This window comes from Pseudoliparis swirei, chromosome 12 (assembly GCF_029220125.1).
Source record: "Pseudoliparis swirei isolate HS2019 ecotype Mariana Trench chromosome 12, NWPU_hadal_v1, whole genome shotgun sequence".
Lineage (NCBI taxonomy): Eukaryota > Metazoa > Chordata > Actinopteri > Perciformes > Liparidae > Pseudoliparis > Pseudoliparis swirei.
In genome coordinates this window covers 127,269-256,599 of record NC_079399.1, presented here as the reverse complement: position 1 = coordinate 256,599, position 129,331 = coordinate 127,269, and the positions used below count along the sequence as shown (strand labels likewise).

General features: G+C 43.4%; 3 protein-coding genes and 2 long non-coding RNA genes across 7 annotated transcripts in view; 2 read left to right on the top strand and 3 right to left on the bottom strand.

Moving 5' to 3' along the window:
• Positions 1–80, bottom strand: part of LOC130202962 (serine/threonine-protein kinase MRCK beta-like) — a 63,912-nt gene extending 63,832 nt beyond the window's left edge. The window contains exon 1 of the mRNA XM_056428858.1: positions 63–80. Within this exon, the coding sequence (XP_056284833.1) occupies positions 63–80 (18 nt within the window). The remainder of the gene's footprint in view (positions 1–62) is intronic.
• A 14,504-nt stretch (positions 81–14,584) lies between these two features.
• On the bottom strand, positions 14,585–15,865 carry LOC130202859 (uncharacterized). The gene is made up of 5 exons (XR_008833412.1): positions 15,709–15,865; positions 15,422–15,528; positions 15,198–15,272; positions 14,737–14,954; positions 14,585–14,662 (listed from the first exon to the last, which is right to left on the bottom strand). It is a non-coding gene; the product is annotated as an uncharacterized LOC130202859 (long non-coding RNA).
• Positions 15,866–21,341: 5,476 nt separating this feature from the next.
• ptchd4 (patched domain containing 4) lies at positions 21,342–79,865 on the bottom strand. 2 transcript variants are annotated; one of them, XM_056428827.1, is made up of 3 exons: positions 79,266–79,865; positions 63,169–63,664; positions 21,342–23,005 (listed from the first exon to the last, which is right to left on the bottom strand). In XM_056428827.1, exons 1-3 carry the CDS (start codon positions 79,863–79,865, stop codon positions 21,342–21,344), a joined length of 2,760 nt encoding a protein of 919 aa, XP_056284802.1. The 2 variants fall into 2 exon arrangements, with proteins under 2 accessions (XP_056284802.1, XP_056284803.1); XM_056428828.1 differs by having other exon boundaries at positions 79,440–79,865.
• LOC130202933 (uncharacterized) lies at positions 30,337–33,579 on the top strand. Of its 2 annotated transcripts, none has more exons than XR_008833420.1 (5): positions 30,337–30,369; positions 31,494–31,546; positions 31,618–31,949; positions 32,087–32,271; positions 33,058–33,579. It is a non-coding gene; the product is annotated as an uncharacterized LOC130202933 (long non-coding RNA). The 2 variants fall into 2 exon arrangements; XR_008833421.1 differs by lacking the exon at positions 30,337–30,369 and adding an exon at positions 30,417–30,558.
• A 44,693-nt stretch (positions 79,866–124,558) lies between the features above and the next one.
• LOC130202580 (uncharacterized) lies at positions 124,559–126,743 on the top strand. The gene is made up of 3 exons (XM_056428243.1): positions 124,559–126,123; positions 126,393–126,467; positions 126,586–126,743. Exon 1 carries the CDS (start codon positions 124,737–124,739, stop codon positions 125,754–125,756), a length of 1,020 nt encoding a protein of 339 aa, XP_056284218.1. The 5' UTR covers positions 124,559–124,736; the 3' UTR covers positions 125,757–126,123; positions 126,393–126,467; positions 126,586–126,743.
• Positions 126,744–129,331: the final 2,588 nt, after the last annotated feature.

Here is a 129,331-nt window from a genome sequence, read left to right as displayed (position 1 = left end):
TACGTCGTCTCCCCGCACCACAAAACTTCCAATCGTCTCGACCGCTGGAATCTTGGGCTTACCTCCCAGTTTGCTGGCATCCCGTTATTTCTGTATCTCTCCCTCTCTCTAATACCTAGCTTGCCTCCATTTCCTCTCACCCTGCTTTGTGTGCAGAGCTCCTTAGTGATACTAGAATCTACAGAGCATTGGGAATCTTAACAGTGACTCGAGGTGGTGAGATGGAGGATTACAATTCATGTGTGATGGAGGGATAAAAATTCATCCTTAAGTAGAGAGAGAAGAGGAGATAGGTGCTCAGTTCAATTCAATTTATTTTGTATCACACATTACAAATTTGCCTCAAAGGGCTTTACAATCTGTACACATACGGCATCCCTGTCCCAGGACCTCACATCAGAACGGAAGAAACCTTCAGGAGAGCAACAGAGGAGGATCCCTCTCCCCGGATGGACAGATGCAATAGATGTCATGTGTACAGAAGGAATCATTTAAAGAGTTTCAACACATTCAATGAATATGACAGAGTGTATGAATAGTTGGTATAATGTATCGTGTGGCTCTCGTAGAACAATGAGAAAAAACAACAACAACATTATCTTGCTTGAGATTAGATATTTAAAAAGTCAGCAGAAAGCTTGAAATGTGCAGTGTGAAATATGCAGACAGGTTCCATTATTATTATTATGATCTGGATAACCACGATCCATTTCATTTCATTTATTTATTTATTTGAACAGGGACCGTACACATTAATCAACCCATGGGTAAATGTGTTAACGTTAGCCAAGGCTAAATTTCAGCTTTGGTCCCTGTGGCCAGATGTTACAGCCTTCACTAAAGGAGTAAGAGGTTAACACGGTAACATAATAGAAAAGCAGTAAACATACAGGTTATGATAAAAATACTGGCCTCTTCATGAAATCATTAAAACATAAAATAAAAATTAAGAAAACAGACATAAAAACAACAATTATTTACACAATCACTGAGGAGGGAGTCACAGTTCATGCTCACACACCTGACTGGTAAAAAGCCAGTTCTTCAGGCCATGTTTAAAAGAGTAAAAAGTTCTGCTAGTGCGTATATTCAGAGGCAGGGCGTTCCAGAGCTGTCCTGCTTTCACTGAAAAGGCAGACTGACTAAAAGAACTCCTCCTAAATGGGATGACGCAGTCGCCTCTCTCCACACCTCCATGATCCATCAGGCAGATGGAGGTAGAGAGGAGGAGTGGGCGGGGCATCAGCAGGGCCATGGCATCAGACCCAGCCAGGTCCAATGGACCCAATGAGACGTGAAGTCACAAGGACTCCGGGGAGGAAGCAGAGTTAATAATATGCAATGGAGAGGTGAAAATGCATCCATAAGTAGAGAGAAAAGAGGAGATAGGTGCATAGTGTATCCTAAACGTCCCCCAGCAGCCTATAAGCCTATAGCAGCATATCTAGGGGCTGGACCAGGTGAACCTGATTCAGCCCTATAACTACAAGACTATAAAGAGGAAAGTCTTAAGTCTACTCTTAAATGTGGTGACTGTCTGCCTCCTGGACTGAAAGTGGAAGCTGGTTCCATAAAAGAGGAGTTTGATAACTGAAGGCTCTCATATAGAGAGTAATTTTTGCAAAAGGTGAACTGTTCTGAGAAAGGCATTAAGAATTTACAGCATTTAGAAGCTTAACTCCCACAGTAACATTACAATATCATATATTACCATCCAATTGACTACACGCCCTCTCTCCTAGTCACATTACTCATCTCATCACAGTGGTTTTTTAATTAGTTTTTTTACTGCATCTGTCTCTTAAGACTAACTCCACATTAACATCTCAGCCACAATGTAAGGTACTTACTCCACCTTAATAAAGATCTAAAACATCTGTCTTGAAGTATTGGCATATTAACACATGTAAGGAGTACAGACGAATGAAGCGACCAGGTGCTTATCACACTTAAAGGAGGAATACCAGCCACTGTAAGCAACAATTTTAGTCAGTTAACGCATCTCAGATCACTCACAATGATCACCAATACCTCAAAATCAGAAGGTTAAGTAGAATCAGAGACTCTGTGTTGACTCATCTCAACTACCTTTTAAGATGAATTGTTGATTGGTCAGCAAAAATTATTTTTTATCTAATTTCTCCCCATGTAGTTAATACTGCACATTACGTTGCTTAGTTGTTGTGAGAATATGTTGTGTCCCAATAAAGGTCTCTTCTTAATGGAGAAATGTATTAAGAAATCCAAAAAATGGTTACTTTCACCACATTATTTCTTTTACTTATTAAATTTGATAATAAAAACAATAAGTGCAATAACACCTTTCAGTACACTTTAGTTTAGCCACGACAACCTTTGCTCTAGCATGGCAAGTAGCTTCTGTTGGTTCATGCTAGATAATCAGGGCTAATCACACTGCACTTAAGTGAGCTGTTAGCCTGGGGCTAACAACGTCGGCGAACAATGTGGGATAACCCAGTTTTTAGTGAGGACTCATTGGCCACTCCAGACCAAGTCTCTCGTTTGGGGGTTATCTCCTAAAAAACATTAAACATAAGGCTAAACGTTCTGAGTGGGATGGGCAAGTACACTTTTTTTTAATATAAAAAACATATAGCCTAGTAGTCAGTTATTATAACTGACATTTAACCCAAGGCCAGTAGAATGGCAGCGCTAATTGTAAAGCATTAGGCATAGGTTTACCCTGGGTTAACAATATGTGACTGTGTGAAAAGGGGCAAAGTTATACCAAGGTCATTGCAATATGCCCCGTGAAAATTAATTTTAGCAAACTAAAAAAATAAGTTACTAAAGACATATTACTGGATCATGTTGCCAACTGTATTATTCTATTGCCGTATGACACAACATGTAGCATTTGAAATGATCCCATTATTATCACTTGAGGACCGCCACTCTTTAGCTGAAGATATTCTCTATTTACAGGTTGTCCCAGCATCTTTTACCACTCATTTATGTTTCAGATTGTTTGAGGTTCTCAAAACCTGTTCCAAGAACATTTTATCGGAACAAATAATTTCACCGACACAACCTTTTACTGGCAAGACCTTTAATTTTTTTACTGGCATGACCAGAGGATTGATAGTAGCAAACGTTAGAAATACTACAGGAATACCATTGCTGTGTAACAGAAATGACTGAGTCAATTCAATGACTTTTTCCAATGTGTTGACATGGCGACCAATGATTAGCAAAACATCGGCTCGCTTTAAGAACCACATATATTATAACATTCAGTTTCTGGTTTCTATGGAAAAACACTCTACTTTTTGCCCATGGGTTGTTGTAATGTAATATACTTTTGTTACATTACTAATTCTAAGTATAACATTGTAGCCTCTCACACAAAGTAATAGGCTATTAACAGCTGACATTCAGTAACACCTGACCTTTCAGGGATCTGTATTGAAACAGTACTGCAATGCTTGAAGAGGTATGTGAGCATTTGTCTAACTTCACTTCCTTAAGCAACAATTGTTGCTGAGCATTTTGTGGTATGAGCAAGAGTTGGCAAAAGGACTGGACTTCCCATACATAGCACATGTAACTTCTTAAAATGAGTCCTATACCTTTTTAAGACAAAGGCTTCAAATTAAACTGACCAGACTTAAGAGCAAAACACCTTGTGTAGTCTTACCAGAGTCGCATGGACACATTAAACTGATGTATTGTATCCATATTTCATGTGTTCGGGTCATACAATTCAAGTAGAAAAACAAAACCATCGGTTAGTCAATGTTGTCGTCAATGCTTAGTATTGCGAAGATAGATAGCTAGCTTTTTTGCACAATGTTGACACTTCATGAACAATGGTAAATTACTGTCGATGACAATAAATAATACGTTTGATGAATGGGGGCCACTAGAGCCCATTTTTGTAAGGCTTAGTTAGTTGGTATGCAAGATAGATGAGTTGCAATAAAAACAGCCTTTTTTCCTCTGTGGCTGTTGTTACAATGTAGATTATTCAACAAGGGGTGATTGCATATTTTTATTGCCCTGCATTGTGCAATCCCTGTCTGTACAAACTGAATATGTGCTGGTGCATGGTCAAAGGATAGTACACCCCATTTACCTGCCCAAACATTTACTTTCAATATACCACCAGAGTTTTTATCACTTCAATTCTCTTTCTGCTTTTGATGTTCATGCATTGTACTCATTATTTTAGTGAAAAATAGATTCTAAGGCAACCTGACCTAACATCCCATTTGATGCCATATCAATATGTCAGCTGTATTATCACAGTATCACATACATATTAGTTTTGGTATCCCCATAGAAGACAACAAGGGGCTACAACACGCCCAACCCTGTATCACAAAAATTACGTTCCCCCAGACCTAAAATACAATTTGCAGTTACGTTTGACTGAAACGTATTTCTCTCCAAATTACGTTTAAGTGAAACGTATTTCTCTCCAGATTACGTTTGCATTTGACGTATTATAATTACAAATCGTCTCTGATCAACGATCTTTGCGTTGTTCTCTCTTTTCTACAATGCTGTTATGAATTGTAAAAAGCGTCCTCTAGCCTTATTTATTATTATGTTATATATGTTGTTTCGCCTGGGTATTCTGACAACAATAAGCGTTGTAACGGATCATATGAATTGGCGTGAAGACTTACTGCTGGTAACTCTCCTTTATTTTCTTTTTTTAGGTGACAATACATTAATTAAAACTCGTACACTATCACCACCTCATCACCACCGTAACAGAGTTAGTCCCATACGGGTCAAATCAACTATTAAACTTGTTATAAAATGCGCATCTGTCCGTAATCTATACCATAAAGTTCGCATTTTAACCTAAAAAAAAGTGTGTTTCCTTTTAACCTTTCAAAATAAAAGTCCGATATATCTGTGAAGTGGAAGTAGTATAAAACGTCTATATTTATTCAAACAATACAATATAAAAGGCATACATACATCAAAATCAATAAGGAAAATGCCAAACAGTCAAACAACTCAAAACAATAAACCCTTCATGGCATTATTTACAGGCGTATTTACTTTTCATCAAACAAAAAGAGCAGGTACCTGGAAAAATCAGGGAAATAATTTGGGAATTGTTAATAAAACATGATTTACCCTTCAACTTCCACTGATATGCATGCAAACTAATACATCGTTTCACACACACACACACACACGCACACACACACACACACACACACACACACACACTGACAGAAACACATAGACGCTCATATACGTACACACACACAGGCAGAGACACACACATACTCACACACACAGACACACACTCATGCACACACTCTTACACACGCACACACACACTCACAGACACACACACACACGCACACACAGAATGACAGATGCACACACACAGACACACATACAGACACTCATACATACACACACAGGCAGAGACACACCACACCACACACACACATTTACATGCACACACACGCATACTCTGCAGACTGACCCTTGACCTCCCAATTGTCTCTCAGATATAACCCTCCTGCTTTATATTTAATATATTATATTTACCTAAATATAAGACTTTGAGGTCATGAGGGGAATCCCCTCCAAAACTTTCACAAGAGAAAATTGTCACTGTGCCAATAACCCTTGTACGATCCTTAAAACCAGTCTTTAGTACATTTTATACTTTCAATCAACTTAAAGATCTGGATTATTTTCAGATTCAAAGAGGGGCCTCTGAATATGAATACCCTAACGTTTTGGACCGATAGCTCTGAGTTAAGGGCCCCAAAAACAGGTCCAAAGGGTCAAATTGGGTAAACATGTCAGAGCTTAGCTTTCTTTTCCAGGTTGTAGCCACTCCCAAATGGGGTAGAATACAATTGAAATTGTTCATATAGTACAAACATTTAAGGAGTTGTTAAACTTTGAAGGAAGGAATTTTGTTTTTTCCGGGTTTTTAAACCCTTCCCAAGCAGGGATGCTAAGTGCTATATGTTGCCAGCCTACATGGTTGGGCCCCATTTGGGAGTGGCTACAACCTGCAAAAGAAAGCTGAGCTCTGACATGTTTAGAAGAAAAAAAAGCTAAAATCAGCCCAAACTCACAACAGGGTCTCAGATTTGTTAAACCACACACCCTCATCAAGTCCTGGATTTCAGACAGCCAATTAACTCTTGTGGGTGTTTCAGAGGAAATTTCACCCCATCACCTCATTGTAGGCCCTGTCCTGAGTGTCTGTGTTCAATTTGGGATTTCCAGGACGAATATTTAGGAGATTATGGCCATTTTTGCACTTGTCAAAAAATATGCAAATTTAAGAGAATAAGGCCCAATTTGACCCTTTGGACCTGTTTTTGGGGCCCTTAACTCAGAGCTATCGGTCCAAACCTGTAGGGTATTCATATTCAGATGCCCTTCTTTGAATTTGAAAAGAATCCAGATCTTTAAGTTGATTGAATGTATGAAAAATTAACTAAAAGACTGGTTTTAAGGATAAATATAAGGGTTATTGGCACGGTGACAATTTTCTCTTGTGAAAGTTTTGGAAGGTATTCCCCCCACGACCTCAAAGTCTTATATTTAGGTAAATATAATATATTAAATATAAAGCAGTAGGGTTATATCTGAGAGACAATTGGGAGGTCAAGGGTCAGTCTGCAGAGAATGCGTGTGTGCATGTGTATTTGTGTGTGTGTGTGTGTGCGTGTGTGTGATTCTGCCTGTGTTTGTATGTATGTGAGTGTCTGTGTGTGTGTCTGTGTGTGTCTGTGTGTGAGAGTGTGTGTCTGTGTGTGTGTGTGTCTGTCATTCTGTGTGTGTGTGTGTGTGAGTGTGTGTCTGTCTGTGTGAGTATGTGTGTCTCTGCCTGTGTGTGTGTACGTATATGAGTGTCTATGTGTTTCTGTCAGTGTGTGTGTGTGTGTGTGTGTGTGTGTAGGTGTGTGTGTGTGTGTGTGTGTGTGTGTGAAATGATGTCTTAGTTTGCATGCATATCAGTGGAAGTTGAAGGGTAAATCATGTTTTATTAACAATTCCCAAATTATTTCCCAGATTTTTCCGGGTCCCTGCTCTTTTTGTTTGATGAGAAGTAAAAACGCCTGTAAATAACGCCATGAAGGGTTTATTGTTTTGAGTTGTTTGACTGTTTAGCATTTTCCTTATTGATTTTGATGTGTATGCCTTTTATATTGTATTGTTTGAATAAATATAGACGTTTTATACTACTTCCGCTTGGTGAAGAGGCTGCCGGTGACCACCAGGACTGTGAGGAGGTGGTCTCTGGAGGCTAACGACGCTCTACAGGACTGCTTCGAGTCAACGGACTGGGATGTGCTGTGTGGACCGCACGGGGAGGACATCAACAGTATGACCGACTGCATCACGGAATACATCAAGTTCTGTGAACACACCACCATCCCATCACGGACTGTGCGCTGCTTCCCCAACAACAAGCCCTGGATCACCAGGGACCTGAAGGCGCTTCTTAACATGAAGAAAGCTGCTTTCAGGTCTGGAGACAGGGATGAGCTGAGGAAAGCCCAGCGCAACCTAAAGGTGAAGCTCAGGGAGGCAAGGACTCCTACAGGAGGAAGCTGGAGGCCAAACTCCAGCTGAACAACACAAGGGAGGTGTGGTCTGGCATGAAGCAGATAACTGGCTTCAAGGTGGGAGGAGACAGCCAGGGGCTCCCTGGAGAGGGCCAACGAGCTGAACTGTTTTTTCAATAGGTTCAGTTCACAGCCCTCCCCCGCCTCCTCCACACATCACACCTCCCCAACACCTCCTCCCCTCTCTCCCCCTGCTGAGCTGCACATCCACCGAGCCCTCAATAACAATGGGCCTCCCCCCTCCCCTCTCTCTGTGACGACTGACCAGGTGAGAAGACAGCTGGAGAAACTACACCAGCGCAGAGCTGAAGGTCCTGATGGCATCAGCCCCAGGGTCCTAAAGACCTGCGCCACCCAGCTGTCTGGTGTCCTGCAGCGCCTCTTCAACCTCAGCCTGAGGATGGGGGAAGTCCCGGTGCTGTGGAAGACGTCGTGCCTGGTCCCTGTCCCAAAGAAGTCAGCACCATCTGGCCTCAACGACTACCGACCGGTCGCCCTCACCTCCCATGTGATGAAGGTGCTGGAGAGGCTGGTCTTGGCCCACCTCCGGCCGCAGGTGAAATCATCGTTGGACCCTCTGCAATTTGCTTACCAGCCTCATGTGGGTGTGGACGACGCCATCATCTACCTGCTGCAACGAGCTCAGTCGCACCTGGATGGAACCGGTGTCTCTGTGAGAGTCACTTTCTTTGACTTCTCCAGTGCATTTAACACCATCCAGCCACTGCTGCTGAGTGAGAAGCTGCGGTGGCGTGTGGACGCGTCCACCATCTCCTGGATCACTGACTACCTCACAGGCAGACCACAGTTTGTCAGAATGGGCGTGTGCTGTCTGGAACGGTGGTCAGTGATGTTGGAGCCACAGGAACTGTTCTGTCTCCTTCCTCTTCACCCTGTACACCAGTGACTTCCAGTACAACACGGAGTCATGCCATCTGCAGAAGTACTCTGATGATTCTGCAGTGGTCGGGTGTATTAGGGATGGACGGGAGGAGTACAGGGCAGTGGTGAGTGACTTTGTAAAGTGGGCCGATGAGAATCACCTGTGGCTGAACGTGGCCAAGACCAGAGATGGTGGTGGACTTCAGGAGGAAGGCGACAGCTCCTACACCTCTGAGTGTCCTGGGAGTGGACGTGGACATGGTGGAGGAGTACAAGTACCTGGGCGTCTCCATCGACAGCCGACTGAACTGGAAGGCCAACATCAACGCTGTGTACAAGAAGGGGATGAGTCGACTCTTTTTCCTGAGAAAGCTTGATCCTTCAACGGTGCAGCAAGATGCTGGAGTTATTCTACCAGTCGGTTGTGGCCAGTGTGCTGCACTTTGCCATTGTCTGCTGGGGAGCAGCATCGAGCCGGTGACACCAGCCGCCTTAACAAACTGGTTAGGAAGGCTGGCTCCATCATCGGCTGCCAGCTGGAGCACCTGGAACAGGTGGTGGAGAGGAGGACGTTGAAGAAACTGGTGTCCATATTGGACAACCCGGACCACCCTCTCCACCACCTCCTACAGGGACAGAGGAGTACTTTCTCCAGACGTCTCCTCACGCTCCGCTGCCACAAGGAGAGATACAGGAGAACATTCCTGCCGACGGCTATGAGGCTCTACAACAGTTCACCTCTTGCCAGATCACCCTAACCCTTCTTATATTTTGTGTTTTTTTATTTTTATTCTTGTGTGTTGCTGCTACTGACTCGACAAATTTCCCCTTGGGGATTAATAAAGTATATATCTATCTATCTATCTATCTATCTTAACAGATAAATCGGACTTTTATTTTGAAAGGTTAAAAGGAAGCGCACTTTTTTTTAGGTTAAAATGCGAACTTTATGGTATAGATTACGGACAGATGCGCATTTTATAACAAGTTTAAGAGTTGATTTTACCCGTATGGGACTAACTCTGTTAAGGTGGTGATGAGGTGGTGATAGTGTACGAGTTTTAATTAATGTATTGTCACCTAAAAAAAGAAAATAAAGGAGAGTCACCAGCAGTAAGTCTTCACGCTCGGTCAGATAAGCTCTGCAACCGCTGATACAATAATAAATAACTAGATGAAACAACAGACACACAACAATATAAAATAAGAAGAAGACGCGATAGGCCTAACAAAAATTGTAGAAAGAAAGATCAGAGGCGAAACGCAAAGATACGTCAAATGCAGACGTAATCTGGAGAAATATCTTCAGTCAAACGTAATTTGGAGAAATACGTTTCAGTCAAACGTAACTGCAAATTGCATTTTAGGTCTGGGGGAACGTAATTTTTGTGATACAGGGTTGAACGCGCCATATAGCTGATAGGGTGGATCCAATGAAATTGATTTGTAACATTAGAAAATGTGCAACGCTTGAAGAGGTATGGTCACAATGATCTGTTTTCTTTTTTCAATTGTAGATTTTCATTGCTGAAAGGTTAGTTTTTTACAAAATGATAAATGTCACTCAAACAACCAAATGTTACTACAAATGTTTCGGAGTCAAACTATATACATGGAATTCTAAACTCATACGTAGCTTAGCTTTCTCGAGCAGGAAGCATTTCAATTTCAAGAGTATACGACATATTATCAATTAAGTCATAAAGCAAACCAGGCCAGTTTTCCTTTGAAAGAATAAGGCTGGCAATATTTTGTATTTTACAATCAATAATTCCAATGAAATGACCAAAACCACCAATGTATTAATTCTGTGTATTAAAGCGTTATGTTGTATCCCTCTGCGCCATAGAGCCATCCCACATAGCAAACTGACTCTGTTCCAGATCCGCCCCAAATCCGCCGTAGACTCCGGGAAGGCTCCGCAAAACGGGTCCGGATCGGCTAAATGCACACCGCGCCGATCCGGAACAGATGCGGCTGCGTAATATGGATACGGGCGCATCCGCCCCGTATCCGCCAATATTACGCAGATATTCATAAAATATTGACCCTTCCATAAAGCGGCTCATTTGGCCCAGATCAAGCTAACAAATATGCATCAATGCAACAACAACAAAATGCAAACGTAAATAATGTCAAAGTTTTTTATTTGAAAGGACAAATTTATATACACACACATTTAAAAAGATATATTTTAAGTCTGCTCGACGTCTACAGTAGCACGCCTCCTGGAGCTACCCCGGTCTGCTGCCAGGTTGAACCACCGAATGGCGTGCTTAAGAACCTGGTCGTCAGTGGATGTGTTGAGTGATTCTTTCTGACAGCATCTGTAATCACACAAGCAGATACAAAATCACATGAATACTCAGTGCAACATAAATCAGACATGCAGTCTAAAATCTAGTGGCTGTCTGGCACTTAAAGTGTGCTATGCTAAATATAGTCAAGTCAAGTCAAGTCAAGTCTTTTATTGTCAGATACACAGAATGACACAGGGTCAGACTGGGCACTGAAATTCTTAGGACAAGGCACCACACAACAACTATCAATAGCCGAACATAATATAACATGACATACACACTGTACAAGAACTCTGAACATAATACTAACATGTAATACTTTACAAACAAGATAGACGACATACGCTCCTCCTTTACAAATCCATCTTCTATCACCTCACCAACACTAACTTCTTCATCCCCCTCTCTTTCCTCTTTCACCCCTTGTCTCCCAATCAAGTTCTTAGCTTGGTGACCTCCGCCCGACCGACCACCTGCGCCTTGACCCCGTCCGTGCCTCCCATTCTCCAGGCTATTGCTCCTGACCTTCTGACCTTCCTCACCCATCTTATTAACAGCTCCTCTCAACTGGCTGTTTCTAACTCTCTGAAGGAGGCGAGAGTCAACCCTCTCCTGAAGAAACCCACGGCGACCCGCCTGAAGTCAGCAACTACAGACCGTCTCTTCTTCCTTTCTCTCCAAAACTCTGGAGCGAGCTATCTTGAGCCAAGTGTCCTCCTATCTCCACAGTAACAACCTTCTTGACCCTCACCAGTCTGGATTCAAGGCCGGCCACTCGACAGAGACGGCCTCCTGCTGTCTCTGAGCAGCTTCACACTGCTAGAGCAGCCTCTCTCCTCTGTCCTTATCCTTCTCGACCTTTCTGCAGCATTTGACACCGTGAACCACCAGATCCTGATCTCTTCTCTTCAGGACCTGGGGATCTCAGGCACTGCACTCGCTCTTTCTTCCTACCTTAAAGACCGCACCTACCGGTAACTTGGAGAGGATCTGTGTCTGATCCTTGTCCTCTCACTACTGGGGTTCCTCAAGGCTCCGTCCTGGGTCCCTCCTCTTCTCTCTGTACACAAATTCTCTCGGCTCTGTCATTCGCTCGCATGGCTTCTCCTACCATAGCTATGCTGATGACACCCAACTGATCTTCTCGTTTCCACCATCCGAAACACGGGTGGCGGCACGAATCTCTGCCTGTCTGACTGACATCTCTCAGTGGATGTCTGCTCACCACCTGAAGATCAACCCTGACAAGACTGAGCTACTATTCCTTCCAGGGAAAGGCCCCCACCCACGACCTGACTATCACCTTCAACAGCTCTGTGTTGGCCCCACCCGACTGCCAGGAACCTCGGGTGACACTCGACAGTCAACTCTCCTGACGGCCAACATCGCTGCGACGACGCTGCCTGTAGGTACATGCTGCACAACATCAGGAGAATACGCCTCTTCTTACTCAGAAGGCGGCGAGGTTCTGATCCAGGCTCTGGTCATTTCACGCCTCGACTACTGCAACTCCTCCTGGCTGGTCTACCTGCTAAGGCCATCCGACCCCTGCAGCTCATCCAGAATGCAGCAGCTCGACTGGTCTTCAGCCTCCGAAATTCACCCACACCACTCCGCCTCCGCCTTCCACTGGTTACCGTGGCTGCTCGCATCCGCTTCAAAACACTGGTCCTGGCGCCGTGCTCTAGACGGATCGGGCCCCGCCTACATCCGGGATATGGTCACACCGCACACCCCGGCACGTCAGCCTCCGCTCGGCAACAGCCAATCGTCTTGTGCCTCCTGCACCGAGCTAATCACCAAATCCAGACTGTTTGCTGTCCTGGCTCCTCAGTGGTGGAACGAGCTCCCCACTGACATCAGGACAGCAGAAAGTCTCTACATCTTCCGTCGGAGACTGAAAACACACCTTTTCCGACTATATCTGGATTAAAACACAGATTAGCACTTCAGTGGCACTTAGATAGCACTTACTTATGGTACTTTTGTAGTTCGACTATGTTGAGGAAATGTTACTTCCTGTATTCTTGTTGTTCTTAGTTTGTACTCTAGGTTGAAATGCACTTATTGTAAGTCGCTTTGATAAAGCCTGCTAAATGACATGTAATGTAATGTAATGTAAAATTACATAATAAAAAACAGACAAATGGGAGTAGCAGGTAGTGAAAGCAGGTAGTGCAATAGAAAGTAAAGTGTAAGGTATGAAAGTGACACAGTGTAAAAGTGACGAGTGTAAAGTGTCGAGTGCAAAGTGTCGATCGTGTGTCAGTGTCCATTTAGCAGCCTGATGGCTCGGGAAGAAACTGTTCTCCAGTCTCTGTGTGCGAGACCGATGCTACGGTACGTACCGCCCAGAAGGCAGCGGGTGAACAGGCTGAAGGCTGGATGATGGCAGTCCTTAGGATCCTGCCAGTCTTCCTGAGGCATCGTGTGCGGTATGTGTCCTGCAGGGCTGGGAGCCCTCACCGATGATGAACTCCGTCCTGACACACTGCGAGGGCCTTGCGGTCCTTGGCTGTGCAGCTCCCACAGTCAGGATGCTTTCTGTGCATCTGTAGAAATTGGTGAGGATGACTGAATCCATGCCAAACTTCTTCAGTCTCCTCAGGAAGAAGAGGCGCCTGCTTGACCTTTGTCTGTGTGAGCAGACCAGGTGAGGTCGCTATGATGTTGACCCCGAGGAACCTGAAGCAGCTGACCATCTCCACTCCATAGAGCTAATATATCATATAACTATTATGTAAAGGTATAGTTGAGTAACATTCACCTAAATAGAGAATAAAGTTGCAATTCAAACATTTTATTTAGAAACATTGTTATTCGTAAGTTTGAACACAAAGACCTCCGGGTGAAATCAAATTGTTTTCATTATATATGAGTTACTTACGCAGGAGCAAAGTCTTGGACGTCATTAGATTGAAAGATTTTTTTCCATTAATCCCTTTCCAATTTATGGACTTGCCAACATCATCAGTGAACATGCGTGCGAGGATGTTCCACGTTGCCGCTTTTACATCATGTCCTCCGATTGTTCCCAGGAGGAAATCTAAAATGGATAGAAAAAGTACTATTAATATTTGATATTGTTTTAAAAACATTACCATCAAACAGGGTATTATCTAGTGTTAATGACATACAATAGATTTTAATGAGCTTATGAGATTCTTAACCCTTGTGTTGCCTTAGGGTCATTTTGACCGAATCAATATTACACCCTCCCCGCCTTAGGATTAATTTGACCCCATTCAATGTTTAATGTCGGTGTTCTTTCGGTAGTCAACAAACAAACATAAAGTGCCTCACACTTAAACTTGGAAAACAATATTAATTCTAATAATTTTCTGGAGGTTTTAATTGCTGGCGTCAAATTGAACCCAAAGGGTAAAATATGTTAGTAAATATAAAGGTAACAGGAGGGTGAAACATTGAATCGGGTCAAAATGACCCAAAGGCGGGGGGAGGGTGTAATTTGATTCGGGTCAAAATGACCCTAAGGCAACACAAGGGTTAAAAAAACAACAACTCACCACTCTCCTTCATTATAGCGTTGACTGGATCTTTGAGCTGTTGCTCGTAAAAAAGGGAAAAAGGTAACGATTAAGAGATTTGACATCAAATATGGAAACATCAAGTGTTATACAACTCCATTAATCCAATCGTAATGATCATATTCACTTGGATTCAATGTGACAGTGTGTATTGCATGTCTCGTATCCAATTTACCATCGTTAACATTGTAAAAAGTGAAATGATTAAAAAGGTTCAATTTGAATCCCATAGCCGTTTGAGTTGTTGCTCACCACAGCAGGCGATGGCGTCTGAACCACACCTCACCGCTCGCCAGGTTGGTGTGTACCCTGCATGGCTTGTTCGCTGTCCTGCTGGTGATGAAGTCTGTGGAGGAGATGGGACAATAGTTGGAGGAGGGGCAACTGTCCCGCTAGTAGATTCTTAAAACAAAACCTCACCACACTCTTCTTCATTAAAGCGTTGGCTGGATCTTTGAGCTGTTGCTCAAACAGGTCCACTTCCTCCATTGTGGTCAACGGAAACGGGTCTCTCCACTCCACTTCTTGACCAGACATTTGTGTCACACTGGGGCGAACAAAGCTGTTAACTTTGCCAGTTAATTGATGGACCTGCTGTGTAAGCGTCTCCAGCATGGCCAGGATTTAAACTTGAGCAGCTATAAAAAACATTAGAATAACATTTTAAAAAGGTAACTATTAAGAGATTTGACATCAAATATGGAAACATCAAGTTTTATACAACTCCATTAATCCAATCGTAATGATCATATTCACTTGGATTCAATGTGACAGTGTGTATTGCATGTCTCGTATCCAATTTACGATCGTTAACATTGTAAAAAGTGAAATGATTAAAAAGGTTCAATTTGAATACCATAGCCGTTTGAGTTGTTGCTCACCACAGCAGGCAATGGCGTCTGAACCACACCTCGCCCCTCGCCAGGTTGGTGTGTACCCCTGGCTTGTTCGCTGTCCTGCTGGTGATGAAGTCCGTGGTGGAGGAGGGGCAATAGTTGGAAGAGGGGCAAATATTATTTGTCATACTATAACATTGAATGACAGACACTTTATTTTATTAAGGTAAAAGAGTTCTAAAGAATAAAATGTATACACATTTACTCACACAGGCATTGGATTTCTCCTTTTAGGAATTGCCTCCTCTTCTGAATGGAGATCGGATGTGTCACAGGACATACTTTTTTAACCATCGCCTTGCCACCAAGTAATCATCTAAAAATTAAGTCAAAACACAATGAAAAAGTACAGAATTATGACCAGAACAATGTGATTAAAATGTTGTTTTCCCCCCCATATGTAACATAAGGTAAATTATTTTTTTATATTTGTTTAATCTGCTAATTATTAGAATATTAATATAATTAGCATACCACATGATCTAATTATTCTTACATCATGTGTCTGCCAGTCAGGTTGAGGTTCTTCGGCACCTCGGACAGCCTTGTCCACCCTTTCGTCCCTCGGGTAATTTGGCCAAACGCAGAAACTACCACCGTACCAGCTTTGTGGCACGACTGCTACTGTAAAAAAATGTGTGCTTACCTGAATTGTAGAGCTCGATCCTGATGAACACTTCTGTAAAACTGAGGATGACATTGCAAATTGTAAATTAAGTGTTGAGAATTCAATACATGGCGAATTAAATAAAAACAGGTTTGTGCTGGCCATCTTTATTAGCTCGCGAGCTAGCGCTCCTCGTTTTTAGCTCGCTAGCACTCCTCGTTATTAGCTTGCGAGCTAGCGCTTCTCGTTATTAGCTCGCGAGCTAGCGCTCCTCGTTATTAGCTCGCGAGCTAGCGCTTCTCGTTATTAGCTTGCGAGCTAGCACTCCTCGTTATTAGCTTGTGAGCTAGCGCTTCTCGTTATTAGCTCGCGAGCTAGCGCTAGCTCCTCGTTATTGCCCAGCTTCCATCGCGCACCCTTGTATACTTAAGCTCCAACCTTGGGTGCGCTGAATTTTCAGTGGTTATAACCACTTGCTGCAGAAGATAGCTAACCCTAACCGAGATAGTTCGAAAACTAGCCATAATTCGACAGTAGCAACACAATTCAACACTTACCTAAGTAATATGTCTGGCGCGAAGAGCTGCAGGTTTGAAAATTCCAGTTTGGAAAGTCGAGGCGCAGAAGTCAGAGGAGCAACGATTTAGCCGCCACACCGCTGTGTGAACCGGATGCGGATGCGGGCGGATCCGGTTAACATGACCAAACCGAGTGCGACAGTAGGGCGGATCTAGCGACCTGCGGGCGGATCTAGCGACAGTAGGGCGGATCTAGCGACCTGCGGGCGGATCTAGCGACAGTAGGGCGGATCTAGCGACCTGAGGGCGGATCTAGCGACAGTAGGGCGGATCTAGCGACCTGAGGGCGGATCCGCCCCGGAATCGGCTGCTATCTGGGATATTACTGAGTTGCTACAGTAAATATATGATGAATATGCTGTTGAAAACACCCATGTTTGCATAACCTTTCTTGACTACTACTGTGTAACCAATGTGAACTTTTCAGGGGATTTATTGACGATGAGAAAAATTTAGAATAAGTTTAAAAGGACAGTGTGTAGGATTTGGTGGATATCTAGCCTTGCGGTGGCAAATTGCAGTACCCATCCGCACACACTCCCTTTCCAGACGAAGGATGCCACCTAGTGCAAAACCATGGTAATGCAGTTTGCCTCGCTCCGCGGCTATCCGTACTATAGACACAAACATGGCGGTGCAACGTGGCGAACTCTGCAAAGTTATAACTTAGAAGATATAAATGTATGACACAATCTAAAATGACAGACTAAAACGGAAAATATATACACTCTCAGTTACAAATCTCAGTTTCAGGTGATTGTTTACAAATGAGAACATTTATGGATATTATTCCTTTTTGCTAATAGATCCCTTCAAATGCACCACAATGGCCCTTTTCGCAGATTTTTGTTTTCAAAAGAAGACCTAAAGACACTATAAATATGTGTTTTAAAAATCGGATACGACATGCTGTGTATATAACCCAGACTAAGTGTTGCCTTAGAATAATTTGTTATTCATTTAAAATAATGATTTTGAAATACAACAGCTTTCGGACACCAATAATATTTAGGAATGATGGACCACAGTTGTTACCCGTAATGCTAAATATTGAAATATGTGCAGTTAAGCGTTTCCTGCTGTATAGCAAACTGTAACAGTTGTATTTCAGACACATTCTGTACATATTTTAGCTTCTGTTACGTGAAAAGTGATTTTCCGTTCAAAAAAGGCTGTTGAGTAGTGGATGACTTCCTTAAATGGACCACGAACATAAAGGACTCAAGACACACAAACAATAAAATGGCATCCATACTTTCCCATTTAAAAACATTGACACTGCAGTGTGTGCAAGGAATAAGATCTAGTATACTGGTAACATTCCACTGTTTATTACTGGCCTACTGTGTTTTTCCCCTTTTTATTCTTTTTTTAAAGAAAATTCTGTCATTAAAAATCTTTCTATAGCATATTTTTTCCCTTAGAAAATATAGAAAAGAGTATTTTACAGTTATTTTACACATGGAATATCCTCTGGCTTTTGTTTAGGAACAGATGTGACTCATTTCGTTCTTTTACAGCACATGGTGTTACAGAATATGCATTTAAACAACAAACATAAGTCACTACAGCATTTTTTTTTTTAAACTGAAAAAAATAAAGCCCGCTGACTTCTTACAAAAAAATTAATACATGCTTACATACAATACAGTGCCATGCAAACACAGTTCATTTTGGGAAGTACATTGTTTAGGATGTGCACTTCTTTCCCGTGTTTCTAACATTTCATGCCTTCTTGCTATACATACATGACATGGCTTTTAGATAATGTGACAAGAAGTAGCTCACCAAAAAACTCCTCCCTTCTAAGTAGGCCAATGTCTGGTTGACAAAAGTTATACGGTTCCTATTATTGACATTTCAGCACTCCTTTCCGAATTCCTTTCTATATCCAGAGAAGCAGGAGATGTGTTTGTGGTAAAGAATGGCAGGGAAACGATGATTCCTTTCTACGTTTGCTCAGTGACGTTAGGATTTGACTATAAGTGATTGATTTTCCACTTGAATCTTCCTCTCGTCCAAGCATATTCCTCACTCACATTTGGTCCAATATGACCATTTTAATCTCCCCCTAGATGCCTGTTAAGCCCTTCTGTGAGAGCTGTTTACTTTCTCCGTGGTACCACAAAGAACCAGGACAGGAAGGAGTGTCCCCTCAATGACGTCCCCGTAAGGACCGGCCAGTCCCTTTTAAGATATTGACTGGTCTGCAATCAGCCACGTTGGTTTACATCGTGGGCCTCTATCGCAAGCCACCAGCTGAGATCCGTCTACAGTACACAGAGGTCAGTGTGAGATTGGTATCTGTCTGACCTTGAGTGTCTTTGTTTGGTTACGCAACAGAGATTCTTATCTGGCCTTGGCACATGTAATACATGCATATATATAAATAACACCCTCTATGTAGACGGTAGCCATTTTAGACTTCCTAGACTGATTATTAAAAGAGGGTATGTGTCTGTGTCTTGACATTTAACATGTTTCAAATAGAAAGCTGCAGTCTTAATAATAATAAAAATACTTTGAATTGATATAGCGCTTTTTTGGACACTTAAAGACGCTTGAAGTCTCGAGCTAGACGCTGTTCTAAGCTATCGTAGCTCTATAGAATATCTCATTGATGGTGTCTTTTTTTCTAGCCTGTCAGAAAAAGTGAAATGCCCTGTTCTGGTTTACTATGCAAAGATCAATGGGTGTCTTATAGTGTTGAATATTAGCATTCAAACCCTTAATGATTGTACAAAATAAAAAAAAATGACATGATTGATTTATTAACATGAAAAAAGCTGCTCATATTAAACATCACTGTAACCGTTTCTTCCTTGGCTGGAGCCAATGCCAGTGCTTGTGCTATGTCATATCTTGTGTTTCAAGCTGTCGTTATGAACCCAGAATGGTCTTAGGTGTGGGCAAATGGTGTACAGCAGCATTGTTTTGGTCATGTGGGGGCCTTGGAACATGCTGAAAAACACCTCAAATTATTACCTCAAAATGTTGGCATGTAAAAGCAATTGCTTACTTACACATCGAGCAAAAACATTAGCACCCATTTGGCGTTGTGTTTCTGATCGTCTGATCAATGTTAGTCCAATATTCACTCTTCTTCAAGCTCCGCTTTGGTCTCCGCCGACTCCCGATGGACACATGTGGCCCTTTAGCCGCTAAATGCTACATCCACCAGACTTCTCTGTCTGCTATTTGTTGCTGAGAAGGTATATCAATGCTTCATCCCAGGAAACGCTGCCTACTGCTGGTTGATGAGTCATGAGAGTGAACCATAAAGTTAGGGTGCTGGCCACAAACCTATAGGCTAAAAGACGCTACAATACTCTGCAGAGCTGAGGTGGACAACATACGTGGGTAATATTCATCTGGGACCTTGTCACTATGATTATCCCCTTTTTTTATAAGCTTTGTATTTTGATCCATTGTCAACAAATATATTGATTAGTGTAGCTTTAAAAAGGTGGCAAAAACATAGATATTAATGAAACAATAATGACACCATTTTCTTTTTTTAAATGTACTATCTTTGTCTCGACGAATGGAGTGAACAAAATACAAAGATAATGTTGTAGGGTTGGATTAATAGTACTTTGTTTTTATTACAAATGTCAATGATTTTGAATAACGTTTCTTTCCTTCTGGAACAAAAACCTGGATGTTTTAGTTTCACTACGGCTCTTTATCACATGGACAGTCTACTTCACTAAAGGTGCTTCATTGCTTCATTTAAAGCCTGCTTTACAACGCTAATTAGCAACCCTTCCAATTAGCTTAACACATTCATGATTCATGGTTGGTTTCTATGAAAGTTCCAACTTACTGAGATTTCTTTTGTTATTATAGAACTCTGTGAAACCAAAAAATATATGTACACTATTTGGCACCACTGCTATTTTTAAATCACATTCAGACCTTCCAATTACCAGTGCAATGCCGGTAAGCTGTTGTCAGTGGATCACAGAGACATTCGTACTCTCTCCGGAACTTTCCATTGTTACCGACCTGCAAGAAAGTTCTATATTTCCATCCTTGGAAACACCCTTCACTTTTAGTTTTACTGGACTGGTGCAAAAGCAGTTTAGGATGCATCTTACTCAGGCTTAGTGCCGTTTTAAAAATACCGCTGCACGACAGTGACTTATCACTTCCTCTACATGAGCCACAACCCACGTACTGCAGTTCTTTTTGCCATTGCCTTCAACCTCATTTGACCTCTGGAATAAAGCAGAAAGAGTATTTGTCTCTTGCTAATATAAACCGATGCAATATGCAAGATAATTCTTCATAATGGACACAGTGTATGCCATCTGCTCAGATCAACAGTTCAGCCTATTTATTTACGTCACAGTTGTGGGCACTCCACAGTTTCTCTTATTCCACAAAATGTGGTTTTGTTTCGTTTTGCCTCTCTCAAGGTGTGAGGAGTATAAGGCGCATGTTAAGTCGTCTTCTGCACGGTTTTATTTGTACCCTTCTGTATTCTCACACTAACCCCTTTCACCAACTCGTCCTTGGCTTAATAGACTGCTATAGTCCTCACTCACTTACTCAGATAAGGGCAGCAGGAGATGAACATATAATTGCTAATACTTAAACGTTTGATTGGAATTTACTTACAGACTTAGCAGGCATACATTCTGTGAACTCACTCATTTTCTATACCAAATAGTTGGGAAAGAGCTTAAGAACCATGGGCATGTTGCAGTTGGTGCATATGAGATACACTGTCCCGACTGAAGGACTGAATGACTGACCATTGGGGCTGCGCTCTACTCCGGCCAGCTTAGCTGCTATTGGTTGAGAGGGACCAGTTCCCACTCCTCAGGGGACTTCTCGGACTCCCCTACACCTCGAGAGGCACCTCACCAATGGAGAATACCTCCAATCCACCAATAAATGACGGATAACCACTGATACTCTGCTAAAATTCCAAACTACTCAGACGTTTGTCACATGATCAGGATTCTCCCTGACTTCAATGCACTCTATCTCCTCCCTTTCCCTCTCACGCTCCCTCTCCCGCTCTTTGCGCTTGGCCCGTTTCTTTTTCTTGTGTCTCTTTTTGGACGGCGGGAAGAAGGTCAGGAAGACAGGCAGGATGACAAAGCAGTGCAGCACGGTGCAGCCCGCCGTGAGGAGGGAGGACTTGAACAGTGTGTAGGTCAGATTGGAAGGCACAAACACCAGGGGCATGATCCCGATCACAAAACAGAATGCGTTCTGCAGGATGGCCGCCCCGTGCTCCTCCAGAGCCAACTTAATGCACTGTGTCCGAGTGTGCTCGGTGGCTAGCACAAAAGTGTACAGGTGTGGTACACAGTGATCCATGGTGAAGTTGAGGGTATAAATAAGGCACAGGATTGAGATGCTGTCCATGCCAACGTTCCAGAGGGTCATCAAACCCAAGACGCCGAGCTCTACGGAGGTCACCGTGAGGATGAGCCAAAAGTTCCCCAATGGGTTGATGACCAGGAAGAAAGTGAGGATGAGGATTGTGAGTACACTGAACCCTGAGGTCAGGATGGGCGAGATGACAGAGGAGCTGTAGCGGTCCATGAACACAAACGTGGGATTGTAGGCGATGAACTTGATGTTGTTGATCAGCATTAAGGGACGAAGCTTTTCTAGAAGCTCCACCACCTCCTCGCGTTTTTTCTCCGTCGTTCGTGCCACCAGGTATATCCGCGAGGCGATGATGTCGTACTCGTCAGTCTCGCGGTTCTTGGAGAATATGATGTCCTCGGTGAAGTGCTGGTACTCCGGGCTGCGAAGGAAGGAGCCCTTGAGGATAGTGATGAAATCGCCCTTGGTTGATGCGTTCACGTTCACCACACGCAGGTAGTGGAAAAAGTTGTCCATCCAAGAGATCTTGTTGAAGCCATGACTCAGGGTCTTCAGATGCTCCTGCACCGTGGAGTTCCAGTACTCGATGGGCTCGTAAATGTAGAACCCAATCACGGGACTGTAGTTGCTGAAGTACTTCTGCTGCGTCACAGCGTAAGACACACTCGGGGAGTTACTAGCCAGCAGGTTCACTATATTTGATCCATCACTGATCTGTAAACATCCCATGAATGAGAAAGAGGCGTAGATGAGATACAGAATGACCACAAAGGGTTTCACATAGGTGTTGGTAATCCATTCTGTGTAGTGCTCATGCAGGAATTGCTGGATGAAGTGATTCTGGTAGGGGACGCTGTCGTGGTGCGTGGCCAAGTCATGGCCATCACTCATCATGGTTTTGAACCATGTGGGCTGGCGGTCCAGGTACTCCACCGAGGGGATTTTACAACAGAAAACACTGTGGTAGCGGTTCTGCTCCAGCTGTCCGGCAAACACCAGGCAGGAGCCGTAGAAAGAGAAAACGTAGAAGTAGTTGACCAGGATGGCAACGCACATGCTCTGGCAGAAGATTTTCACCGACTCGATGTTGGTGAAAGGGCTAGCTCCCATGCCGAAGGTGATGATGTAGAGGGAGCTGGTCATGGTATAGCACACCATCACATCAGCAAAAGCGTCCGCCACGCGCTCCTTGAAGGGGAGGTTTTCCCTCGTTCTCCTCCAACCTGCCAGCAGCTCAAACACCCCTTTGGTTCCATGGCCTAGAAAGAAAGAGAGAGAACTCAGTCAGAATTATGTTTGCATTGATGTATTAGCACTATGTACATCAAACTTAACACGGTCTGGAAAATTTCTCTCTTTTCATAATATAACCATTCCTAGGAAGTGCAATTCAATTCAATTCAGTTTATTTTGTATCGCCCATTCTCACACATTACAAATGTGCCTCAGAGTGCTTTACAATCTGTACACAGAGACATCCCTGTCCCAGAACCTTACATTCGATAAGGAAAAACTCCCAAACAAGTCTTTCATGGGGAAGAAAATGGAAGAAACCCTCAGGAAATGGTTCTTCTCTCAGAGGGATTGTGGTACCCTCTGAGTAAATAGCATTATCAGAATGCTGCGGATTCCTATACAACTACATTTTTCTGACTGAACTGATGCACCATATTTGAATTACAAAACATTATTTTACAAACAGCATAAACAGATATAAAACTGTAAGATAAGCAAAACATTTTAAATAAATTATTGTAATCTCTTAACTTCTGTGCCACCATAAGAACTTCTTCATATGCCATGTTTTGTCCAAAAACTAATATATTTTTATTAAAATAAGGCAGATAACTATTTAATTTTGTACTTTCCACCATGTATTGATTCTGACCACAAAGATGAAGAGATCCGGTATACCACTCTGATTTCTTAGACCCTGCCACTGTCAGTTTAAGCAATTCAAACTAATAGTCATAACATAAACTTCTCGTATTGGTATATCATCCTATGTTTCTTTGTTGGGGAACTTTTAAAATAGTTTTAGAAGAAAAAGTTTAAATAAGTTTTCTAACTCTTCAAGACTATAAGATTTGTTAAAACCTTGTTGGCATGCCCAGTACTCGAATATATAATTCACGTCAAATCTGCCAGTGTGTTTACCAAATCTCTTGGTAGAGATTACACAAAAAAGTATTTTTTTTTGTAATCTGATTTTTGACATGAAGTTCTGAGGACTGTACCTGGCACCACAATTTACTCCAGCGTTTTCATAAAAGTAATAAATATGTCTTAGCGGCTGATGTGGCCCCCTAGAGGGCGCCATATCCAGCATTGACGTTTTGTTTTAGTTTGTTTCTTCTCCCCGCACCATCACAAGCTGCTGAATGCTGTGTGACACGGACAGATTACAAATATAATTAAAATCCGAACATCCTTGCATAAACACAGGGTTTTCCTTTTTTCTTTGTATCTGAAATATAGTCGTACACGGTCATCTCTAACAGGTAAGCAGCATCCAAATCTCTCTGCTGCCCATTCATGTGAGGCAAATCTGTGGGATTTTTCTCCAGACGAAAAATATGGACATGAATACACATGTGCTCCAAATCTCCCACACAGGAACACCCGCCCACACACACTGTTTATTTATTTGTAAAATGCCTGAGCTGTATTTCTGATGAGGGGGACATTTTTGAACACTGAAATCAATTTCCTCCATCATGTAAATATTTCAGTACTCAGGGCCCATGCATATGTCACATGGCCAACATGTATTGCTTTAAAACATTCCTTTCGATCCCAGCAGGTGAGAGGGATTGCAACACTTGACGGCATTGTACATTTCACCTTCTCTGATACAGAGAGAGCTAAAGTTGAAGGATTAGATCTTCAGCTGGATGTTTTTTTAGTGCTGCGAGGTCATTTGTTAGTGTCGATTGGTCTAGATTTAGAAGGTCTGGAGAGAAGGAAAATTCATTCCCATGTTTTTTTCCAGCATTACACCAATGCTGCGAGCACCTGTTACCAAAAAAGATGTTAAGTAGATAGAAAAACCTTGGGATGTATTACAATGATTGATTAGTGATTGATTACAGTGGTTGATTGCTGGCAGGAAGAGTTGGATAATAACAATGAGCCCATCTGGTGAAGTACCCCTAGTTACTATTGATGTTTGTGTTATAAAAGTAAACTCATTCACTCATATTGCAAAATATATTTTTATCATTGTATATCTTTTGATGCTGTATATTTTCAGATACAGTAAAACATTTTTAAAATGTCAAAACAAGCTTAGATGTATTGGATTTCATCCATCGCCATCTTTTCTAGAGCCATAAGTTACCATATTTAGATGAGATGGTGGAGCTGGGGAGGGATATGTACCGCTATCCTGATTGACACGTCTCCATAAAGCAATAAAGGCTGCTTTATCGTCGATATGAACCTAAATGGACCATAATGTTACAAAAATTAACATCATGCTGTATTGAAGAAGACTTGAAACTAGCGAGCTTTCCTGAGGTGGAATCAAGTGGAAGCTTTCATACGGTCTCTGGGGACGCCGTGGGATCAGGTTGCCATGAGAACTTTTATCAATAATTGCAGACAATGGTGAACAAAAACTTCCAGAAACCACATTTTACAGAATTTACATACATATCAAGTACAATAAAACAGTTAATTCCCACAAGCTGAAACTTACACATTTCCTTGTGGAATGATTTTATGAAAATCAAGGAATTGATTGTGGCTCAGCTCAACTTGTGCTCGCATTAATCATTTTTTAGATTACTTTTTTTCCAGCCCGCACACCCCCGCATGACATACCAATGACTGTCGACATATATTCATCGTATGGTCTAATAAACCATACGATGAACATATGTCTGCTTTCTAGTAATAGCAGAAATCATTCCGTGTATTAGAGCGGGGGACTTCACACCTGTCTTGCCTCTCTGTGAGAGAAGGGTTCTCTTTGAAGGCTCCACACTCAAGAAGAATCCCAATTAGAGGGGTTGAGGGAGAACTGAAAGAGTGCGAGCAAAGATAAAAACCGGCAACAAGCGCGCTGGGGTAATATGTATTCACACCCATGTCAAAATATGACAGCTCCAGTGGGCGAAGCACCCCCAACACCTCCTAAAAAGATGTTGCTAAAAATAGCTTTCTGTCTTTCAAAACGTATTTCCCCAAAACTATCCATGGCATTTGACATAATTTTACTCAAACGAAGGAGTATGAATGTCCTTTTTGGGGGGGGAATCAATTGTTTATAAAACACGGGTTCAAGTGTTACCTTCACGTGATTGGTTGATCATTTGGCTAAAAGCTCTGTGCTTTGCTAGACACAATGGAGACACAGCTGGATTGCACCAGATGTTTGTGAGTTCAAACTTAGTGCTGAAAATCACTAAATTAAAATGAGTTGACACAAACTAGTTCTCACGTAGAGATGAGTTGTGAGGAAATATTGACACTATAAACAATAAAGTGTAAATGTTAACTGAAACAAGTAATATAACTAATAATAGGTTGCTAATATATGTAGATAGAATAAGAAGAAATACTTTTATTGTTATATTACATAAAGTTATATCCAAATATGAAATGCATTCTCTGCATTTAACCCATCCTTAGTTATGAAGGAGCAGTGGGCTTCAGTGAAGCGCCCGGGGAGCAACTGGGGGTTCAGTGACTTGCTCAAGGACACTTCGAAAAGTAACTAATGGGGATAGAACCCACTATATTGGCAGGACAACCACTCTGAACACTGAGCTACAGCAACTTAAATAAATAAAATGGACATATCTGATCTGAGAGAAATGTTGTTAAACAATTTCGTTCAAACTCGGAAGTACCTTTTTATTTTTATAAATGCTGCCAATAGAATTAGCCATGTAGATCTGTTGGAATAGTATAATTGAACAGGAAGCTAGCGCTGGTGAGTAAAAATATCCCCGGTGTTTGTTTTACTTTTGCAAGTTATGCTCTAGCTTGTTGAAACTTTCTTTCAGTGGGAAAATAAAGGAAGAAACTAAAAAAGCCCCGGTCAATGTGTAGAGTCCAAGGACTTTAATTAAGGGCAAAGTAAAGGAAGCAGGAGGGAGAGTCACACATGGCTGGAATGTCGTCTGCCAGTTAATCACATTCGGTGCAAACTGACAATTCTCTGAACGTCTGAATGCTGATAGATGCAAAAATCTGAAAGTCCACATTTTATTACTTGGGCCCCTGTGACTGGAATATGCAGCAATACGGAGAGGTGATGCAAGAACAACCAGGGGGGAGGCAACGCGGCTCCGGAGACCAAGAGAGAGATTGCATTCCCGATAATTGCAGTGATAAAACTCCACTGGTGTCACCGGGATGTCCCCTAGACCCTCACACACACACACACAAACAGTATGACTACCCTCTTTAGAGCCACGGCAATGAGTCTGCAGGGGAGACCACACACGTTCTTCATTTGCTGTTGCTCTCTCCATCTTCAACCACACACCGACGCTCTGGAACAAACACCGACACACAGACAGAAAGGTAACTAGTTGGCCTCCTTTCGCCTCCTTTTCCCATCTCTATACGAGACTGCATGTGGGGGGAACACATGTTCTGGCAGCTGCAGTGAAGGCTCACAGCTGAGTGCACTGACTGGGGATTGAGATAGATGATACCGGCCTGTTTGTTATCAGCAATGTCAAACCTACAAAAACAATCAAATTCTGCACTGCAAAAATTAAAATCTAAGTAAGATGAAATATCTCAAATTAAGGCAATCTATGCTTGTTTTTTGACTAACAAGATATTTCTTCTTACAAGGCAGTTTTCGTGTTGGAGCATTTCACTTGTTTTAAGTGTTTTAGTCCTTAATTATCTTAATAAGGTATTAAAACTTGTTAATGAGATGTTATTACTTGTTTTGAGCAAGTTAATGCTTGAAACAAGAATTGACATAATCATAAGGCTGTTTGGTCAACACTGACAAGTACAGAACTGCTTTGTTAGTCAGACTTTCTTATTTCAAGCTTCCCATCCTTTCCATCTCTTTACAAATTAAAAACAGATAAAAACTAGGGCTGTGAAACAATTAAAAATTTTAATCAGGTTAATCACAGGTTTCTGTGGATTAATCATGATTAATCACATATATACATTTACAGGGCTTTCAAGACAGGCAAGAGCTCCGAGAAGAGTTGTTGACGGGGGTGTGTGGGGGGGGGGGGGTGCAAGTGCCTTTTTTTCGTCCCGATGCGCGCACACGCCGGCATCCGAGCTCTGCGGCGCGCGAGGCGGAGGTCGGAGTCGTGTTAACGGGACACGTAGAGACAGAATGACATGCTGCTGGTTAGAGACGACCAACAACAGACGGATTGGAAGCTCATTCTGCGCATGCGTTAAATGCGTTTAAAAAAAAAGAACTAGTTAAACCTGTAATTTAATTAACTGAGTTAACGCGTTATTTTTCACAGCACTAATAAAAACTCAATGGAGTTTATTGTTTTGGTGTCAATATTAAAACACAGCGGAGCAATTATGTATTCCTAGACCAAATACAGAACACAATTGTATATAATAGACATATCTGGGGAAAACACTGAGTCATTTGAACTGTTGTGCAATTCTATTCTATCTCCAAGATGGTATTTTACTTGTACGTTGGAATCAAAAGGAAATATGCTTTTCACCAGTCCAAATTCTGACATATTACCATTCAGTACTTTGGCGCCTATACCTTCGATGACATCAGTGAGCAGATCTGTCAGATTCCCTCTTCAATAAAAGATAAATGTGAATTCTCAAGATCAGAGAACAAGTGTACTTTTATTTATTCATAAAATGTACATCAACGACAGCACTGTGTCAAATATTTGTAATCAGAAATGATAATGAATAAATTAAAATAAATTCTGACACTAACATCTTTTTAAACACATGCATACACACACACACACACACACACACACACACACACTACTCAGCCAACTGACCCGTAACCTCCTAATTGTCTTTCAAATTAACCTTACATATAATATTTACCTAAATATAATACATTGAGGTCATGGGGTGAAATCACCTCCAAAACCTTCACAAGAGGAAAATCCTTTAAACCAGTCTTTTAGTTAATTTTTCGTACTTTCAAGCAACTTAGAGATGTGGATCCTCTAGAGGGACATCTGAATATAAATACCCTAAAGTTTGGGACTGATAGCTGCAATTTAAGGGCCCCCAAAAAAGGTCAAAATGGTCAAATTGGGCCTTATTCTCTTATATTCGCATATTTTTTGATAAGTGCAAAAATGGTCATAATCTCCTAAATATTAGTCCTGGATATCCAAAATTGAACACAAACACTCAAGACAGGGCCTACAATGAGATGAAGGGGTGAAATGTCCCCCAAAACACCCACAAAAGTTAATTGGCTGTCTGAAATCCAGGACTTGAAGAGGGTGTGTGGCTTTGTAAATCTGAGACCCTGTTAAGAGTTTGGGCTGATTTTAGCTTCTTTTTTTCTAAACATGTCAGATCTTAGCTTTCTTTTCCAGGTTGTAGCCCCTCCCAAATGGGGCCCAACCATGTAGGCTGGCAATATCTAGCACTTAGCATCCCTGCTTGGTAGCGGTTTAAAAAACGAGAAGAAAACAAATGCACTCCTTTGAAGGTTTTCAAGGAAGTCCTCAAATGTTTGTAATATATGAAAAATCTCAATTATGATGTTCTACGAGTCTGTTGGACCAGTGCTCTGAGATGTTGGTGATGTTCTACCAGGCTGTTGGACCAGTGCTCTGAACTTCTCCGTACTCTGCTGGGGGAGCAGCATTGTAACTGGAGAAAACCAACCGACTCACTAAACTGGTGTGGAAGGCCGGCTCCATCATTGGCTGCAAAGAGGACTATCCGGAACAGGTGGAGAGGAGGACATGAAGAAATGTTTGTCCATATTGGAGAACATGGACCGCACCCTCTCCACCACCTATACTGCAGGGACAGCGGAGCACGTTCTTCAACAGACTGCTTCAGCTCCGCTTCACAAAGACAGATACAGGAGAACCTTCCTGATACAGGAGAACATTCCTGATAGAGGATAACATTCCTGATACAGGAGAACCTTCATGATACAGGAGAACCTTCCAGATACAGGAGAACCTTCCAGTTACAGGAGAATATTCCTGGCAACTATTAGACTTTACAATAAATCACCTCTGGCCAGATCCTCCTCAAATTGAACAACATCAATGAACATTACACCGCTTTCACTTAATATACACTTAGATACACTGTATTTACTTTCATTTTTATTATTTTTTAAATGTCCTTTATTATTTAAATTCTTAAATGTAATATGTCCTGTCCTGCGATTTTATTTTATTGTATTGTATTCTTCAAATAATCTAGTCACTAGAGAAGAAAACAGCACAGACAGCCAGAGACAGACAAGAGAACAGAGAGAGAGAGAGAGAGTTCAAAGGCGAGGCCAGGTGCAGTGATCAGAAAGCAACGATCACAGATTGAACTGTTGAACCCGGTTTCGCGCCACTATTCCGCAGTTTGAGCTGCGCGCTGCTCTCTCCTGCTTCACGAAACGCCACAGATTGAACAACAGCCTCCTGACATGACAGCTCTTCTTGAGGTAAGAATGCCAACTTAATTTAATTTCAGAGAGTAACGTTGTATTGAGCGGGCAACGTTAGTGACACTTTGAGGTTTCTACTCGGCTCTCTGGTGAGGAGTTGAGCTAGCCTCGTGTGAGCTAGCGGGTAGCTACTTTTGAATTCGAGGCATGGTGTTCTGCAGTTCTGTGTCGCCTTGGACGTCAAGAGTAAGTTAACTTAGCTATCTGATGGTTAAGTGTCTTCACGTTTCTTTAACATCGTCGATGTAACGTAGGTTGTCGGTTTCTGTGTTGAAGGAGCCAACATTAGCTTACTTTACCACATGTTAGCTCAGGCAATGTGTAGCTAACTTTCGTATTATAGGTTCATTACTGTGGCAGGTGGGTTAAGACACCTGAGGGGTCACGTGCTACACACTTCATCTAATAACGACCATTTTATTGAAGTGCTTTGAAACTGGTTCCAAGCAGACATGTGTCGACAAGCTCACATATACCGGAGCGGTCAGTCCGGACAGTCATGTGACCAGACACGTTATTGTACAGGTCTGTTCACGTGAGGTGGGGACTGTTCACGTGACCGCTTTATACTGCGCTGTGTCATATGCTGTGGGGACGGCTGTTAACGTGACGCTCTTAACTTGATGCTGTTGACGTGGTCGGGACTCTGTTCACGTGACTGTTGTTAACATGACACTTATAACTGCGCTGTGTCATATGCTGTCGGGACTGCTGTTCACGTGACGCTCTTTACGTGATGCTGTTGACGTGGTCGGGACTCTGTTCACGTGACCGCTTTAAACTGCGCTGTAGCATATGCTGTCGGGACTGCTGTTCACGTGACACTCTTAACTTGATGCTGTTGACGTGGTCGGGACTCTGTTCACGTGACTGTTGTTAACATGACGCTTATAACTGCGCTGTGGCGGGACATGACGGCTCACAGCTCCTCAGAAGCTCCGTGAGCTGTCCAGTGAGGGGATGGTTTCATGATCAAATCTTCATTTACTGTCCACATTATCAGATGAGGACGTCACCAAAGAGTGTCCTTTGAGTCGATGTTTACATTTATGTACAGATAATTAAGAACATTTAGTTTATCGTAAAATGCTAATTATTTTCTCCTGCCACCTTTCAGACAGTCATCCAATTTGGATGGAACAACTTCGTGACCTTAATGACACCCAGCAACACGGTGAGATTATAATCCATTTAAATGCAAGAAGCATGACATTTTTTAAGATGTTTTTTCTTTATTTGTGTTAGAGACGCACACAAGCACCACAGGGGAGGATCTGCAGCAAAGGGCCCACCGGAAATCAAACCTTGGCCGCTATGATGACGACAACATGGGGCACTTGAGTGTGAATCTAGCCTTTTCATTTTGATTTACAACCTTGGCATTGAAAAGAGCAAAAGTTGATGCTTGAGATGATTTTGGTTTTACTGAAGAGGATGTACGTCTTCCCCTTGTCCTTTATCTCCTTACTCTGTCTTTTTAGGTGTGACTACGACTACCAGCATGAACCTCAACACCTTCTTTGCTGTTCCACTAGTGTGACCCATGATCGGATACAAGTTGTCAAGGATAAACGGTGGTAAGTGGTTTTAAGTTCAGTGTGTTAATTTAACAACAGAATAAATTGTTATTGTTGTAACCACTTTGTCATGTTGTAAATGCTATTTAAAGTTATATTATTGTTAATCTTTTCAATTGTCTTTTTTCTGGCTGTAGAGAGAATCATGTCAGCCCACAGACAACCGATTGACCTGTGAGTCTTCAAGCAGTAATGATGACTACGCCTGCCTTAAGTTCCAGTTTCCTGAACATCATGGCATGTCTGCAGGAGATTCGGTCCCCACCTGTCTTCAGTCTGGACCTAATGACTCAGACACCAGTCTTGTCGAGGCTAAATCGAGGTAAGCGGTGATGTAGTTCAGTATAGCAAATGATAGGTGCAAGCACAACTCAAACCTCCCTCAATTAATGTTCTTGTGGTTTGAACTGATATCCCCCTTAAATTTAGTTCCACGTATAGCAGAAACATTTAATTAATTCTATGGCATATCGTCATGTGTACTATCTTTCCCAAATCCACCCTAAATAGGTTTGCAACTCTGTCTTTGCACACAGGTGACATGTACTATAAATGTAATGATAAATGCAGGAGGGCATTGTTTGCAATTGGACTGGGTCTCATTAAAACAATTTAAATGTAAGGCGGAGGAAGATATATCAGCTATTGTACACTGAGTATTTCAGTTATACAAATCCACAACAGGCTCGACTGTAATCTAGTTTATCCTTTTTTTGCAATAAAAATTGTGTTATTGCTTATAGGGGTACATCAAAAGGTTTTATGTTAGTGTATCTTAAAAAAATACAAACATGTTTTTAAATGATGGAATTAATTGGATGGGCTGTTACCCTGGTTGGAAACCCGAACCGCGTGAAACGTGATGATGGTCTTGATTGCCTGTAGGCTGCAAGATTACAGACATGTAACACATTGTAATGATGCCTTTATGCTAAAATATGTCCTTATTCAACATTGAACCTGACTTATTAATATTGTTTAACTATAAAGGTGACTTTATCATTGGAGCTCAGTTTACCAGAAGGCAGTGAATGTGTATCTGTTTCAGCATCATGCTCAAGCACTGCATCAATCTAACTTTGCCTTTGCTTTGTTTTTTTGGCTGCAGAGAGGATCACCTGACGTCAACATACGAGTTTTCAAGAAGAACTTCCTGAACTTTGTGTCCGTGTGAGACTACCATGCTGGGTGCCCTCTTCAGTCAAGTCTGGACACAGAGACTCATTGCTCTTAATCAACTCTGGGCAAGTGGCTAATCTTTTGCTTATTCATGGGATATCCTTCATGTCCACATCCTGTTTCTTCAAGATCTCAACAATGCTTTGTGAGTATACAACACATGTGAGTGGATCAGTTCAACCTGTTTTTCACAGAATGTTAGTTTCTTAAGGTTTTCATCAATGATGGTTTGTATCTTGTTTTACAAAAGGTGTTATTAAGATATTTCCATTTGTAATTTACAATAATCAAATGTTGACTGTAAAATCTATGCCAACCTATTGTTATACACTGTACCATGTTTTTGCAAAGGAATTCTGGTGACTTTAGTTGCCAGCAACTTCCTTTGAACTTTGTAATAAAATACCGTAACTGTAATAAAGTTTACAGTATAACTGTTGTTTTTACAAAACTTACTGTCATGTCTTGTATGTTCACCGTTAATTGGAACTTTTCAATAAAGTACCACAATATATTATACAGTTGTACTGTGTTTTTCATTGGGTTTACAGAAGAACTACACATTTCTAGTATTATATACATTGTCAAATTACTGATTTTAAGCATATTATGGTATTTTTCTCTGTAAATGTCATGATATTCCAAGAATATTGCATGAGCATTGGATGCTAAATTTAAGGAAACTTTCCTACATATTGAGAAAACAATTCTTAAATTTGTCATTGTATCAAGACAAATGTACTTGTTTTTAGTGAAAAATTACTTATTTTAAGATGTATTGCCTAACATATAGCCTTATTGCAAGATGATGGTACTTTCATTTCCAGATTTTAAGCACATTTGCCTACATATTGAGAAAATAATTCTTAAATGTGTCATTGTATCAAGATGAATGTACTTGTTTTTAGTGTAACATTACTTATTTTAAGATATATTGCCTAACATATATCCTTATTGCAAGATGATGGTACTTGTATTTGCTGAATTTAAGCACATTTTCCTACATATTAAGAAAATAATTCTTAAATTGTTTCATTGTATCAAGACAAATTTACTTGTTTTTCATCTGGCTACACTAGTTTTAAGATATTTGTGGGTTCTTCAAGGCTAGATACTTTTACTTGTTTTAAGAAATCTTGGCAAGTCAAATTTTCGTGTTCTGTTGGCAGATAATTTGGCTTATTTCAAGTAATATCCCCTCATTTTATTACTTTTTTTTCTTGTTTTTTGAGGCCGAGTTTTTGCAGTGTGCTTTCCAGGCTGCATGATTTCATGACGATGAGACCATGTCCTCAGTGTTTCGTCTGGAAATGGCTTTTGCACTTGTGAGGAGGGTGCAGGGGGTAACATTATATAACTATAAATGAACATCAACACTGTCAATTTAAATAAAGCTCTTGTCAGTTGCCTTCCTAAAATATTCATCTCTCCCCTGTGAGGTACCTCAGGGTTCAATCCTGGGTTCCCTGTATTTCTCGGTGTTCATGGTGTCACCAGTCTTGTTTCTATACAATTTTTATTCTCACATTTTTAAGCAAACTTTTGAAATTCAGCGTGAACAGAGTAGTTTGGTCAGAAGTTGGCGCTATAGGCTTCACAAGGCTGGAATGCGGGAGTAAAACTGATTAGAAGAAGAAGTGGAGGCTCCGAACAAGAAACACAATAAGTTGCCTTGCCCTTTTTACTCATGTACAATAGCAAAATGGAGAGAGGTCTTCAGGAATTTGCTTCAATTGTAATTTCATGTCTGCTTGTATTGGTAATGTTTTATGATGTTCACAAGTTGTGGGGATATCCGGGAAGACGACAACAGCAGAAACAGTAAATTGTTAGTGCCAGATAAATAAATGTTTGTCAGAATGTTATGACAAAAGTGTTGCCAGGTACTATTTCGTATATCGACTCTTTTTCAACAAAGGTAAAACCTCTCAGGCGGGGGTAAAATCCTTTGTCACAAGTGAGCTGTTTTATTGCAGCTATTCCAAATCGGCACTTCAAAATGTGCAAACAGATTATTGAATGGAAACACAAGATGCAATCTTCCAACGACAGAAATGAGAACTCTGCCTTTGTCTACCGCAACCTGACATCATTGGCATAATTTCTCCCAAACTACTAATAATTATGAGTGGTATATCTACCATTGGTACCCTTAGTAACACTAACTAAGAACAACGGTGTATTTCCCAATGAGCTTGTAATATTGGTGTCATTTCTGATGATCAAGCCACCAAAGTACTCCGATATTGTCTTATTAAAGTTAGTTTATGAACCTCTTATTTTGCTGATCTAAAGGTCATGATTGCTTGTATCCCCTCCTGGCTAAACCATTGTTACACAGTGCAGTTAATTCCAAGCTACTTATATTTATGACCTCAGTGTTTAAAAAATGTGGCTATGACCTTTTTTGTTGTTGCATATGGGCATTTCCTTTTGGTAATTATCTGACCGGTATTGCTGATTATATACTGAAAACCTTTGCTAATTTTGTTTGTCCGCGTCACTTTTGGACCGAGAGCAGCTGCAAAGCCTCTGTACACCCCTGTGCAACCTTTTACTGAGTCACCTATTCCCCTTCCCTCTCATGGGGGGACAGCATGTGTCGTCTGCCAGCCAAGACAGGAAGCAGAAGATGGATCAGAGAGGGATGTGGAAGCTGTCGCTCCGAATGGAAGGATGACGAGGCAGGAGGCGTTGGAGTCACCCCCAGATCCACGTACATCCCCTGAATGGATTTTAAGAGGGCAGTTTGTCACGAGAAAGAGAGAGAGAGAGAGACGCTGGAGACATGGCATTTGTTGTCCTCCTCTCCTCTCACGGCCCAAAAGAAAACACAGAGTCATTAAACTACATTACTGCTCGAAAACTTCTGCGGCACTCGAAGACCTCGCAACACATCCATCACATGTGGAGAGAGGGTGGCGGCGCTCCCACCCCACCCCCCCCCCCCCCGCGGGGTTCTTCCAATCAGGACCGCCGTTAACCACGCCGGCTTGTCACACAGATGGAGATGACGGAGGAGCCAATATAGCACAGACGAGAGTGATGCAAACTCCATATGAAATTATTTGTTCCAGAAACACACAAAAGTGAGGATGAACTCAGGGGAGCCCAAAAGCAATCTTCACATCCAAATCAATATTTGGGTGATAACATTATAAACTCCCATCTTTTGCTGGTTTTTGGAACAAAGAAGGACATTTCTCATCTGCGGGATCATTTGAGGTAAAACACTATTCTAGCTGGAGGAGATAGTTACATACAGAAGTAATGACTTGCAGGGCCAGATTGTTTGAACAGTTTTATATCACATCACAAAATAAAAAACAGCATATTTTTCCCCTTACATGGAGTGCTATTTATCAATAGAGATCGCTTTGATGTGACTCGCCTGGTTTTTAGGGATCCAAGACGAAGAGATTTCAAATATAATGGGACCATATGGTAATCAGCTTGTGGTGGTAGAAGTGCAAATAAAAAAAAGTGCATTGAAATGTCTCTTCCCAGAAATCATGAGGCGGTTACTCCACAGACCCTTTTTGTGGGCAGTTTTCTGTATGATTGAAAGGAAATAGCCGAGTGCCAAATACACATTATATTTGAGAGAAGACAAACATATCTATGGCCTAATGGTTTTAAAACTCATTTCAAAAACAATATAGATTGATACATCGCACTACAAGTAAATCAGAAAAATATATTTATGTTTATTCTTGTTTATTTAGATTGCTACAAGCTCACAAGCATTAATAATACCAGTTCACCGTCGACGACATTGAAATCACTGCAGAATTGCAAACCATATCGAATTAAATTTTTTACCGGAAAAAAGATTGTAGCTCATAAATCCGGTGCCGCTCTGCTTTAAATAACTGCAATGTTTCTTTTCCTGTATCTATATGCTATTGGACACACTCACCCACAGGCACTCACATTCCCAAATTCTGCAGTAATGGTATCCTGGATTTTGAGTTGGAGTTTGGCTGGGTTAGCCCCCTCGGGTGTGAGCCATTACATTTGCATGATATTGCTCTCCCCTTCTGGGAGAAAAGTATATTGCTACTGCTTTTCTGCAGCAAAACATGGAATTCACATCTATGTGCTGTTTTATTTGTGTCTTTCCAGCAGTAAAAATGGTTGATGACATGAAGGGTTGACACAAAGCTGAGTGGTTAAAGCCCCATAATGGAGTTTTTCCCTTTTAGCGCCCCCTTCAGTTTTGGAGGTATTTAACGTTTACTTCAGTGTCGTAAATACCCAGTTACGATAGATGCAGCCTCGCATACACTTGTTTTGATGACCAGACAAAGTCAGAAACCAAGAAATGATGTCAACCGATAAGGTAAGAATATTCAAAGATTTTACATAAATATGACTGCATAGTTTTATTCATTGTGATATCGGAGATGAATGCTAACATAACCAAAAGAATGACAACATTTAGTTTAGATGAAATACCGATCGCGTTTTCAGCCTATATACGTTGTTTTCTAAATGTTTGAATGTGGAGTACGTGTGATCGAATACAATATTGTTGACAACACCAAAAAGCTACATATTCATAATTTACATTGGAACGTGTCATTCATTACAAGAGTCTTCGCTTGCTTCGCCCTTATACTGTAGCTGCGAGCGTGGACTGGCACTATATGACATTGCGTAATCACTGCCAGAAAGCAGGTCGAAGTCAGTGGCGTCCCTAGGCTAAAAAACATCCGGGGCTTTAGCCCCGAATGTTAATTAAAAAAAAAAAAAAAAAGATTTGGCACACAACTGGTTAACACTTCCAGGTCGCACGTGACGTCATTCACCCAAAACAGCGGAGTCAGACTGGCAGCAGGCGCACGTAACAGCAAGCTGCTGTCTGAGAGTGTTTTCTATGTCTACAAATTTCGCTGCTTCACTCTTCTGGGCTAAGCCCAGCGCCGCCGCTCCCATAACGCCGTGGGTCACTTTCCTATCTAAGCTGCATTGGCTAAGCCCCAGATGTATCCAAATCCTAGAGACGCCCCTGGTCGAAGTACATCCGCCCCGGATCGGGCGGCCCCAGAATCCTACATAGCGGAGTTATTTCCCCACAGACCCCCGATGGCAATGGCGGAGGCGCAAATCGCCATATTAAAAGTCATTGTAGCGGCACAATTTTTTTCAAGCTGTTATTTTAAGGTACAATTGTTGCATAATGTTACTTTAAGTGAGTTGCCTGGATACGTGTATCCAATTTATTCATAGGCTTTGTTTGTATCCATCTGCTGATGCCACTTCCATAGGTTTATATTTTCAAACTCACAGGCCACAATAAAGCGGTGATGTCATCCCTCCCATGCCTTTCCCCCCCCAACTCTGGCATAATGGTCTCTTCCATCAGATCCCGAGAGGTAATTAATTCACTGGAGGTGCTCATCTTGAATGACACATTGCAGTCAGTGTCAGCTTTTGCTGCTGGGTTGAGCGTAAAGGAATCTCGGTTTTTATTCCGACTAATTTATTTTCAAATCCGTTTCCCTCGACCGACAAATAACACGACACGACTCGCCAATACGTAGTGGCTTTATTATGACGGATAAACAGATTGGAGTGTCACAACCGGGCGGCAACCTCCAGCTCCGGGAGAAGTGTCTTTAAGTGTGTGTTCTCTCTTCTGACCACCAGAGGGCGACTCCTCTAGTTGTATAGAAGTCTATAGAAAATAATTACTTCTCTCTTGATTTATTCCCTCGCCTTGTAACCATGAGTGTATGGTCTCAATCTCTAGTTTCAAGTCTTCTCCAAAGAGCATGATGTTAATTTCGTAAATAATGGTCCATTTAAGGTCTAACAGACCATAAAGCAGAGTATGCTTTAGGGCGGGGCTACAAGGAGATTGACAGATTGCTTACTACGTCCGTATAGACAACCCACACTAAATATATAAATCTGCTGTCAGAATTTAATGATTTTGGACTGACATTTGGAAAGTCTATACAACCTTAATGTTGCATTTTTTTATCCACATTCAAGTTAGCAAAGGGCTAAGTGGAAATTAAGCCAACACAAAGTGTCAATTATACATTATTACATAATGTAATCAACAAGGACAGCATTCCTAGAAACTGTATTGAGTATTATTATTATTACAATAAATATATAGCGATATCAACATAAATCAATATTTGAAAAAAATGAAACATATTGTGATATAATTGGCGGCCATACTTTTTGCTCAGCTGCTTGGGCTTTTGATTAAATTGATGTGACGTGAGTTCACAAGCAATCAGTGACATGCTGTGAACAAAAATGCCGCCGACAGACCAAAATAGACTAGGAAGTATGATGCACAGTCGAGCCTTTAAATATGCGAGAGCTCGCCACTCTCTGATGCTATATTTAGCGACGTTAGAGCGGGGGTCCTTTCAGAGACCCCACTTCCTGCTGAACGTTTAAACTGGATTAGCCCTCAAAAAAAACATGCTCATTGATTCCGACCTGTAAAAGTGTCTCTCATCCCCTGTCCATGTTCAGACACTCACGAATGGCAAGCCAGTTTTCCAGATTGAGAAATGTTCCGCCATTGTGAGATTGTTCATTTTCTTCGATTGCTTATAAATTCAAAGTGGTTTGGGTGGCTTGGGATCATTTTGTCATTCATGTAGTTTTGCTAAATGAAAGGTAAGGTTCTACTATCACTAACGTGATTGAGACTAACAGGGTACGCGTGGGCCCAACGACGAAAGAAACCCAACTCATGACAAGATTAGATTCTAACGTGTACAAAGGTCAGTCAGCAGCATTAGCTCGTAGATGCACTGACTTGTTTGGATCTTATGAAAGGGCATGAGATTATGAAATTGAAGCGCTGCATGTACTCATCTGCATTGCCATGCTACTCATGTGAGCTGCATGTGTGTGTGTGTGTGTTTCGTGTGTGTGAGTGACATGTTCCTCATCCAACTCCCACCTGCCCGTCTTTTCATGACTAGTCACATGAATGGATTTGTTGAGTAGAGAATGCTGCATGTGTGTGTGTGTTTGTGTGTGTGTTGTGTGTGTGTTTTGTGTGTGTGAGTGGCATGTGCCTCATCCACCTCCCACTTGCCCCTTTTTCATGACCAGTCACATAAATGTCTACGTTGAGTCGAGAATGCTGTGTGTGAGTGGATGGTGTGTGTGTGTGTGTGTGTGTGTGTGGGGGGGGGGGGGGGTGGCAGCGTTGTCAGTGCCGATCAATAGTTTCTGACGTAATGAGGAAGAGCCACTGTGGAGCTGGAGAACATCGCTCCACACAACACGTGCATTACAGGCTGCTCGCGTGCACCGTTCACAGCTATATCTGTACAAATAAAAACAAAAGGTTTTCAGCCAACGACCCCTCGTCAGTGTGGAGAGGCCTGGACGTACTCACCAACTACAGGAGACCATCCCCCCCGCACTGAGGACAATCACCGACTGGCTGACCACCTGAATATCTTCTCCTGCAGGTTTGAAAAGTCCACTTCCAACCCTCCACCCCCCATCTACCCCATCACCAAACATCCACCTGCACTCTCTGCCTCCTTCTCACCTCTCCCAAACAACCCCCCTCCGGCACTGAGGGTCTGAGAAGAGGATGTGACGCGGCTCTTTCACGGACTAAAGACCAGGAAGGCTCCGGGCCCAGACAGTGTGTCCCCCTCCTGCCTGAAAGTCTGTGCTGAAAGTCTCCTTAACCGATCACTGGAGCTGTGTGAAGTCCCACATCATCGCTCCATGATCATCCCGGTCCTCAAGAAATCATCCATCATAGGATTGGATGACCACAGGCCCATTGTCTTGATGTCTGTGGTCATGAAATCCTTTGAGAGACTGGTGTTGACCCATCTGAAGGCCGTCACAGGGCCCTTGCTGGGCCCCCTGCAGTTTGTCTACAGGTCGGTGGATGATGCAATCGACATGGGACTGCTGCTGCAACACCTCGACTCCCCATGCAGGGACATATGCAAGGGTCCTGTTTGTGGACTTCAGCTCGGCGTTTAACACCATCATCCCGGAGGTTCTACAACACAAACTCTCCCAGCTCAGCGTGCCGGCCTCCACCTGTCAGTGGATCACCAACTTCCTGACAGACAGGACGCAGCAGGTGAGGCTGGGAAAAATCCAATCCTGCACTCGGACCATCAGCACTGGCGCCCCCAGGATGTGTGCTCCCCCCACTGCTATTCTCCCTCATCATTACATTGTGTGCACGATGAGAGTGTAAGTGTAACCGGAGTCAGATTCCATGTATGTGCACATGTGCATGGCCAATAAAGCCGATTCGGATTCTGAAGTTGTGAAGAAGTTTGTTTGTTTATTTTGAAATGACTGTATGCATGTTGCAAGCAGATGTGTGTGGAAATTAGTAAAAAGAAAAAAAAGGCCAGAAAAATTAGGAATAACCTTTTGTAAGATATCCAACAAACGGTAGTATGAGGATGGACTCGGCACATGATCATCAGTCAGTGCGTTTACATGATGGTATAATTCGAATCTTGCTTTAGTCGGACTATGCTATCTTTTGGGGGATCTGCTATTATCCCAATATACATGGCAGTGAGGAATTCGAATCATTGGCGGAAAGCATGTCATATCCGATACGATAGGTGGCGCTGTTTTCATTACAACTCGTGGTGATACAGCCATTTCCGCTTGACCTCTTCACCACTACCAACAACAACCAACAACATCAACATTTCGAGAAAGATGGCGAACAGAGAGCAAGGCGAAGCTACATCCCTCTACTATTCTTGCGTGATGTTAATAGGGACATTATCGTCTCTTTCGACTCTTTCGACTTCCGGGTCACGACATGGGAGGGAGGGAGGGAGGAGGGCGGGATCTCAAGCATGCGCAAAGATGCAAAGTCCAGTTCCTAATCCAATTCACCGTTACATGCCGCGATAGTCGAATTATCAACCGGATCGGATCGAGTTATCCAGGGGTGTTAATCGGATCGTAGTCGGACCGCACAAAGTCGAACAAAGGTGTTTACATGAAACGGATAATTCGATTTCAGTCCGACTAAACCAGTTATTCGAATGCATGTAAACACGGTCAATGATGCTTCATTCCCGTGGAATTGGGAGAGTCAGAAGGTCAAACGAGATGGGGAATAGCGGCGTGGACCAGATGGATCAGTCCAACGTTTTACCACTGCCAAGTTCGGAAATTTTTCAATAAAACAAAGCTGCAAGATTTTTTCTTTATAGCGATGTACATGAACTAAGAGACGATAACACGTTCTCAAATCTCTACATTTTAACAGTAAAACCTTTAATGATAACGATGGTAAATTCTCAATAACGACAATGTGCATACAACTATACATGATTCTGAAAAATAATTATATTGTATATCTATTATCTATATTAACATAAAACCATATAGTGACATCATTGTTTTCCTTATTACCAAAATGTCATAAGGAATGAATCAATCTGAAAATTCTTGTCATTTTTATTTTATGTCATATAAAGTAGTGTATAATTATGTTATCTGTTGGTGATACAAGCAACACAGATATCAAGTTATTATGCACTCAAAGAAATGACTCATTGGATGAACTCAATTAAATTGTTGGCAGGTTTTCCATCCAATAATTATATGCAACTCCAACTCAAAGTTAGCACATCAGTGCAATAAAATGTAATTAAGTTAGTCCAACTCATTTGTATCAAATACATCTAAAATAAAATAACAATATTCATTAAATTAAATTAATTTATGTTTGTCCAACTCAAAATATAAACTAACTAACTAACAAAATATGCGAACTCCACACAGAAGGAACACCCCGACTGGGAATTGAACCCACGGCCCTCTGGCTGTGAGGCGACAGTGCTAGCCACTACACCACCGTACAGCCCTGAAAGTGTGTTCACCTCATGTAAACAACTGATTTTCAGAAAGCGCATGAGCAAAGGGTAGTCCTCAATGAAACACATTTATTTTGAGTTGATATGGACACCATCTAATAAATGAAAGTATTCATACATTTTGTGTTACACCCATTAAATATAAATATCTATTTTTGTAATTGATTTATTTAAATTTATCAAACAATATTTAAATGTGTCACCTCGAAGAAGGGCTTGAATCGTTTTTGTGAGTGTAACCTAAATAAATCTAATAAATGAAAGTATTCATACATTTTGTGTTACACCCATTCAATATAAATATCTTCGTTTTGTAATTGATTTATTTAAATGTATCAAACAATATTTAAATGTGTCATCTCTAAGAAGGGCTTTTTTTGAGTGTGGGCAGTATTAGTCGAGACTGCAACACGACATTATTTGTCATAAAGACATAACAGACACAGTGGTGTTCGAGGACAGTCGAGTACTTTGAGGTAAACATGATTATGCTTCCTCTTTCCAGTAAACAAGAAGTGTCCTCCTGGATTTACCCACAGGCCGGCTCACAAGGGAATGTGGAGAACAGGTGCAGCCACACGCTGTTATTCTTCTTGTCTGCTTAGATTAAACTGATTTTTCCTTCCTGCCGCTGCAACTTCTTTTACCGGGAAGATATTACCATCTACTAAAGACACCGCCGCAGACTTCCATTGAAGACGCCATGAGGCCTAACACTGAACACTGGTTTTATAATTGTAAAAGGAGAACACAGCACTGGAAAAAGGGACCAGGAATACATTTAGTTCTAAGAATAAAAAAAGAAACAGTGTTCCTGTTGCCCATGGTGAGTGTGTGAGTGAGAGTGTGTGTGGCGGAAACATCAGGAGGAGTATATCGTATGGGCTCCAAATGGCTTCCAGAAATTGCGTGCTTTTCCATCTGGGACCATTTCATCATCGAGCTTTATTAATTTATGTATAGACCTGGTTTATGATTCCTCCCTGTAGTCCTTAACCCTCCTGTTACCTTAGGGTCAATTTGACCCCATTCCATGTTTAATGTCGGTGTTCTTTCGGGTCAATTTGACCCCAGGCTGTTTTTCACTGTATCAAACATATAAGAAATATCAACTTTTTTATATATTTAAAGGGCTATTTAGGTAGTCAACAAACAAACATAAAGTACCTCACACTTAAACTTGGAAAACAATATTAATTCTAATAATTTTCTGGAGGTTTTAATTGCTGGGGTCAAATTGACCCCAACGGTAAAATATGTCAGTAAATATAAAGGTAACAGGAGGGTTAAACATTGAATGGGGTCAAATTGACCCTCAGGTAACAGGAGGGTTAATTACGACCCTGAAGCTGTCACGCATCCATCATCACAGAGCTGCTGCTCATGGCAGTAACGTCCACAGATCGATCATTAGTCCGTCGGCCCGGTCAGGAATTCCCAGTGGGCGTTTCCCCATCAGCTGAGATGACCACCACGCGTGAATGTCGAGTGTCACTATTTATCTCGCTGTCACAAGATTTAAAAAAAATATCCGGCCGCAAATTAAAGATGCTTATTTTGGCCAACATTAACCACCATGGCTATGATTAGAAGAGTAGATCACCATGACTGAACAGTTCAACCATACTTTTATTTTGTCACCTTGTACATTATTCATTTGGGTACCTGTAGACAACTTGTCTTTCCAGAGCAGCAAAAGCCAATTTAAATGAGACCATCTGCAAAAAGAATGGCTATTTCTATATTGTTATTATTAATGCCCGTCATCGGGTCAGATTACCAACAAAATCAGACACAATGAATTACGGTACGCAGGTTCACCAGAAACGGCAAGACTTGGATTCAAGCTCAAAGACTTGCAACCTGACATAAACTTTCCTCTCAAACACTTGCAACTTGACTTGGATTTGACGGTCAAAGACTTGCTGTAACACCCGGTTCCGTGTCTCCTATGTTCCGTGTCTCCTGTGTCTTCTCTCTCGTTTAATTCCCTGCACCTGCCCTCAGCCACTCTTGTCTCGTTAGTCTGATGTCGTACACCTGTTTCCCCCCCTATATATTGTGTCAGTCTTTCCCTTGTCTGCTGTCCGATTGTCGTCTCTTGTTCCGTGTCCTTTTCCCGTCGTCCTGTCTGTGTTCCTGATCCTGCCTGCTTCGATCCTGCTTGCCTGCCTGCCCTGGCCGATCCGACCCTGCCTGCCCTGACCGATGATCCTCTGCCTGCCCCTTTTGGACCTTGTTTATTTGTCAACTGTTTTGTCTCATTAAAGAGCGCCTTTTTGTTATTTATATTTCGTCCAGCCTGTCTCTCTGCGCCTGAGCCTCACCCCGTTACACTCCTCGTGACAGAACAATCGGACCATGATTGGCTCAGCAGAGGACAGTGTGCGCTCAGCTCTCCAGATGCAAGAGGAGCGTCTTTTAAGAATTGAGCGGCTAATCTCTGGGAAGTACAAGGAGCTCCATGACCAACAGAATTCTTTTGACCGGACAGCTGAGGGATCTGCTACACTCAAGCGAGCCGGTGCGGGCCGGCTGCGGTTCCCGGTCGCCTGATGGGTCGGCGCCGCCAGCCCTGTCTGGCTACCAGCCCAAACCCCAGCAGCCCTCGCCGTGCCTGTCGGAGCCCCAGCTGTTCTCCACTGCCCCCTGGCAGCCGCTGGTGTTCCTGTCCGGCATTCCCCGTAACCAGTCGGAGCCCCGGCCATTCTCCACTGCCCCCTGGAAGCCGCCGGCGTTCCTGTCCGGCATTCCCCGTGACCTGTCGGAGCCCCGGCCGTTCGCCACTGCCCCCTGGAAGCCACCGGCGTTCCTGTCCAGCATTCCCCGTAACCTGTCGGAGCCCCGGCCGTTCTCCACTGCCCCCTGGCAGCCGCCGGCGTTCCTGTCCGGCATTCCCTGTGACCTGTCGGAGCCCCGGCCGTTCTCCACTGCCCCCTGGCAGCCGCCGGCGTTCCTTGTGTTCCGCCGGCTCCCGCTGTTGCCTCGGTGCCGCAGCCCCCGACGGTTCCCGGTGCCGCAGTCGCCACCGGTTCCCACTGCCGCCTCCGCCGTGCTGCAGTCCCGGCCGATCCGACCTCTCCATGCCCCTTCCCCGTCCCGGCCGGCTCTAGTTCCCTCTCTCCCATCTCCGTCCCGACCGGTCCCAGTTCCTCCTGCCCCGTCCCAGCCGGCCCCAGTTCTCCGGGCTCTATCTCCGTCCAGGCCGGTCCCAGTTCCCCGTGCCCTGTCTCCGCCCCGGCCGGTCCCGGTTCCTCCTGCCCCGTCCCAGCCGGCCGCAGTTCTCCGTGCCCTATCTCTGTCCTGGCCGGCCCCAGTTCCCTGTGCCCCGTCTTTGCCCCGGCCGGCTCTGGTCCCTCCTGTTCCTATTCCGTCCCCTTCCCGCCCGGTGGTTGTTCCACTGCCGTCCCAGCCGTTTCCCCTGTCCCACTCGTCTGTCCCATCGCCGTTCCCCCCTTGCCCGCTTCCGGTTCCCAGTGTCCCGTCGCCATTTCGTCCGGCTCCAGTTCCCAGTGTCCCGTCGCAGTCATCCCCTGTGACCACCATTAGGATTCTTTGGGAGGGGAAAAAAGGTAAGTATGTCTGATATGGTGGAACACATTTCCTTTTTGACTTTGACTTTTTGACACACACACGTCGCCATTGGAAACTATTTATGCTGAGCCAAATGTGCTCCAGGCAAAAAGGATTGCGACTTGGCACAGTGGAGCGCTTACCATTTCCTTGTGGGATGTACAATGGCTGCATGTTGTTGGTAAATGAATACAATACAGTTCGGTAAGATCAACAACCTGAGCTGATGGAAGCAGGTCACTGCCTGTGAGATATCGCTGAATGCATGTTTCATGAGTCTCTTCCCCTTTTCCCTTCCGGTTTTTACACTTTCAACAGGCCTCACATATCCAGAGAGAGCAGGAAGTGACACTCAAGAGTAATTGGCCAGCTCGCAGATGACAAGGCAGATAGACACAGGGGAGGCAGACAGGAGGAGAAGCTGCTCCATATCCAACGAAAAGGTCCACCCAAAACCTGCCCCGTGTTGGGTTTCAACCGCTACGTGATTCAAAGGCTTGAGACGACATTAGCTTGATTGTTCACAAAGAATAATATATTAGCTTTACTGTCACGTTGACGGGGGCTTTGATGAAACGGATACAAAAGGCAACCGTGAACACATCCTTACATTTAACAAGCCACGTTCCGCTTCAGAGGGGAGAGTCTTTGTATTGCATGCAAACTTCCACACGGCGCGTTATTGTGTTTGTTCTTTGAGTTGTATTTCTGTGCACTGCTACCTTTGCGGCAGGTCGCCTCTCCATATCCAGACCGAGTAAAAGACACATCGCAGTGACAAGCCGTACTCCAACACTTGCTCCCTTTTGGTCAGAGTTTACTTCACTCTGACTGGAGAGTTATTGTCTGTAAGTGCCAACACATTTCCACCAGTTGGTCAGTCATACTGACCTTACTTGGAAGTGGCTTTCAGCTGGCCGCTCGCCACACAGGCGTGACGAAAGAGGTGCAGACAAGGATGGATGTGCTGGTGGTTTAAAAACGCCCACCCACCTTTGTGGTGATGGAGCCCGTTGTGCACACTTTCAGTGCTAGTGCCTTGAGACAATACTGTGTTGGAGGTCTGTGGTGTTTTATTTAGACTTCACAGGTATTCCAAGTGATACGTACAGGTCTGAAATCAACCAATCAAATGTACCCCAGGTTAAAGGTTTGATCAATGAGAAATAATGCATATAAGGATACGCTTGTAGTGAATGGGATATCATAATTCACCCTTGTTCCTAGTGTAGTTCTTGACAGTTATTAATGTAATGAGTCACACACATCAGTGTGACTGTTCCGGGATCACGGTCCCTTTAAGAGTTGTGTTGCTGTTGGTGACGTCGAGCCCCATGCGGGTTTGGTATCTGGGCAGCGCCATATTGTGTTCATTCGTTTTTGTTATACGAAATAAACGAGACACACACTTGTGTGCTCAACTTGAGGAATTGTGTTTTGCGTTTTAATGCAACTTCCACACTGGTGACCCCGACGCCTGTTTGCTGGACGTATTCGCAAACACGACTCGACCATGGCCGCGAACGCTGTTACCCTCAAACTCCCTGAATTCTGGGAATCTTCAGCGTCGTCATGGTTTGCTCAGACGGAAGCGCAGTTCACGCTGCGAGACATTACCACGGATACAACACAATACTACTACGTTGTGTCAGCTCTCGGTAACTCAACGGCGACCCGAGTGGTGAGTCTCCTGAAGCATCCTCCAGCTACGGAGAAATATGCGGCGCTCAAAGCCCACCTGCTAAAGACTTTTGAACTGTCTGACGCTGAGAGAGCTAGCAGGCTGTTCTCCCTCCAAGGGCTAGGTGACAGCAAACCCTCCGAGCTCATGGACCGTATGCTAGATCTCCTGGGTGAGCACAGACCCGATTTTCTTTTCACCCACCTTTTCCTGCGTCAGCTGCCTTCCCAAGTCAGAGCTGCACTGGCCAACACCACCATCACTGATTGTCGAACACTGGCTGAAGAGGCTGATAAATTTTTCCTGGCAAGTCAAGAGCACTTTGTCATGGCCGCGTTTCTCCCCACGCACGGCCCTCCGGTGACAATGGCGGATTCCACACTTGTCGCAGCAACCTCTTCTCGTCGGCAGCAGTCTTCCTACCCACAGCAGTCTTTTCAGGCTTGTGCTTCTATCACGAGAAGTTTGGACCGAAGGCTCTTAAATGCCGCTCGCCATGCAGCTTCGGCGGGTTGGGAAACGCCAGGGCCGGCGCTCAGTAGTGGCCATGAGCGTCGGCCGCATAGGCAAGCTGCTTTTTATCCGTGACAGCATCTCCGGACGACGTTTCCTTTGCGACACGGGTGCACAGAGGAGCGTCCTGCCTGCATCCCGTTTGGACATGGCGACCGACAGCCATGGCCCCCCGATGGAAGCGGCTAATGGGACCCCCATCCGCACGTATGGAATAAGGTACATTGACTTGTGTTTCGAAGGGCGTCGATTTGGCTGGGATTATGTAACGGCAAAAATCGCCGTTCCCCTCCTTGGCGCTGATTTTTTGTGTGCGCATGGACTGTTGGTGGATGTTAAGAACCGCCGTTTGATCGACGCTGTCACGTTCTGCTCGTATACGTGCACGCTCAGCGGTGCTGACTCCATACGACTGTCTAGCATGCTCTCACCATCCGATGACTTCCACCGTTTACTGGCTAGTTTTCCAGCACTCACTCAGCCCACTTTCTCTGCGTCGGCCGTGAAGCATGGTGTGGAGCACCATATCGCCACTACTGGTCCACCCGTCTACGCCCGTGCTCGGCGCCTCGACCCGACCAAGCTTGCCGTGGCTAAGGCTGAGTTTTCCAACATGGAACGCCTCGGCATAGTCCGCCGATCCGACAGCCCGTGGGCGTCACCCTTCACATCGTCCCCAAATCTGGTGGCGGCTGGCGCCCATGTGGCGACTACCGGAGGCTTAATGAGGCAACGACACCTGACCGATACCCAGTCCCGAACATACAGGATTTTTCAGCACACCTGGCCGGCATGGTGATTTTTTCTAAAGTGGACCTCGTCCGGGGCTATCATCAGGTGCCCATGCACTCACTGGACATTTCAAAAACAGCAGTGATTACGCCGTTTGGTCTTTTTGAGTTCTTAAGGATGCCGTTCGGCCTTAAAAACTCAGTCCAATCTTTCCAGCGCCTCATGGACTCTGTTTTACGGGACCTGCCTTTTCTTTTTGTGTATTTGGACGACATTCTGGTAGCGAGCACGTCCAAATCTCAGCACCTGTCGCACCTCCGAACACTTTTCGAGCGGCTCAACCAACATGGCCTGATTGTTAACCCTGCCAAATGCCAGTTTGGTCTCTCCACCATCGACTTCCTGGGACACAGAGTCACCAAGGACGGTGCAGTCCCTCTCCCATCAAAGGTGGAGGCGGTCACACAGTTTCCACGCCCGCTCACCGTGAAAGCCCTGCAGGAGTTCCTCGGCATGGTAAACTTTTACCACCGTTTCATCCCTCGAGCCGCTCAGCTCATGCAGCCCTTGCACGAGGCCTTGAAAGGTAAACCCACGCATGCTGTGGAATGGACTGAGGGCAGGGACAAGGCTTTTGCTGACACTAAGGCAGCCCTGGCGCAGGCCACCATGCTGGCACATCCTTCAGCCACAGCCTCCATCGCCATCACCTCGGACGCCTCTGACTATGCTGTCGGTGCTGTCTACGAGCAGTGGGTAGACGGGGCCTGGCAGCCGCTTGCCTTCTTCAGCCGCCAGCTGCGCGCTAACGAGCGTAAGTACAGCACTTTCGACCGGGAGCTGCTGGGTCTCTGCCTCGCCATCAGACATTTTCGTTTCCTGCTGGAAGGTCGACACTTCACCGCCTTTGTCGACCACAAGCCGCTGGTGTTTGCCATGGCCAAGGTGGCCGAGCCGTGGTCTGCCCGCCAGCAACGTCATCTGTCCTACATTTCCGAGTTCACCACGGATTTACAGCACGTGGCTGGTAAGGACAACCAGGTGGCGGACTGCCTGTCACGGGCGGTGGCAGGGGCAGTCCATCTTGGTTTGGATTACAGCCACATGGCAGCGGACCAGACCACAGACCCAGACGTGCACATCCTGAAGACCTCGACTACAGGTCTGAAAATAGAGGATGTGTTTTTTGGAGAAACCGGCACCACGCTCATGTGTGACGTCTCCACAGGCAGTCCTCGACCGATCGTTCCCACAGGGTGGAGACGACGCGTCTTTGATGCCATCCACGGTCTCTCCCACCCTGGTTCGAAAGCGTCACAGAGGCTGGTGGCGGCGAAGTTTGTTTGGCGCGGCCTCAAAAAAGACATAAGTAACTGGGCTACCACTTGCCTTGAGTGCCAAAGGGCCAAAATACACCGCCACACTAAAGCCCCGCTAGAGTTGTTCCCGGTGCCAGAGAGGCGTTTTGACCATGTTAACGTGGATCTGGTTGGCCCTCTGCCCTCCTCTCAGGGTTTCACCTACCTGTTGACAATGGTTAACAGGACCACCCGTTGGCCCGAGGCTGTGCCACTGACATCGTTGGCATCTGTCGAGATGACACGGGCATTTATCGGCACCTGGGCTGCCCGTTTCGGCACCCCTTCGGACATATCCTCTGACAGGGGCGCGCAGTTCACGTCTGAGCTGTGGAACGCGGTGGCCCAGAGCCTCGGAGCGAAACTCCACCGCACGACCGCATACCACCCGCAGGCTAACGGACTATGTGAGCGGTTTCACAGGTTAATGAAAGCTTCTCTTCGTGCCGGCCTCAAAGACAGCAACTGGGTCAACAAGCTCCCGTGGGTGATGCTCGGCATCAGGACTGCACCGAAGGAAGACCTACAGTCCTCATCCGCGGAGCTCGTCTATGGTCAGCCACTGCGGGTTCCAGGGGATTTTGTTCCCGCCTCCACCGTTCCCTGGTCTGCCACTCTCCAGCGGGCCGCGCTACTGGACAATGCGAGGTTTTTCGCACCGGTCCCTACTTCCCATCACGGCCTCCCTCAGTCGCACATCCCCGCTGGGCTTCAGACGGCTGAATACGTTTTTATTCGCCACAATGCTCTCAGGGGACCGCTACGCCCACACTACGAGGGCCCGTTAAGGGTTTTGGAGATGGGAGACAAACATTTGATGGTGGACATGGGTGGTAAACCGGAGCGACTCTCCATTGACCGCCTCAAACCAGCTCATTTGGACGTTGCTAGGCCCATTGAATTAGCCCAGCCCCCACGACGCGGGCGTCCTCCAGCTTTGCACCCACCCCCCGCTCCCCTCCCTCCCAAAACTCCCACACTCCAGGCCCCACACCCATGTCATGGTGGTACACCTGCCACAGTAGTGTCTCCTCGACCCCCTGTAAAGCACAGCCGTGCTGGCCGGTTACTACGACCACCTCGCCGATTATCTTTTTCTTATTTGGTGAATTCTGGGGGGACGTGTGTAGTGAATGGGATATCATAATTCACCCTTGTTCCTGGTGTAGTTCTTTACACAGTTATTAATGTAATGAGTCATACACATCAGTGTGACTGTTCCGGGATCACGGTCCCTTTAAGAGTTGTGTTGCTGTTGGTGACGTCGAGCCCCATGTGGGTTTGGTATCTGGGCAGCGCCATATTGTGTTCATTCGTTTTTGTTATACAAAATAAACGAGACACACACTTGTGTGCTCAACTTGAGGAAATGTGTTTTGCGTTTTAATGCAACTTCCACACACTCATATTTTATACAAATACAGATTGTAAAAGTTATAATTTTATCCCACAGCAAATTTGAATAAAAAAAAACACAGTAGTGAGCCTTTAATTTGAAATATTCTAAGTATTTAATGTCAGATAAGCCAAATGATCCTTCGCTATGCCACGCCTACTGCTGCAGAGCTACCATGGAGCCCATACTGTCACAAACTGCATTCCCTCATTTTTTAATAACAATGAAAAGGCAATTTCAGAGAGAAACAGACAGAATAATATGTGTTTGAAAGATAGATCCAGGATGTCAAAGTGATTCAACAACAGAAACAGGTTTTAAAAGATAAAGATTGACGTTAAAGCCTACCGATGCCAGTGGAACAGTGAACCACCACATCACCTGGTAATGACGAAGGAACAACACTGTTCTTGACAAGCAGGCGTCACAACCTGGCTTAAAGTATGTGACAGAAGAGGGAGAGCACACTTAGTCTGACTGGAAAGGATGCACATGAAAGGATATTAAATGAAGTAACTTGACATATGACACATGATCTCGCAAGAGAAAAGAGGTCTACTTTATAGCCTCCAGAGCCAAATATGGCTTAGATGCGCTGCATTGGTGATGAGGTCTAAGCTCCACCCATTGATTGCCTGAAGCAAAGGTAAAAACTCGGCCAACAACAAGGACAAGGTAGGGCCAACCCCGAGGCATTCATAGTTACAATCCAGCGTAGTCTCCAGGATCATTAATAGTCACAAAATGTAATTTAGTGTTTGTGTTTAGGGTTGTCCTTTTCATGACCCTCGGAACAATATTACCTTATTGGCTGCAAATCCACAAAAACAGCCTTAAAATGATGAAAAAAATCTGAAGATAGCTGTCGGGCCTTGCAGAGCTGGCCGAGAGACTACGGTACGATTAGCCGATCTTAGTACGAGGGCGGGACTTAGCGAAGAGTCAATTCCAGGCAGACGAACCAGTTGAAAACACACACACACACACAGAGGAAGAGCAACTTCAGTCTTTGCTGAGAAACACTATATTTACATTGCAAACAGTTCTTTGCTGCTATATCGATGCTCTGAATATCGAATTTAGCACCTCTAATATTTGCTTGGGATTCTGTTAAAGGTTTACTGTGAACCACAGATCGAGGAGCAGTGTTAGCGGGAACAAAGCAGGGAGTCAGGGAAATAAAAGCTTCTTTTCCGAGGTTCTAAAGCACAAATAAACACACTCACAGCTCCACACAATGCCGTAGCAAGGTGCTGGGTTTAGAATAAATGCAGCCGAAGTGCAAGCTTTCCTCGCCAGGTACAAAGTGGGAATGAGACCGAGCTTCAGACCCTGCTGATGAGCTGGGAGTTAAAACTCCCAAACGGCTCTTGAATGACGCCCCCAGAAACGTCCCGAACAAAGCAACATGATAAGAAAAGGGACAATCATGTAGCAATAAGGCATTTTAAACTTTTAGGACATTTTAAGACACTGTGGCAGTTTTATGTTTTTTATACAAGCCCACGCCTTTACCATCGCAATCATATGAAAGATTCAATGATAACACTCTTCCATTTATACACAGAGGGGCTTTAAATATCACTCTATGTTCCCAAGCGTCTCAGAGGACATGAAGGGAGCCAGAACAAGCTAAAAGGCCACGGGGGACTCAATTCAGATAAGATAATGAGGACGACAGCTCAAGTGAATCATGGGATTGTGGAAAATGACTATGTGTATCTCTGCTTCAGCAAAGGTACTTGTTTGCACTGGGGCCAACAGATATTAGTAGCTGGGGGCTAAGACATTAGCACGAGGATAACGTAGTGAAGTTGAAACAAATTCTTCCATAAAAAAAGACAGAAGAAAAGTCCTTATAGTATGTGAGAAGAAACAGTGAAGTACTGGGCAGATGACTAACGCCTCATGATGCCGTCGTATCACAACAACTAAATGAGTAATGACACTTACAGCAGAGTGCTGTAGCGAGTGTCACATTGCTAGACATGATACAGCCTCTTTGTGTCTACCACAGGAGACAGAGAGATCGAGAAGCAGATTGAGAAAGAAACAGAGTTTTTTTTAAAAATTCTTTTGGGAGTTTTTCCTGATCTGATGTGAGTTCCTGGGATTTTGCTATACAAAATAAACTGAATTTAATAACTCAATGTCCTGACGTGCTGGAATTTATGAAGCACGCACAAAAACGATAATTAACGAGCGTTATAGAGTCTCTGCATTCCCATAGTTGTTTTAATGCAGACGTTTTGTTGCCTAAGCCTTACTACGTATTTTTCGATATTCCCCAAAACCTAACCCTGCCTATCTCTGTTATTTGTCCCTGAAGGTGTCAAAGTGGTTGCGGCAGTGTGCCGGATGCAGAGCACCTGGTCCTGGAGCTCCATGGTAATAAGAAACCCACCCCAGCGTGGCTCCGGTCCCTCCCGCTCACCTGGACTCATCCCTGGCAGCGTCTGCCCGGTTGTGTCTTGGTTTGGTCTTCTTGTGTTTTCACCTCACACTTCATCATGCTCACGCATTCATGTTTACATTACTGAAGTTACTCATCGACAGACTTCACATTTGTAGCTATTTCTTCACTATTTCTTTCTTTCTTTAATTCACCATCATCCATTGTTCCCTTTTTTGCATATTGGTCAGGAGCCAGGTGATGACAAATCGTACAATCTATACACAACTGGGACTGGAAGGACACTGGATATAGTTAACACCTTTTGCCGGTGCACCTCTGTCTGGCAGTGTTAGAGTGGGCATGTAAGCCCTTTTACTGTAATTGATCTCTCTGGAGCAGAGGCTGCATTTAGCATACCCTGCTTTATCAATTTTTATGAAAGACTGGGAGGGTGGGAAGCTGTACAGCACTCCTTTCACGTCGGCTCTGACCTCCACCTTCAGCCAGGCCAGCTCCACTTGCATCTCAGCTCTTTGTCAGTTACTTTCCTTATTTCGGATTCCTAAAGTGGCCCAGAGCGACCAAGGGTCTAATTTCTAATCCCATATGTTTAGGCAGGTGTTAAAGTTGTTGCGCATTAAACAGAACTAATCATCGGCTTATCATGCACGAAGCCAAAGAACCGTGGTCTGTGCGCGGTGCCTTGGCCAGTGTAAAGAGACACATGATGCTGAGGACGACGATGTTTTAGAGAGATGGCTGTGTTGATACTGAGTTGCCAGTGAGACGAGTTGACTGTGATGGATTTAAATAGTGTTTATTTGTAGCTGGAAGTATGGCACAGGAAAAACTTCTCATACTCATCCACACTGAAAACTGCCATGACTCACTTCCACCTGCAGGGACACCAACGTCATGTAATGTAATGTAAAGAAAAAGGACTGAAAAAATCATGATAGAAAGAATAAAAACTTTATACATCATAAAATCATATAATAATGTTTCACCGCATCGTTTCCATTAAAGCTACTGATTACATTTCAGCAGGGGACGCCACACTGCCATTACTTCTTGGGTATCGGGATCCATTTCACTCCTCAGCATCTGCCCTGATGTGGCTTTGATATAGTGATACAACCCTGTCTCACAAAAATTACGTTCCCCCAGACCTAAAATACAATTTGCAGTTACGTTTGACTGAAACGTATTTCTCTCCAAATTACGTTTAAGTGAAACGTATTTCTCCAGATTACGTTTGCATTTGACGTATTATAATTACAAATACGTCTCTGATCAACGTATCTTTGCCGTTTGTTCTCTCTCTTTTCTACAATGCTGTTATGAATTGTAAAAAGCGTCCTCTAGTCTTATTTATTATTATTGTATCTGTTGTTTCACCTACGTATTCTGACAACAATAAGCGTTGTAACGGATCATATGAATTGGCGTGAAGACTTACTGCTGGTGACTCTCCTTTATTTTCTTTTTTTAGGTGACAATACATTAATTAAAACTCGTACACTATCACCACCTCATCACCACCGTAACAGAGTTAGTCCCATACGGGTCAAATCAACTATTAAACTTGTTATAAAATGCGCATCTGTCCGTAATCTATACCATAAAGTTCGCATTTTAACCTAAAAAAAAGTGCGTTTCCTTTTAACCTTTCAAAATAAAAGTCCGATTTATCTGTTAAGCGGAAGTAGTATAAAACGTCTATATTTATTCAAACAATACAATATAAAAGGCATACATACATCAAAATCAATAAGGAAAATGCCAAACAGTCAAACAACTCAAAACAATAAACCCTTCATGGCGTTATTTACAGGCGTTTTTACTTCTCATCAAACAAAAAGAGCAGGGACCCGGAAAAATCTGGGAAATAATTTGGGAATTGTTAATAAAACATGATTTACCCTTCAACTTCCACTGATATGCATGCAAACTAATACATCGTTTCACACACACACACACACACACACACACACACACACACACACACACACACACACACACACACTGACAGAAACACATAGACACTCATATACGTACACACACAGGCAGAGACACACACATACTCACACACAGACACACACTCTCATACGCACACACTCTTACACACGCACACACTCTTACGCACACACACACACACACAGAATGACAGACACACACTCAGACACACATACAGACACTCACATACATACACACACAGGCAGAGACACACACACACACCCACACACATACATTTACACATGCACACACACGCATACTCTGCAGACTGACCCTTGACCTCCCAATTGTCTCTCAGATATAACCCTCCTGCTTTATATTTAATATATTATATTTACCTAAATATAAGACTTTGAGGTCATGAGGGGAATCCCCTCCAAAACTTTCATAAGAGAAAATTGTCACCGTGCCAATAACCCTTGTACGATCCTTAAAACCAGTCTTTTAGTACATTTTTTATACTTTCAATCAACTTAAAGATCTGCATTCTTTTCAGATTCAAAGAGGGGCCTCTGAATATGAATACCCTACAGGTTTGGACCGATAGCTCTGAGTTAAGGGCCCCAAAAACAGGTCCAAAGGGTCAAATTGGGTAAACATGTCAGAGCTTAGCTTTCTTTTCCAGGTTGTAGCCACTCCCAAATGGGGTAGAATACAATTGAAATTGTTCATATAGTACAAACATTTAAGGAGTTGTTAACCTTTGAAGGAAGGAATTTTGTTTTTTCCGGGTTTTTAACCCCTTCCCAAGCAGGGATGCTAAGTGCTATATGTTGCCAGCCTACATGGTTGGGCCCCATTTGGGAGGGGCTACAACCTGCAAAAGAAAGCTAAGCTCTGACATGTTTAGAAGAAAAAAGCTAAAATCAGCCCAAACTCACAACAGGGTCTCAGATTTGTTAAACCACACACCCTCTTCAAGTCCTGGATTTCAGACAGCCAATTAACTCTTGTGGGTGTTTCGGAGGAAATTTCACCCCATCACCTCATTGTAGGCTCTGTCCTGAGTGTCTGTGTTCAATTTGGGATTTCCAGGACGAATATTTAGGAGATTATGGCCATTTTTGCACTTGTCAAAAAATATGCAAATTTAAGAGAATAAGGCCCAATTTGACCCTTTGGACTTGTTTTTGGGGCCCTTAGCTCAGAGCTATCGGTCCAAACCTGTAGGGTATTCATATTCAGATGCCCTTCTTTGAATTTGAAAAGAATCCTGATCTTTAAGTTGATTGAATGTATGAAAAATTAACTAAAAGACTGGTTTTAAGGATCGTACAAGGGTTATTGGCACGGTGACAATTTTCTCTTGTGAAAGTTTTGGAGGGGATTCCCCCCGTGACATCAAAGTCTTATATTTAGGTAAATATAATATATTAAATATAAAGCAGTAGGGTTATATCTGAGAGACAATTGGGAGGTCAAGGGTCAGTCTGCAGAGAATGCGTGTGTGTGCATGTGTATTTGTGTGTGTGTGGGTGTGTGTGTGATTCTGCCTGTGTTTGTATGTATGTGAGTGTCTGTATGTGTGTGTCTGTGTGTGAGAGTGTGTGTCTGTGTGTGTGTGTGTGTCTGTCATTCTGTGTGTGTGTGTGTGTGTGTGTCTGTCTGTGTGTGTAAGTGTGTGTGCGTATGAGAGTGTGTGCGTATGAGAGTGTGTGTCTGTGTGTGTGAGTATGTGTGTGTCTCTGCCTGTGTGTGTGTGTACGTATGAGTGTCTATGTGTTTCTGTCAGTGTGTGTGTGTGTGTGTGTGTGTGTGTGTGTGTGTGTGTGTGTGTGTGTGTGTGTGTGTGTGTGTGTGAAATGATGTCTTAGTTTGCATGCATATCAGTGGAAGTTGAAGGGTAAATTATGTTTTATTAACAATTCCCAAATTATTTCCCAGATTTTTCCGGGTCCCTGCTCTTTTTGTTTGATGAGAAGTAAAACGCCTGTAAATAACGCCATGAAGGGTTTATTGTTTTGAGTTGTTTGACTGTTTAGCATTTTCCTTATTGATTTTGATGTGTATGCCTTTTATATTGTATTGTTTGAATAAATATAGACGTTTTATACTACTTCCGCTGAACAGATAAATCGGACTTTTATTTTGAAAGGTTAAAAGGAAGCGCACTTTTTTTTTAGGTTAAAATGCGAACTTTATGGTATAGTTTATGGACAGATGCGCATTTTATAACAAGTTTAATAGTTGATTTTACCCGTATGGGACAACTCTGTTAAGGTGGTGATGAGGTGGTGATAGTGTACGAGTTTTAATTAATGTATTGTCACCTAAAAAAAGAAAATAAAGGAGAGTCACCAGCAGTAAATCTTCACGCCAATTCATATGATCCGTTACAACGCCTATTGCTGTCAGAATACGCAGGCGAAACAACAGATACAATAATAATAAATAAGACTAGAGGACGCTTTTTACAATTCATAACAGCATTGTAGAAAAGAGAGATAGGCCTAACAAACGGCAAAGATACGTTGATCAGAGACGTATTTGTAATTATAATACGTCAAATGCAAACGTAATCTGGAGAGAAATACGTTTCAGTCAAACGTAACTGCAAATTGCATTTTAGGTCTGGGGGAACGTAATTTTTGTGATACAGGGTTGAGTGATAGGGGTGTGTCTCAGTCAAGACCTCCCAAAGAGGAGGGTGGACATCTGCTGCCTCTGGGGTCCTGTCACATGAAATTAGAGCCTTAATCAAGTCCTCTCCATCTTATGTGCCTCCCCCCGTTCTGTGATTTTGTTGTCTCTCTCCCCCTCTCCTACACTTCTTCCCCCCTGTATCTGTCTCTCTCCGTTCCCTCTTCCTCTGCACCCTTCCTCAATCCTTTACACCACACATGTTTTTTCTTTCTTTCCTCCTCACTTGTTTCACCTTTCCTCTCCTTTGTGGCATCTCTCACAACTCCGCTCCCTCATCGCACCTCCCCTCCCTCTCCTCCTCTGCCTTTAGGTCACAAGGAGCGTATCCAGCCTCCTGTTCCCGAGTCTTACTTAAACGTCCGTTATGTCAGCCGGCCCGCAGCAGAGCTGCACCAAGGCCCCAAGGAAGCAGTGACTTTAGGAGAGGAAATTCAAGAAATACTGTAGTTTAAATGAACAGGATGTCTGGAGAAGGGTACCGGAAAAAAGGAAGGGAGTCCACACAATCTTATTCTGTTGAATATCCTTTTCTAAATTGTGAAAAGCACAATGGACTTAATGGTTTGTTGACAAGAACAAATAATTCAACATAATGCTGGCCGACTGATGTAGCTGAGAGGCTGTGTTCTTATTGTCATGTTGATCCCATAGGGCAACCTGATACAACATGGTATATTTTATTCTGTAAATGAATTCCCTTTTTGCAGCTTTGCCTACCCAAACAGCCCATGCATCGACTGTACAGCTGGTAAGTCGGGGGTGTAAGACTAACAGGAGTACCATTAGGAGAGGACCAGATTTGGCAACATCAAACTAGAATCAGAAACACAGATCTGAACCCAAATCTCCCATTAAATCGGAAAAGAATCACCAAAAACGGATCCGTGTCGATGTGTGCCACCCGCCCCTCATCTGCTTAGAGACGTCTCCCGCCTTGAATGATGTCAGGCGGTTGAATGGTCGTTATCAGCGGTTACCAGCTGCATAGATAAGGGTTGGAAAGGGGTCTGCTATGCCTATTAGAGGGTACAGAAGGCTGTTATCTTGTATTCACATAGATGATGACCAATACGAAGAGAGAGAACGACGTCGACATTAAGTGGCCGTAGTAGCAAAGGAGGATGGAAGGGTCAAACAATGGAGGACTTTAATCTGGGTGACGACCGCTGTTTGCGTCCCATGTGAAACCACAAGTCAACATGGGAGTCTGAATTATAAATATATATCCAAATTTGAAACATGAAATAAATCTTTCTGAATGTGCAATGAATTCCAGTGGTGACTCCTTATTTAGCGACCAGGTATAGACCCGTCTTTGGTGGGAAAACCTTGATATAGACCTGTATTAGGTGGCGAAACCTACATATAGCCCCGTGTTTGGTGGAGAAACCTAGATATAGACCAGTATTTGGTGGAGAAACCTAGATATAGACCCGTATTTGTTGGAGAAACCTAGATATTTAGCCGTATTTGGAGGTCAAACCTAGATATAGACCTGTATTTGGTCGAGAAAACTAGATATAGACACGTATTTGGTGAAGAAACCTAGATATAGACATGTATTTGGTGGAGAAACCTAGATATAGACCTGTATTTGGTCGAGAAAACTAGATATAGACACGTATTTGGTGAAGAAACCTAGATATAGACACATATTTGTTGGAGAAACCTAGATATAGACCTGTATTTGGACAAGAAAACTAGATATAGACACGTATTTGGTGAAGAAACCTAGATATAGACACATATTTGTTGGAGAAACCTAGATATAGACCTGTATTTGGTCGAGAAAACTAGATATAGACACGTATTTGGTGAAGAAACCTAGATATAGACACATATTTGATGGAGAAACCTAGATACATACCTGTATTTGGTGGAGAAACCTAGATATAGACCTGTATTTGGTGGAGAAACCTGTAGACCCGTATTTGGAGGACAAACCTAGATATAGACCCGTATTTGTTGGAGAAACCTAGATATAAACACAGATTTGTTGGAGAAACCTATATATAGACCCGTATTTGGTGGAGAAACCTAGATATAGACTTGTATTTCGTGGAGAAATCTAGATATAGACACGTATTTGGGGGATAAATCTAGATATAGACCCGTATTTGGGGGATAAACCTAACGTGTAACGGTAGACTAGTTTGATATTGTGAGATGCTTTGAACTGTGTTATTTATCATGTAAAGTAAGTTAAATACCATGACTCAAAGTTTGGGCTTCATCGGGTTTAAAATGGCCACTACAAACAAGAGCCCTTTTTGATCAGTTTAGCATATTTGTCGTCAGTAAAAGAGTGACCTTTTTTATCGGGACTCTTGCCGAATATGCAACAACCAGATATTTTAAAGCCTGTTATCTCGTTGGACGGCAAAACGCCACTTCTTCCAACATGCGCACCAACATTTTTTTATGACATTTTCTGTAAAAGGATCTATAGCGTTTATTACTAAGTCCACCACCTCTTTCAAAACACATGGCATGCTGCTATTTACGATAGTTGGATTGATTATTTTTTTTCCACACTCAGCAAAGACCTGCCGGACTCTGCCTCTGATTGGCTACTATTTGTTGCCACCTTGCAGAATTTGGTAACTTTATTGCTGCTATTAAAGATTGGTGGCAACAGATTTCACCCCAGATCACAAGGATGGCAGCCTTCTTGTATAGTGCTCTCATAAAATCTCATATAATAACTTGGTGAAAATGTTTTTTTGGATTACTATGCAATATCCTTGTGTTGTTGAAGTTGAGATACAATGGATGATGCCTCATAAATAAACCTAATGTTCAACTAATTGTTGTTATAGCACACTGATAAAAAAAACAAAAAAAACGTTGCTGGCCCCTGCACCTCAAGGAAACCATCACTTTAACCTGAGTGCATACCTGCAAACTCATGAGGGGTGAAAGAGATGACAAGGGGGGGTGCAGGTGACTTTTTTCCCTCTCTTTTCGCCACACCACATCCACGTCGTTTGATGACACCTCAAAGCTTTTATAACTACAGTCTTTTGATTGTTCTGACCGCAAATCTAAATACTAAAAACAAACATTTTAAGAAAAAAGGTCCTCTGAATAATAGTGATCGGGCCCTAATAATAGTAATAACAACTTTACATTGTCATAATATATAATATGGTTAAAGTCATTCATGAACCAACTTCCTTTTTTTTGACTCGTGTGCTCTGCTGAACTGGGGGGTGCTAGTGAGAGTGTGCTCACCTGTGCGCGCGCATCACGCTGTGAGCACTGCGCATGCAGACAGCATTTAACGGAACGGAGCGGAGCAGCGCCTGCGCACTGATCGCTCTTTTAATGAAGTATCGATACTAAAAATATGCTAAATCACATCGTGTTTAACGTACGGGTACTTTGTTAGTATCGCTTACACCGTGCAGCGTGACAGCAGTAGATGTAGCGGACTAACATTCAAGCTAACCTAACTTCCCAAACGCTGTGGACATCTGAACGCTGATTGGCCGAGACGCGACACGTCCCATCAAAGATGTTTTATTGCGAAGAGCACCACTCCACATTTTCTCCGCGTCTCACTGCAAACTCAACGGCAGCGGGCAGGGTGAAGAAGAAAAAAAAATCGGAACGCGTCTCTGGTATTGTTCAGGGGGCCGGTCCAAATGTGGAGGCGGGCCGAATCCGGCCCGCGGGCCGTAGTTTGGAGACCACTGGTCCATACTAACACAAATACCACAGCTACAATGAACTGCAAGCATCCCCTTCACAATTATGCTAATCGCTCCCCCCCCAATAAACCCGATGTGAACGTCGACTCCTGATAAGCCCCCAACCACAACACACAGTCGGAGTCGGTCACAACTCGCCGCTCACACTCACCCATGGCAAAGAATGGGATCCCCAGGAGTGTGGAGTTGAACTTCCCGTCCGATATAAAGAAGATCCCCGCGGCCGTCACGTTGGCGATGCATATGGTCAGCACGCCCAGCAGGCCCAGGAACGGCTTCCCCCTCAGGCAATCCCGCATGGAGCTGGAGATGGTGGCGGCCAGGAGCACCAGCACCAGGCTGACCAGCACCTCCCCCTTGGCCAGCACGCCCGTTTGGTGGAAGTCCCGCCACAGGCTGAAGGAGGTGAGCGACTGGACGTGGAGCTGGTCGGTGGCGTGCGGCGCCTCGGCCGTTGACAGCCGGTTGACCAGCGCGCAGAACTCGTTCTCCCAGCGCTCGGCGATGGCATCCTGCACCACGGGTCCGTGGTTGCGGAGGTAGTAGGTGATCTGGACGGCCCGGGCGTACTTGACCTGCTGGTCGCGGCTGTTGGCCGAGAAGGACACGCCTCCCAGCTGGTGGCCGATGAAGGACACACGGCCATCCTGTAAATGGGGATTTACAGATATATATTAGCTCTGATGGAGGTTTTCATAAAAAACACATTTTAAATGCTTCACACCATTTGACTGGAAACCAGTTAAGTTGACCACCAGCTGTACTAAGGAATAGGAGTTGTGCTGCGGGGAGGGGGAAATAAAAATCTGTGAGTCAGTCTGCCAGGAAAAAACAGAACTGAAGTTATTGCTGGCACAACCGTTATCATTCATGTAGCGGTCCGATATATATATATATATTTACAATGTGCTACAATTTGCTATATCTTTTGCTTGTTAGCAGCAGTGAAAAAAACACAGCTGAGGAAGACGGTATTCTAAGGATGTCTCAAGTTAAATCTGCCAGACTGAAACAATTAAACATGTATAATAATTCTGTGCATCATAGATCCTTCATCTGCCTCAAGAGGCAACATCCAGTGAAGCCAATGCGGAAGTGCCTTAACCTGCACTCTTTCTAAAGGCCATAGGGGGCAATGAGAAATGTACTCTACTTCTCATTGGTTTATTCCCTCAATAAACATTGTAAACATGAGCGTATGGTCAAAATATTTTGTTTCACATCTTTTTCAATAAAGCATGAAGTTCATTTAGTAAATGATGGTCCATATGGAGTCAAACAGACGTTTCAGGGCGGTGCTACAAGGTCGCTACCACGACATTGTCCGTGTTTCTGTTTTCCAAATCATTTAAGTTAATTGTAACATTTTGATCAGCTAAAAGTATCGTTGGTTGAAGCTTTTCACTCAACACCTTCTCGTGTAACTTTCTGGTTGCAAAAACCAAGTTGGCGACGAAACGTCAGTCTACAAACCAACGGGGTCAGGTCAAAGTCAAAGTCAAAGTCAAAGTCAGTTTTATTTGTCAATTTTCCATATGTGCAAACATACAGAAGATCGAAATTGCGTTTCTCTTCTGTCCAACATAAAGTGAATTGTGCAACATATAGACAACATAGAGTGCAAAAGGTCGCGGTTACTACGCCCACTATGCTTGCGGTCATCATGGCCGTAAAGCCAACTACGATCACTGATCACATCTAAGATGCTATATGATTATAATAACTAACTAAACCTGGATCTCGGAACTCATTTTAGTGTTTGCCCTACCATGCCCCTCCCCACACACACATAATTTTCTCTATAGTGCTAGATTACAACAAAAGTAATTTACGGTTCCCTTTCCTAAAGAACAGGTCTTTGTTCTTTTAAAAACTAAAGGGCTGGATTTGATATCACTTCCAAGACAGGAACAGTATTGTTAATTTTGCTTTTTGTTATGGCGGCGACATGTATGACCCATTTAAAAACACGCCCTGCATTTCTAAAATGTCACCATGACCACTGCAACCCTGCACATAAACCAAAGCTTTATGCTCCATTGAGACACTTTCCCGATTAAACAGACCGGCCGCACAGCATCGGGAACCCCCGGCACGGCACGCTGCTTTAATGTTGCAACCGGAAAACAACGAGGACGTAAATTTGCAGCTTATCGTCGATATGAATTCCTCTCGAGTACGAGCACAATAATCCAGCACAATCGAAGAGCCGCAGCGTTGTCGTTTCACGTATCAGGGCAGCCTGATATAAGTCTTCCAGACAATAATAAATCCCAGTGATTGTTTGCTTCATTTTACCAGCAGTGAGAAAAACAAACAAAATGGATGAGTTATTGCACCGTCGCATTATGTGGGCAGCAGGATGAATTAGTGGCGGTGGACATCGCACCTAAAAGTCACATCATTGATGACATTCATAAGTCAACGCGTCCTGCATTATGTACCTGACTACCTCTAATATATCAATGTAGCAGGCAGGATCTCTGCATTATTACTCTCAAACCCCGCCCACTCTGTGCTTCAGAATCCGTCATCTAATGACAGTGTACAAGTGTGTTGCTGGAATGGAATCACTCAATAATTGCAGGGAAAGCTTCAGCTATAATTACCTTCGCATTGAAAATGCGGAAGGTTATGTTTTGATCGCCGTGTATTTATTTATTTATTTATTTGTATGCGTGTTATTCGCAGAACTCAAAAAGTATTGAACCGAATCGCATGGAATTTGGTGGGATGATTGGTTATTATCCGGGGACCAGTTGATTAGATTTTGGGATCAATCGGGTCAAAGGTCAAGGTCAAAGGTCATGAACAGGTCAAATCTTCTTGAATGGCATGAAATTTGGTGGGATGATTGGTTATTATCCGGGGACCATTTGATTAGATTTTGGGATCAATCGGGTCAAAGGTCAAGGTCAAGGTCATGGAAAGGTCCAAATCATTTTTTTACCATAGCACGATACATTTGTGTCCAATTGGCATGCAACTAATGCCAACATTTTCATAATTCAATGCCCAATCTTGTGATATGCGAAGGTATGCGCTCTACCGAGTGCCCATTCTAGTTTCACTTGTGTAATTGCGCCAGGCTCAACCCAATCCGCCTGCACCGGTCTGTAGCCTCATGCAGCCCAAACCCAGCCGACAGGGCGGTGCAGCAACACATGCTCCATGGCACCGGGAGTGGCGATACACAATCAGGGCACGGACTGCAAACTGCTTTCAAAGAAGAAGAAAAAAACACTCAAGCTTTGTTTTCTGTTTCGGCACCCTTTAGCGAGGAGGAAAATGTAGTTCTCAGTGTGTGTGTGTGTGTGTGTGTGTGTGTGTGTATGTGTGTGAGAGAGAGACAACAAATGAGATTAGGTGGGGGAAAAGGCTCTGCACAAAAGCGAGTGTGTGTGTGTGTGTGTGGTGGGGGGGGGTGTACAGGAATCCCTGTGAGAAGTTGAGGGATGTGTAAAAAGGCAAGAAGTGACACCTCCTCTAGTGGCATGCGGGAGAGTGAGAGAGAGAGAGAGAGAGAGAGGGGGGAGAGAGAGGGAGAGAGAGAGAGAGAGAGATAGAGAGAGAGAGGAGAGATAGAGAAAGAGAGAGAGGAGAGAGATAGAGAAAGAGGAGAGGGAGAGAGAGAGAGCGAGAGAGAGAGAGGGAGAGAGAGATAGAGAGAGGAGAGAGAGGGAGAGAGAGAGAGAGAGGGAGAGAGAGAGAGAGATAGAGAGAGAGAGAGAGAGAGGGAGAGAGAGAGAGAGAGAGAGAGAGGAGAGAGAGAGAGAGAGAGAGAGAGAGAGAGAGAGAGAGGGAGAGAGAGAGAGAGAGGAGAGAGAGAGAGAGAGAGAGGAGAGAGAGAGAGAGAGAGAGAGAGAGAGAGAGAGGGAGAGAGAGATATAGAGAGAGAGGGAGAGAGAGAGAGAGAGAGAGAGAGAGAGAGAGAGAGAGAGAGAGAGAGGGAGAGAGAGAGAGATAGAGAGAGAGAGAGAGAGAGAGAGAGAGAGAGGCTTCCAGGCTTTACGAACACATTCAAACAGAGAACCATTTTAAGAGCGGTACAGAGACGAGTCCATAAGACCAGGACATGAGGGAGCAATTTAGACTAATACTTTTGGATTTAAAGGTCCAACACATGGCAAACAACAATATCAAAAAGGACCGTTTGTGAAGACTATGTTGCTGAACAAAAGGTGGAAGTATCATGAAAATAGTTGTGGTTGTTGAAATAATCCAATCAAAACAAGGCATCGGTCTTTTGTGTGATGCTGACTTCAGGGCACTTCAGCTAACAAATGTAATGTTAGTACACTTTTACTGTTTTCATAAGGAAACAGTGTGTATATTATGTGTGTTTTGTGTATGAACAGCCCCTGGGGAAAATCCACTACCTATAGAAGCACTTAATCTTTAAGCTTAAAACTAGTTCATAAAAAGTAGTATATTCATATGTGGCATTTTTAGTCTGATCACAGATCAGATATCACAATAGTGTGAAATGCACCCTCAACATCAAAAACATCTCTGGGTGCCCTGATGAGTGCAACATTTCAATTATTGATGACATCACCGATTCAAATCCTTGTTGGTTTCTCTTTTCTTTCTTCTTTTTTGAGAAATGATCCTGACGGGGATCTAACGCACAAAGTAGTGCATTCTTTCCTTCGGGACTGAAATGCAGCACTTGGAGTCGTCTTACTTTCTGGCTTCCAAAGATCTATTTAAGAAAAGAAAAAAAAACTATTGAGACAACTGTTCAGTATTATTAAATGATTTCATTGCTATTGTGCATTTTTGTTCAGATTTGACTAAATAAAATATATGATCAAACTGAATGACTCCTAGCAAATCCGAATTCAGAAACCTTCGTAATTAAAGGTTCTAATGCCTTTTTCGGAGAACAATTTAGCGATTTTTTTTCTATTGCCATGTACTCAACGCACCCTGGGGCGAGCCAATAATACATGAGACATACAGCAACTACCACCGTCAGCCCATTCCTGTGTGTCTGTCCTCCCATCCTCCAATCACATCTCCTCTCCTGCAGCATTGCCCTCCCTCTCTGCATATCGGCTGTTATCCTGCTGCCTCCGCTCTCACCTCCAATTTTAATTATTTATTAAAGTGAATGTGTGTGTGTGTGTGGTGAGGGGGATGTTGACCTTAGCTTGACATTGCCGCGCAGCACACAAACCCAAACTACCAATAACTTAATTTAATCCGGCACTCTATTTCACTGTGCTCTCATGAATGCAACAGGAAGCTTTATCTTGTCAAACACAATATTATTTGTACGTGTATGCATGCAGAAACAGCCCGCCTCTGACCTTTTTTTAATCCATTTTGAGATTCTTTAACTACGGAAGCCCAGAGCAGCCACTTTGCTCAGGTACCAACGCAAGATGGCTCCTTGATTAAGTCAGAAGGGATACTCGTGCATTGATGTTATTAAGTTTGCAATGTGCACATTTGAGTGGGTCCACTGTGTAATTTGATGAACTGAAATGAAAAACCGCCATTCTGCCCCTAGCAACAGTTACTGGATATAACTTCAGAACTGCCCACCTCTCCGCTTGGGGAGGAACATAATAAGCCAATCAGAGCTTTTTGGGGGGGCAAGAGGAAAAATGTTAACGTCATCAACGTGTGCTGGAGCCAGGACCACATGGCAACAAACATGAATAAGATTGATGCATCTGTACAAATTGTTGTGCATTTACCTACATAAATAATTATAACTATTGACCCACCAGGCTTGTGCATATCAGGAAAAGCCTTGTAATCTAGGTCTGACACAAGCAGATATTACATATTGCCTGTCTGTTGTAAACAATGAACAATAGAGAAGACCAACTCAATACCCAGGTAGGGTAGCAAAGCCATGGCCTTGTTGTCTCAAGTTGATGCGTCAACATCAATTTTAATAAAAGGCCAAACTGAAACTTCACACCAACATTCAAGAACAGGGGAAGGGGAATTTGCGTCGGACAGGACTTGATGATAAAAGCGAGATAAAAGCATGATTACTGGAGATCGACTTTGGATGATGGATTTTTATTATTTTTCGAAGGAAAATGCCAAGCGTCGTTGCTTTAAATGGCCAAACGGGGGAGTGGCCAATAGGTAGACCAGCAACTCTGTGTTAAGTTACAGTTTTATTTCAAAAGAGTCTGGTTTTAGCGATTTATTATTGTTTCTGCTGAATTTAGAAATTGTGATGGATTTATTTATTTATTATTACTATTTTATGACCATTTATGGACGAAACAATCAATCAATTAGTCCAACTAGAACGACTGTTCTTCGTCCCTGGTGATTTGACACTAACGAAAGTCATGATTGTTATATTCCATAGTGCACCGACATTCTACACTCGGGAAATCCTTATGAGAAAATTTCAACTTTTTTGCTTCATGCTTGACACATCTTTATTGTTTTTTTGGGGTTTTTTAACACAAAATCAGCCTCATCTGTCTTGCTGTTTTACTCACTTGACAGGTCGCCTTTCAGGAAAACAAACTTTTCTAACGAGATGTAGTTTTCCTTTTAGACTTTTGTCCTTGTAGACCTGTGGAATCCAACATCACGAGATACTTACGTTAAGATCTTGAGATGTTATGCAACATAATATTCAACCATGGCTGTTCTGGGCTTCCAAACTAGAAACACACGGTACTCTTTAACATTTGGGCAACTGGAAACTAGAAGTCCATATTCTTGTGACAAACTGTGAGCTGACTGTCAGCGGAGGGAAACTCAAATTGATTGCCCAATTGGCTATCAGCAGATGATCAGATAGCAGCGCTGCCATCCATCCAATCTGTGGCCGTAACAGCTTCGGCACGTCAACCCGCAATCAGCTGGCTCTTTTTTAACCGCTTGACTGCAGGATGGAAACCACGGTGCAATGCCACGGACTGAATCAAGAGCAATGAAGCCGAGGTTTTGATCTTTGGTCGGGAACGTCATAAACTACAGATACAGCCCTTCATTGCTTCTCCCCCGCTGGCAGTGTTAAGAACCTTGCGGTGACCTCTGCCACTTATCCTTCGAGCAGCAATTACAATTAAGAGACATGTGTACGACAAGACACAAGCTCAATTTGAATGAAATATCATACATGCTTTATGTATGATACCTGCTTCTCATTCCCACCGTTGCCGAATAGCAAGATGGTCGGCCAGATGGTCTTGTCATATCACTTTGATTTTAGCATCGCTGCACTGGTTGCCCATTACCTTTGGAATGAATTCCACAATTTTATTAATTATCTTCGGGGACATTCATTATGTACTCCAATATCATATCAAAGACCTTTTTAATCCCTGACAGCACCAGCCAAGCCCCTAAAATCATCGGACTGGAACCTTTCAGACTTTTCGGTAAACCAGAATGAAAACCAAGGGCGCTGCCACCGCAGCTTGTAAGTGCCTCCTTAAAACTCACTTTTACAAGACGGTCTACACAAAGAGGAGATCTGAAGCGGTGCGACGATGGGGAAGTATGAATAAATGTTTGCGAGGTGTTTCATTGTATCTTTATTGTTGCACTTTCATAAAGTTTGCACTTTAATTTGTTTGGAATTCACGAAGTTGTTCTTTTTTTGGCCTGTTTGATATGCAATCACTCCTGATAGTTGTATCATATTAAATATATGTGGTCATATCCCTTCTGAAGTTATTTATTTTGATGTTATACTTGCATCTCCATCTGTTTAGTGTTCTCTGGGTTTTATTCACTTTGATATCGATATCCATTTCGTTACGAGATGTAGCTGTCCTTATTTATTTATGAATCCCCATTTGTTGATGTTTTTTTTTACACCACACTGCTTAAAGCCGTTTTAAACGGATTACACAGCCCCAAAAATGCCAAACAAAGAATAGATATTTGAAGGTATTTTCGCCTGGGAATTAAGCTAAAGTATGTGTATGAGGCATGAGCATTCCGGGAAATTAATTAGCTGAGACAGCTCGTCAAACGGCAGGAGACGGTGAGGCCGATGCAGACGGAGGAGGAAAGGAGGTCACACCAACCTTCAGGAACAGGGAAAGTGGAATTTGCGTCGGACAAAAGCGATTGTGCTGTGCATGATTACTGCCGATCGACTTTGGATAATGGATTCTTAAATTTTTTTTGCAAACAAAAATGCCAAACGTCATTGCCATAAATGGCCAAACGGGTGTGTGGGGGGGGGGGGGAGAGGCAACCACAGCAGCGGTAGACCAGCAACTCTTGTGTTAAATTACAGTTTTATTTTGAAGGAGTCTGGTTTAAGATATTAGTTATTGTTATGTGTCGTTATTGTTAAGAATTTGTGATGTATTTATCTCTTTATTATTACTATTTTAGGGCAATTTGTGGACCAAAAAATCAATCAATTAGTCCAACTAAATATATTGGGATTCTTCAAATGCTTACTTAGTTTAGATGATATCAGGGGAGACGAAAATATGTAAACATATTAAGGAAGGTTCCCTCGTGATTTGTACCTACTGCCCGTTTTCCAAATTGGATCGCGGTGGTTTTGTCATTTTAAAGTGGGTTCTCGTAGAAAAAGTTTCTCTAAAACACGGTTGTTGAATGACATTTGTGTTTAAAAAAACTAACCAACCATGAAACAACATGTGTTAAATGACGATCATTAGTTGTATTTTTTCAACTGCTTCTGCTTTTCTGTGTTTTATATTTCGAACAGATTAATTAATAATGAGAATACTTGTCAACATTAATTCCATTGGTCAATACACTTTGATGTTCTTTTTGTAAATCATGCATCACGCCTGTATGAAGTACATTGTGACACAGTACGCTAATGCAGGGGTCCCCAAACCCGGCGCGCCGTACGATCCGGCTTGGTTGGAACCGGGTCGCGGAATAAAAGTGAATAAATAAAGTTTAAATTATTTTATTTTTTTAATCAGTCGGAAAAATATTTTATTTTGAAAAAGGACCGGATCCACCCGTGTGTACGTCTGAGCCGCGTTCAGGAGTCTTAAAGTTCGGGTTTATCGCTGCAGGCGAGTCTCACGCGCCGAACCCTCTGCTGGCGGCACATTTCAGTGACAAAGAATCTTCAAACAGATTCAACCTGCTCAATGAATTATGTCACTTCAGGGAAATGACAACTGGTTTCAAGTTGGCCGATGAAGTCGCTGCTGTGTGGGCGAGTGAACAGCGGAACATTCTACATGTTTCAGACGTTGACCGGGTGGAAGAGGCTTTTAAAAGAGTTTGAGCGGTACTCCAACCACAAAAGACCCGACTGCAACAGAATAGACCTGCAACCCATTTGTAAACAAACCCACCCGGTGAATCGAGCCCGTCCGAGCTAGAAAAAAATGTGCTGGAGATGCAAATGACGGTGGCCTTAAGGGACATTTCACACAACAACTCTGCCGGTGTTCTAATGACAGCGACCAGAACTCGGTGAGGAGCAGCGGACCAAACACACGTCTGTCGCCGTCTCCATTAGCGGCTCGTTGCAGGTCAACAAGCGCACGGCTCACACGAATTCGGCGTAATGATGAGTTGTAGTTTTGGCACTTTATGCCCTTCGTATAATTGTATGACGTCATATGTATTACGTCATTTATATTGCCGGTCCGTGAAAATTATTTCTGACACGGAACCGGTCCGTGGCTCAAAAAAGGTTGGGGACCACTGCGCTAATGTACCTTTTTATTTTCACGACAGACATTTAGCAGAACAGCACAGGTGTATTTAATGACAAGAATGATGGCTGCTTTCCACTTAGCGTGAGGCCCTGGTGTGTGTGTGTCTGTCTGTGTGTGTGTATGTGTGTGTGTTGGTGTTTGTGTGCGTGCGTGCGTGCGTGTGGGTGTGTGTGTGCTGACCCGCTGGGACACTTCACCGAACCAAGCCTAAGTCGTTATTGTTATTAATAACCAAGTCTTTCCTGCCGCCGGCAGCCTAAACTTTCGCTGTGAGGTTTGTTTCCCACGACACCTTTAGAAACAAGGCGTCTTCAAAATGCAGAACTTTTTAACTGACCCCCCCCCCCCTTTTTTTTTTTACAGACCACAGACGCATTTTCCAAAATCATTGAGTGCGTTTTGAGATGTTTTTAGTGAACTAACGGGGGGGGGGGGGGGGGGTTCAGAGTGGGGTTGTATTCGGTGATTATGCTCAGTGCTCTTCCACATAGTGCTGCTGCGGCAAATCAATGTCTGATTAAGTGAATCCAAAATAACTTATTTTCTTTTGGGGGGATGGGGGGGGGGGCTTTTATATAAGTCAATATCTGCAGGACACCTTTGGGCCACATGAGGGAACCTGCATGTCGCTGATGTTGTGAAAATGGTCATCTACTAACAGCATTGCATCTAAAAGCAGAGGCATGACTAATAAAGAGGATACAAAGAGTGTGATTTCTCAAGCGTACATTTCTTCCAAATGTCTGGGTTACCTCGTTGCCGGTTAAAATGTCCACGAATGTTCGTGATTCATACATAAGGCCTGTTCACAAATCATTGTTGCCGTGGTGGACCAGCAACTCCTGTGTTAAACAGCTTTTATGTGTTTCATATATCATTGTAAACAAAATATAATTGGGCTTTGGAGTCTGGCGGCTTTGAAGACAGCGGAGCCTTCATGCTTCAAGATACAGAGCTGAAAATAGTCTGAATACAGCGTACACTGCCTCCAGAACTCCATTTTCTACAACACACTACTATTGACAAGCGCCTCATACTTCAAAAAGAATGGGAGCAGCCCCTTTAAGTGCATGAATCTTCTCAACGCTGGCAGTGAGCAATATTTATTGCTTTATTCTAAATCCCCAAAATAGGAAGATGCATGAGTGTTTTTTTTGTCAGTGAACAGCAGTGATAAGATAAAGGCAATCACGCTTCCCTCTGTATCCATCTTTCCGAGGTAATGCCGTGCTTTCGGATGGAGTAAAAACTGGACTCACGTACCAGAACACACAACGGAGGCAGACACACTCACACTGCCACGAGCCGGCGGGTTGTGATACGATACTCACAGGCGCGTGTCACACACACGCACATACGTGGTGTTGAACGAACTGGGGCGCCTTGTCGTATTACATGTCTCTCAACATTTCTGTAGCAACCAAAAAAAAAAGGAAAAGGGGCGAAAAGAAGACGATGAAGAGCTACTGCAGTCGAAAGTGAAATAGAGACATTTCATGCCAAGTAAATGTAGTTCTCAGGGAAAAACCTGGAAAAACCTGTGAGGCATTCAGAAGCCGAATGTAGTGCTCTCGGGTCTTTATATTGTTAGTTTGGATCAATGGACAAATGGCATTTCTTTAATAATCCAATCATCCACCTGATAATAATCTAAATGTGATGATTGGACATTCTCCAAATTCAGTTTCCTTGTGTTGGACGAAGAATTTGTGGACTGTTGAGATGTTTTTTGTGTGCGCTCTTGACCGCCAAAATACAATGTCTATTACAGTTCACACTTACAGTTCATGAACTTACAGGTTATCCATCCATCACGCCATCGACTCGCCAATGACACGTGAAACCCTACTTTGGCATTTCATGTATCTGTTTACCGTTTTGCTTAAAATTTTACTATATTCATTACAAAAAGAGCAAAAACACTGGCAAGATCTTGAAGGAAGGACAATACATATGAAAGTTAATGCCTAGCACATATACCCTCTGCACCTGAATGAAGTTGAAATCAAAAGCTACAACAAAGCGTCTGAGCTGGAGACGAGCAACGCAATTAGAAAACACTGATGAAACCCGGAAATTGATGTGTGAAAAAAAAGAAATACTGTGGACAACACAGAGAAAAAGCTGAACAGCATCTACTCGTGCAACATATTTTCTGTGTAAAAGTCGTACACACCAGTGGCGGTTCGTCCATAGGGGGCGCTAGTGCGCCGCCCCTCTTAAAATTTGGAGATGAAAAAAAAAGAAGAAGAAAATTAAAAAATATCCTGTCAAAAAACATTATATGCCAAATCATTTAAATAGTAAATATACTGTGTTGACGCGCTAAATGTGTGTGGGAGACCGTAAGCCCCTGTCAACAACCACTTAAGTTAATGTGAAAAAATATAATATATCGCCATTATCACGGAGAGAAGCCCTCCCTTTTCGAGGCGCTGGTCTAACGTGTGTGTACGGCATCGATACAACATTTCAGTCGTTTTGGCAATGACCGGCTTCACATTGGCGGATGAAACCGAATCTTGGGGCGCACAAATGTGCGCACGCGATTGGATTATTCGGCAGATCAGAGACCCGTATGTTCCCTCAGCCCATAGAGCAGTGTTGCCAGGTCTGCGGTTTTCCTGCGGAATCGGGCCACTTTTGAAGTGTTGCTGGTTGAATTTTTTGTCCTTGGTTCGGGTAGACCTATTTTGCATTCAAATTACATGAATATCTTGAAATAAAAATCCATATTTTAAATGAAATAATTTATTCATACCCAAATCCTACCAAACTGACTCCAGATCAGCACGTACACACATTTTATTTATGATAATATACTGTATCTAATTACACAAGGCCATTTTAGGACCTAGGTGAAATAACTTGAGGGAAAACTGCTTTTAATGCTGGCAAACTAAACAAATGTTGTTACTTTGTAGATATTACAATACATTTGGCAATGATAGCAATGCTGTTGGACTTTAAAAGCAGTGTATATGGTTTGGCACGGGCATATTTTGAGTTCTGATATTGAGCTGGTTTTATCTCACAGACCTGGCAACCCTGCCAGGGAGCTCCACCTCCACCTCCACGCAGGTACGCGAGCAACATAGCTAGCAGAAGCTTGTTGTTAGCATGGCGTCGGTGACTGAAAACTCTGTGGTATCTCTACGCGAAAGACCTTTCAATCGACGGTCAGATATTGACAAGAAGAGGCTGAAAGAGTTGGGACCCGAACATCCGGAATTAAAAATTCAGCAGCAAATCGCTGACCGCGGGAGGACGTACACCCGGAGATTCTCCTCTAGCCGATATGCTAACCGGAGCTGGTTAGCTGATTGCTCCATGAGTAATTCGTTTTTTGTTCCCCATGTCTGTTGTTCCAAAGTCCTGGGACTGAAACTCTCTGGACTACAACGGGGTGAGGGATCTACAGAGCTTCAGACAAGTGTAAAGCACGAATCTTGCCGCAGTTATCTAGCTAAGAGCATGGAGCTAACTCGCTAACAGCTGTTAGCGAGTTAGCTTCATGCAGAGCAGTAGGAGACCGAACTGGCATCGAAACACAACGAAGAAGTTCTGAAAAACAGACACATTCCCTCAAGAATAATGAAACAGGCTGGTTACAGACATGATTGACTTTAACCAGAGAGTTATTGATAAGTTTGCCAACTTTAAAGAGAGGAGGCTACTTGTCTTTACAGTAGTGGGTCTGCTCTGTCACCCAATGTAACATGTGATCTCTTTCTGACTATTCTGCTCTGAACCTCTTTCATGTGAGGGTGAAACTCTTTTATTTTGCAAACCTCTGAAACTCAACCCAATGTTCCTTAAAGCTGCTCTGAACCTCTCATGCCCAAAGTCACAGTGTGTTGATAGTTGTTATTGGACAGTGTTGAGCACGCTGTGTTCTTGAAATAAAGCTTAGTTTTTTACAATATTCTACTCAAAACCTCTTTTCTTCTCATTGTTGAGTGCTATTTAAACTGCGCCCCCCCCCAAAAAAAATTCACCAGCCGCCACTGGTACACACACACACACAATCACACACACACAGACAGATAGCTACTGGTCTCCATCTGCAGAGCACACCCGCACGACGCATTCGTGGGCCTGTCCACGGCATGTACGCAAACGACATGCAGCATCTCTGCTGCTGCATGCTGAGCGCATCTCACACGGCTGCACGTGCACCGTCAGGTTCACACACTGAGAAGGAAGAGAGGGAACACCACTCCAGGCAACGATGGGGTAATCTTATTGGCTACTGCATGGAGCCAATGTCATGCTGCATGCATGTGCTGCCTAGAGGAGGCAGGAGAGGGGAGACACTGCATAAAAAAAGGCAGGATATCCCCGTGAGTGTGTGTGTGCGTGTGAGAGTGTGTGTGTGCGTGTGAGAGTGTGTGTGTGCGTGTGTGTGTGTGTGAGAGAACAGAGAGAGCGAGGCATGCAGCCAATCAATTCACCTGCACCAACCACACTCTAAAAAGCCCAACTTCAAATTTGTTGTCCTAACACATTTTTTAAAGTTGAGTCAACAAATGCCTTTGAAAAAAGTTGAACTAACTCAAAATGTCAATTTCATTAATGAAGAGTGGAATCCACTTAAAATGTTAAGTTGAGAAAACTTAATATAGTGGTTTGGGCATCTGCTGAGGTAACTAAGGCCACTGTGCATGTATGTCAGTAAACACACACACACATATATATATATACAAATACATATATAAGTACATATATATATATATGTAAATACATATATATACTACTTTAATCTTATATTTTAAATAATAAAATAATATAAAAATATTTTCTTTAGCCCCTGTTTAAAATACATTGGTTTTTGATACTATTGTTTGTTTATTATATTTAGATATGGATTAGATTTGGAAGGATATTGTCCATTGTTTAATGTCAGATTTGCTCTAGTTCAGGTTTTTGTCACTTATTGAATTAAAGGGAGCCTGTACTGTGAGAGCAAATGTTTCCCTGTATTTTGCTCAATTTATTTATTTAATTTAACAGACTATGAAGATTGAAATACTATAATACTAATGTGTAGGAGGTGACTCTTGTATGAAAGTGGTATATTTTAGTTTAAAAAATCTGCATAAAAATTTCTTTTGACTTTTAAATTGTATTGTTACAGAATGGGAAGAAAAAAAATGAAAATTTAAAAGAGGCGGTGAATATTTATTATAGTCTCTGTATGCTTGTTTTTGTGTAGAATACAGACCAGGAGGAATCTTACGTGAAAGGAGTTGAACTGGGAATACTGCAGAGTGGGTGGAGCGGGGGTGTGGTTCAGGGAACGGTGTCTGATTGTCATCAGCTGGACTGATTGGTAATCAGATTGGTAATCAGTCCAGCTGATGACGATCTGTGTTGGTTATCTGAGTCTGTCTCCATAAAGGAGCTGGACAGACAGGAGATGAGAGGATGTGGAGAGCAGAGACACAGTCTGCTGTCGGAATAAACCTTATTACCGAATATCCCTCTGGCTACTTGGTGCTTTAGGGGGGGGAACCTACTCGTGACGGCTACACACGTGTCACAACCATGTTCCAAAACTTGTTTCAAGGCCTTGATTTTGGATTCACAAAACAGAATTGTTTCTTTTTCTTTCTTTATGCAGCCATTGTGATTTTTAAGGATGTTGACCCTCTGCTGTCTATGTTCAAGTGTTGACACCTGGAATTCATATAGTTATGCAAACAGATGTTTAGTTATTGTTAATAAACATTTTGTGTTTGAAGAAGTTTGTTTTCTTTAACTGTTGACTTTTCCAAAGAAAACGGTATACATTTTTAATCAATTTAAATGAAGGCAACGTTGCAAAGAATGTTGAGTGTACTCAATTAATGGGCAGTGAAATTTAGTCACAAAACATTTTAAGTTAAAAGTAAGTTCTCTCAACAAAACATTTCTCAACAAAAAATGTTAAGTGCTGTTGATGTATGTTTTTAATTTACAAGAACACACAATTTAAAGTTTCTCCAATTTAATATTTTAAGTGTTCTGAACTTAAGTACATGAGTAGATGTAACTATCAAATGCAATATTTTAAGTAGTGTTAACTTAAATACATAAGTATGTCTGAATAGTAATGTTACGTTTGACAAACTTAAGATATCACTTTGAGTGAACTTCTTATCATAAGTTTGACACAACACATTAGCCCTTAGTTGAGTGAACTCAAAAAGGCTTTGCAGCTGGTTGCCTCACTTTTTAAAGTTGACTCAACTTTTTTTTTTTTTAGAGTGTAGGGAGGAGGGTGAACAACTGTAAAAGAAGCCGGCTGTGTTGTACGAGGAGGGTTCCCTCCTCCAAGTGACATGTGTGGCAATCCCCAATACAAGCCCGGGCTTTTCTTCATTCACAAATTACGGCGACTCGCGCTACTCACGTGCTGACCGCTGCTGCATCGTCACCACAGCTCTGATGGAAAGATGTTGTGTTTTTTTGGAGGTAGGAGATGAGGGGGACCTAGTATGCACAGGCCCGGCCTGACACGCGCGCGCGTGTGTGTGTGTGTGTGCGTGTTTGAGCGCAATGGGTGGTGGGGGGGGGATGAATGAGAAAAAAACCACCTCACCTTCAGCGTCGTGTTCGGGTAGCTCACGGGCACCTTATGGAAAGTGCTGTTGGAGAGCACCGCGTGCCCGATGTCCTCGAAGATGGTGACGATGTCGTCCAGCAGGCAGCGCTTGTCCCGGTGCCTGAGCATGCAGAGGTGCGCGAACGTGTAGTTAAACCCCTTGTAATTGACGTGCAGTTCCAGCACCTGCTTGTGGACCCGCAGGACCTGCTCGGCGAGCTCCAGGATGTTCCCGCCGGACCGGGCAAGCAGGATGAGCCTGCCGTATCTGCCCGGCGTGTGCAGGTCCGAGTACAGCTTGTGCTTCGACTGGTCGATGGGGAACAGGCTGTTGGCGAGGCTGCGCTCGATCTTGGCGAGGCTGTGGGTCGGCGCCACCAGCACCTCCAGGTCCGTCTCCGGCGTGAATCGGCTGAGCACCGTGGAGCCGAAGATGATGGTGAGGACCGCTGGGACGGTGATGAAGAACACGGGGTGCCTGCTAACGAATAAGCCCAGCCAGTAGAACGAAGCCTTGAGCCCTCTGTGGATCACTTGCCGCAGCATCCTCCACAGAATCCCGCTCGCAGATGCCCGGTCTCCTCCGATGAAGCACATGTGACATCAGACTCGCCCCCCCCCCCCCCCTCCCGGCTCAGTCCAATTCGTTAAGAGAATTACACCAGGCTACACCGCCGTGCACGCGCGCACTCACTCGCACACACATCACAACACCTGGAGAAAAAGAGAAAAGCCCACAGCACCGCAGCAATTCGCTGCAAGACAGACGCACACGCACGCACTCGCCCACACGCATGCACACGCACAGACGGGAGGGCTGATCGAGTCCGGGTTGTCTGATTCTCAAGCCATTCCGCGTGCCTCCTACCGCGTGTGATGAAGTGAAGTGGAGGGGGGAGAGTCCTCTCCTTCGCCGCACCGGCAGCGACGAGCCGCGGCGGCGTGGAATGCATGTGCGGTGTGCGCCTTGACGAGCCCCCCTCACACACACACACACACACCGGCGGTGCAGCCTGATTTATGTATAACTGTATACCATGTGGCTGGGTTTGTAACAGGGGGTGGGGGTGGAGCTGGAGGAGGAAGGTGTGTGTGTGTGTGTGGGAAGGGGGGGGGGGGGTTGCCTGGTTATTTTTAGGAACAGTGGAGGGCAACAGGCACTATACTAGTTGTTAAAATGTGCCCGCTGGTGGTGGCCGGAGTGACCCAAAGAGTGCAGGGATGATGAGTCAGTGGGTTGGCTCCGTGGATGAGGGGGGAGGGGGTGGCCAGGCCGGGTGGTGTTAACCATCACAACTAAATACCTATAACTTCAACCCCTTTATTCTAATGTGCACATAACAAAAACAACTCTGGAACATAAGACAGCGTCTTTGAAGGATGGAGACTGCTGTAAGAGTACACTCAAACAGACACACACACACACATACACATACACACACGGACACAATTGTACTTCTACCTGTGTGAGGACACATCGGGACATAATGCATTCTAATAGCCCCTTCACCCATCACTATACACGCAAAAAAACGATTCAAGCCCTTCTTAGAGGTGATACATTTAAATATTGTTTGATATATTTAAATAAATCAATTACAAAATGAAGATATTTATATTGAATGGGTGTAACACAAAATGTAGGAATACTTTCATTTATTAGATTTATTTAGGTTACACTCACAAAAGCGATTCAAGCCCTTCGAGGTGACACATTTAAATATTGTTTGATACATTTAAATTAATCAATTACAAAAATAGATATTTATATTAAATGGGTGTAACACAAAATGTATGAATACTTTCATTTATTAGATTTATTTAGGTTAGATGGTGTGCATATCAACTCAAAATAAATGTGTTTCATTGAGGACTACTCTTTGCGCATGCGCCAGCTGAAAATCAGTTGTTTACATGAGGTGAAGATACTTACAGGGCTGTATGGTGGTGTAGTGGCTAGCACTGTCGCCTCAAAGCCAGATGTCCGTGGGTTCAATTCCCAGTTGGGGCGTTCCTTCTGTGTGGAGTTTGCATATTTTGTTCGTTAGTTAGTTTATATTTTGAGTTGGACAAACACAAATTAATTTAATTTAATGAATATCGTTATTTTATTTGAGATGTATTTGATACAAATGAGTTGGACTAACTTAATTACATTTTATTGCACTGATGTGCTAAATTTGAGTTGGAGTGGCATATAATTATTGGATGGAAAACCTGCCAACAATTTAATTGAGTTCATCCAATGAGTCATTTCTTTGAGTGTACTCAGTGCCCGATACCCAACTCTCACCCTAACCTGAACTCTAAACTGAACCTAAAAAACAAGTTCAAACCCTGAAAGAGGCCTTCTAGAAGAAATGTGGACTAGCCAACAAATCTTACTGCCTCAAAAAATATACTCACTCTGAAGTTCTAAAACTGGCTGGTATTAATAAAGTACGGCTATATTACCACCTCTGTTACTACTCGGACCTGGGGGAGTCTAGCACCCCCTACAGTCGAAGCAAGACCATCATATGTCAGAATCAGAATTTGACTTTGTGAAGGGTGCATAACAATAAACAAAACACACAGTGCACATATTTGTAATATCGTTATTAGTATTCACAAGCATGGTTTGTTTTTTTAACGAAGTTACTAGAAATTATAAAATCATTTCAACAGTGTTTTTTGCTTTATAAAAACTCAAATGGTCTGTCAAGACTGCCTTGCTTATTAATCAAAAATGTTTTTTAAATGCTTTCCGGCATTGTAGTCATGCCATTGTGGTTTTGTCACTAAATAAATACAACACAAGCATGTATATGCACTCAAAAAAACGATTCAAGCCATTCTTAGAGGTGACACATTTAAATTAATCAATTACAAAACGAAGATATTTATATTGAATGGGTGTAACACAAAATGTAGGAATACTTTCATTTATTAGATTTATTTAGGTTACCCTCACAAAAACGATTCAAGCCCTTCTTAGAGGTGACACATTTAAATATTGTTTGATAAATTTAAATAAATCAATTACAAAAATAGATATTTATATTTAATAGGTGTAACACAAAATGTATGAATACTTTCATTTATTAGATTTATTTAGGTTAGATGGTGTGCATATAAACTCAAAATAAATGTGTTTCATTGAGGACTACTCTTTGCGCATGCGCCAGCTGAAAATCAGTTGTTTACATGAGGTGAAGACACTTTCAGGGCTGTATGGTGGTGTAGTGGCTAGCACTGTCGCCTCAAAGCCAGATGTCCGTGGGTTCAATTCCCAGTTGGGGCGTTCCTTCTGTGTGGAGTTTGCATATTTTGTTCGTTAGTTAGTTTATATTTTGAGTTGGACAAACACAAATTAATTTAATTTAATGAATATCGTTATTTTATTTGAGATGTATTTGATACAAATGAGTTGGACTAACTTAATTACATTTTATTGCACTGATGTGCTAAATTTGAGTTGGAGTGGCATATAATTATTGGATGGAAAACCTGCCAACAATTTAATTGAGTTCATCCAATGAGTCATTTCTTTGAGTGTGGTAGCCTCCATATATTGGCTAAATTCAAGTTTCAAGTGTCAAGTTTCAAGGTTGTATTTGCCATTTGTGCTTCGACCAACAGTCCAGAAACAGTGGAAATATTGTGCAGGGCTCTCCGACGGAACAGTTTAGAAATAACACTTTTATAGGAAAGAAAAAATTACAAAATATAAAAGAAAACACTCGTGTGTTGGTCGTGTGTAAAGAAAGGTGGTAATATATTTTAGATACAATTTTAAATTACAGATAGTAATAATACGTCACAAATTGCACAAGATAAGTGTAGTAAGGTAGTGTTGGGTTATTATACGTATTTCAATAGTTTTGTTGAAGAAGCTGTTCTGTGAGAGATGATGCTGTTTCACTGATATACAGTATTTATTGCCATTGTGAACATGTTGTTTGAGAGGACATGATATCCATTTGGCCACCAAAGGCCTTAAAGTAGACATTGCAATGAGTAATTAGGATTGTTATAAAGCTTACAGCTCATTCGCCCCAAATGGGACCATAATATAGGTAACTAGAACGGGCACTCGGTAGAGCGCATACCTTCGCATATCACAAGATTGGGCATTGAATTATGAACATTTTGGCATTAGTTGGATGCCAATTGGATAAAAATTGACCGCGCTATGGTAAAAAGAAGATTTTGACCTTTTCATGACCTTGACCTTTGACCCGATCGATCCCAAAATCTAATCAAATGGTCCCCGGATAATAACCAAACATCCCACCAAATTTCATGCGATTCGGTTAAATACTTTTTTAGTTATGCGAGTAACACGCATACAAATAAATAAATAAATACACGGCGATCAAAACATAACCTTACGCATTTTCAATGCAAAGGTAATGAACATCATGCTGTATTGAAGAAGACTTGACTAGCTTTTGAGACCGTGAACTCATGTGTACGATGTTTACTGGGGGAATACATCAAATGAGTATTTTTTTCTCATTCAATTCAATTCAATTCAATTCAGTTTATTTGTATAGCCCAATTTCACAAATTACAAATTTGTCTCGGAGTGCTTTACAATCTGTACACATAGACATCCCTGCCCCAAAACCTCACATCGGATCAGGAAAAACTCCCAAATAACCCTTCAGGGGGAAAAAAAGGGAAGAAACCTGGAGGAGAGCAACAGAGGAGGATCCCTCTCCAGGATTGACAGGTGCAATAGATGTAATGTGTACAGAAGGACAGATTTAGAGTTAAAATACATTCAATGAATATGACAGAGTGTATGAATAGTTCATAGTAGGCATATTCCACGATGGAGACCTCCACGATCCATCAGGCAGATGGCGGTGGGGAGGAGGAGTGGGCGGAGTCTCAACAGTAGGCGGAGTCTCAACAGGACAGTGGCGTAGTCAGGAGCAGGAATTCCACGACCCAGACCTCAATGATCCATCAGGCAGATAGGATCTATGCTGTCTCATAGGGTCCGATGACCCCATGAGACGTGAAGTCAAAAGGACTCCGGGGAGAAAGCAGAGTTAGTAACGTGTGATTGAGAGATGAAAATTCATCCTTAAGGAGAGCTAAAAGAGGAGATAGGTACTCAGTGCATCCTAAAACGTCCCCCGGCAGCTATAAGCCTATAGCAGCATATCAAGGGGCTGGACCAGGGCAAACCTGATTCAGCCCTAACTATAAGCTCTGTCAAAGAGGAAGGTCTTAAGTCTACTCTTAAACGAGGTGACTGTGTCTGCCTCCCGGACTGAAATTGGAAGCTGGTTCCATAAAAGAGGAGCTTGATAACTAAAGGCTCTGGCTCCCATTCTACTTTTTAAGACTCTAGGAACTACAAGTAGTCCCGCATTTAGTGAGCGTAGCTCTCTAGTGGGGCAATATGGTACTACAAGCTCCTTAAGATATGATGGGGCATCACCAATCAAGGCTTTGTACGTTAAGAGAAGAATTTTAAAAGTGATTCTTGATTTTACTGGGAGCCAGTGCAGAGCAGCTAGTGCAGGAGTGATGTGATCTCTTTTCTTAGTTTTAGTGAGAACACGAGCTGCAGCATTCTGGATCAACTGGAGGGACCTAAGAGACTTATTAGAGCAGCCTGATAATAAGGAGTTGCAGTAATCCAGTCTCGAAGTAACGAACGCGTGAACCAATTTTTCTGCATCTTTTTGAGACAAGATGTGCCTGATTTTTGAAATATTACGTAGATGAAAGAATGCAGACCTTGAGATTTGCTTTACGTGGGAGTTAAAGGACAAGTCCCGATCAAAGATAACGCCAAGATTCTTTACAGTGGTGTTGGATGCCAGGGCAATGCCGTCTACAGAATCCACATCACCAGATAATTGATCTCTGAGGTGCTCAGGGCCGATTAAAATTACTTCGGTTTTGTCTGAGTTTAACATCAAGAAATTGCAGGTCATCCATGTTTTTATGTCTTTAAGACATGCTTGAATTTTACCGAGTTGGTTGCTCTCCTCTGGTTTTATCGATAAATATAGTTGAGTGTCATCTGCATAACAATGAAAGTTTATGGAGTGTTTCCTGATAATATTGCCCAAAGGAAGCATGTATAAGGTAAATAAAATTGGTCCAAGCACAGAACCTTGTGGAACTCCGTGATTAACGTTAGTGGTTATCGAGGCGTCATCGTTTACAAATACAAACTGAGATCGATCTGATAAATAGGATTTAAACCAAATTAGTGCCGTGCCTGAAATGCCAATCGACTGCTCCAGTCTCTGTAACAGGATGTCATGGTCAATGGTGTCGAATGCAGCACTAAGGTCTAACAAGACCAGGACAGAGAGGAGTCCTTTATCTGCTGCCATTAAGAGGTCATTTGTAATTTTCACCAGTGCTGTCTCGGTGCTGTGGTGTTTTCTAAATCCTGATTGAAATTTCTCAAATAAACTATTATGATGTAGAAAGTCGCACAACTGATTTGCGACCACTTTCTCAAGGATCTTGGAGAGGAAGGGAGGTTAGAGATCGGTCTGTAGTTAGCCAACACCTCTGGATCCAGAGTGGGCTTCTTCAGGAGAGGTTTAATAACAGCCACTTTGAAGGAGTGTGGTACGTGGCCTGTTAGCAGAGACACATTGATAATATCTAATAGAGAGCCGCCAATTAAAGGCAAAACGTCTTTAAGCAGCCTCGTCGGGATGGGGTCCAAGAGACAGGTAGACGTGTTCGAAGTAGAAACCGTTGAAGATAATTGGTCACGGTTGATGGGAGAAAAGCCCTCCAAATATACACCAGGGCATACAGCGGTTTCCAAGGCCATTCCACTTGAGGACAGATTGGCACTGGTTATGGGCAAGATAATATTAATCTTGTCCCTAATAGTTAAAATCTTTTCATTAAAGAAGTTCATAAAGTCATTACCACTAAGGTTTATAGGAATGCTCGGCTCCACAGAGCTGTGACTCTGTCAGCCTGGCTACAGTGCTGAAGAGAAACCTGGGGTTGTTTTATTTTTTTCTATTACTGATGAGTAATAGGCTGCTCTGGCATTACGGAGGGCCTTCTTATATGTTTTAAGACTATCTCGCCAAACTAAGCGGGATTCTTCGAGATTAGTTGAACGCCTCACTGTCTTCTTCTTCAGAGGGGCTATCGAGTCCAGTGTCATTCTCAGAGAGCCTGTGGCACTGTCAACAAGATGATCAATCTGGGACGGACTAAAGTTAGACCAGGAGTCCTCTGTTATATTGAGACGTGGTATCGAATCAAATACAGAAGGAATCGCTTCTTTAAATTTAGCTACAGCACTGTCAGTTAGACATCTGGTGTAGAAACTTTTGACTAACGGAGTACACTCCGGTAGTATAAATTCAAAAGTTATGAGGTTGTGGTCTGACAGAAGAGGATTCTGTGGGAAGACGTTCAAATGCTCAATGTCAACGCCATAAGTAAGAACAAGATCAAGCGTGTGGCCAAAGCTGTGAGTGGGTTTCTGTACCGCTGACAGAAGCCAATCGAGTCCAACAAGGAGATGAATGCAGCACTAAGGCAATCATTATCAACATCCACATGGATATTAAAATCTCCAACAATAATAACTTTATCGGTTTTAAGAACCAAACTTGATATAAATTCTGAGAATTCAGATATAAACTCTGAATATGGACCTGGTGGCCGGTACAGAAACACAAATCGAATTGGCTGTAGTGTTTTCCAGGTTGGATGTGAAAGACTAAGAACAAGGCTTTCAAATGAGGTGTAGTGTAATTTTGGTTGAGGATTAATTAATAGGCTCGATTCAAAGATGGCTGCTACTCCACCTCCTCGACCGGTGCCTCGAGGAATGTGAGTATTAATATGACTTGGAGGAGTCGATTCATTCAGGCAGACATATTCTTCATGTCTCAGCCAGGTTTCAGTTAGGCAACATAAATCAATGTGATTATCTGATATTAAATCATTTAGTAACACAGCTTTAGATGACAGAGATCGAATATTTAGGAGACCACATTTAATAGTCCTGTTTTGTTGCACTGCTGAAATAATGGTGTTAACTTGTATAAGGTTATTGTGTACGACTCCTTCTGCTTACTTTTGATTTATTTAATTGAAGTGGCCGTGGGACAGACACAGTCTCTACTCTAAAGTCATGGGTGGGTAACTGCTCGAATGGAAGAGCAGAGAAGGGTGTTAAACTACAACTCTGCTCCCGGTTCCTGATCTGAACCCTGGGTTGTCATAGATTAAGTCCGTGATCAACTTGGTCATATTCGCAGAAATGAGACGCGCTCCGTCCAACGTGGGATGGATGCCGCTCTCCTCATCAGATCAGGTTTTCCCCAGAAAGTCTTCCAGTTGTCTACGTAGCCCACATTATTCGCTGGGCACCACCTCGACAGCCAGCGGTTGAAAGACGACATTCGGATATACAATTCGTCTGTCTGCAAATTTGGGAGAGGGCCAGAGAAAATTACGGTGTCCGACAACGTCTTGGCATAAGCACACACCGATTCCACATTAATTTTAGTGACTTCCGACCGACGGGCTCGGCGTCATTACCACCGGCGTGTATTACAATCTGACTGTATCTCCGCTTATCCTTAGCCAGCAGCTTCAAACAAGACTCCACGTCGCCCGCTCTGGCCCCGGGAGGCACACGACTCTGGTCCGGCTTCGCTATTTTCACGTTCCTGACTATAGAGCTCCCCATAACCAGGGTGTGTTCCTCAGCGGTGTGTCGCTGAGCAGGAAAACTGGTTCAAACGTGAAGTGGTTGGTGCACAGCGGGCTTCTGTGTAGACTTACTACTCCTGCGAACAGTTACCCAACCACCCGGCTGCACGGTTACCGCCGGGGAACAGCTAACAGCTGACTGTAGCTCCGCGCCGGCTACGGGAGAGGGCGGGCTAACTAGCATAGCTGTCTGAGCTTCGATAGCGGAGCCGTGCATCTAACCCACTTAGACCTGCCTCCAACCTAGCAAATAAACTACACTTGTTGCATGTATCGTTATCATTAAGGGAGGCAGAGGGATAACTATACATGAGACACACTGAGCAAGAGGGAGCGGGAGGGAGAGAAGAAGAAGTCATGCTCGCTGTTGAGCTGGCAACCAGAGTTTACCGGAAGAGTGAGATGATGCGTTCATAGACTTCTTTGCAATTTGAATTTTTTCTGCAACCCGGAGAAGTCGCCCCCTAATGGCCATGAGCAAGACTACAAGTTTAAGGCGTACCTGCATTGAAATTAAGGTATTGCCCCAGGTCTGTCAGTTAGTTTGCGATGAAACTCAAACCTGTTGACAAATATGCCCTATTTACGCATGATATCAACTGAAATATTAAAAAGGTTGTAAAGGGGCAATCTAGCCTTTATGAATCAAGCCCTTTATACGGGTGAAGCTCCAAAAATCATACATTTTCCATCAGTCGAATGCACCTTCAAATGATTAGGTAAACATGCAGAATCCACATGGAGCCCTGCTGCTATCGCACACTTTCATGGTATTGCAGCCTGGCGATGTTATATTTCTTTCCTAAACTATATTCTTAAAAACTATTTACTAAGTAATAATGTGTGCTTATAACAGTAGACTTGGCCGTATCTGGCCAACACGTAGCTGCCTGCTTGTTGACCAGTTTCCCAGCCTCGTCTTGGTCTAACGTCGTTGAGTAAACATCTCATCACTGAAAAATCAATTTCAGCTCATGGATTAGGATTAACTCACACTTGTCACACTGTAAATATAAATATTGCCTGCACACTCAGTGGTGAATCCCATTCCCAGTCTGTGCACAGAGGAAAAGCCACGGAAGAAGCCCTCAGACGCAAAATCTCATGTGTATTGCTGCGTTCACAGAAAAAGCGTTGTGAATATTTCACACGAGTAGATCCCGTGCAAAAACAACGTACAGACACGAGTGGTTGCGATAGACGCAAATTTTGGCCGGGTGGCGCATATGGCGCGAATAGCACGGAGCCAAAAATGTGGCTCTTTCGCATCAGGAATATGTTGGATAAATGTTGGATACTGGCGCCATTGCTGTTGACCGAGACCGTTATCCTGCCTTTGGTAGAGGAGGATGTTTCCAAGCAACGCCTCCTTGGAGCAGCAGAAGTGGAGAAGCTGCATAAAAAGTAGGCCATGTACAGTCACTACTTCTGCTCCTGAATAATTTCTTGTCATGAGCAAAACCTCATCCACCACCCAGCCAAACGGGGCCTCCTGAGCGCCAGACGTGTTGTTCTTATTTCATTCCTTTGATTGACGGGAACTATTCGGAGGCATTTATTATTTTAAATGAATACACAACCCCCCCACACACACACACACACACACACACACACACAAAGAACTCTGCCAAATTCTAGGCCGTGCACTTTTGTAAAATAAATCATTATTTTGGAATTTCAGTGTTCCAAAAAAAACCTCATTCTTCTTCATAGCTTCCTCCATAACTGAGAGATTGTTTATTTTAATTTTATAAAAACCACTTGCATTTCCATCACAAAAAGCTTGGCATCAAAGATGGCTGGCACAGCCGTCCAGTGCCATAAAACTGGTGTTACACCCTTTGTTAATGAATAAAGATTTAGCAGTTCATTGTCACGCCGTCGTAAATATGCTCTGTTATGATATGGTTGTCATACCGTATGCTTCCGCTAATGCATTGCCTAAGCATGGACTCACTCTCTGCGGAAACACAGATGATTTATGGATTTTAGTGGGGAATAAAATACTATGCACTCATTCTTTTCTCCTTCCAGACAGTAAATGCTGCCCTCTGAATGAACTTAATTAAAAGGTCGCACAGTGACCACATTCCATTTTTTCTCTGATTGGAGGCCAAGTGCCTCCTTTAGAAGTCGCTGGTTAATGGGGAGAGGGTCACAAATGGTAATCCGTTAGTATTATGACAATATTCTGCAGTAAACCAGTGTATACATAACTGCTTTTGTTTCTGTAATTGATGGTGGATGTTGTTAATGAACACATTCTTTTCATTCACTCTTGTTCCAAGCCAAAACCTATGGAACATTAGGTCCCCTAAATACAGTTTAGCTGATATGGCAAAAGTCATATGTGGAGAAGAATATCCATATTTATTTGTCAGATTGGGAATCCCATAAAAAAACATGTACAGGGGGAAAAGTGCATGTAAAAGAGGCAAAAAATGCTAATGCTGTGTTTACACCAAAACACTCAGGGAATTCCTTCATGTGTCAAAGTGTTCACTCGAGTCAGTCATACTAAGAGAAGGAGGGGCTTACCTACATGGATACCAAATGCTGCTAGGCCTGAGCTCGGTCAATTTCTCCGAGCTGTTTACCATATCAAAACAAACAGATTTTGATCAAAATTATGAAATGAAATGACAACATAATGATGATTAAAATGCTTGTTTTTCTGAATGAAGCTTGGTTCGATTAGGGCTTGGCTCTGCTAACATTGTAGCTGCGTCATCAACACTCACAATTCTGCGTCTTTGCATTTACTTTGCATGTAATTGCATTCAAAGTGCACTTTGCGTTTGGTTTGAAAACTGAACGTTAAGATCCTGAAACTTCACTGTGTGTAGCCTCTAAGGCCGAACAAACATGTGGGATTAATTGTGTACCTCATGAAAAGTCTTGTAACTCTTATTTTGCCCATTCACAGTTGGCAGAAATATCTATTGGGTCACATAATTTAAAAGAAAACCACACAGGGGCCTACTTATCACAATATTGTCATACAAAACCACCAGTGGTAAAAAAAAACAACAACAACACAATGCACTTTTAATTGTAAGGCCAAATATAATATACATGTCTTGAGATAGACTGGAAACCTTTCCAGGATGAACCCCGACGTTGCCCTATGTCAGCTGGAATTGGTTCCAGCGACCCTAAATAGGATAAGCGGTTCGGATAATGGAATGCATCAAAGATCTTTCAGCATTTGTAATATCATTACTTTCATAGCAATCAGGAATGATAATTAAAAGAGTTAAGTGTATCAGTATGTTAAATACAATAATGATCTGCTTGCCCAGCACCAACAAATGAGAGACAAGAGTTAGCAACTAGCAAGTGAGTATAAGGGGATGTATTTTGCCGATAATTCAATTTTAAGACTAAAATAGGGGGACTATTGTACTTCCCAATCATCAAGTGAACATAATGTACACGTGTACAGTTCAATAAGGAGAGAATGTTATTTAGAGTTTAACATTCATTTATTACAATAGTGCAAAGTCTTTGGTGATTGGACTCCATCCTAAATTAGGATAGGTAAGGGGTAGTGATGCTCAGGTCTGCCAAGCAGAATCCCCCCCCCCCCATGGAGTCCAGACACTGGTGGTGGTGAAGAAGAAGAAGAAGAGAGTTGCTGTCACCAGATGGTGAATGATGAGCAGGACTGATGCTGATTGGAGGAGCCTGGTGGGGAGGAGGGTCACATCGGTTTGTGTTGAAATGACAACTGACAGCAGCAGAGAGGAGAACATATTTTAAAAGATTGCCAAAAACACCGTGATTAGCTGACAGAACTGTTTTGTGTTTGATTGGTTCATTCATCGTGCCCGCCCCCAATCAGGTGACGGAGTAATCCAAGATTTAGAAACTGCTTATGAATAAAGTCTCCCTGACTGAACTTTCGCTTGAGCTTCATTAATATTGCTTTACAACTACTGCGGTTGTGAATTAAGCATATTTTACTATTTCAACATACAAATGTTAATGCTGACCCCAAAATCAAGTCGCGTTATTGTATTGTGTACGTCTGTTCTCTTTCCACAACAGAACTACTGACTTGTGAAAAAAAAAGATTGTTTTTGGGGGCCTGAGACCAATGAATTCATTTTGTGTTTTAGTTAATGTGTGTTTATGCGCGTTGGCTTCAGCCATTCAAATGAGGAATGCATCTATACATATGTGCGTGTGTCTTCCAGCCTGGTTTGTGTGTATGTGAGTATCTGTGTCACGTCATAAAAGTTATTTTCGGACCCGAATGGTTGTTTTCCCAAATCCTGCCGATTTCTTGTAATCCTGCAGGCGCTCCAAGGGCCCCGGTGTCGCAGTCACTGCTAATCAAAGCCATTCGTCAGCACCTCCACAAAGACTCGCACCAACACATTGACTGTAAAACATTTGTTATGAAATCATATTACACACATGTCCATAATCTCACTGGTAGCTGTGTTGGACATACATGTTCCCCTTTTAGAGCATAGCTCAGTTAAATGTTCTTGTTCTATGTTGGCGTGAATAAATGCATGGATCTTCAGGTTGTTGGCAATGCTTAATATTGAAGACATAAACTACTGCCCTTTCAGATTATTTTTGCCTTGAGGAGAAGCCCAGTTATTTTTAAACTAGGGCTCACTTCCAAAGCTCTTGCAGGCTAAAGTGAAACCCTACAATTATATATTTAGGGACAAATTATATTATTATATATTTAGGGACAACTTAAACAGTTGCACACATGCCTTAATTAGTGATGAAAAAGCTTCAACAAATTCTGCATTTTGCAACATAATATTCACATTCTGTGTGAAAGTATTACTGTAACAAAACCAGTTTGTTGGAATTGAATGAGAAAAACACAAACAATATTTCAATGTTAAGCTTCAGTTGATTACGAACCGTTCAAATACGATATTTACTATACGATACTATTTTCTACTTATTTTTAAATTAAATGTAGTTCTTACATCAATATGTATCGCATACATTTTTTTAATTGTCCTTGGGGTTTAATATGTATGACATTATACTTATTGGACTGACAGGCCGACACCATATTGTATTCCAACGCTAGATATATCCTTCCTTCAGTATTTGATACAATACTGTAATTTATGAATATGAGTTTACATAGACCAGTTTTCCAGTAGTGACCATACTCTGAAAACATTTGGTTGTAATTGTTTAAATGTATCCACTTTATACTTGGAGAAATGTGATATAATTTGGGGCTTGAATGTTTGCTTCTGTCCATTCAATCTTCTATTGGTTCAAGAGGCAGTAATTCATAATTTGTTTTGCTTCAGGCAGCACTGTTGTAATATTCAGAGGCACAAATGATGGAATGTGAGAAGTAAAATCTCTGACTCATATTTGTTTGAAAGTAAATTAGTGTTGTCAGTAAACCAACGAAGACTAAATAAAACATTCTTGAAAGCTACAACAAAAGTAAGTAAATTGTGCACATTGAATGTTGAAGAGACACTAACTAGACAGTATGTTGCATGAAGGATGCATATTTATCCATCCCTATTTGTGTGAAAATTAAAAGAGATTGAGATTTTTATTCTCAGCAACCCAACAGCTCTTTATCCAGACTAAAATACAGTTAGACTGTATGCAGGGGCAGTAGATGTATTCCTTATTTACATGACACTTGTCTCTGAGTCATTATTGCACATTTAAATCAATAATCTTTCTGGGTTCTTTACGAATTTCTTTAGAGAGTAACACAAATTATTTTTTGATTAATACATTGTATTATATAGTCTGCTATACTTTATCATATCATCAATTAACCCAGTATGTATTTCAACAGCAGTCATTCACCCCTTTCTAGAGATAATCAAGCAGTTCTCTGGGTAAAAGGAAAAAACAATGCCAGTGACACTGCTTTCCTTCCCTCTGTCTCCAGTCGTTGTGCTAAGCTAAGCTAACCAGCTGGCTGTAGCTTTATATTCAACAGACAATTATGAGAGTGATATCTACTCTATCTTTTAATCTAACTCTCTGCCAGAAAAACAATCAGCGCATTTCCCAAAATCTCTAATCATTGCTCAGTGCTTCTCTATTTCAACTGTACTTAAACTTCCAGAATGTGCCAGGGCTTTAATTAAATTATAATTCCTAAAAATGCAGAATTCGGCAGTCCTGTCGTCTTGTTAAACTTTGAATGTTAGCTGGCAGCTATTTTTTCCAATTCATTGCATTTAATTTATGAAAGCAAGTGTCCCTGTTGCTGAAACCACATGGATATACAGGACTGTCTCAGAAAATTAGAATATTGTGATAAAGTTCTTTATTTTCTGTAATGCAATTAAAAAAACAAAAATGTCATGCATTCTGGATTCATTACAAATCAACTGAAATATTGCAAGCCTTTTATTCTTTTAATATTGCTGATTATGGCTTACAGCTTAAGAAAACTCTAAAATCCTATCTCATAAAATTTGAATATTTCCTCAGACCAAGTTAAAAAAAAGATTTATAACAGCAAAACAAAATCAAACATTTGAAAATGTGTTTCCAGGTGTTTCGAGTTAATTAGACGATTCAAGTGATTTGTTTAATACCCTACTAGTATACTTTTTCATGATATTCTAATATTTAGAGATAGGATATTTGAGTTTTCTTAAGCTGTAAGCCATAATCAGCAATATTAAAAGAATAAAAGGCTTGCAATATTTCAGTTGATTTGTAATGAATCCAGAATGCATGACATTTTTGTTTTTTTAATTGCATTACAGAAAATAAAGAACTTTATCACAATATTCTAATTTTCTGAGACAGTCCTGTACATCGACCTCCCTGAACACAGCTCAGTCAGCACGAGGAACATCAGCGAAATGTCATTGGTATCCCAAAAATACCTGCACTCAATGAGGTTTCATGATGCTATTTCTGTCTTTGCTCTATCAATAACTTTGGGGAGTAGTGGCGGTAAACAAATGTGCCTTCCGTCCTGCTGAATCCATCCAATGGTGCACTGCATGAGGTGCTGAGCAGGCGGCATCATTATAGTGGTTGATTGACACAGTTGATGCCCTTTAAAAGCAGACTTAATTTGGTCAACAACAAAAAACTGACATTTGTCACGGGATTCATGCTCTTATTCACTCCAGCTTCTCCGCTAATGACCATTTATCTTAAGAGCAGGACTTCATCCAGTTTGAGCTACATTGAACAGTCTCTTGGGCCATTAATTCTCCAGAAATCTAAATAAGACAAAACCTTCTAATCTGCCTATTATGACTTGTTGAAAATAATCTACAGGGTTTTAATGCGGGTTTTGCACTCGCTGCCGCCGATTGATTCTGCTTGGTCCTCACTGTTACCCGAAGACTCGTCCCTAATGAGGAACTGTTCATAGAAAACCCATTTGTCCCCAAAATAAGGGTCATTAACTGGTCCAGACACCCTGCTCGGACAGCTAGCTGTCTGTCAATAACAATACAAATATACGCCAATCAATAACTGTAAAGCTGATTATAATGTTGCTACATATTTCTGGGTAAACAACTGTTGATTGCAGTGAGCAGTCCAAAAGGTCTTACACAGTAATGGTGCCAGGTTCCATGTGATCTGAACTGTGGGACAAATGTGATAATAACGGATGCCGTTTTTAAATTTTCCGAATAATTCACCACTACAAGATACTGAGTAGAGGACCAGCTCATAAAACCATGTAAATAATGCTAACAGAGGAAAAACAACAACAAACGACATATATTTTCTGATTTCCCTCTCTGCTTTGTGAGTTTATATTCTACAACTAGCAGTGAAACATGCACACATTGGATTTGGTGTTTTTTAATAGTTTTCTGATGCAATACATGTCTAATAAAATGTGCAGTATCTTTCCTTTTCCTGCTTGTTTTAAAGAAATAACTGCATACACAAATGCAAGGTATTAATAACTGATGCAAGAGGCAGAGGAACATGCAGTAGTGCTTACACCTCAGGATGATGCAGAGCATGTTTTATTAATCTGCAGATGCAGTGCACAACAACCCCCTGAAGGACTGGATTGAAAGTTGTGTAGGAGAAAGAGAGAGAGAGAGAGAGAGAGACCCTTCTAGGTTTCTTCCACCACTTACCCACATGAAAAAATATCTTTTTATTCCACAGAGATGAAGAGCAGTAGAAAGACAGTCGGAGGCAGATGATAGAAGTTGACCGCTGCTGTGTCAGGGGATGGAGGAAACCCTCTGCATGTCACTGGCCTCTGAGCTAACATCACATTGCTCTAACTGCAGGGAGAATCAAAAGCTCTGAGCAACGTCCTCATGAGTGGGTCTCTCAGGTAGAAGATGCTGTACGTATTTTCAACTGGGTAAAACTCTTTGTGATCCAAATCCTCGGGCAACAATGGTCCTCGTACGTCTCTTCTGAGACTACGAGAAGTTGTACTGGAGGTCCCTGAATGGAAGTCGGTCCCCTCTCTACTTTGAGATTGTGCATACACACACACACACACACATACACAAAAACCAGATGAGTGGCAGTGTGGTAATTTGTATTTATTTATATTTGATATTTGATCAATAGACATGGCAATACGCTTCCTAGAATCATTCATACCGCGAAACCCAGTCCAGCCATAGCTTTAGCTACCACGTGACACTGCAGGTTCAATCATTTCGGTAAAGACTCATAAAAGGTGTAGTAGGAGTAATATTCATATTCCTAACTCACAGACAATCAGGGGAGTTTATTTTATTGACTAAATAAATTGGTTGGCCATTCATACAAATGTTATATGCATAACATAACGTAAGTGTCCTTGGGCCAGCCCCTGAATCCCAAATTGCTCCTGGAGGTTGTGCTGTTACGAATGAGAATTCGTTTTGGGGTACTGTTGGGCAGGTGGGACCTTGCCCGGAAGCTTCTGCCATCAGTGTACGCATGGGTGTGTGTGAATGGGTGAATGATGACATGTAGAGTTCTGTGTAGTGAATGATTTGAAGACTCGAAAAAGGCGCTATACAAATCCATTTGTCGTTTAAACCCATTGCTGTCAATAACTTTTCTTTGGGAAAAAAAGACAAAATGGATGTTTATCAAATGCCTTTTTATAATAACTTCATTTATAAACAGAGTTTACAAAATTCTCTACAGAGAAGCAGAGCATAATGTTAAGACATGCGCAACGATTCGATCGCCTCGGGTGGAGGAGGAAAGAAAAGCGACGCCGCTTATTCTCGTGTGTGGGGACGGGAGAGGAGAAGGGAGAGGAGATGGAGAGGAGGGGGGAAGGTTTGAGGTGCGAGTCGACTCACACCGGTAACTTTATTGAAGGAAATAAGCGTGCTCTCAGGACAGAAGTGCAGAAAACTGTCGTAAAAGCACGTCGGCGACGCACAGGCGCAGCGCTTCACCGCGCGCTGACAACCTGCGCTCCGGAGAGGACACGGGTCCATGGGTCACGATGCCCGACCTCTCATCTGACGGTCACCCCGGCCACGTTATCCTCGCCTTGCTCGTCGAGGGGGGAAGAGGAGCTCGAGCGAGGGCGAAGACCGTGCTAAGGGGGAGGGAGGCGGAGATCAAAAACTCCCTCTATATGATTCTGCTACCGCTCGGGCCTGATGAGCGACGCGCGTGCACATCGACAGCGGTAACTGCTCTGCTCGCCGCGCGACACCCCGGATGATGTCGGAACGATCTCCGCGGAGAGGAACGCTGGGTATTCAATTATCTGGGCTCACCCCAACACGCGCGAAGGTACAAGGCTCGGAGAGCGGTTGGCGGGACACTTATTAATATTCTATTTTTAGGACAAACTCCGCGACGAGGACTCGAGGGTTACGAGTCCCTCTCTCGGTCCCGGAACCAACCACGGTTCGGCCGAGAGCCGGAGGTCTACCAGTTGCAGCAATATCTCTCTTCAGTACAAAATGTCAGTGGAGGTGTGTGAGGAATCAGTATGTGCCCTGGGTAACTGAGGTCAGTAGGTGTAGCCGTGCGGACGTAGCTCACTCACCTCGGGGGCTGCACGGTCTGGTCTCGGGTCTCTGCCTCGGCCTCCTCGGGTGGATCGACAGGTGAAGAAATAGGAGTCACAAAAAAGTAGGTCCACAAACCGAGTGTAAAGTTTTAAGACTGCAAGGCAGCAAGTATTTTATTCAAAAACAGGAAGAAGAAATAAACAAAGTACAAGTCGAGTTCTCTCACGCAAGCCTGAAGCCAACAAACAACCCAAACAAAAAAACTATTTTTGTTCCTCTGTTCGTCATCTTATATACCCTCTGGCCCATCCTACTTTTACCGGACATACGTCCCTCTGGGTGCTGATGGGGGGGGGGTCATCTCCCACCCCCCCCTTCTCTCTTCCTCATCCTGAGAGGTTCCGGGGAGACACTTTGGCTCCCCATCAAAGAGGAGGACCGTTGTCTTAGCTGGTTTGGATGAGCTCGGTCACCTCTGTGACCCGTCTCCGGGTATCTCGTCTAATCTCTCAGGCACTTAGGGGGAAGTACCCTCTTTACAGCTCCTTCCAGACCTTGTGAGACTTCCCGTGGGCAGTGACACAGAACACACAGGGGTAAGGATACAGAACATATGGGAGACATAGATTACATTATAGTATCAAAGAACATTGATCTACAGGCAGGTTAACATACATGAATTCAGGCTTGTGTTTATTCACTCCGCAGGACCATCACCTTGGGCCCATATGGTTAGGCTATGGGCTCAGAAAACACAATTATAACAGGTCTTCATTTGAATATCACAAGAGGTGCAATGTTTACATCTCGTGTCGACTTAGGGCCCCTGAGTGAGTTCAGACAGAGGGTCACCGGTTGTAAAAGGCAAAGATGACCACTCAGGACCCTTGTTCTCTTCGCACCTGGCTCTCTGCTTATCGTCCCAGCAAAGGCCTCGACTCTTTTATTTGACCTTACAGCCACTCTCCCCGTCGGCCGGCCTGATGGATGCCTGGTTGCTTTCCTGTCGTTGTAGTCTAATGGAACTGGGGTCACCTTAGATCTGTTTTAGTACTAACATTCCGGGTTCGGTACTTCCCCGCCTGGTCCACGGATCCCCCTGCTGAACTTCCAATCCCAGAAAAATTCTCATTTATTTGTCCCACTCCTAACAATAGACAAAGCCAAACAAGAAAACAGGAACCCAAAATGCAGGAAGCAGAATGTCAATAAAAAGATGAATAAAACAAAAAGCAAAAAAGAGACCACACCATAAAGCCAATGAACACAAAAAAGAGAGCAAAAGGAAATAAATACATTAATCAAACAAAATGAGAAGGTCAAGAAACCCGCATGAAAAGACATAAAAGCACGACATTACGCAAAAGCAACTCTAAAACAATCGGTAAAGTAATGTATCCCTCTTTATTTGTAGCGGACAAATGTGGCCAAAGTGGAAAGATACCTTTTTGGCCACTTATTGTTCAACAATGGTACAGTCCAAAAAAAATGTTTTTCCACGACTCATTTTTAATCGCTGAAGGCTGCTATAGTACAAAGAAATATGATAAGTATGAATCATATAAAACACCAATATAAAAACACAATATAATACAGCATTAATTATATGAAACAAGTGATGTCACTGATGGTTTTGCTGCCCTGAGTTTCTCAGGCATTCAGGAAAAAAGAAACGTAAGAGCTTAGATGGCAAAGTCCCAATCACCTCTGCAAATTTTCTTTTTTAGAAGACTTGACTGAATTTGCCAGAATGGATCCATTTCAGTATTTGGAGCAATGTATTAGCTTAAATAGAATCAAAGCAGCTGTGATTTAGCTAAAAGCGTTCATAATGTGCACAGTGTAACTTGAACAGTATGTTAGCGGTATCTTTTAAAACCTGCACCCATCAGACAAATTGGGACAATCGAGCCACAAAAATATGCCTCGATCAATCACCCAGACCCAAGCGCCAACCTTTCGCATTGCAGTTCCACAAGTCAGAACTGAGCGCCGCAGAGCTAGCTGTGGTTGTGTGTGTGTGTGTTTGTGTGTGTCTGTGCGTACTTGTAGATCTTTGTGAGGACCAATTGAAGTTTAGGACCTTCAGAGTGAGGACATGTTGGCTGGTTCTCTCTTATTCAAAGGCCTATTCAAGGGTTAAGACTTGGTTTTAAAGTTGAGGTGCAAATGAGTTATACATTTTTGTTGTTTATGTTGGACCCGTGCTACCTAAATTATGTGTACTGTATACATTACAATCAGTGGGCCTTAGTGACGTTGACTATGTAATTCTAAATAATGTGTCATTTAAAATAAGGACATACAGGACTGTCTCAGAAAATTAGAATATTGTGATAAAGTTCTTTATTTTCTGTAATGCAATTAAAAAAACAAAAATGTCATGCATTCTGGATTCATTACAAATCAACTGCAATATTGCAAGCCTTGTATTCTTTTAATATTGCTGATTATGGCTTACAGCTTAAGAAAACTCAAATATCCTATTTCTAAATATTAGAATATCATGAAAAAGTATACTAGTAGGGTATTAAACAAATCACTTGAATCGTCTAAACACCTGGAAACACATTTTCAAATGTTTGATTTTGTTTTGCTGTTATAAATCTTTTTTTTTACTTGGTCTGAGGAAATATTCTAATTTTATGAGATAGGATTTTAGAGTTTTCTTAAGCTGTAAGCCATAATCAGCAATATTAAAAGAATAAAAGGCTTGCAATATTTCAGTTGATTTGTAATGAATCCAGAATGCATGACATTTTTGTTTTATTAATTGCATTACAGAAAATAAAGAACTTTATCACAATATTCTAATTTTCTGAGACAGTCCTGTATTAGTGGTATGAGTATATTCATACAATTTTCAGCCATTGTTGCAGGTTTAATATATTGCTTTCTTATCTTTACTTCTCATCTATTGTCCCACTCTTCAGTCATATGTACCGAGTTGTTGTCTTTAATGCAAAAGCGTTGCGATGCTCCCCAAGGGGCGGGGCTTATCTCCGTGGCTTGTCTCCGTAAAAAACGTTATCCTTTTCTTCATCCACCATGGAAAAACTAACCACTAGTTCTGCTTTATACTTGTTGTGGATATCCCACACATGTCGAAACATCTAACGCCCTCGTGTTTGGGTTCATGACATCACCCGTAGGCTCACACAGCTCGGTCACTTTCACCGATTATGTTAACTGTTACGTCTGAAAGACTTCCGCTTCCAGCGCTACGAGAACATCTAACGCCCTCGTGCCTGTTTTATTCTCTACGATTCCGGTAATCATAAGAGGTTGTATTAAAGACCTCCGGCTGCCCGCAAACTGCAACGATAAGTTTGTCCTCCGTCTTGTTCGGATTCAACAGCGGCGGGACAGTGATGACGTGCGGTGTTAGAAGTGGGACAAATAAATGCGAATTTTTCTGGGATTAGCAAGGGGATCCGTAGACCAGGCCGGGAAAGAGCGAATGCGGAATGTTAGTAATCAGAATCAGAATCAGAAACAGGTTTATTGCCAAAGAATGAATGTTTTCACAAACAAACGAGGAATTTTTTTTGGTGGAAGGTGCAACATTTGGACATGACAAACAACAATCAACGCAAGGAGGGAGGAGGAGTGGGAGGAAGAGGGAGGAGGAGGAAGAGGAAGGAGCGGGAAGAAGGAGGAGAGAGGAAGGTGGAAGAAGAGGTGGTAGTCCTGGGGGTGACAGTCAGTCAGTCCCGGGGTCCATTGATGAGCCCGACCGCCGTCGGAAAATGCTATTGGTGTGGAGGGAGGTAGTGGTAATGATGGACGCAGCCTCCTCCCGAGGGAGGGACTCGAACAGGAGTGTCCAGGGTGGGAGGGTCGGCGACAATCTTTCTGGCCCGCTTCAGTGACCTGGAAGTGAACAGGACCTGGAGGGAAGGCAGATTGCAGCCGATAACCCTCTCGGCCGAGCGGATGATGCTCTGCAGCCTGCGCTTGTCTTTGGCTGTGGCTGCAGGGTGCCAGACGGTGATGGAGGAGCAGATGATGGACTCAACGATGGCCGTGTAGAACTGTACCATCATCTTCCTGGCAGGTTGAATTTCCTCAGCTGCCTCAGGAAGAACATCCTCTGCTGGGCCTTCTTGGAGATGGAGCCGATGTTCAGCTCCCACTTGAGGTCCTGGGAGATGATGGAGCCCAGGAAGCGGTAGGACTCCACAGCGTCGACGGGGGAGTCACACAGGATGAGAGGGCGGGTGGGGCTGCATTCCTCCTGAAATCCACAACCATCTCCACTGTCTTCAGAGCGTTGAGCTCCAGGTTGTTCTGGCTGCACCAGGTCACCAGGTGGTCAGTCTCCCACCTGTAGGCGGTCTCGTCCCGCCAGAGATGAGTCCAATGAGGGTGGTGTCATCCGCGAACTTTAGGAGCTTGACGGACTGGTGACTGGAGGTGCAGCTGTTGGTGTACAGGGAGAACAGCAGAGGGAGAGAACACAGCCTTGGGGAACCCGTGCTGGTGGTCCGGGAGCCTGAGACGTGTTTCCCCAGCCTCACGTGCTGCTTCCTGTCGGTCAGGAAGTCTGTGATCCACCTGCAGGTGGAGTCGGGCACGTGCAGCTGGGAGAGCTTGTCCTGCAACAGGGACGGGATGATGGAATTGAAGGCAGAGCTGAAGTCCACAAACAGGATCCTGGCGTAGGTTCCTCGGGAGTCCAGATGCTGGAGGATGTAGTGAAGGGCCATGTTGACTGCATCGTCTGCAGACCTGTTGGCTCTGTAGGCGAACTGCAGGGGGTCCAGGAGTGGGTCGGTGATGGTCTTGAGGTGTGACAGGACCAAGCGTTCAAAGGACTTCATGACCACAGAGGTCAGGGCGATGGGCCTGTAGTCATTGAGTCCTGTGATCTTGGGTTTTTTGGGACGGGATGATGGTGGAGGCCTTGAAGCAGGCTGGAACGTGGCATGTCTCCAGGGAGGTGTTGAAGATGTCGGTGAACACCGGAGACAGCTGGTCCGCACAGTGCTTCAGGGTGGAGGGGGAGACGGAGTCCGGGCCCGCTGCTTTGCGGGGGTTCTGCTTTTTAAACAGCCTGTTGACTGCTCTCTCCAGGATGACGAGGCGTCGCTGAGTTGATGGAGGGTGCTCCAGAGGTGTGAGCCCTGATGGGCTGGGGAGGGTGGGCTGATGGTCTGTGGCTTGTTGGTGGGGCTGTGGGGATGGTCTCAGGACTGCTCCATTGTCTTTCAAAGCGGCAGTAGAACTCATTTAGCTCGTCTGCCAGAAGCACATTGTTCATGGAGTGGGGTGATTTGGGCTTGTAGTTGGTGATCTGCCTGAGCCCTCTCCAGACAGAAGCAGAGTCGTTTGCTGAGAGCTGCTGTTGCAGTTTCTCAGAGTACAGTCGTTTAGCATCTCTCACCGCCTTGCTAAACCTGTATTTGGACTCTGTGTACAGGTCCTTGTCCCCACTCCTGAATGCCTGGTCCTTCTGCAGTCTTAGCTTCCTGAGCTCCGCTGTGAACCAGGGTTTGTCGTTGTTATAACTCACCCTGGAGCTGGATGGAATACAGCTGTCCTCACAGAAGCTGATGTAGGAAGTTACAGCCTCTGTGTACTCATCCAGGCTGTTGGTAGCAGTCCTGAAGACATCCCAGTCAGTACAGTCAAAGCACGCCCGTAGATCCTCCAGAGCCTCACTGGTCCACTTCTTGAACTTCCTCACCACAGGTTTGCAGAGCTTTAGTCTCTGCCTGTATGAGGAATCAGATGAACCATGACGTGGTCAGAGTTTCCCAGTGCAGCTCGAGGGACGGCGTGATAGGCCCTGCTGATTGTTGTGTAGCAGTGGTCCAGAATGCTCTTCTCTCTGGTAGGGCATTTAATTAACTGTCTATATTTAGGAGTTCGTGGCTGAGGTTTCCTTTGTTAAAATCCCGAGTACAATAACTAAAGAGTCCGCCAAGGCCCGCTCCACACGCCGTATCTGTTCAGCGAGTGTCTGTTGTGTCTCGTTCACGTTCCCCTCGCGGCATGTAAACTCCCGCCAGGAGGAATGAAGCGACCTCAGGTGGGGAGTAGAAGGGTTTGCAGTGGATGATAAAGATTCCAGGTCCGGCGAACAGTGCTGTAGAATCACCGTTACGTCGTTGCACCAGCCGTTGTTGAGGTAAAAGCAGATTCCTCCACCCTTTTTTTTACCGGAGAGCTCCGAGACCCGGTCCGCTCGGAACAGCTGGAAGCCAGCGAGCTGGAGCGCAGAGTCTGGTATCGAGCCACTAAGCCATGATTCCGTGAAACACAGAACGGAGGATGAGGAGAAGTCTCTGTCTCTCCTCACCAGCAGCTGGAGTTCGTCCAGTTTGTTGCACAGTGAGCGGACGTTGGAGAGAAATATGCCCGGCAGCGCTGTACGAGATCCCCGTTTCCGTAGCCGTACAAGCGCTCCCGAACGTTTCCCTCTCCGCCGGCGTTTCACCACGTGGGCGAAGGTGAGCACACCTTTTACAAAAATGTCCAGTAACTCCACAGAAGTTAAAAACGTTGGAAGTAAATCCGCTGGAGTTGTTCCCCTGATATTCAAGAGCTCTTCTCTGGTGAAAGAGCTCTGGGAATCCCAGCAGAAAACAGTATTTAAAACGAAAACAATAAAAAACATCGCGCACCAACACACCGAGGCGACCTTTCGCGGCGCCATCAGAAATGATTTACATAAAACAGATCAAAGGTGACCCCAGTTCCATTAGACTACAACAACAGGAAAGCAACCAGGAATCCATCAGGCCGACGGGGAGAGTGGCTGTATGATCAAATAAAAGCGTCGAGGCCATCGCTGGGACGATAAGCAGAGGGCCAGGTGTGACAGAACAAGGGTCCTGAGTGGTCATCTTTGGCGTTTACAACCGGTGACCCTCTGTCTGAACTCACTCAGGGGCCCCACGCCGACAGCAGATGTAAACATTGCACCTCTTGTGATATTCAAATGAAGACCTGTTTGATTGTGTGTTCGGAGCCCATATCCTCACCATATGGGCCCAAGATGATGTTATTGCGGAGTGAATCAACACAAGCCTGAATTCATGTGTGTTAACCTGCCTGTAGATCAATGGTCTTTGATATGATAATGTAACCTATGTCCCCCATATGTTCTGTATCCTGACCCCCGGTTATAATGTGTTCTGCGTCACTGCCCACGGGAAGCCTCACCAAGTCTGGAAGGGGCTGTAAAGAGGGGACTTTTCCCCCTACGAGCCGGAGAGATAGGAGACACCCGGAGACAGGTCACAGAGGTGACCGAGCTCATCTAAACCAACTAAGACGACGGTCCCCCTCTTTGATGTGGGACAGAGAGTCTCACCAGAACCTCCCGAGAAGAGAGGGGGGGGGATGACCCCCCATCAGCACCCCAAAGAGGGACGGATATCCGGTAAAAGTGGGAGGAGCCGAGGGTATAAAGGTGACGAACAGAGGAAATGAGAAGGTCAGAAAAAAGAGTTTTTTTAGTTGTTGTGATTTAGCGTCAGGCTTCCGTGAGGGAACTCACTTGTAATTGTACTTTGTTTATTTCTTCTTTCTTTTTTTGAATAAAATACTTGCTGCCTTGCAGTCTTAAAACTTTACCATTCGGTTTGTGGACCTACTTTGTTTGTGAGACCTATTTCTTCACCTGTCGACCCACCCGAGGAGACCGAAGGCGGAGACCCGAGAGCGGACCCCGCGGCCTCCGAGGTGAGTCTGCACGGCTACCCCTACTGACCTCAGTCACCCAGGGACCATTCTGATCCCTCACACTCTCCACTGACATTTTGTACTGACGAGAGAAATCGCTGCAGCTGGTAGACCTCCGGCTCTCGGCTGAGCCGTGGTTGGTTCCGGGACCAAGAGAGGGACTCGTAACACTTGAGTCCTCGTCGCGGAGTTTGTGCTAAGAATAAGAATATTAATAAGTGTCCCGCCAGCCGCTCTACGAGCCTTGTACCCTCGAGCGTGTTGGGGTGAGACCAGATAATTGAATACCCAGCATTTCTCTCCATGGAGATCGTTCCGACATCATCCGGGGTGCCGCGTGCCGAGAATAACAGCTACCACTGTCTATGTGCACGCGCGTCATTCATCAGGCCCGAACGATCGCAGAATCATATAGAGGGAGTTACTGATCTCCGCCTCCCTCCCCCTTAACTCGGTCTTCGCCCTCGCTCGAGTTTCCCGTTCCCCCTCGAAGCTAAGAGCGAGGATACCGTGACCGGGGCGATCGTCAGAAGAGAGGCCGGGCATCGTGACCCGTGGACCTGCGTCCTCTCCAGTGCGACAGGTTAGCAGCGAGCGGTGAAGCGCTGCGCCTGGGCGTCGCCGACGTGCTTTTACGACAGTTTGCTACACGTCTGTCCTTAGAGCACGATTATTTCCCTCAATAAAGTTACCGGTGTGAGCCGACTCGCACCTCAAACCTTTTCCCCCCCTCCCCTCCATCTCTCCTCTCCCGTCTCGTCCCCCCCCCCCCCCTCCCCGTTCCTTTCCTCCCCCGTTTCCCCTACACGAGAATAAGCGGCGTCGCTTTTCTTTCCGTCTCCCACCCGAGGCGATCGAATCGTTTACGCACGTTTCTCTCAATAGCGGAGCAACTCAAGAGCTGATTGGCCAGAGTTGCGAAATTATCGCCTTAAATTTTAAATATTTCAACTAGGTGTGAAATTCGCGCCGCTGAAAACGCGTCACCCAAAACACGCCGCCCGGAAAAATGTTGCGTCTATCACAACCACACGCGCCTGTATGTTCGCTTTCGGCATGAACACAGCATAAGTCTGTAGAGGCTTGTCGCTCTATCACTTTCCCAGCTCTGAAGGACTTCTACAGCTGGGCCAATTCTCTGTCCGTGTCACGAGTATACCATCATATTAGTTGTTCTCATTCTGTTTGCTGATTTAATTAACTCTAATATCATTTCAGACCCGGCCATTCACACCTGATCATCGTTCATTCCCTTCACCTGGTTCTCAGTGTGTATTCCTGACCTGCCTGTTCTGACCCTGCCTGCCCTGACCTCCGATTCTCTGCCGGTCCCTTTTTGGACTTGTTTGCTTCCTGGACTGATCTCCCGGTTTTTACCCTGTTTATTTCCAAGTAAAGACATTCATCTTTGCTACCCCTGTGTCAGAGTCGTGCTTTTGGGTTCCAGTTTGTTGCACCTTAACAGTCTGTCCCCTCGACATTTCTTGTTTAATTGAAATTTGATCAATTCAATTCAGTTTATTTGTATAGCCCATTCTCACAAATTACAAATTTACCTCAGAGTGCTTTACAATCTGTACACATAGACATTCCTGTCCCAGGACCTCACTTCGGATCAGGAAAAAATGGAAGAAACCTTCAGGAGAGCAACAGAGGAGGATCCCTCTCCAGGATGGACAGAAGGAATTATTACAGACTAGTAACACATTCAATGAATATGACAGAGTGTATGAGTAGTTGGTAGTTTAACCCTTGTGTTGCCTTCGGGTCAATTTGACCCGATTCAATGTTTCACCCTCCTGTCGCCTTCGGGTCAATATGACCCGATTCAATGTTTAACCCTCCTGTTACCTTTATATTTAGTAACATATTTTACCCTTGAGGTCAATATGACCCCAGCTATTAAAATCTCCAGAAAATTATTAGAATTAATATTGTTTTCCAAGTTTAAGTGTGAGGTACTTTATGTTTGTTTGTTGACTCCCGAAAGAACACCGACATTAAACATTGAATCGGGTCAAAATGACCCGAAGGCAACACAAGGGTTAAAAATGTTAAAATCGCTATGGCAAAAGGTTTCCTGAAATTGTTGAAAATGTATATTAGTACATTAGTCATCTGTTATCACCAACTCTCCTTTTTTCAGATTCGGACGCTCTCTCCTCATTATTGTAAAGCTGAAGTTTCCTGTTACATGTATTACTTCTGTTTCATGCTTTTGAGTTCCCAAGGGAATTTTAAATCTATAGGCAATATTGTGGAAAATCTGAAGCTGACAGTGACAGTAAAGCTGGGCTACAAAATACAATTTGTAAATGCTGGGCGAAGTGTTTACCTTTTCATTTTAAACAAGCAATGGCCAGTGGTCAAACTCACACTTGATCATTCAATGAGGCAACTTCATCAATGAGCAACTTCGTCTGTCACTCACTCAATGACATACTTTTTTATTGTGTGGAGCTAGGACACTGACGGAACACTTTGGCATTGGAAAAACAAGACCTTGACTAAAGCATTTAACTGTTATTGAAACACTTCCGATTGTTGAAATTGGAGAAAATGCTGAATTGACACTAAAAAAGAGTTCACCCATTTTGGTAGAATGTATAGGACTGGCCTTGGGTTCTGCCAAAATGGGTGAACTCTTTTTAGTGCCAATTCAGCATTTTCTCCAATTTCAACAATTTGGAGTGTTTCACAACAGTTTTATTTTTTAGTCAAGGTCTTGTTTCCCAAATGCCAAAGTGTTCCATCATTGTCCTAGCTCCACACGATAAAAAAACTACTGCTCCCCCTGGTTCCATCCCTGCTGTTGAGTAAACACATATTGTGGACAACATACATGCATTGTTTCCTGTAAATTCATCATGCATAAGAAGGCAGTTTAGAATGCAGCGCGGTTACAATGGCCACCAGCAATGAAAACTACCATTCAGAATGTAATCACAGAATGTTAATATATTGAGTATAATAAATTGGCTTAATTTCCAGAAGATGTTAGGTGTTATTCAAAAGTCCTTGTATGAGAAAAAAGTGTGTGTAGGCAAGCTTAATATGCCAATATGCTGTGGACCAAACATTTCAATGGGTTACAATAGATTTCTAATGCAGGAAAAAACAACCACACTATCAACAATGGACAAATGGAGAGAAAATGCTGAGAGATTAAGTGATTTATACTGATAATCCATGTTAACAACTGGCATCCATCATGCTCAACAATTTATCATTTTAGTGCATGTACAATATAACAGGTTGCAAGTGGTTGTCTAAGAGGAGGTGAAAGATAAACTAAGAATCCATATACTGAACGCTGTATCCCAGTTGGGCTTTTAAAGTCTTTATTTGAATAAGCCCAGTTGGGCTTTTAAAGTCTTTATTTGAATAAGAGATGCCACATTGAGTTCGAGAAAGACAGTTTTTCTTTCTTAGTATTTAGAGCCCCCTCATGACATTCAATTCAGTTCATTTTGTATAGCCTAGAATCACAAATTACAATTTATACGATCTGTACACATACTCTGTTCTGAAACCTCAGGTCGAATCAGGACAAACTCCCAAAGAACATTTTTAAAATAGGGAAGAAAACATTCCGGAGAGCAACATGTGACTTTCAGACACACAATAAGGCCTTATTGGGCGTAGGCAGCCATGTATTATTACCAACTGGTGGTTCACATGTGGAGCTTTTACAAACACAGAGGGCTAATGGGGAACAATACATAACATGTTGCACTGCTTTTATCAGATGCAAAAGTTGAATATGTGGAGAATGAACCGGAAGCATCGGAGTCTTCTTTCCGACAGGACATTCCTGTGTCCACGGCCTTTGATCTACGACACAGTTGTCAGAAAATATTTCTCCGCAGTGAAGTGCATAAATAACGCTGATTGCGTTCTGTGGAGGCGCAAGGTGCCTGTGCCCAACCGCCACTGATATGTGTCGCAAAGCGACCTTGGTCAAAAAATATAGCTGCTAATTAAATGACATCGGAGCAGTTATTCCCGATTTCATTCATCTCTGGAACTTGATGCGGCCGATACGCCAACATGCTGCCATAGCATAGGTGGAAATATATAGCCCTCCAGGCTTAAAGGGGATTTCTCTCCTAGATCTTCCATGAATCGTCATCAACTCTTCTGATCCTCGCCCACCTTTCTTTTAGTTTCACCTTTTGGCTTATTGTCCTCTTTTCTAAAAGTGAAACAAATCATTATCTTTAACATGACTTCCGTTTACCACCATGGACAGAAATATGTGTATGACAATTCTCCAAAAAAATGGCAGCTGGATGAGCTGGTTGTAAACATAAAGTGTGTACCCTATGCCGCCTATCACCTGAAGAATATATCAATGTTTAGAGGATTCATGTCTCAACAGGATTTGGTTCATGGATGCATTTATCTTCAGTAGACTTGACTACTGTAACGGTGCGTTCACAGGTCTCTTTAAAAAGTAAATCAGAAAGCTGCCGCTCGAGTCCTCAATAAGACCAGGAAAAGCGGATCACATCACTCTGAGGTCTTTGCAGTGGCTTGCTGATAGTTTATAAAGCACTGAATGGTTTAGGGCCTGAATACATTTGTGATCTGCTGCTACCTTATGAACCATCTCGACCCCTCGGGTCGTCTGAGACAGTGTTCTACTTCCTGATCCGAGAGAGAGTCGGAACTAAACACGGAGAAGCAGCGTTCAGTGTTTCTTCTTCACATATCTGGAACAAGGTTCCTTCTTCTGCATTATGCATTATGAAGCACTTTGAATTGCCTTGTTGTTGAAATGTGCATTACAAATAAACTTGCTTTCACTAACACTAGCCTATACATTTGTAAAGTGAAGCATTATACTTTGTGCAGAAAGTATATTAAAAAAAAAGAGTATTGATGAGAGAATAATACATTTTGAGAATTAATTTAGACAGGATTGGTATCTTACGATGAGAAGCCTAGTTTGGCATGAAGTCCAGAAGCAGGGGGACACAGCTGGCCTAAATGTGTATTGAAGACCAGTTCATACATTCCCTCATATCTGTGCTACAGTCACAACATGTGTTTGGTAGTTTCAACACGTACCCTTAAACTACAAAATCTCTCTATTCATGTCTAGATAAAAGGTGCTCAATACGAAACTCAAGCATGTCTACTTCCTCCACGAGCCTCTAAACATGGCCACAGCCGAGACGCAAGCAAAGATGCTCTACGGCTAAGAAGACGCATTCAAACAAAGAGGTCCAATATTTACTTAGGTTAAGATCTGTGTGTTTCACGGTAACTTCAGCCATTACAGTCAGAAGATTCAGAACCTGCTGCTCGTCAGGAAACTGTGTCTCTCAGTGTCTCTGGGTGCTCTGAAAGCTGAGGTCTCTGGCCTAGCTAACGTCGCCAAAAGTGCCGACAATGCAACAAGTTAAACAACATAATCATGTCTAGCCATGAGAGAGATTTTGCCTCTTTTCGTCTTTTTCCATTCTGACATTGACATTTTTTATCCTCCCTCATATTTTTTTATTTTGTTTACGCTGGTTTCCTTCCATGCGTTCCTCTCCTCCTACCTTACGCCTCCTTTTTGTTGCTATTTAATTAACCTGTCTTTCTTTCCGCTCTGGTTATTAATAATGCAGCAGCATAACATCCATGTCTTCCCACCATCCTGCTTCCTATCCTAACACCCCCCCCCACCTTTTTCTCCACGTGCCATTAAAACCAGCCTCACTTGATAAAGAATAGATTGTCTTGAAGGTCTTATCTGCAAAAGGTATACAAATACATAACTGGCGGTGCACAGTGCTTGACAAAAAAAAAGATCGCTTTACAGATTTTGTTCTTAATCTAAACAATTTGCAGACTTGGCTTGCCTGCTGTAATGTCCGCACAGGATTAAACCCCTGCACGAAAGCTCAGGGGAGAAAAATATATTCCATGTGAGATATATATTCTCATCATTTATTTATCCTTGTTTTGCTTGGTGCGGTGTTCGATTCGACTGGCAGTCAAACCGGCGTTTGAAAAACAATCTTTAACAACGACAATGCACTGTGCTGCAATTGCTTGCAAGTTGCCAAGTGATCCTCTGCAAATCTTTCGCATCAACTTCAATATATCCTTGAACTTCGACATTGTAGATTTTATGATGACTTTGCTTTTCTGATCTTCACCGGACACGCGAGAAGGAGCAACTCGGGGACTCCGCACACAAGCGCGCTGGAAACAACAATCTAATGGAAATCCACAAAATTAGCCTGGACATCTGAAGTAATTGCACGGGAGTCCAGGGAGCACAGCTAAGCAGACGCTGCGCTTTGATTGGCCCATCTGCCTTCGGGTGGCGGGATTTAGCAAATTGTCAATTGTTGTCCCTGTTTGTGTGCTTGTTTTGTGGTAAAAAGCCCAAACTAGACATTCTGTTTAAGTGAATTTGTTCCTTTTTGCAGTGAATTTAATTATTTAAATGGATTTATGTCATCTGCGCACTGGAGCATTAGAGACAAGAGTATGAAATAACTCTGGTGGGAGCTTGGTTCAATTTAAATGCCGTCACTGTATTTTCTCCTGAATATTTGGTAAGTTCCATTTTGAAACACAATACATTTATGGTGTAATTATATACCAAAGAAAAGTGCACGCTACTCTCGCTGAAACATGCCTATAATTGTATTATATGCATGCATGCGTGTCCTGCATGCTCACAATTTAATGCATGTACATGCAAAGTGACAAAGTGTTGTACTATTGAAAAAAAAAAGCTTTGATAAATTCTGATGTGTATGTCAATTGTAAAAAAATAAAAATACAAATTAGATTAAAGAAACAAGTCTTTAAAGGGAAAACAAACTTTCCAAATGTCCATTTCGAAAAAGGCGGCAAACTCCAGGTCTGAAGAGGCAATGCTGAAGTTCCTTAAACCAGCATTTCCTCAACTGACTAGGGGGCGTCTCTTCCAGTTGTATAGAAGTCTATGAGAAAAGGACTCTACTTCTCTCTTGATTTATTCCCTCAGTAAAAATTGTAAACATGAGTTTATGGTCTCAATCTCTAGTTTCAAATCAAAAATGTAAAAATGTCTTATTCATCAGTCAGTTGTACACAGAAACAGTTCTGGTTGCAAAAAAACAAAACAAGATGTCAACCACCAAAAACCAAGATGACGATGACTGCAGTCAGTTCTTCTTTTCATACGAACATGAATGATGCAGGTCACGCACCAAGAGATGCCTGTGAAATAAGCCTTTCTTCCCAACATCACTCAAGCATCTTTATGATGCATGCCGGCATCTAGTTTATTTGTAATCTGTTTTGTACATTTGATTGCAGCCTGTGATGATGAGGGAGAAACTATGAGCTGAGTTACTGCAGCTGTGGTTAAGCTTTTGAATGGAGATGTCTATCTGTCACGGCTGACAGCATTCATGGGTGGTGAGTGCAAAAATACACCAGAGATGCTCTCTCTCCCTCTCTCTCTGTGTGAATGCAAATTCGCTTTTCCGCTCTCTTGCCTTTTCTTTTTCCAACATCTCCACTGATGCTTGGAACATCTGTGGCCCTCCTACCTACTTTATTTCTACCACTCATTTTCTTCCACTCTGAATGACATATTTGGGCCCATTTACCTCTGGTGCTCTATGGCACTCGTCTCTCGTAGCTCAAACATTTTTCCAGTTACTTCCGTGGTTCCAATGCTCATATACTACCTCCATCTGCCTCATGGAGGTCTCCATCGTGGAATATGCCTACTGCCAACTATTCATACACTGTCATATTCATTGATTGTATTGTTACTGTGTTTTAATTTGTCTATAATGATTCCTTCTGTACACATTACATCTATTGCACCTGTCCATCCTGGAGAGGCATCCTCCTCTGTTGCTCTCCTCAAGGTGTATTCCCTTTTTTCCCTGTGAAGGGGTGTTTGGAAGTTTTTCCTGATCCGATGTGAGGTTTTGGGACAGGGATGTCTATATGTACAGATTGTAAAGCACTCTGAGACAAATTTGTGATGGGCTCTACAAATAAACTGAATTGAATTGATCACGCAGTTTCACAAGGTTCTGCGCTTGGACCAATTAGATTTACCTTATATATGCTTCCTTTGGCCAATATTATAAGGAAACACTTAAACTTTCATTGTTTTGCAGATGATACTCAATTATATCTATCGATCAAACCAGAGGAGACCAACCAACTCGCAAAACTACAAGCATGTCTTAGACATAAAAACATGGATGACCTGCAAGTTCTTGATGTTAAAATCAGACAAAACTGAAGTAATTTTACTCGGCCCTGAACACCGCAATTATCTGGTGATGTGGTTTCTGTAGATGGCATTGCCTTGGCATCCAACACCACTGTAAAGAATCTTGGCGTTATCTTTGATCGGAACTTGTCCTTTAACTCCCACGTAAAGCAAATCTCAAGGACTGCATTCTTTCATCAACAATTTTTTTTTAAACATTAAAAAAATCAGGCACATCTTGTCTCAAAAAGATGCAGAAAAATTGGTTCACGCGTTCGTTACTTCTAGACTAGATTTCAGCAACTCATTATTATCAGGCTACTCTAATAAGTCTCTTAGGTCCCTCCAGTTGATCCAGAATGCTGCAGCTCGTGTATTCACTTAAACTAAGAAAAGAGATCACATCACTCCTGCATTAGTTGCTCTGCACTGGCTCCCTGTAAAATCAAGAATCACATTTGAAATTCTTCTTCTCACCGACACAGCCTTGATTGGTGATGCACCAATGTTCCATGTGTGAAGATGGCGCGGCTGTGTCCAGACGCCGTCGAGGTAGCTCCGCGGAGATTGTGCGCTCTTTTAGTTTTTGTGTTTTTTTTTAATATTTTCTTTGCCACAAACACATCGGCACTAACAGCATACGACCGCAGCACACTTTTGGACATAAACTTTTGCGCAAAACAAGGGTTTTTGTCCACTTTTTCCATCGATCCAGCGTGGCCTGCAGAGATCGTACGAGCGAACCACAACAACAACAGTGGAGCCGCTACTACGGGGAGACGACGAAAACATCGAGGGAAACGGAGCGGAATTCGAACAGACTGAGAGTTCAAGCCCACCGTCCACCTCTGCCCAGCATCCTTCTTGCTAACGTCCAGTCTCTGGAAAATAAGATGGATGATGTTAGGGCAAGGATCAGATTCCAACGGGACATGAGGGACTGTAACATCTTTTGTCTGACGGAAACATGGCTGACCCGCTGGTGCGGATCGAGTCATATGCCCAACCGAGTCCTTCTCTCTTTTCCGTGCACACAGAACGGAAGAGTCTGGTAAATCTAAATCATGACTAACAACAAGTGGTGCGACCCCAAGAACATTAAGACTCTTTCTCGTTCCTGCTCCGAACCTGGAACATCTGACGATCTCATGCCGTCCATTCTACCTTCCCGGGGAGTTCAGCGCGGTCATCACGACAGCCGCCTACATACCACCACAAGCGGACACCGACGTAGCACTATCGGACCTACATGATGTGTTATGTCGGCATCAGAACAAGTATCCCGACGGCTGTGGTGGTGGCTGGGGACTTTAATAGGGCAAACCTAAAAAGGTCATGCCGAACTTTCACCAGCACATTACGTGTGCTACCAGAGGAAAGAACGTTGGACCACTGCTATACGCCATTCAAGAGAGGCTACAAGGCTGTCTCTCTCCTCCGTTCGCAAATCGGACCATGCCGCCATTTTCTTGCTTCCGGAGTACCGGAAAAGATCGCGGGAAGCGGTAGTGACGAGGAACGTAAAGCGGTGGTCTGACCAATCAGAGGCTGAGCTACAGGACGCTCTGCATGTCGTCGACTGGGACATGATCCAATCCAGTTCCAGTGACGTCAGCGAGTTTTGGAAGTAGCAATGAGCCTCATAGCAACGCTAGCGGACACCATCGTCCCCACGGTAAAAGTTAGGGTCTTTCCTAAACAAAAGCCGTGGGTTGATAGATCCATCCGTGAAGCTGTGAACGCCCGTACTGCTGCCTATAACTCCGGTCTTGTATCCGGCAACATGGACAGTACAAGGCAGCGGTCTATGGACTGAGGAGGCGGTGAAGGAAGCCAAGAGGAGGTACCGAGACAGAGTGGAATCACAGATGGAGCAGCGCGACACCAGGCGCCTATGGCAGGGGCTACGGACTATCACAGACTACCAGAGCAGACCCGCGCAATGGTGAGTGCCGCGCATCCCTAGCGGACGACCTGAACTCATTTTATGCACGGTTTGAGGCTAGCAACAACAGCGCTAGCTCGCTGCTAACAACAACACCGTTAAGCGTAGCGAGGTGAGTTCTACCGCTGGGGATGAACACACACTCTCTGTGACCGAGCACAGTGTGAGGAGGGCTCTGTTGAGGGTGAACACCAGGAAAGCTGCAGGTCCAGATGGCATATCTGGGCGAGTACTGAAGACCTGTGCTAACCAGCTAGCTCCAGTGTTCACCACAATATTCAACCTCTCCTGGCTGAGTCCGTGGTCCCGCCTGCTTCAAGAGATCCACTATTGTCCCTGTGCCCAAGAATGCTTCTCCAGCATGTATGAATGACTACCGACCGGTGGCCCTCACCTCGGTGGTCATGAAATGCTTTGAGAGGCTGATAAAGGACTACATCTGCGCCTTCCTCCCTTCCTCCATGGACCCGCTGCAGTTTGCTTATCGCCCAAACAGATCCACGGATGATGCTGTCTCCCAGGTACTGCACACCACACTCTCTCATCTGGACAGCCAGAGGGGGCTATGTGAGACTGCTGTTCATTGATTATAGTTCAGCTTTCAACACCATAGTCCCTCCAGACTGGCCGGCAAGCTGATTGAGCTGGGACTGAACACCCCCTGTGTGCTTGGATCCTGGACTTCCTGACCGCCAGGCCACAGGTGGTCAGGGTGGGCAGACACACCTCAAACCCCCTCACCCTGTACACAGGATCCCCAGGGTTGCGTCCTCAGTCCCCTACTGTACTCCCTGTACACACATGACTGTGTGGCCAGGTTCAGCTCCAACACCATCATCAAGTTTGCGGATGACACAGTGGTGGTGGGCCTGATCTCCGACAACGACGAGAAGGCCTACCTGGAGGAAGTTGCTGATCTGTCACTCTGGTGCCGGGACAACAGCCTCATCATGAATGTCACCAAAACTAAGGAGCTGATTGTGGACTTTAGGAGGGTACAACAACAGAGGACGTACTCACCACTGGGGATTAACGGGACTACTGTGGAGAGGGTGAGCGGGTATAAATACCTGGGAGTCCACATCACCGAGGATCTGACATGGTCAACGAACACAGACACTCTGGTGAGAAAGGCAAGGCAGCGCCTCTACCACCTCAGGCAGCTGAGGAAATTTAAAGTTTCCCAGAGGATCCTTCAGTCCTTCTACTCTGGAGCTGTAGAGGCGTCCTGACAGGAAGCATCACAGCCTGGTTTGGCAACTGCTCCGCTCAGGACAGGAAGGCTCTGCAGAGAGTAGTGCGTTCGGCTGAGCGCACTATTGGAACTACACTCCCACCCTGCAGGACTTGTACACCAGGAGGTGCAGAACCAGAGCCGGCAGGATCATGAAGGATCCTCACCACCCCAACAACAGACTGTTTCAGCTGCTGCGGTCAGGCAGGCGCCTCCGTAGTCACGCTGCAAGAACAGAGAGACTGAGACGGAGTTTCTTTCCTCAGGCCATCAGGACTGTGAACTCCGACCTCACCAGGACCCCCACATAGACACACACAACTGCCCCTCTTAGGCACACACACACACACACACACACTTACTGTAAATATTGTGTTGTTTTTTATTGTAAATAGCGTGTACTTGTTGCCCTTGCACATTCCTGCTGAGCATTGCCACTTTCATTTCACTGCACACCCTGTGTGTGTATGTGACAAATAAAACATCTTGAATCTTGAATCTTGAATATCTTAAGGAGCCTGTAGTACCATATTGCCCCACTAGAGAGCTGTGCCCACTAAATGCGGGACTACTTGTGGTTCCTATAGGGCAGGGGTGCTCAATACGTCGATCGCGATCTACCAGTCGATCGCAAAGGTAGTATTGGTAGATCGCATGACATTTAAAAAAATGCTGAAAAAGTGTGAGCACCCCTGCTATAGAGTCTTACAAAGTAGGATGGGAGCCAGAGCCAAAGCTCCTCCTTTATGGAACCTGCTTCCTTTTGCATTCCGGCAGTCAGACACAGTCACCTCCTTTAAGAGTAGATATAAGATTTTCCTCTTCTCTCCTTATAGATAAATGTATCTCTCTTCTTTGCACATTACTAACTCTACTCCCTCCCCGGAGTCCTTTTGACTTCACGTCTCATAGGGTTCATTGGACCTGGCTGTGTCTGAAGCTGGTCCTGGGTCCTGACTCCTTGCCCCTGCTTCCTGCATCCAGCCTCTGGCCTGGAACTGGCCTCCTTCCCAATGGCCCTGCCTCCTTCTCTCTGCCTCCTGCCCCCAAAGGCCGACCTCATTGGTCTGGCCTCTTTCGTGATGCCTCCTGCCTTGTAGGCCGGTCTCCTGCAGTGGCCTTGCTGATGTGTACCGCAGAGTATGCATCAGTTTTAACTCTTTAAATCTCAGTTTGTTAACCTAAAGCAAACTATTTTGAAAGAACAAAAAGTATTAATTTTAGTACCAACATTCTACAAGAAAGAAAAATAAACCCTTTTTAATGACTGCTATACATGCACAAATAAAACAATAAAAACGTGAGGCACAAGGATTTTTTAAAGCACTGATAAGCTATACAAGGAATACAGTATTTAGCTACAACTGCTAATTAGCTCTATTTAGAACTATTTATTTGGTGGCTTGTTTAAAGAGCCATGGTACAACAGGCCAACAGTATCTTTGTAGATAAGAAGCAGACTTTGGAAGCGGGGGGTGTCTAGGCTCAACTATAGAGTGGGTGGAGCGGGGGTGTGGTTCAGCAACCCTGTATCACAAAAATTACGTTCCCCCAGACCTAAAATGCAAATTGCAGTTTCGTTTGACTAAAACGTATTTCTCTCCGAATTACGTTTGACTGAAACGTATTTCTCTCCAGATTAGGCTACATTTGTATTTGACGTATTATAATTCCAAATTCGTCTCTGATCAACGTATCTTTGCCGTTTGTTGTCTCTTTTCTACAATGCTGGTATAAATTGTAAAAAGCGTCCTCTAGTCTTATTTATTATAATGTTATATGTTGTTTCGCCTGCGTATTATGACAGCAATAAGCGTTGTAACAGATCATATGAATTGGCGTGAAGACTTACTGCTGGTGACTCTCCTTTATTTTAGGTGACAATACATTAATTAAAACTCGTACACTATCACCACCTTAACAGAGTTAGCCCCATACGGGTCAAATCAACTATTAAACTTGTTATAAAATGCGCATCTGTCCGTAATCTATAGCCTACCATAAAGTTCGCATTTTAACCTAAAAAAAAGTGCGCTTCCTTTTAACCTTTCAAAATAATAGTCTGATTTATCTGTTAAGCCGAAGTAGTATAAAACGTCTATATTTATTCAAACAATACAATATAAAAGGCATACATCAAAATCAATAAGGAAAATGCTAAACAGTCAAACAACTCAAAACAATAAACCCTTCATGGGGTTATTTACAGGCGTGTTTACTTCTCATCAAACAAAAATAGCAGGTACCCGGAAAAAACTGGGAAATAATTTGGGAATTGTTAAAACATGATTTACCCTTCAACTTCCACTGATATGCATGCAAACTAATACATCGCTTCACACACACACACACACACACACACACACACTGACAGAAACACATAGACACACACAGGCAGAGACACACATACTCACACACACAGACACACACTCATACGCACACACGCACACACTCTTACACACGCACAGACAGACTGACAGACACACACACACACACATACAGACGCTCACATACATACACACACAGGCAGAGACACACACATACTCTGCAGACTGACCCTTGACCTCCCAATTGTCTCTCAGATATAACCCTCCTGCTTTATATTAAATATATTATATCAACCTAAATATAAGACTTTGAGGTCATGGGGGGAATCCCCTCCAAAACCTTCACAAGAGAAAATTGTCACAGTGCCAATAACCCTTGTACGATCCTTAAAACCAGTCTTTTAGTACATTTTTCATACTTTCAATCAACTTAAAGATCTGGATTCTTTTCAGATTCAAAGAGGGGCATCTGAATATGAATACCCTAACGTTTTGGACCAATAGCTCTGAGCTAAGGGCTCCAAAAACAGGTCCAACATACTGCGTTTTGAGACTAGCTTGTGCCTTCGGTGTCAGTGTGGCCCCAGTTCATTGGGAATCTGAGGTAAAGTTCAACCTTCTCCGTCTATCTCACCGACAGATACTCTGTCATGTTTTCCCGCTCTTGTTCTTGTGTATCAGATATCCCCCCCCCCCCCCCCCCCATCAAGACTGTCCATCTCCTGACTCCAGTGAGGGGGAAGCGTAGGAGACACAGACCATCGATTGGTTTGCAACTGGTACGCAGTACACAGGTCTCCTGAGGTCCTCAGAGACCGTGTGTCGGCCTCGCCGGAGACATTGTGTACCGCTATCCTAAATGTCCTGGAAACATACCTGACTGATGGCGTCCCATCTGCAAGTGAACATGAGTGAGTTTTTCAAAGGTTATTAGGGTTTTTTAATGATGATGAACTGAATTTGAAAAAACACATTATGGATCATTTGTCGGATGAAAAATGTGAGGTGCGGCAGGGATGGCTCAGTTAATCTTCACGGGAAATGATATGGCAGAGATTGATATCAACTTGTATTATGCCCATGTACATATTTTGGAGATGAACAGCCACAATAATTGAAATAATGAAAGTGTATTTTTTAATCTATGGATTTGATATATCTGCTCCTTGACCGTGTGCGTTGGTTTTCCAGGAACTTGATCAACGAGATTGACACGTTCAAAGACTGCTGGGAATAGGAACTCACAGCATTTTAGGACATTTTGTTTGAAAAGTTAAACGCATGATTTCTTCCTCACCTTCCAACCAGAGTGCTTCTCCACAATTGGATGATGTAAAAAATGTGATTCATTCAGGGTGTCCGAGAAGTGAAACTAATGTTGTAGCGCCTTAAACTGGGATTATCATTGGCTATGGAAGTGAAGTAACTTAACAAACGTAACATACTCCTTAACTCAAACCACAACCTCTCACCAAACACACATTTAGGGGTCCTGACCATGGATGTAATAAGATAAATGGATACAATGTTGGAAGAGGTGCCCTGTTCATTCATGTAAGTGACTGCGTTTGACTTCTTCGTGATAAAGTCAACCGAGTATTTCGGCGACCTTCCGCATCAATGGGGCCCACGTGTGTCTCCTTAAACCCCGCCTCCCAGCCCTCAGACCAGCATCATTCTCAGGCTTATTCACAGGAACGGAGGAAGAATAATAATTGAATTTGGCTATTAATGCATTTAATAACGTTTTCGGTCTGTTTAAATTAAATAGGGGCTATTCATGTGTTCATACTGGGAAGTTAATTTACCTCAAATACCCCAATATAAGTCAAAGGTATAAAATGCTTTTAGGGCCCAATGGTATCAAGTGGTCCTGACCAAGCTTCTGTAGATGACGGGTTGGGAATGAGAACAAGTCGGATATGTAACCAGGACAAATTATATGATACATTTAGCATGATTTTTAAACTATTAAAGTCATTGGTAGTTGTCTGGTTCATAAATAAATCTATTTATTGCCTTAATTTTTAACCTATTTACCGTGTCTCAAATAGATTTGTTTTCCTCCTTTTGATTATATTCAGTGATAAATGGACCTGTACTTGTATAGTGCTTTTCTAGTCTTCAGACCACTTAAAGCTCTTTAACACTACATGACATCATTCACCCATTCACACTGATGGGAGGAACGACGGTTCCACCTCGCATCAGCAGTAAATAACATTCACACACATGCACACACCATATACACACCTACGGGAGCATTTTAGGGTTAAGTGTTTTGCCCAAGGACACATCGACCGGGGATCGGACCTCCGATCCTCTGATTAAAGGATGACCCTTCTCCCCACTGAGCCACATTTGCTTCAGTATGCCGAGTTATCCTCCCATCATGCATGTCCATGTTTTTCCATTCTCTCTCACGCTCTGATGCCAAAAGGAGGAAGTAGCACAAAGAGATTCCGTGTACGCGTCCACACATATGGCCAGCACAAAGCAACAACCTTGACCTCGCCATGGAAACACCTTCGTCAGCACAAAGACACGGACAACCACGAAGCATGAATATTCATGACGGATGAGTCAACACTGACTGTGACTCTGACAAGATGTCATCATCGTACACAAGATGGACAAGGTTGTAGAGATGATGTCAAAGTCTTATTATTAAGAGGATACATAAATATGGTTATTATGTTTTAATATTATTATACAATTCTTATTAGTGATGCATTGTCACAGTATTGAGGAGGTCCGGGGTGGACGGGTGGGTCCAGGAGGCCACAGTTTGTGTCCCATTTGATATACAACGGACAAGATTGACTTATTTGTCTTTAACCTCCCACAAGCTTACCAACCCTAACACTTCCATTCTTCCGGATGTATTTTAGGCCTAAATCTTTTCTTAAACCTAAGCAAGTGGTTATGTTTCCTGAACTGATGGCAATGATCCAATGAAACTTGACCCAGCCTTGAACAACACCTGCCGTCTGATCACTGGCTGCTTGAAACCCACCAACACAAGCAACCTGCACCTCCTCGCTGGCATTGCACCTGCTGATATTAAACGCAAAGTTGCCAGCCGAGTCGAGAAAACAAAAGCTACTAGCGATGAACGCCATCTCCTCCATGGATGTCACCCTCCGGCCCAACGGCTAAAGTCAAGAAAACGTTTTCTCAGCCAGGTCCAGCCCCTAACAAAGTCTCGGGAAGAAACCAGAATACAACTCTGGATAGAAAAACTTGAGAATGACCCACCTCCAACTGACATGGGAATACCCCCCACTGAAAACCTACCCCCTGGCCAAGAAGCATCATGGGCTCAATGGAAAACTCAACCGCCTTAGAACAAGAACGGGGCGATCCAAAGATGCTCTGGTCAGATGGGGCTACAAGACTGGCCCAACCACCTGTGAATGTGGACAAGCAGACCATACAATGGAGCACTGCCTTGTCTGCCCTCTACTACCTAACCCTTGCAGCCCAAAAGACCTTGCAGTATTCAACAAAAATGCAAAGGACTGTGTAAAGAAATGGGAAACTGCCATATAACTATCACTCTTCAGTGAAACGAAAAGCAGAAAGAATGGCAATGATCACTCAGAATGCTGGACATTTGGACACATTCTGAGTAAACTACACCCACGAAATGCTAGACAGTAACTCTACACATCATTCTGTGCGCATCATCGTTGTATGGAATGGACAGCATTCAATAAAACACTTGGTTGTTAAGAAAAGGTTTACTGTCGCTTGAGGTGGTGTTTTATGCATTTGCCCTGAAAGAGTTGATGCCCTAAATGGAATATGAACACTATTCTGAACATTACGTTCCATGTCATTTAGCTGACGCTTTTATCCACAGCGACTTACAGTAATTGCATTCAACCATGAGTACAAAATCAGAACAACAATAATCAAGAATACCATAAGTAATACTCTAAGTAAGTGCCATACAAGTACCACTAAAGTGCTGATGGTTTTTTATTCAAAATGTAGTCGCAAAAGGTGTGTTTTTAGTTTCAGGCAGAAGATGTAGAGACTTTCTGAACAGATTCTGTCATTGAAAGTGTAACTCACAGGACTGCTTGTCTTCATTTCCCCACAATAATAAATGGAGCACATATTTGCTGACGAGAACGAAATAATGTAATTTTCCAATCTGTAAAGTCCTCTCTCTCAATGTTTCATCGTACACTAGTTAGAGGCGACAACCTCTACTTCATCTTCTACTCTTGTTTACTGGCAGATTACAGCGCATGTGTCTAACATTTTTTGCATCACCCGTATTCCAGAGAATATAGACAGCTTATGACTCAACTGGGTCAGAAGCTGTCGACTAAATTCTCTACAAATCTGCAGATGATTTTTTTGCGAAATTTCAAAAGTTTGTTCACAGATTGGTCACACATTCTGCACTTGACTTTATTCTTATTCTTCAGCTGCATTCGGGCCTGTATTTTCCTTTCCAACATACCCAACACCAGTGTTGTGCACGAACGCGTTCAATGAACGATCGTTCATGAACGCGCTCTTTTTTTGCCCGAACGGGAACTGAACGTTTCATTTTACCGATTGATGAACGTTTAGAGAACGCGTTCGTTCTGGTGCTCTTGAACGCCGCTCATTCATAGTTCATATTCGTTCACGAGGTTGCCAGATTTTCTCAGAACCCCCCAGGCGAAAACCAGTTAAAACTCACCGAAAACGTAGGATGAAAACAACCCAAACTGGCCACCCACTCTCATACCTGTCGCACTAACAAATACGTCATCAAATCGCGTCACATAGATGGAGTTAGCACGGATGAAAATGGATGAAGACAGCGCCTGCGGCGCTTACGCCTATTTAAAAGACTTTTATACAAAAATCGGAACTGACCCAGACAACAAAAACTTAACGTTTGCTTGTAAACAATGCCCGCCTGGTTTACAGAAGAGAGTGAGGACATCGGCGTCATCCACAGCAAACCTCAAGCGGCACATTGAGCTAAAGCACCCGGCTAGCCTAGCAAGGTACGTGCGTGTTTATAAAAAAAACACAACAGCAACTGCGAGCCAGAGCAGTTCTAATGTCCCCACACAGATGGCATTAACCGCATTCAGTAGCGGCTCCGGTTTCTGTGTCACCCAACCGCAGCTGGACAACTTGGTGATGCAGTATATTATCGGAGACCTGCAGCCTTTGAGCAAAGTTGAGCGCCAGCTTTCATCAACTTAATTAAGGGGTTGCAGCCATCCAAAAAGGTGCCATCAAGAAAAAAAGTACAGACACTGTTGAACAAGAAATATAAAGAAAACATATGTGAACTTAAGGCTAAACTCTCTGACGTCGAAGTTGTGTGCACAACAGCAGATTGCTGGTCAGCTGTGAATAAATCATTCATGGGCATCACTATCCACTGGTTAAACAAATATGATGTTTCTGAGAGACACTCTGCAGTACTGGCATGCCGGCGGATTAAAGGAGCACATACACATGATGTATTGGCAAAAGTATTGTCAGATGTCAACAAAGAATTTAAAATACACAACAAGGTTGTGTGTACAGTAACAGACAATGCTGCAAATTTTGTCAAGGCGTTCAACTGTTTTGGGATGGATGTTGTTCATGACACTGAAGAGCCAGAGACTGTTGGAAGTGAAGATAGTGAACCAGAGTCAGCTGCTGCTGCTGCCAGTGAGAGCTCAGACGAAGATGACCAGATGGAGCCTGAGCCTCTCTCAGATCTGAATCATCCTTCTCTCCCCCCTCACAGAAGGTGCATGGCTCACACCCTGAATCTAGTGGCCAAAGATACCGAAAAGGTAACTGAAAAACGCTACAAAGCAATGTCAAGGGCTGTTTTTGCGAAAGCATCTGCTCTGTGGAACAGGGTTAAGCGGAGTCCAAAGGCTTCTGATACTGTGGAGGAAAAGATTGGGATTGGCTTTGTTGTGCCAAATGACACAAGATGGAACTCTGTATTTCTGGCCATGGAGCGACTGTCTCGCATTGCAACATTAACTACGAAGGCAGAAATGAATGTGGCTGTCACCTCTGCAAATGATGCAACTCCCCTACATGAAGAGCTGATCCTGCACACTGTGAGTGATGAGTTTGGCTTTCGTCGATTCTCACCAGATGAAGTCAACTTCATACACAATTTTGTAGATGTGATGAGGCCTTTGGCACTCGCACTGAACATCCTCCAAGCAGAGAAGAACATCTATCTTGGGTACCTGGCTCCAACCATTGTACAACTGCAATGTCATATGAATGACCTGTTGGATGAGAGCATGAAACCCACTGCTGCAGAAGGTCTCATTACATGCCGTCCCCTTATAAAGAGCATCTTGCAGTCACTGAGCACAAGGCTGGCAGGTCTTCTCGAGAAGAGGAGCACATACTGTCTGCTATGCTGATGCCAAGATTCAAGGGAGACTGGGTCCAAGATGAGGAGAAAAGGATACAGTACAGATTGATGCTGAAACGAGAATTTCAAAGCTTCCACTCTGATGACTCCGATGCAAGAGACTCAGGTCAATCCCCATCCAGTGGTGAAAGTGACAAGAAAGATCCTGCAGTTTCATTCTTTAAGTTTAACAAACACGCTCTGCAGGTTTCTCGGAAAACTGAAGTGGACACTTATTTGGATGCCCCAACCACAGATGGGTTGGACGAATACATGACATTTCCAAAACTGAAAAGGCTGTTCCTAAAATACAACACTGCACTGCCCTCAAGTGCACCAGTAGAGCGGCTCTTCAGCATCGGTGGTCAAATATTCAGGTAGGGATGAACTGTGATTATATTCCATAATTACTATGCTTTAGTAATAATAATAACAGTAAATATCCATCCTCAGTCAGTCATTGTTCTGTCTTGGTGATATCATTCTAAAGCTTATGCAGCAAATAGTAATTGTGGTTTTCAATATAAAATGTCAGCCAAATTATTGTAGTGATTGCATCAGTACACAATTCCTTTAATACATATTACTGTTACTATTTTTGCCACAATAATGATGATGTTAAAAATTCTTATTTAATCTCATTCAGACCCAGGAGAAACCGGCTGGGAGATGCAAACTTTGAGAGGCAGCTGATCTTGAATGCTAACAAAAAGATTTGAAGGTATTTGTTGTGACCTGTTTTTTGGGCTATAGAAGTACAATGTATTGCCAATGGAGATGTGTATATGGATGTGCAGAGGCTAGCTGCATACAAATAACAGCCTTTCTTGTTTTTGCAGGAAGAAAGAAACCGCAGATCCACCATTGCTTTCTTTAGGTCACTTTTCAGTATAACTGAAATGGAATTTGGAAAATGATTTGAAATGAAAAAACATTTGCATCTTAAAGGACTATAGTCTTGTTTTTGTTTTCATAATAAAGACCATTCAAGCAGCAAGTTTTTCCTCACGTTTTTGAGAATATACAGTAGGGCTGAAAGCTGCAGGTGCTATTAATGTGGACTGAATGGGTGGCAACAAAGCGTTAGGGAAATGACAGTATTTTGAGGGCTGTCGCTTCAATGCTAATATAAACCCTGGTTAGATAAGGATTCAAAATTGGATACGAATATGAATCTGACACATAGTTTCAATGTTAAAACTGATAAACAATAATTGCTGTCTGTGGTTCTCTACGGCCGTGGCGGCAATAATGTGGACAAATAATAGCTCCCAGCAAAATGTTAAAAAAAAGAACTAAAAAGAACTAAATAGTTCATTTTTGAAACCATGAACTTTAGTTCATATTTTTGAAATATGAACTATGAACTGAACTAGTTCATTTTAAAATGTGTGAACTGAACTTTGAACTAGTTCATTTTCTACGTGAACTTTCCCAACACTGCCCAACACACTTCCCCTCTGATGTCTGGCGCCAAGTGCAGAGCCTCTCATGCTCATCAAGAAGCCTCCGGCTCATGGGGAGAAGTCGAGAGGGCCAGCTGGATATTATTACCACTAATGAGGATTCACACTCTCACAAGGCGTTTCTCAATCAGCGTTTTTGTGCGTACTTTCCTCTACTTGTGTCCTCGTGACTCGTGAAACGTCAGTCTCAGCCCGAGTACATGTTCACATTCAAAGTTCGCTTCTCGCAAAGCACGGTCAAAATGCCCGGATGTGACTTGATCCTCCCACTTTCCGGAGGATGCATCAGAGGAGACTTGTGCGTACTCTGGCCAGAATATATCCCAGAATGCATTTCACCAGCAACCGGAAACAGGAGCGGAGGAGAAAATAAACTACTGACAGTTGACTTTTTATAAATACTACTGTTGTTGAGTCACGGAATGTAATGTTAGGATGTTTTGTTTATTTGACTGTAAAAAATAATTTACAGTGAATAATTAGAGTAAACTCAGGAGCAAGAACAGCTGATGCGGTGACATCATCAAGTCAGCTGCTGTCCCAATCGCAGAAAGACCGTCGTCCCGTCCTCTGGAGTCTGGACTCCCAAGACCAGACTCCAAAAGAACACAAGTCTGTACTCAGTGTACTTTGAATTGAGAAACGCCGACAGTGTCGGAAATTCTAATGGATTAAAGTGAAATGACACCAGGCAATGCAACGATATCAGATAGACGTGCCACAAAGGGATTCCCAGAGCTGAACACATCACGTGCCACGTCCGCCCGCTCAGAGAGCAGAGTGAATGAAAACATAAGCAACTGCACAGAAACAGAAAATACATGCACCTTGAAACATGACAATTATAATGTAGGCCATTTCCTCTGGCTACACGCTGCGCAAGATGAAATATTCTGCTTTATCTCTGGACCGAAGGAACTGTCGCTTCTGTCTTTCCAATCCGAAGCAGAGCAGGAAGTCTGTGTGCAACACACACACGTGCACAGGAAGTGGGGGTCTCTCATACACACAGCAGTTCAGCTTTCTCATCTGTAAGCTGCTTTAAAAATGGCAAATGGCAAAAATGACTAAAATTGTCTGCTAAATGACATTTAATTTAATTGTGCAATGTATCGGAGATGCAACAGCTTAGACAAAAAAAAAACTGTCTGTTACGTAACTTATGATCATGGCATTGTTTAACTAAAAGGTAAAGCACTTAATCCCAGAGGCTCTCCTCCTCCCCCTCCATGTCTACCTCACTGTCTGACAGCACCACCTCCCTGACACTTGTCTCCTTCTCCTCCTCTGACTCCACCTCTTTTTCTTCAATCTGCTGGACCTCGCCAACCTGTCCCTCTTCCTTCCACTCCTCCTTACCCTGCCGGACCTTGCCAGCCCCTCCCTCTTCCCTCGTCTCCTTCTCTTCCTCCTCACCCTGCTGGACCATGCCAGCCCCTCTCTCTTCTCTCCTCTCCTCCTCACCCTGCTGGCCTGCGACCATCTCCCCCTCTCCCTCCTCACCGTGCTGGACCGGACCAGTGCCCCCCTCCTCTTCCTCCTCCACCACCTGCTGGGCACCCCCCGTCTCTGCCTGCTCCCTCGCCTCATCCTGCTGGGAGCCCCCAGTTCCTACCTACTCCCCCTCCTCCTCCCGTCGGGACCCTGCAGACCCTGGCTGCTCCCCCTCCCCCCCCTGCTGTGCACCACCCGTGCCCTCTGGACCCTCCTGGTTCTGCCTCTGAGGAGCCGCCCTGCTGGTGTTCTGCTCAGCAGCTCTCCTCCGGTGGCAGTCCCTGGCTATGTGCCCCTCTCGTCCACAAATGAAACACCTCCCGCTCCCTGAGGAGGTAGACACGAGGTAGTCGTGCCCGGCCACCTTGATATGCACCCTGAGGCAGAGCTCTCCACCCCTGTTGTTCATGATCATGGAGAGATGCCTTCTGTGGGACCACACGTGCCTCATCCGGGAGGATTTCCACCCCGAGTGTAACACCCTGTTAAATGTTGTGTCTGTCTCCCCAGTAATTTGTCATTCCCTACACCTACCCTCAGCCTCTCCTGATTGTGTCATTCCCGTCACCTGCCCCAGCCACTCCCGTCTCGCTGATCCCTGATGTCCCACACCTGTGTTTCCCTA

Coding starts and splice junctions, on each gene's coding strand:
- ptchd4 (XM_056428827.1), bottom strand. CDS start 79,865: ATGTGCTTCATCGGAGGAGACCGGGCATCTGCGAGCGGGATTCTGTGG. Junction 63,665..79,265: donor ACCCGAACACGACGCTGAAG/GTGAGGTGGTTT, acceptor CCCCATTTACAG/GATGGCCGTGTGTCCTTCAT. Junction 23,006..63,168: donor GATCCCATTCTTTGCCATGG/GTGAGTGTGAGC, acceptor CTTTCTTTCTAG/GCCATGGAACCAAAGGGGTG.
- LOC130202580 (XM_056428243.1), top strand. CDS start 124,737: ATGGGCATCACTATCCACTGGTTAAACAAATATGATGTTTCTGAGAGA.